Source organism: Lepisosteus platostomus, chromosome 26 (genome assembly GCF_059453375.1).
Source record: "Lepisosteus platostomus isolate fLepPlt1 chromosome 26, fLepPlt1.hap1, whole genome shotgun sequence".
Classification (NCBI taxonomy): Eukaryota; Metazoa; Chordata; class Actinopteri; order Semionotiformes; family Lepisosteidae; genus Lepisosteus; species Lepisosteus platostomus.
The window spans coordinates 11,332,809-11,476,987 of NC_142636.1; the positions used below are offsets into that span (position 1 = coordinate 11,332,809).

A 144,179-nucleotide genomic window follows, 5' to 3' on the forward strand; every position below is an offset into this window, starting at 1 on the left:
ATTAATGCTTTTCAGGTAGAATTCCTTTTTTATTTAAATTCCATTAGAAATGTAAAGAATCAAAAAGCAAGACATAATTAAAATATTTAAAAAGTATCATTTCCAGCTTTTGTAATTGTGAATTGCTCTGGCTGTGAGGTGTCTATTTTTGTAACTATTTGAATATTCTTTATACTTTTTTTTAATTTTTGGTGTTTAAATAAAAACAACAACAACAACAACAACAACAAAAAAAGACTTTGGTTTATCGGTACAAAATGGCACAGAGCCCCTGCCATTTCCGGCTGAGGAACTGCGCTCCCCAGCGCTGCTGCAGGTGACGCAGACTCAGTCCGGTCGCCCCGGTGACCCCGGAAGTAGTTCGTTGCCAGGTTCCGGACTCACTGCTTACAAGGCTGCGGATTTGAGTTGCAAGAACAGCGAATTTTTTAAAGCTTTTAAAAACACAGCAAGGAGGCGAGGAACAAAAAGGCGAAGTGATGTCGTCGGGAGGCGCTCAGAGCGGCGGGTAAGGGAGGAGACTCGCCGTGTTTCGCTTACTGGGGTCGGCACAACATGGCGGCCCCGGACAGGCGAGTTGTCTGGGAGTCGGCGGACAGAGATATTATTAGAAATGTACAAGTATTACATAGAGATGCTTGCAGCCATCGACACACGCACACGGGCTGGGAATGTAGCAGCTGCCAGACGGTCGTGTCCATCAGATCAGACAGAGTGATGTGTCGCCCTGGCTTCGTGTGGGTATTTCGGGTTTGTGGGTGTTCCGACTTCCAGAGAAAAGTTTAGGATGACCGCTCGTAGCTGATAAACCTCGCCTTCGGTGGCTGGTCCTGCGTATAAAGACTGCGCCAGATGAACTCCATTCGTTGCTATATACTGACGTAACTCCAGCTCACCCATTCGGAGGAATTCGGATAATAAAATACATCGCAGAATGCCCGGTTCTTATTGTGAGAAGGGATTGGCATTATCACAGTGCAGTACATAGCAGTTTCATCCATTCCAGAAGTTACAGTCAGTCCTCCAGTATTCAGTAGTCTGATTGACAGCACTGTAAAACCTAGAGTGAGTTAGACTCCTAGTGCACAGCAGTCTGATGCTCTCCATAATGATGAAGACATCATAACTAAAATTTAGGGGGCAGCTGTGTCTGCTCGAGTTGGCTGTTAAGGAACAGTCAAGGTCAATTCAGTGCTGAAAAGTAGAAAGAAGAAGCACAGCGTTCGGGGGTTAAGGTTCCCCGGGTTCCAGCAGGCCTGCTCTCTGTCCTCTCCACAGGCGGCGCAGTAAGTGGGACCAGCCCGCCCCTGCCCTGACTCCTGGCTCCCTGGCCCAGCCGGAGATGGGCGGCGAGGGCATGAGCGCCCCCTCTGGGGCCCTCGACGCGGCCGCCGCCGTCGCTGCCAAGATCAACGCCATGCTGGTGGCCAAGGGCAAGCTGAAGCCCTCGCAGATCGGTGCCTCAGGGCCGTCGGACAAGGTGTCTCCCCCACTCAACCGCTGTGTCAGGGAGAGCGAGGGATGGGGGAGGGAGGGAGAAGGATGAGGATCAGAAGGGAGAGAAGGAGGGGGAGGGAGAAGGATGAGGAGTGAGAGAAGGATGAAGAGGGGGTGGGAGAAGGTTGAGGAGGGAGGGAGTCAGAAGTATGAGGAGGGAGGGAGTTGAGAGAAGGATGAGGAGGGGTGGAGTCGAGGAGAGAGAGAGAAGGATGAGCAGGGAGGGAGTTGGGAAGGGAGAAGGATGAGGAGGGAGGGAGTCCAGGAGAGAGAGAAGGATGAGCAGGGAGGGAATCGGGGAGAGGGAGAAGGATGAGGAGGGGGAGGGAGAAGGGTGAGGAGGGAGGGAGAAGGGTGAGGAGGGAGGGGGTCGAGGAGAGGGAGAAGGATGAGCAGGGAGGGAATCGGGGAGAGGGAGAAGGATGAGCAGGGAGGGAATCGGGGAGAGGGAGAAGGATGAGAAGGGTGAGGAGGGAGGGGGTCGGGGAGAGGGAGAAGGATGAGAAGGGTGAGGAGGGAGGGGGTCGAGGAGAGGGAGAAGGATGAGGATGAGGAGGGGGAGGGAGGGGGTCGAGGAGAGGGAGAAGGATGAGGATGATGATGATGAGGAGGAACAGAGTGGCGAAGGGGGCGGGGGGAGGCTCTGGCTGAGCTCTTGTGTGCTGTGGGGCGCAGGTGACGGGCGCCGGGAAGGTGCCGACTCCGGCCAAGACGAAAGATGACCTGGTGGTGGCCGAGGTGGAGATCAACGATGTGCCGCTGACCTGCCGCAACCTGCTGACCCGCGGGCAGACCCAAGACGAGGTGAGGAGTGGGGGGTTTCTGTAGCAGGGACAGTCTAGCTCCCGGTGCACAGCAGTCTGATCCAGTCCGGGTTTTAGTGAGGTCAGTCAGACTCCCAGTGCACAGCAACCTGATCCACTCCTCGTTTCACCTGCTGAGGAGCTCTTGTACTAAAATTCTCAGATGAAGCATGAAGGCAAGTGCTGCTTGTGCTGTAAATATAGTTTGGGCTTTGTGTGTGTTGATTTCTGCCATACTGGGGCAGCAAGCAGGAACTATTCGCGTGATGTGCAGTGTAGTGAGCTGGGAGCTGTGGGTCCTCTCCCATTTGTAAACTGCCTTGGGATTCTTCAGTGTGAAAAGCACAATATAAAAAGCATAAGCTGTGTAGAATCCAGGCAATCCCACCTCTTGTAGAATTTGTGGAAAAGAACAGAGTGGCTGTTCTTGGTGGTTTCCAAATGTCAAGAGGTTGGCAGCGCAGTTGTAAACTGTCCTTTGTGGGGTTTGGGGGTTCTGACCTGCCCAGAGCCATGACTGGAGTATTTGTCCGTGGTTCAGATCAGCAGGGTGAGTGGCGCGGCTGTGTCCACCAGGGGGCGCTACATGACCTCGGAGGAGAAGGTGAAGGCAGGGCCCGGGTGAGTCTTACGTCTGCCTCTGCCTGTGATGCGCCGACCCGTCTCGCGCCATTCTTCTCCCTCCGTCTGCGTTTCCCCGCTGTTCTTCTCCTCCTTTCCGTCGTCTCCGGCTCTTTTGTTTTGCGAAGCTGCCCCGAGTGCCGGGCGTTGGCTCGGCGCCACGGGCCTGTGCTGCTCCCCTGCGCGGCTTAGTGACTGTGTGTTTTTGTCCAGGGACCGGCCACTCTACCTGCACGTGCAGGGCCAGACCAGAGACCTCGTGGACCGTGAGTACCGTTCTCTCCACCCTGGTTCTTGTCAGGGCGGGCTCCCCTGTGTGCACGAGTGCAAGTCGTGCTGGAGACGTGCAGGAGTGCAAGTCGTGTTCGAGTGCCTGTCGTGCTTGTTGTCGTGCTAGTGGTGTTACAGTGCCAAGTGTCGTGCTTGTTGTCTTGGAGTGCTAGAGTGCAGGTCATGCAAGTTGTGCTGGTTTCTGTATGTGGCGTTGTCTCTGTTGTATTCCCCCGTCCCTGTGAAAGGGCTCCCTAACATCCGTGACGCTGTGCTGGTGTTCACGCTGCCCTGCGATCACGCTGTGTGATGCAAGCGCTGACTGACCAAGGAACGACGCCAGCGCTGATGCCCGTGGGTTTCGGTTCTCCTAGGGGCTGTGAACAGAATTAAGGAGATCATCACCAACGGGGTGGTGAAAGCCGCCACCAGCTCCAGCCCCACCTTCAACGGCGCGACGGTGACCGTGTACCACCAGCCCGCCCCTGCCGCCCCCGCCATGCCTCCCCTGGGGCAGAAGCCACAGTTTCAGTCAGGGGTGAGAGAGGCATCCGGGCGGTTCAGGGGCGAGACCGTGGATCTGACGGGGTTGCTGGGCCGGGGGATTTGGTTTGGGCTGGGTTTTCGGGTCTGGGACCGGGCTGCGGATTCGGAACTGGGCTGGTACACCTTGGGGCTGGACCCAGGAACCAGGCTGGGGATTGGGTCAGAGTTAGGCTGTGATCTGGCCTGGGAATCAAAACACGGGGCTGGACAGGAGTGAAGCCGAACGCTCCAGAAGATTGGAGTATGGAATCTGAGCAGGATTTATATCCTGCTGTCTGAAGAAGGGAGGCTGGAGGATTGAGGTGTGTGAAATGGGCCCTGCCTTTCAGATGCACTATGTCCAGGACAAGCTGTTCGTGGGGCTGGAGCACGCCATTCCCAGCTTCAATGTGAAGGAGAAGGTGGAGGGGCCGGGCTGCTCGTACCTGCAGCACATCCAGAGCGAGACGGGGGCCAAGGTCTTCCTGCGGGGCAAGGGCTCCGGCTGTCTCGAACCCGCGTCCGGGAGGGAGGCGTTTGAGCCCATGTACATCTACATCAAGTAAGTCCGAGCTGGATCTCTCCCTGGTGCCAGGAGACACACATTTACACAGGGAATCGCTTGTCTTCGAATTGACATCTGGTTGATACCTGACAAAAAACGATGTCCCTGCTATAGAATTGGAAGAGAAACAGTCAACCAGATCTAATATTGGGGGTTAAAGGAATGCTAATTCAGAAAGATAACCCAGTTGATTTCTTCTTCTTCGTGAAACAGTAACCAGAGGGCATGCATGAAACTACGGGGGAAATGCATTTAAATTGAGAGCTCCTTTACACAAAGAGTGGTGGGGGTATGGAATGGTCTGTCCGTCTATGTTGTTGGAAGCTGAGACCCTGGCCGTCAAAAGCCTTTACGAGCAGCTCTCGTTACGTTAAATAGAAAAGTATTCTTGGTTTTATATTTGTTTACTATCTTTTATTGCGGTACCGTTTTATAATACACCTTGATTTGTAATACACCTTAATCTTAATTTGTTGGCATTTCTCTCTTAAAAACAATGGGCATTTCCAGAGCGGGTGGCCTCTAAGCGAAGGCGTGACTGAGTAATTTCCTCTCCCTCCACAGCCATCCCAAACCAGAGGGCCTGGCGGCGGCCAAGAGGCTGTGTGAGAACCTGCTGCAGACGGTGAGCTCTCCGTCCGCTCTGCATGGCTGCTGTGCAGGGGAGGGAGCACGACAGTGTCTTCTATCGACACGCAGCGAGTGGGTCAGAGACGAGGGCTGCCCCCTTCAGGCTGAGTGCATGCTCTCTTCCTGTGTTTCAGGTTCACGCTGAGTACTCCCGTTTCCTCAGCCAGATGAGTGCCATGATGCCCACCCCAGGTAGGTGCATGCACTGCAGGAATGCCCCAGCGGGCAGTAGGCCCTGCAGGGATGCACAGTCGCGTTCTCAGCACCTACTCAGTCAGAGTGGCAATTATCAGTTATTAACTAACTGGTGACGTTTCTGTGTTGATTGGCTAAAACGTTGGAGTAAAGGGTAGGGAAAATGTGTGTTGACTGGGAGTCCCCAAAAAATGTTTGATGATGTAAAATATTTTCTGGGACAAAATAAGGAAAACGGCTCTTTTCTGTTCTGCAGGGTTCATCCAGCCGCCTGCCCTGAATGGGATGCCCCCTCAGCCACCATACTACCCTCCCAGTGGGTACCAGCCCAGCTATAACATGCCTGTGCCACCCCCACAGTCTGGGATTCCCCCCTATGGAGTGCCCAGCTCTCTTCCACCACCTGTACCTCCAGCCTCTACCACGGTGATGCCCCCCAGCACACAGTACTCTGTCTCCGCAGCCCCGGAGTCGCTGCCCCAGGTACAGCTGGCACTACCAGTGCGGTCCTGACTCTGGAGTGGACAGTCAGTGTGGTCCTGACTCTGGAGTGCAGTCCTGTACAGACCCTGACTCTGGAGTGGACAGTGAGTGTGGTCCTGACTCTGGAGTGGACAGTCAGTGTGGTCCTGACTCTGGAGTGCAGTCCTGTACAGACCCTGACTCTGGAGTGGACAGTCAGTGTGGTCCTGCCTCTGGAGTGGACAGTCAGTGTGGTCCTGCCTCTGGAGTGGACAGTCAGTGTGGTCCTGCCTCTGGAGTGCAGTCCTATACAGACCCTGCCTCTGGATTGGACAGTCAGTGTGGTCCTGCCTCTGGAGTGGACAGTCAGTACAGTCCTGACTGACCCGTCTTATACAGGCCCTGGCTCAGGAGTGGACAGGTAGCGTGGCTCTGACTGACTTGTCCTGTACAGACTCTGACTGTGAACAGCCAATGCAGGCCTAACTCTGGAGTGGACAGTTTATCAGCGCAGTGTTGACTGTGGAGTGGACAGTCAGTGCAGCCCTGACTTTACCGTTCCTGTACACACTCTGGCTCTGGAGTGGACGGTCAGTGCAGGCCTGACTGTCTGCTCCTGTACAGGCCCTGCACGGAAGTGGTCAGTCGGTCAGTGCGGTGCGGTCTCTGGAGTGGACCGTCAGTCCTGACTGACCACTCCTGTACTGGCAGCCTGACCCTTCTCTCCCTCTGCTGGCTTCCCTGTAGCCTCTCCTGCAGGGCCCCTTTGCCCCTCCAGCTCCGGTCCAGCCGAAACTGAGCCTGCAGGCCGGGGCCCCCAGCGCCAACCCCCCCCAGAAGAGACGGTTCACGGAGGAGGTGCCGGAGGAGAGGGACGGCGGCCTGCTGGGATACCAGGTGGACGAAACGCTCTTTTCCCTTCGCCCCCGTGTTCTCCTGCGCTCACTCTTGCGGCGGCACTGTGTCAGCTCGACCGTCGTGACTTACACATGGCCTGCCATGCCAGTGTCAAGCCAATAGGGAGATAAGCAGAGTCCTTGTATTTCTAACTGCTTGTAGTCATGCCCTGATTCATCTTGCCTGCTGGGACAGAGTTGTTTAGGAGGAGCAGGGCAGGCGGGGGTCAGCCTCCAGCTTCCAACTCTTCCATCACGCTGTTGTTTGACATCCACAAAGCGAAACCTGGCAGCTCCGTCAGACTCCCCTAGAAGACCTGTGCTTAACTTCTGTGCCCGTTTCCCAGGTGGCTTTGCAGGGGAGGAACTAAATGAAAGCTAGCGTGTTACTCGATCTCATTGTCTGATGTGGCATTTGATTCTTTTTTTTTTTAGAAGAAGAAGCATTTCCTTATTGATGTGTTAAGACGAGCGGGTGTGTGGTCTCCTGGCCACTGCTCGCTGCACGGGGGGGGGCGACAGTGTCAGACAGGCGGGAGGGGGGAGGGGGGAGGGGGGCGGCTGTGAGCTGCAGGAGTAGAGAGAGAGTGGACGTGGGTTTAGGATGCCAGCTAATGCAGTTGTGTTTTTCTGCTCATAGCATGGACCCATTCATATGACTAATTTAGGTGCAGGCTACTCTGTGGGCAGCTCTGACGGATCAGGACCCGCTGCGAGCAGCTCTCCTGGCGTGCAGAGGGAGAGGGACAGGTAACTTCAGTCGTCCTGCCTGCACCACCTGTGTTGGAGGCAGTCTGAGCAGCTGTGTCATTCTGCAGCTCACTGACGCTCAGCAGGTGTGAGCCTGGCCAGTACCTGGATAGGAGACCTCCTGGGAAAGCTGAGGCTGCTGCTGTTAGTGGGACCAATAGGGGTCTCTCTCCCTGCAGTCTGTGTGGGTCCTAATCCCCCAGTGTAGCGATGGGAACACTATACAGCAAAAAACAAAATGGTGCCATCCTTCAAATGAGATATAAAATGGAAGTCCTGACTCCCCATGGTCATTTTAAAACCCCGGGGTGTTTATGGAAAAGAGTAAGGGTGTCCCTGTCCTTTACCGGTCATGGCCTCCTGATAATTCCCATCTCTGGACTGGTTTTACCACTCTGTTCTCCTTCCCACTGTGTGGTGAGTGTACTGGGGCATCACAGGGCTACGCATTGGTGGCGGCAGTGGGATTCCCTGTTACCAGTAAAGCGCTTTAAAGTGCAGTGTCCAGAAAAGTGCTGTGTAAGTGCAAGGATATTATAAGTTGTGATTATTTGGTATTATTGTACGTTGTGATGTGACACCGCAATGGAGAGGAAAGGTGATTCTGCTCTCTCTTTTGCTCCATCTCACCGTGCAGGCAGCTGATGCCCCCGCCAGCCCTGCCAGTGAACGGGTCCCGTCCGGAGATGGAGGAGAGGAGGGCGGCCGCCGCCTCGCTGGGTGAGTCACCGCCCCCTGTAGCGTCATTCCCTGCGCCCCCAGACCCCCCCCCGCCTGGCCCCTTGGGCGGCAGAACTCGGCGCAGTGACTGCTGGGTCACCCCTGTCCCTCCCCCTCCTCCTCTCCGGTGCCGCTGGGAGAGCGGGTGGGGGCGCTGACCCCCCCCCCCGGGGGCTGGCCGGCCCGCGAGCCCCAGAGCGTGGCGCAGCCAGGCCGGCGTCGGGACGGAAAGCAGATGCGTCACGGCTTCGACTCCCCCCAGCTAACGAGCCTCTTCTCTCTTTTGTGTTTTTTCTCTCTCTCTCTCTCTCTGTTTTTTGTTCTTTTCCATGTCTCCGGGGCGCGATCCCTGCCCTCCCCTGGCGCGGCGGACGGACGGATGGGCGGGCTGCTATCATGGCGCCATCCCGACACCGCCGGCTTGCGATGGGACCCAACTTTGCACCCCCCCCTTCTCCCCCTCTCTCTGTCCCGAACGTGCCTCTCTGGCAACATCGACACGCGTCACTAACTTGTTTTATGACATGGCTGGGATTCCTGTGGCTGCCGTCCTGTCCCGTCCTGTCCGCCTCTCTCTCTCTCCCTCTCTTTCTCCCCCCCTCTCTCTTGCAGAGCCCCAAGCCAAGCGGGCCAAGACGGCGCCCAAGGGGAGCGGGCTGGTGGCCTACACCGGCGACTCCTCCGACGAAGAGGAGGACCACGCGGCCAGTAAAAACGCAGGTAGCTTTGCCCAGGCGTCCTGGAGCTCGGGGTACCGCGGCGCCCCCCAGAACCCCAGGACTAAGCCCGCGCCTCAGCAGCAGATGCCCTTCTGGATGGCTCCCTGACCCTGGGATCGCTCCGGATCCGGACTGCAAGAAGCCTTTTCCTTTCCTTGGTTTTGAATCTGTTGTCGTCCTCCACGCCCTGGCCCTGCTCCCTTTCACACACTGCATGCCCTTGCTGTAGCGCTTCTCAGCGCGGGGTGGGAGGGGTGGCTGGGCACGCCCTCACCGCGCCCCCCCCCCCCTCTGGCTGGCGGAGAGCATCGCGCCAGCGCCCCGCCAGGCGTCCCGGTTCCCCCGATTATCCCCCGGAGGCAGGAGGTTTGGAGAAACGCTGTGCGGGAGAGACATAACAGGTCCGCCTGCTGTAAAGGACTGTGGGATACATCTCGATCCTCCTCAGGTTCGGCTCCCTCCGGCTGCGCGGCCTTGGGCCTGAGCGATGCTGCTGCTGCAGCCCTGCTGTCCTGGGTTCTCTGCGCGATGGGGTCTTGACCAGCAGTGTTTGCATTGTTTAAGGATCTTTAATCTGTGTTATTAACCGATATGCATATTTTTGTACATACGTTTATTCTTGAATGGTTTTTTAACGTTCTTTCGGATGTACGGGGTGGAGGGTGGGAGGGTGTGCATTGTTGCTGGAGCTCAGATGAGAAGGGAGATCTGGGGGGGGGGGCTGGCTATCGGGGTTGGGGTCCCTGTCGTGTGTCACCGTGAGCGAGGAAGATGAAGTTGGGGGTCCCAGAGAGAGAGTATGAGAGCCATGGTGCAGAGACTGCATTTTGTTCCCCGAAATATCATTAAACAAAAAATGTTCAACTCTTGTCTGTCGTTGTTGTAGAATCCATGAGCTAGCTAACCCTGGGCCAGATACAGGTCCTGACTGGGCTCTGGTCTCACCTGGTTTGGTCTGAACACTGCCGAGGAAGCCCAAAGTAGGCTGTAGCAGATCTGGAGAAATCGCATCCCTGTCCTGAGACAACTGTGCCTTCAGAGGTGGCAAACGATCTAGTCCTCTTCTTTTCTAGAGCCTCGCTCAAGTCCCACTTCTAGAAAGGCAGGAGTAGGGAGGATCTGTAGGACTTCCGGACACTTCCGAGTTGTAGTTTCACAATCAACCTTTATACATGTATTCCAGCAAGGTCACATCAGAGGAAAGTGCATTTCTATAAATTCTATTTATCTAAATTTTCTTTTCTGTACACCAGAGGTGAAACTGGTGCTGATGAGAGAGTGGTAGCACACATGGTCTCTAGGCTCTCAGTCTCTCCCCCAGGCTGAGACACTGATACAGCCCAGGTCACTACACATGCAGGCCTTCCCAACCTGTGCCTAACCGTGAGCAAGGGTGGATGTGGCTGCCCGCTGCTCAGAAACCAGAAATGGGAACGATGCTTTAGTTTCAGTTTCACGTTTATTATTGACCATTGACAACATGCGGCGAAAACATCAGTGGTCAAATGCAGGGAAGGAAGAGAGGGGGCTGAGCTCTTCAGGCTCTGGCCTGCTGCTGCGGCAGCTGCTGGAACTGGGCGATCCTGCTTTCCATCTCCGGCCGGAAGTGTCGGATCAGCCCCTGGGGGAAGGAGAAAGACGAGACCGACTGACCGCAATGCAAGAACGTTGCAGATAACAGCATGCCGCTGCCTCACGGAGACTGGAGGCCAGCGAACACTGACTAGATGCACCTTCCCAGTGTGGCGGGCCTCAGAGAGAGAGAGAGCTCTAGTATTAAGCATGCCCCTTGTACCAGCTCTGCTTTTTCCTGTGCTGTGATTACCTGTACGGGCCAGGCTGCTCCATCCCCCAGGGCGCAGATGGTGTGTCCCTCGATCTGTTTGCTGATTTCCCAGATCATATCGATCTCGGACACGCGGGCGTCACCCTGGACAAACCGCCACATCATCTTGTTCATCCAGTCCACGCCTAGGAGGACAAAAGATAATGCGGTTCAGAGGCACTAGCTCTGCACAGAGGGTGCTGCTGGACAGTCGTGTCTGCTTGGCCAGCACTGCGCCGGCTCAGTAGGAGAAGACAGTTCAGAGGGCAGCACAGTGTTTAGCACTGGGGCCTTGGGCTACTATCTGTGTGGAGGTTGCATGTTCTCACCAAGTTTGTGTGGCTTTCTTCCATCTGACCAAATCCAGAGGGGTTTCATGCAGACACACTGAGTGAGCTTTGCAGCAGAGTAATAGAGCAGAATGTACTGATTTCTGCACTGTGCACTACCTCACCTTCCCTGCAGGGGGTGCACTGTCCACAGCTCTCGTGTTTGTAGAACTCGATGAGGCGAGCGATGGCTTTGATGATGTCGGTCTGAAACAGAAGAAAGTGTCACCGCAGGTGAAGAGCTGCTCTCGTACAGTGCACAAGCACGCCCCCGCCACCCCCCGAGTGCAGGAGCACTGTTGTCCTGAACTGGCTGATCGAAACGGGCAGACGGGATCTTGTTAAAATCACCACACATTGAGGGATCTAACAAGGGTCAAATTTGAATGCTAAACCACATCCCACAAACTAGCCTAAACTAAAACAGACTAAAGAATGCACCGGTCATGTTCTTAATGTACATCCCCAGCTCAGGGTTCAAGGATTCAAGTGTGAAGGCAGCACTGAGAACTGGAGACTTTTCTACACATGAATCCCAGTGGTTCCTGGTTCAGCATCCTCGGGTTTGGAAAGCCTCTTTATGATTAATAACCATAATCATAATTCATAGACAGGGATTATCAGGAGGCCATGATTGATAAAAGCCAGGGGGGGGAGTCTGGCCAGGGCACCGGGGTAACACCCCTACTCTTTTCGAGAAACGCCCTGGGATTTTTAATGACCAGAGAGTCAGGACCTCGGTTTTGTGTCTCATCCGAAGGACGGATCATCAGCAGCAGCCTGGCCCTAGCGCTCAGCCTGGTCTTCAATGCTTTTAGGAAACGGCTGGACAGGATCGTGCGACCACTCGGCCGTGCGTGGAACCTCTCGGCCACATCGCAACGCCGCGCGCAGAATCGGCGGCCCGCGCGCCCAGTACCGATTTGTCCATGACGATGATGGCGGCGGTGCCCAGGCCGGTCTGGGCCTGGATCAGCGCGTCGAAGTCCATCATCACGTCCTCGCACACGGACCTGGGGATCAGGGGCGTGGACGAGCCCCCCGGGATGACCGCCAGCAGGTTGTCCCAGCCTCCCCTCACTCCACCTGAAGCACAGGGCCGGAGGGTCAGGAGGGTCAGGAGGACCCGGGAAAGCCCCCCCAGGGAGAGGATGGACGGACCCAGAGTGTGCGCCGGACCGTACCCGCGTGCCTCTCGATCAGCTCCTTCAGGGGGACGGACATCTCCTCCTCCACAGTGCAGGGGTGATTGACGTGACCCGAGATGTTGAACAGCTTCGTCCCAGAATTCCTCTCTCTCCCAAACCCGGCGAACCAGGTGCCCCCCCGACGACAGATCGCGGGCGCCACGGAAACGGTTTCTACGTTGGCGACTGTTGTCGGGCAGCCAAAGACCCCTGGCAGGCACAGAAAGGTGCAGTGAGTTTCGGGTGAACGCCGCGCCCCGGCTGCCCTGTGAGGGGGGGGGGAGGGGCCACCAGAGGGCGCACTCACCCACATCGGCTGGGAAAGGGGGCTTCAGCCTCGGCTTCCCCTGCTTGCCCTCGATGGACTCGATCAGCGCCGTCTCCTCTCCGCAGATGTACGCCCCCGCCCCCCGTGTCACATACACGTCGAAATCGTACCCCGAGCCGCAGGCATTGTGGCCAATCAGCCCTGCTGCGTAGGCCTCATTTATCGCCACCTGCAGGGCACAGAGAGAAACTGCCGTTAGAGGAGAAACTGCAGACCTGCCTCCTGTACTGAGGCTCAGCAGGACGAGTGCAGACCCCGCAACAGAACGTTCCTGTAACACCACTCAGCTGGACACGGCTTGGGAGGCTGGTTAGGAGCTCTGCAGCACATGAACAGGATTTCACTGCTGTGCGCTGGGAGTCCGATCGCACTGTGAAACCTGGAGTGGATCAGACCCACAGTGCACTGGGAGTCCGATCGCACTGTGAAACCTGGAGTGGATCAGACCCACAGTGCACTGGGAGTCCGATCGCACTGTGAAACCTGGAGTGGATCAGACCCACAGTGCACTGGGAGTCTGACCGCACTATGAAACCTGGAGTGGATCAGACCCACAGTGCACTGGGAGTCCGATCGCACTGTGAAACCTGGAGTGGATCAGACCCACAGTGCACTGGGAGTCCGATCGCACTGTGAAACCTGGAGTGGATCAGACCCACAGTGCACTGGGAGTCTGACCGCACTGGACCGGACCACTGTGCAAGGCTGCAGGGGGTGGAGGGTGGAGGGCGGGGCGACACCTGCAGGTTGGAAGACTCGTTGTAGAACTCCCCCCGGATGTAGATGTAGGCGGCTCTGGCCCCCATGGCCCTGCCAGCGATGAGACAGCCCTCCACCAGCTTGTGGGGGTCATGCCTCATGATCTCGCGATCCTTGCACGTCCCCGGCTCCCCTTCGTCCGCGTTCACCACCAGATACTTCGGCCTGAGGGAGGAAAGAGCAGGGGGGTCACTACAGCACCCCACGTCCCAGCACTTCACCCTGGCACTGAGCAGCGTGGCTAACACTTGTCCCAGGGCCTGTGGACTGTTTGTGTATTACGACAGAGCGGTGTATCTGTATTAAAGACCAGAAAACAGCAGTACTACTAGGCTGTAAAGTGTCAGTGTATTAATGGGCAGAGGGAGTGTCATGATCCACTGTATTACTGAACGTGAAAAATAAAAATGAACTCCATTCAACTGCAGTACAGCATTATTCACCGGTGTGTTTCTGGGGTACAAAGCGGTTCTGAGGCGCACACCTGCCATCGCTGGGCTTGTTCATGAAGCCCCACTTCATGCCGGTGGGGAAGCCGGCGCCCCCTCGACCCCGCAGGCCAGACACTTTGACCTCGTTGAGGATCCAGTCTGCTCCCTTCAGCAGGATCTCCTTTGTCTTGAACCAGTCACCCCGACTGAGAGCCCCCTTGAGCCTGAGAGAGAGGGGTTCATACAGACACACTGACTGACTGGACACTCCAGTACATTAACACTGCACTGAGAGAGAGGGGTTCATACAGACACACTGACTGGACACTCCAGTACATTAACACTGCACTGAGAGAGAGGGGTTCATACAGACACACTGACTGGACACTCCAGTACATTAACACTGCACTGAGAGAGAGGGGTTCATACAGACACACTGACTGGACACTCCAGTACATTAACACTGCACTGAGAGAGAGGGGTTCATATAGACACACTGACTGACTGGACACTCCAGTACATTAACACTGCACTGAGAGAGAGGGGTTCATACAGACACACTGACTGACTGGACACTCCAGTACATTAACACTGCACTGAGAGAGAGGGGTTCATATAGACACACTGACTGACTGGACACTCCAGTACATTAACACTGCACTGAGAGAGAGGGGTTCATACAGACACACTGACTGGACACTCCAGTACATTAACACTGCACTGAGAGAGAGGGGTTCATACAGACACACTGACTGGACACTCCAGTACATTAACACTGCACTGAGAGAGAGGGGTTCATACAGACACACTGACTGGACACTCCAGTACATTAACACTGCACTGAGAGAGAGGGGTTCATACAGACACACTGACTGACTGGACACTCCAGTACATTAACACTGCACTGAGAGAGAGGGGTTCATACAGACACACTGACTGACTGGACACTCCAGTACATTAACACTGCACTGAGAGAGAGGGGTTCATACAGACACACTGACTGACTGGACACTCCAGTACATTAACACTGCACTGAGAGAGAGGGGTTCATACAGACACACTGACTGACTGGACACTCCAGTACATTAACACTGCACTGGGTAGTATAACAGAGTTCAGATAAACTACAAGACAACATCAGTGCATCACTCAGCACGAGCGCTAGGCCACTACATCGCCCTGGAACTCTACCTCCAGTCATGTCGCCCATAGAGGTTGGTGAAGATGCGGTCCTGGTCACTCAGAGGCCCATATTTCGTTTTCTTCGGCTTCTCCTTAAACGAAAGGTAGACAGAAGTAATTCTTTTTGGACAGGAGGGGCCCGGTCCGCAGGGCTCCAGCGCCGAGTTTCTATCCCAGCCCCAGAGCGTGGCGAGCTGGTCTCACACTGGGCTGCGAACCCATGCAGGTGACACCAGCGTCTCCCGGTCCTGGTCCTGGTGACCCACACACCCAGCCGAGCCCTCAGTCACACACTCACGCCCTTCCTTGACTCGCCAGCAGGAAGATCAGTGTGAACTGTTTGCTCCCAGCTCCTACACATGCTGGAGCTTCAACCCTTGGATTCTGAAAGTGCAATACAATCCCAGACTTGCAACCAGAAACAAAATGCAAATATTAAACCGAACTGAGGTCAGGTAAGGCTTCAATGACCTCATGAAGGTGTGTGGATCACCAGGACTGGGGACCATATCCACCTGGTGTGAAAGTCAGGCTCAACCCCCCAATGCCCCCCCTGGGGTATTAATAACGTCTATCTGATGGGCTTCAGCATTCTCCATTCTGCCCCGATTACAGGGGTCCTGGCCCTCTAGGTAGTCCAGGATTGGCCGCTGCCTAACCAGTTGTGGTCTTACGGGCAGACAATGACACTCGGATCAGCGCAGCTTTCCGGGCCGCCGGATCACATCTTATGGGTACTGTACCTGCCCGGCTGCTGTGCTGGCGAAGCGGGTCAGAACCGCAGAGCCACACTGACTCAGTGCAGCCTGGGAGCGCGATCCGGAGCTCAGAACCAGTCGAGACAGGGAGAGCATCGTAACAGCTGCAAGAGAGACGGATACACTTAATAAGCACTGCTGGCAGAGAGACAAGCTCATGAACACCAGCCTACTGCCAGTGAGACAGACAGAAATACAGACACCAGCTCACTGACACTGAGAGACAGACAAGTTCATCAATACCAGCCTACAGCCAGTGAGACAGACAGAAATACAGACACCAGCTCACTGACATTGAGAGACAGACAAGTTCATCAATACCAGCCTACAGCCAGTGAGACAGACAGAAATAGACACCAGCTCACTGACACTGAGAGACAGACAAGTTCATCAATACCAGCCTACAACCAGTGAGACAGACAGAAATACAGACACCAGCTCACTGACACTGAGAGACAGACAAGTTCATCAATACCAGCCTACAACCAGTGAGACAGACAGAAATACAGACACCAGCTCACTGACACTGAGAGACAGACAAGTTCATCAATACCAGCCTACAGCCAGTGAGACAGACAGAAATAAAGACACCAGAGAGAAAGACAAGCTCACGAATACCAGTCTACTGAGAAAGAAGAAGTTCACCTGTATGCAGTTACCATCAGCGACTCCAGGAGACCGCTGTCGTCTTTGAGCTAAATTATCTAACAGGAACAGGTTTCATAACAATACCCACGTGAGTCTGGGTTTGGTAACAGACTTGTGTAACCGAATCAGACCAGACCCAACAGTGCACTGATATCACACGTCACCGAACCAGAACCAAGCGTGCGAAAAAAAACCCATAACGAATTAGATAATTATCTGCGCAATTAACCCGCTACAGGAATGCTTATCAGCACTACTTACAGAAGAGAGCTATCAAACTTTATAAACGCACCCGCTTTCGTGTAGCTCATGCAGCTTGACCCCTCGCCTCTCTTCGCGATTGCATTAAAAGCACAAGAAATCCGATGCAAAAATAAATAGAGCAAGTCTCATCACCTTCTCTTTCACCTTCTCCGGCGACACCGCTCTGCAGGAAACTTCACAGAGCACCGGAAATACGTCAGACTCGCGTCCTCTCGTAACGAGACCGGGGGGCTGTCAATCACACTTTAGCCCCGCCGCTGGACCAATCATATTCGGGTTTACATCAATCTCCGACATCGGATTGGCTTCTGCTCTCGTCTGCCAACTCCGTTCACGAGACAGAATTGCTAGTCCATAGATATTTCAAAACAGACAAGATAGGTTGAAGGAAACGGCCACCAGGCAACCATGTTGTTACGGTCCGCAGTGTAGACTGGGGACGACTTCTGATGACATGCCAGATATTTAAAATGATGAAAATAATAAAAGTTTTACCTTCGAGAAAATCTTTTTTACAGAAAGCTTTGTACATTAAGATGAAAACGTAAGAAAACCGCGCTGTATTTGATCAACGGGAATTACATGTTTTCGTCGATTTAACCGTCTAAGCAGTAGAGTGTGACACTTCCGATACATGGCCACTGGGTGGCGGCAGTTACACACGACTCTATCGAGGGCTGCTTTAAAGTTCGCACTTAAGTGTGTCCGCTGATCTTCCGCAGCAGGCGGAGGAGAGAGTTTCCACTGCAAACAAGAGAAGCATGGAGGACAACGCACACCTACAGGCTGACCAACACACACATCTGACCAGGGTAAAAACAGTGAGAAACAGTCCCTGAGGAAGTTCAGACTCACTGACCACAGCTTGGTCAAACTGGACACAGACATGAGACGTGAGAGGCTGTTCTGAGAGGACAGTCTCAGTGACCACAGCTTGGAGATAGAAACTGGACACAGACAGACCTGGCTGTTCTGAGAGGACAGGCTCAGTGACCACAGCTTGGACATAGAAAAGCTCCCACACCTCTCAGAACCAGAACAGCTCCCAGTCCTACGATGAAATGTTACACTTTCCAGCTCACATGAACAGAATCGTTACAAGCATTGGGACACTCACGAATACTAAACGAGACTCTACCGAAGGAGGTACTGTGATGGTTTACAGAACGTGCCACTTTCATACACTCAGATTATAACTGGCATCACATAATGACATGATAAAGTACTATCACATAATGACATAATGATCAACTATCATATAATGTAATTACATGAAACACATTTAATGTTTTTCCCTGGTAGCAGCAATGCGCTTCTGAAAATAGTACTGTATGTAGCCCTAACTATTTTTACTGTTTTCTTAATCACACCACTGTTCTGTTTTTAAGTGTTACTGTAATATTTCTTAATAAGAAAATTAATTGCCAGTCAGAAAGCTACAACGTTGTAAACAGGATTGCATGATAAGGATTGATTGTGTTCTATCAACAAGAGAACAACACCTTAGCCAGGCCATTTTCACTGTCGCCTGGCAGGTTAACCTGTTCAGAATGAACATAATGACATTGTTTTATCCTGGTGTGTGATTCAGTCACCACCCCCACGTCTCCAGCCCTGGAGCCCTGTTCAAAGCTGGTTTAAGACACGATTCAAGCCTATTATTGTTTAAGGACGAATTTTAAGGCCTTGTGGTGCAATGCAGGGAGTGTCTGGTTGTTTTTTTTTGGGGGGGGGGGGGGGGGGGCGGAGCCCCGGTTTAAGGGAGACGCGTTGCCGTGGAAACCACACCTGACGTGAGTAAGCGGAATGAACGGCAGGTGGAGAAGGGGTTTAAAACCAGCCTGAAGACTGCCTGCAGGGGCGGATGCAGTGGGACCCCAGTTTGGGTGTGGCTGCAGTGGCGAGAGAGCCGGGCTGAAGTATGCCGGTAGCGGGTGTGAAACGCTAATAGTGGGGGCGAATGAGTGAACAAGGACTTGATCAGCTCGCTGTAGTAACAACCCCATGAGCGGGTGGAGAAGAACGACAATTCCGGAGGGGGTTGTGAGAGGACTAGTCTGCGAGGAAAAGAGTGAAAACGTCAGTTTGGGAGGAGACTGACAGGGGAAACGGAGCTTTGTGAGATCGCTGAAAGGTTTAAAGGGACAGCGTCCCGCTAGGCTGTGAGAGCAGGGCTGTCGTGTCCTCTGTATGAGCGAGTTGTGAGTTGGTGTGTGTGTGTGGTAGAGGGGTATTGGGTATTGGGGAAGTGAGTGGGGTCTAGCTAGCTACACCCTCTGGGAGATAGTGTGGTGGTGACTGGGCACGATATGAGGTGTACTGGCAGCTGTGAGTTCACAGCCTAAGGGTGTGAGAGTGAGGCGCTGGAGACTGTTAGAGAGGGACAGTGTGTAGTGCCAAAGAGACTCAGTGATGTAGTGTGTGTGTACCCATTCAGGTGGTGTTGGGAAGAGGAGTCTGGGGCACTGGTTGTGTGTGGAGCAGCAGCCTAATGAAGTAAGAGCAGGAGGCTCCTAGCAGTGAGGACAACAGAATGAACCTGGGATTGTGAAGACAAAGAGCCCAGGATGTGCACTAATGTGTCCTGTTACCCCAGTGAGGGGGTTGGTGTGATCGCCACTCTGGGAGGAGAGAGGGTGTAAGAGGAAGAAAAGGAACCCAGAAGAGCTCCTCAAGGGGTGTGATGGGGGGGTGAAAGGGAGCCTGTCCATGCCCAGTGTGGGGTCACCTCCCCCTGGGACACCACAGCCTGCTGATCAAGGCAGGGCTCTCGCAAGCTTCCATAGACCACTTAAAAAAATGCTGACATTCTTCTCCACTGTGGTTTTTGAAGTCTAATAGATCTAGAATATTATGGGGGGGAATTGGTCAGGATGACTGTCTTCCAACAAGTTGGGGAAAAGCCCCATGTTTAGACGCATGGTGACCTCTGGCTGACATGTCATATACTCTTTGACAGATTCTATGTCTGTATCACATGCACAGTAGGGCTGTATGTGTAATAGAAATTCATTGGGGGCACTAAAATATAATATTTGATTGGCAATGTACATCTTTCTGTCTTTTAAGACTGTGTTATGATTCATATCCATTCATCATCCATTTTCTAACTACTTCTTACGCTGCAGGGGAGCTCTATACCAGCAAGCAACAGGCTCAAGGCAGGACACACAGACATGGACATAGACACACACTTGCGCTAAGGACCATCTTCCAGTGAACCCACCAGCCTCTCTTTGCACTGTGGGAGAAAAATGGAGCAGCCTGGATGTGTAGCACCCCAGGTTTGGAATCGAACCCAGGGCCCCAGTGCTGTGAAGCAGTAACACTGACTGCAGAGCCACCATATCTCCACATTATGAGTCATATCTTAATGTCATATCAGACAGAACTTTATAACTATTCTTCCCCTCTTTCCTGTTTTTCCTGGCTACGTACTGTATGTGCCTTTATTTAATCGGGATTAAACTACGGCAGTGGGTATCTAAATTGACTCCACTGCATTGTCTATTGAGAGTTTGGCAGCCTGGGTGCTACACTGGCTAGATTAGGCAGCAGTGTTCGTGATCATTCTGACAGGAAAGGTGACTAACCGGAAACATGGCTACATGTCTCAGGGTCTCATGTGGTGTGTGGCTCTTCTTACAAGAAGTCAGCTGTCTTGGTGGGCAGCGTTCTTCTGAAGACTGGTTTTCACACCTCGTCTCGCGTGAATGCGAAAACCACTGGTTTTCACTCTGCAGTGAGCAAGTGGAAGCAGAGGGGAGGACACAAGAGAGAGAAATGTGTTAAGGAGAAAGTACGGTAGATGCTTTTGGCTGGGGGCAAAAGAGAAAGATTCCTGTGTCCGATTTTAAAATTTAACAAGCCAGTTCACGCTTTGGTCCACAGTCTGGTGCTTCATGTCCCTAGGTGCCTTGTATTTTTTGGCAGGCAGCTCTATTGGGATGCTACTGACTATGGGAGTTGAATTTGACTGACATGCTGCATCAGACTGGTAAAAAGCAATTGGCTTCAGTTCAGAATGAGCCCTCAGTGCTGAAGGAATGGAATCAGATCAGCAGTTTCTAGATAACGGTGATGTACTGTTCTTTAATTGTAAACCTTAAAAGTCAACTGTCTGAAGAGTGCTCTGGATTGAAAGACATGATCTAAGAACACAACCCATTGATTGATTGAGATCTTCCTGTCCTTCTGGCCATGGACTCATGGGTCTTGGTCTATGGCCAGCGCTGCGGGGCTGAGGTGTGACCTTGTGTCTCCGCCTGGGGACGGAGAGGAAGACGAGCCGGGCGTGAGGCCTCCTCCTGTGGCTCCGGGTTGGGGTCGGTTCTCCTGTGGGTGAGAACTGTAGCCCTCACATCGCTGGGGTGTCACCCCCCTGTTTCCTGCCAGAGCTTCCAAAGCCAGGCCCAGTAAACAAAGCCTTGACCAAAAGTGACCTCCACTTTGACCTCGGTTCATGCACGCAGCCCTGCCTGTAACGCTGCAGAATAATTCAGCTTTCCAGCTCCTACACTGTATTTTGTTTTTACAATCTTGTCTTTAAGCCCAGGTCACACACCAGGCCTTCAAGATGTCTTAACTAATAAAGGTCTCCTAAACTCTGGGGATGTTAGCAGGCAGGGGACTGACTGGCTCTAGTGATAGTGGGCTGTAGGTGAAACAGCACTCGGGGTAAGATGGGGCTGCTGAGGGAATGTCTCTGCCTGGACTCCCATTAGCCTGCAGTGAGTGGCAGGAGACTGGAGTTCTGCTGTAACGGATGTCAGATTTGTCATAGGAGACTGGGTTTCAAGGTGCCTTGAAAATGGCAATCTGGTCTTGACTAGGGAGACAGTGCAGAGGCTGCAACCCTGTCTCATAACTGCCTGTCTCTACACTTATCCCCTTTAACCAAGCAGATATCACCAGTCAAGCCCTGGCCTCTTTAATTCACTGTTTTCACTTGCACTGTGCTCCACACAGCTGTGCTCCTTTCAGCACCCACCTTCTGGGAGGACTGGGTGAGGGCTGGCGTCATATCTCGCACTCGCTGTGCTTCAAGTCTAGTAACCAAACCCTACTGTCAGCACTGCTTCAAGTCTTCATTGTCCACTAACCCAACCCCATACCAAACCCTACTGTCTGCACTGACTCAAGTCTATTGTACGGTACTGCTTGGCAAGTCCCAGACACATCAGGCTAGTGATATGACTGCAGCTCGATTCCCAACTTGATTTCTGTGTTTCTTTACTCTGGAATCCACCTTTTCTGAAGTAATATCCTTTACTGAAAGAAATGTGGACACAGCGGAATGGTGTCATTTTAAAATGCTTTATTGTGTATCTTAAGACATAGCTCATGCAGCAAAATGCTAAAAAAACAGTCCTGTTCTTCTGCCACACGACAGCAGTGGAAGGAGTCATTGCAACACTAGTGTCTCGTTCCTCCCACAGCCTGTACCAGAAGGCAGGCAGGCAGGCATGCATGGGCTGATCAGTACTGGGATGGATACCAGGGTGCTGGTGGCATTGGTGGACCAGTAGGTGGCGCTCATGCCCACTCCCCCTAGAGCAGTCTTTTCAAATCAGTAAACAGTAAAGGGGTCTAAGTACTATGTGATTTGCTGCACTTTGGATGGGATGTTAAAACGTGGTTCTGACTAACTGGTGATTAAAGATGACTGTTAGCCCAGGTCCTCTGGCTAAATTCAATTCTGTGTCTGACTGCCTAAACTTTCCCTTTCATTCACTTAATGGGGTCATTTCTCATTTGGTCCCTTCCTATATACAAAGCACACTTGAATCTGATGAGATGAAAAGAGCTATAAACAGTACTGTAAATGCAAATCATTATTACAACCGAATAAACCCGGGGAGTATAAAAACAGTTTTAATCTTAGTGGATAAGTACCCTTGACCTCCAGGGCAGAGGCTCTGTGGTCACTGTGTAGGCGGACAGTCTGTACAGAGAGAATTGGTTTCAATATTATATTATATACGATTTGATATTGTCTGCAAAATGAGACTGGAACAGTGTAGTTGTACCACTGCTATATATCCATTTTCTAACAGTAGTTTTGAGGAAACATTATAAAAAGACTTCTGTGCAATTGCATAAAACTCGTATTTTAATCTAGGAAATGTTGTATTATAATATTTTCTTGATTGCAATTACAATCTTTTATTGTTCTTTTTATGTTCAGTAGACCTTTTCCACTTACAAACTTAACTTGCAACTTTATAGCAAACAACAAATGGGTTTTAATGCCTTTGTTTCCCCTAATGGGGTGTCAAACACCACAAAATTCTCATGAACAGACTGTATTAAACATTGGAGTCTGTGTCCATTTCAAATGAGGAAGAGTCCTTAACGAAAACCGTGTATATTAACTGTTACCCTTTTTGGATTATTTTCATGTGGGGTTTATGATGATGTTCATGATGATGCACTTCATCTGGACTATAATTTGAAGAAATCCGAGATGATGAAACCTGAGGAGGTGCATTCAAAGTGCTGAACCTAGCAGTGTCTCCAGTGTACTGTGAGCTGGATAAGGACAAGGAAGCGAAGCGTGGAGGTGGCCCTTTCCTCTTGGAAGCCTCCTGGGATCTAACCTTGGGACATACTGTACCCGATCTCTTCCTCGTGGCTGGCGCTGGAGTTGCATTTAAGATTACGGCTCTTGGCTTGATTTTTACGGAACTCTGGCACCCAGCTCTCCGAGGCCAGAACTCCGTTCCTCGAGTGGAACTTCGTTGCCAGGCTGGGACTCATGGGAGAGGGGACGTAATCATTGCACTGTGGGCCACCCAGGCTGGGGGCGCACTCCACTGTATAGGAGAAAAAGAAGGTGCCGTGCTTAAAATAGCACACATCCTTATTGGTTCCACTCTTCAGAGCAAAAGAGCACCCTCCCAGCAGGTCGCTGTTCCATCTGCTATCGGCATCGAAGACTTCAAACTGGAGTTTAGTCGCCATGTTTATCACAATGTTTCCAAACTCAAAATTTTCAGGCCAAACAGGATTGTCGTTTTCATTAATAACTTCAGTCCGTCTTGACTTCTCACCAAACGTAACTTTAACAGAACCGTCGGTTTTGGTCCATCGGTCTCCGTACAGTTTCTTTGCCTCGAGCCCGTACACCTGCAGCTGCGCCAGGCCCTTCCCCGCCGGGCAGCAGTTGGACTTGACGTTGTTGTTGCCGTTGCAGACGCAGGCGCAGCAGTCCCTGGCGCTCGCCCTGTCCCCCACCTGGCACGGCTCCGAGCACTTCTTCAAGAGGGCGTTCTCCAGGACGTAGTCTCCCAGCGCCCGTTGTAGCTGTCTTGCCCTGGGGTCGTTGGGAGGCATCAGCTTGTGAAGGGGCTCCAGAGAGTAGGACACCACATCCGGGACGGTCTTCAAGGTTTCGAGCCACTGCTTGTACGCGCTGGGATCCGACGCCCCAGAAAAGAAGAGATCGGCTGAGTCGATCTGCCCTCCGGTGATTTCGGTCTGGCGGTCGCTGAACATGCTGCCAAAGCTCTGCGCCGAGTTCATTTTCTTCTTCAGACTTTCACAGCGATGGAACTCAGTCTTCACCGTGGCAACCATCCCAACAGTGGCAGAGGCCTCCACATCAAGACAGTCCTTCACCGCCGTGTCCGTCAGCCCGTTCATGGTGGCTTGGCAGGACTTGATGGAGGTGATGCTCTTCACCTTCCCTCCCAGACTGACTTGCCTGATGAAGTGGGTGCCATAAATGTTGATCAGACCGCGGTACTGCTCCTTCGTGTCAGAGGTGTAACTCCGGGGGAGCATCTTGAGGGACTCGAGGAACTCAGTGTGGACTGGCGGCTTTGTAACCAGCCTATACCTGGAAAATGCAAACAGTGAAATAAATGAAATTGAGTTGAGCATGGTTTGACCTGGAAGATTTACCTGGAAGTTTTTCTTCAGAAAGTTTCACAGGGCCTAAAAATCTTTCCCTTTATACTGTTATTTTATTTTGCATTCAGTCACCTGAAATGGACATTTTGCAAGCATTTTATAGGATTCTTTGTATGTTAGCGTTACAATCCAGGTGTTACCTTGTTACAGAGAGTTTGCTGTCCTATTTGAGGAAATTCTGATTTCCTGTGTTATGGAATCCTCAGGCTAAAAACATTCTCTACTAGTTTGACAATGCATTTTCAGGACAGGAACGTTGACTCCCATTCACTATGGGAACTTCCATGTTACTGGGAGGGAGTCTAAGTTCCAAGCCATTTTCATTTAGTATTTATTCAGTGCAGTTTGTTTTCAGCTGGAGTGTTCAAGTGTTGTACTGTGTTGCCGGATCCAGAGCTATGGTTTCTGGGACTGCAGGATGTACGTCTCTGAAGCACAGAAACTTGCTTGAATATACAGTGTGTGTAATTCTGCAAATTATGTACAGTATAATTTGTGTTATACGGAATGTGTTGCTTATTTGTGTTATTTTGTAGTTAATTAGTATTGATTCTTCTTTTTCGAGTGTTGACTCTGTGATTTTGTTACTATCTCACCAGAGCTGTGTCAGAGAACATGAACTCCTGTTTACTGCCTCAGATTTTACCTACTGCTCAAGTAACATTTAATTAACTGCTACTCCAAGTTTGTAGTTTTAAATGTGACATCTTTCCATTATAATATTTCTTCAAATACAAAGATATCAAAAAGTGAGATATAGTTCCATATATATAAATTAACATTATTATTTAAACTAGGAACAGAATAGAACTTGTGAGGAAACAATAATTTCTCAGATCACTACATTGTATCTTGTTTAAAAGGAGTCAAGTATAGCTAACAGCTGAAGCTTTCATTATGTCCCATGCTGTCCTTCAAAGAATTCTGCCATGATACCTAGAAATACCATACATTCAGGTAAATGTATACCTACATCAACAGTTTTCACAGCTGTCTGTCTTTTTGATGCATTTATTTCAGGGTAGAAAACACCCATGCTATATTGTTTTCACTTCCCAAAGATGTCTTAAACCAAAATGCACTCACATAAAATGCATATTTTTGAAGATAAGAATATGAAACTTTTAAAAAATGTTTTCAAGTTAATATTTCTGAAAATATAGAAGATCCTATTATGCAATTCTGAATGCACCCACCTTACACTACATGATACAGGTTGAAAATGTTTTTGTAGTATCAGCATGGATGAACTATCGGATGGACTATTTACATGGACACAATATTTTTTTTGTTTGTCCTCCACGCAGTTGAAAAACTTGCATGTTTGGGTACAGGTCCATGTCATGAACGAGCTTCAGCGCTTTGACATGCGGTAATGGGTTTTTGTGCTTCCTTCTGAAACCATATTGTGACTGCGGTGTTTTAAAGAAAGTAAACCACATCTCTGCCTGGTAATAAACATTCACTTTGAGATAAGATCCCCGAATCATTATTGCTGGCTTTTCCATCAGAAATGTCTAGCTCTCTTAAAAGCTGATCATCTCTTGTTCTTTATTTCATCAGATGTCCAATCTAACTAATATTTCTTGACTGACATATACAGAAATAATTCTAATGAAATAAATGATTTGTGCCTCATGATTAGTTGTGTGGGAATGATATACAGACTCTGGAAGGTCAGAAAAGAGGGAAACCTTTGCCAATGTTGCTGCTCTGTACCTGTAGAATTTGCAGTGGACCTCATGGCTGGTGAAGCTGTATTTGTCTTGCTTCGACTTCTGCATGGCGTAAGTGGCGTCCCGGGAGTGGGTGCCCCCAAGAGCCGCCCCTACTTGGACGTTGGGGTTGACGTTGAGATCCAGGCCAGTTTTCCAGTTGTTTTCCACGCTGGAGGTGCTGTCGTTCACAAGGGATTCGCTGGACTCATAGATGGTGCTGGAGAGTTGCCTCTTGCAGTTGGGGAGGGTTCTCCAGTCCACTATGGCCAAGGGGATCTTCTGCTTCTTCCCCTTTAGGTATCGGTTCCGCCTCAGGTTACAGGAGCCTTTGGGCTTCTTCCAGTCTTCCATGTTGACCACGTAGGCCCCCTTCCGCTGCATCGTTACGATGTCAAAGCCCTCGCCCGCCAGGTTGTAGCCGGGCACAAATTCGGCCGTCTCGCACTCGGCGGGTGTGCCCACGAAATCTCTGGCGAAGGTGCCCGGCCGAGAAGAGAGAGAAAGGGCCCAAAACAGCAGAAGAAATTGCCACATCCTGTACGGCACGGGAACGATCTGGACAACAAGAAAATATTTCCACAATAGTTCAGTACAGTATGTGGTGTCAAAAAGAGAGAAGGGTTTTTGAACCTGTGACTAGACTTCAGTGAAGATGGGTGGAGATCTGGGGGCGGCGTGATGGCACAGTGGTGAGCACTGCTGCCTCGCTCTGCTGGAGCCCTGTGTCCCTGTCCTGGGGTGCGGTCTGCGAGGAATTTGTATGATCTCCCCATGTTTGCGTGGGTTTCCTGTTGGGTGCTCCATTTCCTCCAAACTGTCCGATTACCAGTCCACACACGTGCTGGTACGTTAACTGGCTAGTGGGAAAATCGGCCCTTGTGTGAGTGTGTGTCTGTGTGTTCCTTGCAATGGACTGGGATCCCAGCCAGGGAATACCCTGCCTTGTGCCAGTTGTATGCCAGTTTAGGCCCTGGCTTCCCAGCGACCTTGAATTGGATGAAGTGGATAGTAAATGCACCAATGTAGACCTGCTACTAAGCTAGAACTTCTACAAGAAACAGACTGTTAATGTTCTGAACCTTGATTAGCTGTCTGCACATCCTTGCAGTGACAGGCGCTCGTTTGTGGCCACTTTGCCCTATTACAAAAGCACAGAGCTGCCTACCTACCAGTTGTGCGCAGTGAATCAATTTCACAGATCTGTCCTCAGGGATCAGTATGTTGAAGCGAGGGACAAAATCATATTAAATTTGTCAATAAGACATCTTACACTGATGGTTTAAAAACGAAGATCAATACCTTCAATCCAGCAATTACTATATTGGATGTGATGTGTGCATTTCATGTAATACATATCCCCGATGCAGATAGTAAAATTCTTCTAATAGTTTGCATGTGCCAAGGCAGACTGGGTTTCGATTGATTAGTCATGTGAAATGGAGATCTTACAACACATGCTAAACTCCAAACATATGACTGGGGCACCATTGATCTGTATTGAAATGATCTGCCAAATGTGCTCAAATTCTGTCTTGTGCATATCTGTGTTTTAATTTTCACCCTCTGAAGAAGGCTCCACAGCCAAAACGCTGTGTTTCTTTCCTTCTCTTTTCAGCAGGGAATAAACCTTTACTTGTTCCCTTGCAGCCTATGCATGCTGACACAACTGCCTACTTGAACATCTATGTTTTGACTCGGTTGTTTTGTTAATTGGCTGTTTTTTTTATTTTGTTCTGATCCCTCCATTCATTTTCTAAGCTCTTTATCCAATGCAGGGTCGCAGGGGGAGCAAGCCGGATACACCCTGGACGGGACACTAGTCCTTCACAGGGCACACTCACCACCCCGGCTTTCCCAAAAGCCCATTAAAATCCCAGCATGCCTTTGGCTTGTGGGAAGAAACCAGAACACCTGGAGGAAACCTATGCGAACTTGGTGGGAACATGCAGACTCCACACAGATTGCACCCCAGGTCCAGAATCGAACCCGTAACCCAGCGCTGTGAGGCAGCAATGCTAACCACTGTGTCACAGATACAGATCAGATACTGTTCCAGTATGTAACAATAGTGATGCTCCAAGTCATATACTCCAGACTGCTGATGCTTCCTGAATACAGTCAATATTGAAACATCTACTGTGTTATTGAAGGACAGACCCTCAATTACAATTGTTTTACAAAAAACTGCAATTAAAAAAACATTAGAGAACAAAGCAATTTTCCTTACATAGTTTTCAAAATAAATCAGCTCTTGGTGCGTCACATACCTTACAGGGAGCTGTGCCGAGAAGAGACTGGTGAGATCTCAACAGCAGGTCTTCATCTGATATAGTGGAGCCTGGCTGTGTATATATATACTGTGGAACTCTCAAGATGTTTATTTTTAGATCACAAGTCAGAGCATCTTAAAATGAACACATTTATATTGGTAACAACCCCCCCCAACCCGCTCAGGCCCAAGTTGCTGGTTTTTAAAAAAAAGGTGTGATGATTATGATTAAAGCAACAAAATAAATTAATCAAAAGACAGCAGAGCTCAGAGCTGTGCGGAGCGGTGCTTTGCTGATGGGGGACAGCAAATTTAACAACAGTCCATTGTCGTGAGTACTTGCATAATCCCGTGATCCAATCGCTGGGATATTGCTGCTCCTCGTTCACCCAGCTGGGTGGACTGGAGCCACTGGGATCAGTACTGCAGGGATAATGGGAGTCACAGCTAACAAGTTTGAAAAGAGGTTTAATTTGTAACGGAGAGACCCGGAGATCAGACCGACTTTCACCTTCTCTCTTGGACCCTTGTTCCCTCTGCGTACTCTTGTTCACAGGCACCATATACAGGTATATCTATTACACCTCCTTCAATGATCTAAATGCCATTTGGAGAAGCAAGCCTTTTAGGGCCAGTGTATTTAAAGTCAGCCTTTTGATCTTTCTACAGATTCCCATGATTGTGAGACAACAATAGGCCTCACTCTTCTGAGCTGTCGAGTCCTTCTGTGAAGACCACAGCGTGTCTGCTTCTGCAGCACACAGGAAAACCCTACAGACCTCGCTCGAGCTCTGCAGCAGGCACTCAAGCCCACACCCCAGCGGTTAGAGACTAGAGAAAAATTGTTATTGGTGGGAATAATACAGCCTGTGTCTGCAGTACAATTCTGTAAAAGACTGAGTAAGCATTAAAAAACCCTGCTAAAGGCAATACTGAGTCCCTTAGCAGGCCCAGGCAGCTGACTAATGTCCCTGAATATGGACCTCAACAGCTCTATAATGCATGGTGCACATTATAGTGTTGGACAGAAAAATAAAACAGCTCTGTTAAAGCTTATATACAGCATCTTCATTTCACGCAGATGTTCCTTATTTCAGGAGGAAGACATCTACAAGCCTTGATAAGATAGTAGGATCTTCCTGTGATATCACTGACACTTGCTGGTGTTCCCCATATTCTCTGATGACATAGAGATTATGCAAAGACTTCAGGAGTGTAAAAATAACAAGGGATCATTTTAAATGCGCACAGATATCAAATATAAATGCTTTACAAGAATAACAACTCAAATATCTGCTTTACCCAGTGAAATATAATTTAAATACCCTTTAGTCAATGTTTTAACCCATGGAAAGTATTATTTTCATTCAGAACTACGAATATATTATCAGTATATATTTGTCAACTCGATAAATAGTATTGCAAATACCAGGATCTATATTCCAATAGCTACACATTAACATAGCCTAAAACTAAATAATTCCAGTTAGTGAGAATGGTTTTCAAGCCTTTTTTCTGTGCGATCCAATTAGAACAGTACCAAACAGTACTCAGTGGTTTTTACCAACTGAACAAATTAAGTACTCATCCTGACACCAAAGATCAGAGCTAAAAAGTAATAAAAAGATCAGGAACCCGAAGTAGCATGACTGTTGGTTTGTAAAAGCACGAGACTGTTCTCCTTCAACATGGTATTGAGGGCTGAGAGACGTCATTCCATTAAACATCCTTAGTCTGAATTTAAACCATAAACCAGGCTTCTACTGTAGACACTTCCAGAGATATTCCAAACTGTTTGAGGGGACATTAAATGAGGCAGAAATTGACTTTCCAGAGGTGATAAAGTGTTACAATACCCAAAAAAACCTATGGAAGTCCATTGCTGCCATCAAGGACAAAATCCTGATTTATCTCATTATCATGAGAAAGAGAATTATTTAGGAATTACAACCTAGCACATTCTTGTGTACTTGATGTGATCATCATGTGATCGCACAGCTGTCTCGCAACACATTATCGTAATCTGACTTTCAATTTGAGTCGATGACATGGCACTCTTGTTCTAGATTATCTGTGTGAGTGTCCCCGTGGTTAAAACTGCCTTCACGTGAGGTACAGACTGTCACATTTCAGCAGCTCCCAGCTGACAGCCCACTGACGCTCAGCAGGTGTGAGCCTGGCCAGTACCTGGGTGGGAGACCTCCTGGGAAAGCTGAGGCTGCTGCTGGGAGAGCTGTTAGTGGGACCAGTAGGAGGCGCTCACCCTGTGGTCTGTGTGGGTCCTAATACCCCAGTATAGTGGTGGGAAAGCTGTGTTGTAAAGATGCCGCCGTCCTCTGGATGAGATGTTAAACTGAGGTCCTGACTCTCTGTGGTCATTACAAATCCCAGGACGTTTCTCGAAAAGAGTAGGGAGTAATTTCCCCCTGGCCTTTACCAATCATGGCCTCCTGATAATCCCCGTCTCTGAACTGGCTTCACCACTCTGAGAGCTGGTGTGTGGGGAGTGTACTGGCGCACTATACCTGCTGTCACATCGTCCAGGGGGGGGCTGCACACTGGTGGAGGGGAGTCCCCATGACATGTTAAGTGCTCTGAGTGGAGTGTCCAGAAAAGCGCAAAATGACCTTATAAGGAATTATTATTAATTATTACTCTAAGCATTTCATCATGAACAAACCCCAGTAGAAAGTCTGTCCGTGGACAGCTGCACATTAACAGGAACACTTAACCCACAGTTCCAGCTGAGTAATTGGTAGCCTGGAAGTGCTGTCATTACACAATGGACCAGCTTGTTCATACAGTCAAATGGTCAGCGTCATTTTGTAATTACATATTTATTACATAATAATTACAGCGCAATATGCTTCTTTACAAAACGGAATGGATAGCACGAACCGATGTTCACGGGCTGTGGACAGCTCACAGGCCTCAGCGTGTCTCTGGCGCCCTCTGCTGTTGACTGTTCGCATCGCCATCTAGACCACATGCACCTGCCCCCGGTGCTGATCAATAACCGTCAAAGGAACCAACACCCACACAAGAAACGAATATAAAACCCTTGTAAATTGACTGGCACCACCAATACAGAGCCAACTTTTCTGAAGGCTCAACAAAGGTGGAGTTGTTTAAGGACGTTAAGGAGTTTTAATGTAGAAAGCACACTGATGACACTTAAGTGTTTTACTCACAGCATCTCTAGCCTTGTGTATTCAGAGCTGGGGAGGTGCCTTATCCTTTCAGAACAAAAACAAGTTGAACAAGGTGATCAGGACTGGTGGCAGGAGTACTGGCGCCCTCTTGGACTAGTAACGTCTAATGGAGCGATATGTTATTAATCGTGCAAGTAAGATCTTAGATGACCCCTCTCTTCCACTCTCCTCCCCTCTGGAGGAGCTACTAGATCCTCTGTATAAAGACTAAGAGAGCATTTACTTCCTTTATACCTAAAGGCATTCTATTGGTGAACAATGAATACATTGTTTGCAGAGAGTTTGATTGTGATGATGAAGTAATTCATGTGGGTGGCTGTGGTAGCATGCGTAGGCTGCAAAGGAACAAGTGAAGGTTTATTCCCTGCTGAAAAGAGAAGAGACACAACGTTTGGGCTGTGGAGTCTTCAGGTGTGAGGGAGAGAGGAAAACCGGCAGTTGATGAAGCAGGAGAGGAGGAGGGAGCAGGAGAGAAGCACAGTGGATACTCGGGTGTCCAGCAAAATTCTCACCAAAATGATCCTGACACTAGGATCACACCTTCTCCCTTCTCTCAATGACAGACTCGTTCCCTTCTAATCCTCTCTATTCCTTTTGACTTCACACCTGAGTGTTTCCCCCTGGCCTTTACCAGTCATGGCCTCCAACTAATCCCCATCTCTGAACTGGCTCCATCACTCTGAGAGCTGGTGTGTGGGGAGCGTTCTGGTGCACTATGGCTGCTGTTTTCTTCATCCAGGAGGGGCTGCACACTGGAGGTGGTGGAGGGGCCCCATTACCTGTAAATCGCTCTGAGTGGAGTGTCCAGAAAAGCGCTATATAAATGTAAGGAATTATTATTATTATAATTGCAACTATGTTGGTACAGCGCCACTAGATGGCAACCTAAGACCTGTCACAAAGACATCCACGCCCCAGCGGTACTGTCGCAATATCTTTATCCGCCGGTAGAGGTCAGTAAAGCTCAACGAAATGAAGACCTCCAGCCTTTCTACACCTCAAGCGTCAGGGTGTCAGATGAGTCTTTATTTGAGTTGGTTCTTCTCCATTTTGTCGGAAGGCAAACAATTTTGTGATATGTGCCATTAAGTATTAATTTACCATAAAACATAATATTCAGAGAAATACACTTTACTGCCTCTTCTTGAGATAACATTGCAAAATGCAAGATTGAGTTCAGATCCACTAGTGTAGAACTGCACATTAATTCTCTCGACTAGATCCCAACGACACGGTTTCAAAACTTAATTACACGCGTTATATGAATACGTATGAATTGCTTGAAAACTATTTCTAACTGTAGGTCTTTCTCAGAAGGTCAGGGTGTATACCTGGGTCAGGGAGTAAATTCTCGTCACAGCTCTAATGGAAAGTTTAGATGAACACATACAGAGGAGTGGCGATGAAAATGTGCTGTATTTGCAACATCTATTGCAATATTTGGCTGTACACTTTATTGCAGTATTATGAAGACATGGATCCTGTATAGCAGTCAGGGAATAAAAATTTCCCCTAGCTGTGCTGGAAAGTGTGGAAGAATGCACACTGAGACTTTGCAGTGACAATATGCTGCATTTTCAACCAGGATATTGCAATACTTTGCTGCATCCTTAGTTACACTATTAGGAACATGTGGATCCAGTACAGCAGTCAGGGAATAAATACTTGTCACTGCTATAATGGAAAGATGAATGCACACAGACGAATTGCAATGACCATATGCTGTATTTGAAACATATATTGCAATACTTTGCTGTATACTTAGTTACACTATTAGGACCATGTGGATTCTGTACAGCAGCCAGGGAATAAACACTTGTCACGGCTCGAATGCACAGTGCAGCCGAATGCACGCAGAGGAGTTGCAATGAGAGCGTGCCTGCGCTTCCGGCTCCTGCAGGCACCTCAGCTGCAGAGTCTTGCCGCGTGCTGCGCGCCCTGCACTATATTCCCCCCGCAGGCCTCCCACGAGCTTCCTGTCGGCACGTCTGGCCCGCGCAGCCGGCCCGGGCGGAAAACACACCTCTGACGTCAGCAGCCGCCACCTCTCTTATCGCGGTTTGTCACTCGTATTTTTAAACTGTCCCCTTCCTGTGGAAACAATAGTCAAAACAGATTTTTGTTTTCCAATAAGTAACGTACCTTTTGCTCAAAAACAATAATAACCCAGCTTTAGTCTGAGCCATGACTAAACAAACACACTTTTTGAATAATCAGGTCACTGCCCTAAATTAAAAATCCGGATATTAAAATTCAAGGTAGCAAAACAGTATATTATGTTAACACTAGTGGAAACACTGGGAACACTTAACTACTGCAGATCCAATGCGCCAAAACCATTACCCATTCATTTTTCATTACTACAAAACACAAAACTATTACAGAAAAATAAGGCAAAGAATCACAGATTTTCAGAATAACAGTATATAAAATATAAAAGAATCACAGCTAAGAAATAGCTAAACGGGTCTCACTTACTGTACATCAATAAATCCCGTTCATTCTCCTGGATCACTGACTGAGAAAACACCAGAATCTCTGCTGTGGAATAAAATTAAAAAGCTGTTTCTCCTGCTAGACATGATTTGCTCTTAACGATAGTAATTGCGTGAAAGCTGAGTGGGTCCTGCGTGTCACTCAGTATATAACAATGCCCAGCTCTCACTGAAGACTATTGGTCACTCTGACGTGAAATCATTTCCTGTCACTTCGCCAGGGTGATCGATAGCTGGTTGGGACATATCAGAATGAGCAGGTGATTTGTTAAAGCCACTTGAAAATTTGGTGGCCAGGATACTGGCCCTGGAGGCGCGTCGCGTCAACCGAAATTATTTGCCTTTCACGACAGGACTGTTATTTCAACGCGTTAAGAAGTAGTTAATGTATATTAGTTACATTTTTATCACACTTTCTGTGAGTAGTTGTAAGCAGCCCTCCCTGTTGGGTTATTAAAGTACGCGTGGCGGTTGAGGCCAGCGGAAATGACTATAAGAGAAAGCCGAAAGCAGCCGAGCGAGCCATTAATTGACATTATACATTCATTGGCGCTCATAACGGTTTATTTTTCACGACGAACATTTCATATTCATTGCAACTTACAAGTTACTCTAATTGCAAGGGTTAAAAACACGCAACCCATTCGATTTCAATTTGATTATGTGTTTTGACAGCCCAAAAAAAAGTGTTACGCAGAGTTACACACGTATTCTTGCTTTTATATTGACACAGATATTACAGAAACAACAACAGAACCCCAACCAATACAGATGGCAACCTACTTTCCTCAATAATTGGGTTTGAGTGGAAAACAGCTGGCTGGCCTTACACGTGCAGTCTGCTTTCATTAGTTGAAATTTTCTCGGAAGCCGCCTCGCAGGGCTGGCTGTACCGCGGCGTGGAAAACGCGGCGCTGATTTTGAGGGTCTGCGCGCACCTGTTGTGGTTTAGCACCATTAGGAACAGAGGCACAGAAGTGGAAATTCTTTTATCGGAACTAAAAATATATATATTTTTTGTCACCTAGCCTCGTTTAACACGCTTAACTTTTTTTTCCCCCCACGGTAAACAAGGCCGTTGTGTTTTACACCGTTACCCTAATTACATTTTTTTGTTACAAGGTGCTCCAATTCCTAGATCTAGTTTAATAGGACTAGTGACAAACGTAGACTGTTCAAGCTATTTGTAGACTTTGCATCTCCACAACCGCAGCATAATTGCTGGATAATTAAAAAAAAAAGCCTGTCAATTAATGTCTGTCTGTGTTATTGATCTGTTTTTTGGTGTTCCGTAAATTTCTTTTTTTAGTGGGGAAGCTTTGTGTCGTTATACATTACTTAAAACACCACAACGACCCGGTGAGACGCCATTATACAGTATTCGTTATCCGATGTTAAGCAAAAGCGTTTTACTGGGTCGTCAATTCAAATAGAAAGTGACGCGTGAGCATGAAAAGGCTTCAGCTCGGAGAGGACCGCCAGGACAGGAACAGAACTCACGGAGCTGGCAAATTCAGATAGTGTGACCGAACTGCGTCGTGAAAAGTGTACTGAAGGCGCAATATGTCGCATAGGTAATGAACATGAATTTATAATTACAAGAGACCTAGGACAGCAGGCCGGCCTCGGGAGAGGAATACTTTTCTCCAGTGGTTTATGACCCGAGTATCAGTTTACACAAAAAAAAACCACGGCCCGTTAAAAATGGTATTTAACAGCCTTTCTAGCGCTGACGTCCGCCTTAAATCATTAGTTTTAATTTCATGTGTTTGTACCTACAGTGCAATTACAGGCGTTTAGCCCTCGAGAGGAAATAACGATGTGAAAATGGTTTTATTACAAAGATATGAGCCTACTGCATTCGGCTTCACAGCACAGAGATGGAGTATTACTGCCCCGAGGCTCACAGAGAAGACAAAGTTGGCTTTCGATCTATTTTCAGTCCAGGTCTGTGTAATTTCAAGAAGCACTGTAATGAGTCCACATTTGACATTTTTGGGGGGAGTTTCCATTACAAACGGACGGTGTGAGATAACTCATTTAACGAGGCTTTTCTTAGTCAGTTCTGAACTGTTTATTTGATAAGAGATTAGAAATACAGCTGGTGGTGTTTTCTCGGAAGCTATCTTATTGAACATTTTCTCATTATTGTATCCGAACGATTGAAAGTGCAAAAACAACAACATACAAGAATAAAAACGGAATAGCAATAAGAGGAAAAACATTTGAAAAGTGAGTGTTTTTTTTTAATATTTGAATTAAGCGTATTGGTTATACAGTACTGCATATAACAGTTCCTGTCACATCAAACCAGCGAGTGTTAAGAATTCAATGGATGTTAGAGGATAAACATCCTTTGTCCACATGATCGTATCGCCTGCACAACCAATTTCACCCATGTAAATGTTCAGTCAAAAAGTTTGATAAATAAAATTCGGATTCTCTTGATTGTGGAAGCCAGTCTTGAAAGATCTCACGAATTTGGCGATCTGCTTCATTGTCCGAGCAGTTCTTTTTAAAACATTGGAAGCTGTTTGAAGCGTGAGTCTTTTGACTAAATGATACTTCAATCTGTCTACAGAGTCAGAACAGATTCTTAAACTGTGTACTGTACTCATATCAATCTCTTATTCTTAATACTGATGCTCCAATAATAACCTTTGCATTTGACCATGTCTTCATCTGAACACTTTGCCATCTATGCTAATGTTACAGGTTTAGTTATGGAATTCTTATTCTAAATCTGGTCATTTTCTTTTCACCTTGATATAACGTGCACACAGGTGTTTGATAGAGACCCCGCTAACTTGGATTGTTTATAATTATTTCATACTCTGCGTTTGCTGCCTCGGTGTAATGATTTATTCCTAGTAGAAACAATCTCGCCGTTTAAAGCAATGAGGATACATGGAAATGAGTGTTTCCTGATGATTTTTGTTTTCTCTTTTTATTTAGAATACAAGATTTATCTTGTGACTACAAGGCATTTGTTCGGGAGCACTTAACTGATCATTAGTAACTTTACTTTACATTAGTAGAACTGATTACACATTTAGGCTGAGTTTCTTTTGTTTTTCTCTCGGTTTAAATAGTTAAAATAATGAACTCTTCAACTGCAGGTGTTAATCAGATTTTGTTTGGTGAAAATAAAATCGTAGGTTTCGTCTGCTTTGTTTTCACACTAGATTTGCTCAATATTAAACATCTGCCTCCTTGCTCGCGGAAATGTCTTCTTCTGCCGCAGGGCTTGCACGTGCAGAATCACAAACGTTTTTGTTTTATTCAAACCATGTTTTCTGACTGACATTAAAAACATGTATTAATTAACGTTAATAAAGACTGGGAGTCACCCACGGTGCTTAGAACTGGAGACTCCGCCCTCCCCTTCTTCCTGTGTTCTGTTATCGCTCCTGTTCACTTGCTCTTACTATCTCGCCCAGTAGAGGGAGCTATCTGTGTAAACCACCAATCTTATATTATTATATTATATTAGGAAGGTTTTTCTTTCTTAGAAAGGTCAAGATGTATTTCGGTAGTGGTCAGAATTGGGTCATATCTTAAGTAACACAACGAGATGATGGCGTTTGTATGGATACCCTATTTGCATTTGGCCTAACTCGCCTGGCTGCGGTAATGGCACTCTGACTAGAAGGTCAAGGCTGATAAGACCCCAGAAAGAGGTAAAAGGAAGCCCCTAACATTGATGCAGAATAATTCAAAGACAGAGCGTGTGTCAGAGGGCGCTAGTTAATGGCTGATCGGGACGTTTCCACTTGTCTGGTCTGGTTTGATTGGCAGAGACTGGGATTCCAAGATGGCCGCTGAGCCCAGGCTCACACTGACCTGGAAGTAGTATCCTGAACACATGGGGCTGTGGCTGGCTGTGCCGAACCCAGGGCGGGGGTAGTTTAGGAACTTTGTGAGAACGGACAGGAAGGCAGGCTGAGCCTCCAGGATGGTGGAGCCGAGCTAGACGTACAGAACGGACGCGCCCTGGCCCGTCTTGTCCGTCTGCTGCAGCTGAACCCGCTGGGGGTGGGTTTCAGGCTACAGCAGTGGTCCTGAAGGCCGAGTAGGGATTCAGCACGTCTGAGAGGGTCTCGGCTGGGGCCGTGTGTAAAGGCCACAGGGTGAAGAAGCCCACTGATGGGACGCCAGTGGGGCAGGGGGGACCCCGCAGACGCTGGGGACCCCAGGGGCTGTGAAAGAGGCGCAGAGCGATGCTGTGGCCGGGTGAGCATCAGCAGCTGGGTGTTACGAAATAGCAGAGAGGGCCCTATGCAGAAAACCAGAACGATCTCCAGAGGCGTCGTCGATAGAACAATGCGAGGTCTGAAAGCTGTAGGGAAACAAGCCGGTGCACAAGTACAAAACCAGAAGCGGAGCAAGAAGCCGAGAGTCGAAACCAGAATGATGACCAAAGTACCAAAACCCAAAGCCAGGAGATGTAATCCGAGACCAAACCAGGGTCAGGAAGCTAAAAACCTAAGTAGTAAATCGTAGTGAAAATGGAAGTAGCTCTAGCCAGGAAAACCCCCAATACTGAGCACAGGGCAGAGTGTGAAGCAGCTGGGGTAAAGGGGCTCACTGGGAACTGTGCTGGAAGGGGAGGTGGCGTAAGGACTGGGACTGGGGAGAAGGACATGCGAATGAAGGAAGTTGTGTGTTGGGGGGGGGGGGGTGATCTGTGATTTTTATGCTCAAGAATTAATCTTTTACTTCAAATGAAATATATGTTTGATGCATATTAATTCATGTAAGTAGTATGATATTTGCCTTTCCATAATTTTCCATAAACAACTTATAATTTTTATAAAAGTATAATTAATTGACATGTTTTCCAATAACATATTTAATATGAACTTGTGTATTATAGTATTTGTAACTCTTTATTGGTGTCTCTTGTAATCCCAGAGAGATTGATGACCCAGGCTGAGATGACTAGTCTAGTTATTTCTAACACTTGGTGATGTGTTTGAGCTTGGTGATGATGACCTCCCATGAGTGTCGGGGGTCTGGTCAAGGTCTCTCCCCATGAGTGTCAGGGGTCTGGTCAGCATCTCTCCCCGTGAGTGTCGGGGGTCTGGTCAAGGTCTCTCCCCGTGAGTGTCGGGGGTCTGGTCAGCGTGTCTCCCCATGAGTGTTGGAAGGTCTCTGCAAGGTGGGTGCCACCAGTATCTCAGTGCTTAAAAGTGGCACCATTGGAAGGAATCTAGTCTGAGGCTGCTGCAGATCTGCACAGGAGATCCAGGCATGTTTCGTCATGTTTAGCCTGACTAGTCACATGGATTCAGTCTCTGCAGTAGAGAAAAACCCCAATGGCATCTAACACAGTCCACAGGTCAGACTGCAGCACTGTGTCATGATCCTCCTTCAGCCCAGTTCTGGCACTGACTGCTTCAACATACGGAGGCTCAATTTAAATCCAGGTGAGGGAGAACTCACCTGAGGGGCTGTATGAGTTGAGGCAGGCAGCAGTAAAGAGAAGAAGGGCAGTTTTAAATATTTCAAGTCCTATTCTTTCACAGCCATGTTAAAACACTCCAGTAAGACAAAACAACCTTTTTCAAAAAAATCCATCCATTTTGTAGCCAATTTATCCAGTACAGAGTCCTGGGGGAGCCGGAGCCTATCCCAGCAGGCAACGGGCACAAGGCAGGGTACAGCCTGGGCAGGACGCCAGTCCATCACAGGGCAGACACACAGTGATGCCCACACTCACACCAGAGCTAATGTTCCCAGAAGCCCATTAACCTGCCCGTATGTTTTTGGACTGTGGGGGGGGGAAACTGGAGCACCCAGAGGAGACCCATAAGAACATGGGGAGAGCATGCAAACTCCACACAGACAGCACCCCAGGTCCAGAAGCCGAACACAGGGCCCCAATACTGCCCTCCAATGGTCGTATTCAAGGAAATTTGTCCACTGATTGCTGGTATTCTGCTAACTAACCCCATGCAAAGCTAATGAGAACTCTCCTCAATCCACAACGCTGAATGCAACAACTTGTAATAAAAAAATAGAAAAAAAGCAGTATTTAAATCTAGATTTATTTAAGCACAGCCACAGAAGTAAATTACATATTCATTACATATTCAAAACAGAAAACAAAGCATTTATACAGCCAAAGGCTAAACCAGAATGTCACAGGTTGAGATTTCAGGTTAACACAATGGATTAAAAGCCATTCATTTACATGTTACTGCACCACAACAGCACTGCTATTTCATCGTGACAGTTTACATCTGGCTTTGAATTGACCTAAAACCCATCAAAGCTTCCCGAGAAACATGTTCTAGAGAAACATGGGTAATTGTAAGTAAAGAATAACTAAAGATACATTTTTTTTTTTACAAATGATAAATTGATAATTGGCTAATTTTAGATGCTAAGAACCTACCTTCTGCAAGTCTATGTGTATCAGTGCCTGAGGCCATGTTCTCACATACTAACGTCTGGATGGCCAGTCCATTCTGGCGCTGTATGGCACATACCTGCTCTAAAGATGTTCGCTACCTAACAGCAGAGAACTGAAACACTAGGACTTGCAGATGGAGACCAAGCACCTTTGTGTTTAACAAGCTGATACGAGCAAAAACGCAAACAAAAAAGCTTTTCGAACAAAATGTTCTCATATACATTTTTCACACGTACGTCTGTGATTAGGAATATACACCTAGATGACAATGCATTTGGAATATTCTTTTATACAATATAATCTCTGCAGATCAATCTTTATAGAAGATTCTTTATAGAGCACGATACGGGCACTTGTGGAACATTCTTCCGTTTAAACTAGGAGAGAGGCGCTGTCATTGTTTGAAAGATGATAATAAGCAGCAAAGCCCGAAACATCTCAAATCCGAACGGTTTTTTTTTTCGCTGTTTCATTCTTTCCTTTTCTGTCTTGTCGCCAGCCCAGAGGGACCAACACCTCCTGAAAAACAAACGATGAAAACACTTCACTGCTTTGTCCAGCAGGCCTCTGTGACGACTTTGTGCTGTGTGTTTCTGCCCTCTTGGTTTCGCAGTCTAGATTCTATGTGCAACTCGAACCTCAGACTGTTACCAGTGTGCAGACTGAAAGAGGAACCGATCTGAAGTTAGTTGACGCTGAATACGCTATTTTTGTATTAGTGTTAAGTTTAAAGTTTTAAAAGAATTATTTTAAAAATAATTGACCTTATTTATGTGATAGAGGCTAATGCTCAGGCTCGAGACCTAGAATACAATTGTAATAGCTTTTGACTCAAGCCCATCTGTGTCTGATTTTAATTGTTCTTATTTTGCTCGCTTCTCAGTTTGTCTCTATTAGCCAAAACTATGCCACAGAGCTGTTTCCTGACTTGGATGATGGTCAGTCGTCTTTGGCCATGCGGCGGCCACAGGTACTGCAGAGACAGCAACTGTGGTGGCGATTCCAAGTTCCCAGTACTCACCCTAACTTCCCCACATTCGGATAGTCATGAGCACGTTGAAGCCGATACTTTTCAGGAAGAGAACTCGGAGGACCAGGACAGTCAAGGACAAGAAGTTGATCTTTTCATCTGAAATTAAAGATTGCAAGGGAAACGTGAGCCATGTGAAAGAGTCTAGTTTTAACATTTAATATACCTCAAAGATAGAAATAAGATTCATTGAGCAGCAACCTAAGATCCAGATAGCTGATAATTAAACTTGCAACAGTAGCTTTTCATTATATTAATTAAAAGGCACATAAACCCTCAATAATTGTTCAGACAGTTTCTGCATAAAAAGAGGAATGTCTTATCAGGGAATCTGATGTCTAGGGATTCTTGGGAGAGATATACAATTAATTTAGGAAATGAATTCATTTTCTAGTATTGGTGCGTTGTTTTTGTGGGGTTTTTTTTGTAAGGAAACATTTTTTTAGGGATATTTTCAATATCTATGTACCTGTTTGGAAATACTGGTTTCCCGCAGTGCTGCACAGGTCCAAACCGTCATCTGGAAAAACAGGAAAAAAAAAGTTGTCGAAAAAAGTCTCTCTCCAGCGGCTTAAAACATCAACCAGTGACGACTTTGCATGGTGCTGCAGCTTCATCATTCTTTACAAATACCATATCATTCTGTTCTCGGAGTGGAAGTCTGGCAGTGCTGTGTGCTATAATTTAATTGAAAATGAGTCTTACTTAAGGTGTAAATGCTTACCTTTTTGTGCGTCTACAACTGAGTCATTTCCGAAATACACTTTACATTTAACGTTTGGATCCTGCATGATCTCCACCATGCTGTAAGCCTTCTCTCCCTCGATCAGACTGGGCTGAGCACTCCTGTTAATCCCATTGACCGAGATCGTGGTGTCGTGTGACCCGAAGTCAGTGGCCAAACAGGCCCCAGGCCCTTTAGCTGATGCCAAGACATAGGCAGATGGGTTCGTGTTCTCTTTCCCTTTAAAACAAGAACAACACAGCACACATGAGCTTACAGCTTGTTTTTTTTTAAAAAAAACTACATTTTCACTTAAGTATTGCATGGAGAGCCTTTTAACACCTTTGTTTTTTTCCTGGACGTCATGGGGTTTTGCAAAGATCCTAACTTTGTGTACACGGTCTGCGACAGGGCTTAGTACGCAGGGTGTTTCCCGTCTAAAATTCATCTCCAGGCTCGTACACCACCAAGAGAAAATACCAAACCAGTCCAAGAAAGCATTATCTGACCTGGCCAAAGAGATTTCATTATACTATCCTGGGTGGAAGTGCTACCGTTTTTTAAATTGTCACCACAAATCCCCAACCTCAGAATGAGATTAGTCCAATGAATACTGAAGACTGAGAATACCAATTCCTCTTCAAGCTCTGTTGTACTCAAAGTTCACCACGTTTTCAACCCCGTGAACACTGAAGTATTTGGCAGTAATATTAATAAAAATGAGACTAGTATCAAATTTGAAAGAACTGTGTTGCTTTTCTTAAGCTTAGTTACTCTTGGCTTACTTTAAGTGCATCACTTATTTGAAAAAAAAAAAACCCCAACAATTTAGATTTCATTCAGTCCCTAAGCAGAGAATTCAAATGTTAATAGACAACTCACTTGGTTCAACAACCTGGTATGTGCCAGATCCCTAAATTATTTTCTGTCCATAATCATTCACACAATGCTAGAGCGCTTAACCAAAAAAAGATTCGGGCGAAACATTCTAAAACAAAGTATCACAGCTTTAAAAATTGGAAGCTAACTAATAGCAACAGTAAGATGGTAAATTAAACTTTTAAAAATACTGACTTTTTTCCCCTAATTTGCATTAAGTTATATGTTTTACTCCAGATCTTTTCCTCAAGAGTTTGACGTGCGCAACTTCATTTTTGTACAGAAAGTAAATCATTTTTTGTGATTTTTGAGTCTACAAAAATCCCTTCACAAGCACATGTACTGTATATAGTAATTTTACGTATTTTTTTTTAATATCTGCATGGAAAAAACACAATACCACATGCAGACTATAAACGTGACAACCATTACTTTGTTCAGTGACAAGATTTTACAATAACTAGGGGAACCCCGATACACTTGCACCAGGTTCATTTATGAGACAGAATTCTGTTCCAATAGAACTGGCCAGACTCGACGATGATTCGAAACGAATGACATTGTTGCTTTATGTATCCAGTGAAAACGTACTTAGCTGAACAACGAGTCTTGAGCCGGAACCGAAGGTTATCTTGTTAACATTCACACAGTACAGAGAGTGGTGTCAGAAACCACCTGTCTGTCCACAGTGGTTGAGAATCAGGCAGACACTACCGCGCACATATCTGTAAGAGCTTTTTCACTCCTGAAAAGGCCAAAAGCGTTTGCTGTAGAGTCTAGACGCGTGCAGCACGAACCAAAATCCACCAAAATCCAATGCATTTAAAAAATGCTATTAACCTTACAAAGACTTTTCACAAACGATATTCTCTCACGTTGCTCTTTTCTGTTGGGCATGCAGACGCCGCTTTCGAAACTTAGTATTTGACATTTTTCTTTCGGGGGTCCTGTGGATATTTTTGCGCAGATGAGAACCATTTGCACCAAAAAATTCCCTTTCTCTCACCAGTTCAGAGGGCATAGAAAAGTTGGTCCACCGGGTCTACCCGCTATTCTCCGTGTTTTGGATTTCAGGGAAGCCGAATGACCACGAGTGACGGCTTTTAAATACTGCAGTGATGTAGATTAGAAGTGTTTGCCACAGTAGAAACATCCATCCATTTTCTAACCGAGCTATCTAACACAAGGTCGCGGTGTAGCCGGAGCCTATCCTGACAAGCAACGGGCGCAAGGCTGGAGAGGAGAAGAATTTAATCTTTACATCAAAAATCCCCAAATTCAGCCATTTTCCCCCCACGCACTGTCGGGATAGAAGAATGGGCGATATAAAGGCTAATGTACCGTAGGAACAGCAGGTAACTCACTTCACGGACCAGATCCAAACAGGACTTGGCCATACAGTAGCTATTCACACGAGGATACGAGCTACACCTTGAACTACCGGTACACAAGGCTACTTTCTCAGAGATGACTGTGCTCCCACAAAGACGCGCAAGGCGAAACACAATCTGCAGTCCACCTCTAATCTTGCTGGTTCATGCCCTTGGTATAACACAAATATCCTTAGTCCGAAAAAGAAGTGCTCTAGTCTGTGTGATAGTGTTTTTCATTTCACCCATGTTTTCTCCTGTAAATGCTCAGCGGTTTCCTTACTGATATGACATCATTACAGAATTAATACAGTTCAGTTTCTCAACGAGCCTAAATATAAACACATTTTAATTTAGAGGTGATTCCAACAGTCTATACCACAGAAACCAGACAATTCCATGCTAGGCTCTTTCCCTTAACCAGAACAGATTTAAGGAATTTCTTGTGTCAAGCAGTACAAAGCCTTTACCCACTTTTTCTACATATTTGTAATAATTTCATTTGCTGAAATAAGCACAACTTACATGGTTGAACATGAAGTTTCGTTCCTGATCCAAATATCAACTTGAAACCCTGATCATTCACACAGACCTACATTCCTCAACAATAACTGTGATCAGCAGAATGAAATGATCCATTTTCATGTTTCAGACTGTACCTATGAGGCATATCTGGCCTAAATAAATCATCTTTTTATTCAATTTAAAATTTTACATTTTGCCCAAATTTGGCTTAATGTGAATCGCTATACTTGAGTGAAAAATACTTACTACTACAGTACATGCACACATTTACTACCTTATTGATTTTTTCCACTTCTTAAATTGTTGTGGTATAGATTAGAAAGGTTTTAGTATTTTTATATTAAAGGATATGACTATCAATACTCAGGAAGAGCAAGGCTGTCCCATAAAGAGGCACTGAAAAGTTAAATAATTTACAATAAGTGGGAGTACCACCTTTTTCTAATTAATATGAATAAATAGTATCGATTAATGGAGATACTAATATTTTCCTTTTAATATAAAAAGGAAAAAATAACTGTTAATAGTGGTCTCATTACGGTTCAAATGGTGCACTAATATTTAAGCTCTTGCACTCGAATTAGTTTATATTAAGAATTCAATACAGAGCTCTTAATAAGGCACAGCTTATGCTGCATTAATTTAACTGAATTAATTTGTATATACATACATGGTTGCACAGTAAGTTTCATATCCAATCCTGCTTTCTGCAGGATTCACATAGTACACATCTCCTTCCCATTTGGTTATAATGAGCTGCTTTACAACAGATTTCTCCAGAATGAAACAGATCTGTTAACAGATCTCTGCTTTGACATTTCGGCACAATCTGATACCAGATATCATGCCATGTATATACATCCTTGATTTGTGACTGTACTGTCATGCTTGACTCTTTGGATCAATAACACTATTTTGGATCTTTTGGGTTTTTTAAATGCAGAAATCCCAGGTTTGCACACGTCATGGATTGCTCCGATATTTACTTACTGGGCTCCACAGACAGCTTTGTCCCAGACCCAAAGAAAATCCTGATGTTGTCATTCACACAGTCTGTCACGGCCTTTCAAAAAACCGCTTTTGTGAATGAACACAAATCTATAGCTTTACAGAGTGGCCAATACTGATCTTACAAGGAATGGAAATGCCTTAAATTCGACGCATCTAGTTTTCAAATAAAAAAGCTGCCACTGGAATTTCCCTATTAATTAACTAATTAATAGGGAAACAGTTAACTAATAGACACTCATACGTATTAGACAGCTTACACCATCACTAGAAGGAACAGGGAGTTTTCTCAATTAATTTTAATGCTTTAAAATATATACTGGATAACAAAAAGAGTTTAACTTTGAGTGCAAATTTTGAGTCCGAGAAGAAAACCATTTGGATTGCAAAGGCAGTTACGTTAATGAGATCAATTGCCGTAAAACCGAGCACAATATTTTAAATCTCCATATTGCAACACTTCTTTTATTTCTCACCCATCTGAAATAATGTATTTGTATTGTGAAGCTCTTGAAGTCATTCTTACATTTGAATTTGAATTCTCAATTCATTGAAAATGCCATCACATTTTGAGTAAACTTGATCCAAAAGCAGATTAGGCGTTTTTCCATATATTTAAAACAGGGAATGTACAAGTCTCATGAATGCACAGATATTTACTTACTGGGTTCCACAGAGAGCCTTGTCCCAGACCCACAGAACATCCTGACATTGTTATTCACACAGTCCGAGATGCCATTTCAAAAAGCACCTCTTTCTGATCCATACACACACACACACGTATATGTATGGTATTTAAGGATATCTCAAAGTATACTGTGACTTTTTGTTACTGACTAATAAAATGGAAACATAGGATTCAGGATTACTGAATAACTCCAGGAAGAATCCTGTCAGCACATTAAGGAATCAATAAGCATTTCTGGCCCTCAGTTAAATGTAAGATACAGTATGTGTAATTCATACAATATTCACACGTATACTTACTAAGCTGAAGAACGATAATCTAATTAGTCATTATTTTACCTTTATAAAATCTGTTTTGCCTCACAGCATGGTAACTGACAATATTCTGTTTCGTTGTTGACTTACGTGGTTTCACCAGGAGTTTGGCACCGGGTCCGAACAGTATTTTATAGTTAGCGTTCACACTGTGAGGAAGACCACACTAAGAATTCTGGCTCGGTACACTCTGACCCTGTTGTGGATATCGGCTCTACGGCTAACCACATGAACAAGAAAGACCATCTGCTCGTTCTGAATCTTTACAATACCGAGAAATAGCGCACTGAGAGAAAATTCTTTATTTGCCTATTTGTCCTGAAAACATACTGTAGGTCATGTTTTCCACTCAGTCAATAATGTCATTTTTTTTTCCCCCAAGTTATTTCAAGTGTCTCCATTTTGTTTTTATAATTAATGCAAGCAATGTTTAAAACATATCGTCCAAGTATCACAAAACTAGCTTCTTCCCAAAACCAAGGAAAATGACTCTAGAAAATGAATTGTACCTGTGTGCTTACAGTATTTCAACCTTTAACTACAGTACATTCTTGTTCAAAGCCTTACGTTTCTGTGTGTAGGAAGAATGCCTTTTAGTAATGAAATTATCTTTTCTTCAGTATTAAACATTAATAAAAAGACTAAACTTACTTGGATTTACCACGATTTGAGTGCCAGATCCAAACACCAGCTTGTCATAATTATTCACACACTGCTTTCCAGCACAGCAAGAACCTCAGCAGCACAACTGGACTGAAATCGAGCTCCTGAGGCTTTCTCCCAAAATATAGCCAGAACAAATCCAAATAAGAAAAAGCATGGTTCGAAAGCTGTGACATTTCCTAGTAGGACGTTTTTGCAGAAATTACTCTTAGAGGTTAACTAAAATGCCCAGTTTAAATCCAAAATATTCTCCGAAGCCCAGTTATATATCATCAACACACCATGAGCAGGACCTGTCTGTGCTCAGCATAGGGAACAGCAAAGTTCTAAAAATCTTCTCCTGGACTTTCTACACTGGAATTTCAAACCTGTAAAAAGTACACAGGTTCAAAAATCTGTTTCCCTCCTTTCAAATTCCATGTTTCACACTCCTACTTACTTGGCTGTACTGACAGTCTTGTTCCACGTCCGAATATAATCTTGTTGAAGTCATTCACACAATGAATTACTCTCCAGCAAAAAGCTTAACATTGCAAGAGCCAGGGGTTGTCATTTACAGCTTCTCCAGCCAGGCTAAATCTGTCCCATTTAATCACATTATTCACAGGAACGTGATCGTAGATTGCAATAATTTATTAGCATAGTAGGAATTAAGAATCCACCTCTGAAATATGTTGAGTTATGTAAGAGGTTCAGAACAGACCCTGGGAAACACACATTGAAATAAGTGAAAACAACATTGTTTTTGCAGTTTCTGATGAAACTCCTTGAAATGAAAATAATACTTTCTAAACTTTTACTTGATACACCTGCATCCAAACTTGTACAGAAGTTCAAAAATCTAATCTCACTCTTTTCAAATTTTCTGTTTCACACTCCTACTTACTTGGCTGTACTGACAGTCTTGTTCCACGTCCGAATATAATCTTGTTGTTATTATTCACACAGTGAATTACCCTGCAGCAAAAAGCTTACCACTCCAAGAGCCAGGGGTTATCATTAACTGCTGTCTCCAGCCAAGCTAAATCTTTCACTTTTAACTAATTACAGCATTCACAGAAACATGATAGTAGATTGCAATCATTTCTTTCTATAATAAGAATTAAGGATCCACCCATGAAATGAGATGTTATTTACCAGGTTCAAAAACAGGCCCCAGCAATCCCACTCTAAAATAAGCGAAAACAACATTTTTGGCTTTGCGCTTTCTGACGTCCCTGTTCCGACTGCGATATGAAAAACAGAAAAAAAAAGAAAATGTTTTCACAGAGGTTTCAACACAGTCTTGGAACTCATGATTCAGATACTGACTCATAAGCTCACACCCACAAAAATACCTACAGAGCATTTCATTACTTTATAGTGTTACCGTTATTATGATTAAACACATTGCAGTGTAGCAATCTGAAAAATTACTGTCGCAAAAGAGGATATGGGTTCACTAAATCTGTAATTAACCACTTGTAATTAAGTTATAGCATCCTTGCCTTACTGTAACTCATTTACCCACACATAAAATCAAGGTATGTTCTACATTATGTGGACTTACGTGGCTCTACAGAGAGTCTGGTACCAGATCCAAAGGTTATCTTATAGTTGTCATTCACACAGTGTAACAAAGTTCACCAAAAACATGGCTGTCCATTAAGAGCTCCTCAAGCCTGTGTGGGTTTCTCCCACCAAAACACTGCTCTGAAAGACACTTCCTGGTATTTAAACCTTTCTGGACAATGGACTGCTTTAGAGCAGAGGTCCAGCATAACAACTCTTCCTAAGCTCCTGTAACTGAGGACCAATTGCTGTGTTCACCAAGGATTACCAGAGGACAGGCAGCCCCGTAATGTAGGGGTTGCAATTAAGGACTTAGGACATCTTCCACGTTCTATTTATTTATATTTAAGGGAGTAAGGTTGGATATAATTTGAATTCCAGATTGATTTGTTTTATAAATGGTCAAGGTCAGGGCATGACCCACTGCTACCACTCAATGTTTAATTATTGTCTCTAACCATGTCTCCAGGCAAACCTATTCCACATCAACACTTTCAAGAGCCATGTAACACCTGGTACAAGCTCTACGTTTTGTACCAGAACTGGAAATTAGCTCAACTTCGATGCCCTCCAAAGAGTAATTGACCATTTCTTCTTATTCTCTTAATAAAAAGGCCATAATTCACAATCAAGTTCTGCGTTTTCATTTTTTGTCTTAAATGAACCATTTTTACAAGGAAAATCATCGAATATTGCAGATCCTGGTGTGTTACCTCCCTGCGGTTATCAGACTTTTGTCTTTTTAAATTTGCTTCATCCCAACAAATATGTTTTGCTCCTGAACCTGTCTGTACATATTCTATGTGGAGAAAGAGGGATGCTGACTGATTTGTAATTCCTTACCTGGCTGAACCCAAACTTTTGTGCCAGATCCAAAGACAAGCTTGAAGTTGTTTGAATTCACACTGTAACACACTTCACATCAAAAACCTGAAACCTCTGGGGATCAAGGCTCGTATTTACTTTCCCTAAGGGAGAATATTCAGAAAAATCTCCACATCATCAAGCTCACGGTCATTACTTATATGTTTACACTCACAATTTCAGACCAGTTATCTGGTCACCCATGGACTTTGAGACATCAACATGAATCAGCTTAATTATTTTCTCAATTAAACCATTTCCGTTTTCCTCTCACATTTCGAATGTGTCCTATCTATCCACACAGCTTCTTTCTTAAACTATAGAGAGTGGTTTTCTTTTCACAGAGGGCCTTCCAAAAGCATTCACCCTCTTCCAAAGGGATTTGGTTGAATTGCGCTCAATCCTCATTTTGTTGAATTGCAAATGATGTCCGGACATTTTTCGAAAGGAATGTTTTTTAGTTAGACCTGGAATGCTCAAAGGGTAAGATGCAGAAACTGCAAAAAAACAATCTCAAACTTAACTATGCATAGATATTCACACCCCTTTGCTGTGGCAAACCTAAATTAGTTCAGGCAAATCAGCTATCACCCCTCACACTGCTAGCTGTACTGGGCTAAATTTGTCCATTCGATTACATCCATTACATTATAATAAAGGCAGCAACATCACTGTAATAGAAATTCCTATTTAAGCTAAATGGAAACTCATTTAGCAAAAAAGAACTTACGAGGCTGTACTTGTAACCTGGTTCCCCCTCCGAAAATAAGCTTTCCAAAGCCAGTTGTTCCAGACACACACTGTGGCGTCTCAAGACAAAAACAGCAGCCGAGCCCAGCCCCAGACACACTTCAATCCCTCAACGGGGAAACTGTTCTACTCTGTCTAATGTCTCTGAAAGTAAAACAGCCCAATAATATTCTCTCTTTTGTTTAAAATCCATAGCAAATTTCACCAGGTTCATTGTTTTTATGTCATTTTTTTCCTGTTCATTTTCCTGTCCCCCTCAATAGGAGTTTTACCGACAGTTTTGGAAATGAAATAAGAATGAAACCTTTAGAATTCATACTCAGGACTGGACTTTCAGTCTGTTTTTACCTGAAATACAATGCCATGCAGTAGTTTGAGATGTTAACTTGCTTTTTGATCTCTCTAAAGTGTTTCTATAGAAGCTTTTCAGTTTGGCATTATCTAGTGTTTTTCCTCTGGTTTATAAGCATATTCCAAACGAGCTCAGAAAGAAGTACACTTTGTGACACATTTTGTGGCTACTTACTTGGTTGAACAGAAAGTCTTGTGCCAGACCCAAACACCAGGCTGTAGGAGTTCGTATTCACACTGTAACACACGTTGTGTCAATAACCTGTGATGATCACGCTTCTGATAGATGTGCCTCAAATAAAAGGTTTTCTGAAATTCCGTTACATAAGATCTGATTTAGTTAAAAAGGCTGTTCGGGTTTTACACTGGTCGTGCAGGACCAGTTGTGATTGGCTGGTGGCCAGAGATTTTGATTTAAACTGGACCCTGGTTAGGGTGAAAGACTAGGAAGGCGTCTTGCTTGTAACTGGTTTATTTGCCTATTTTCACCAGTTCTGTGATTAAATTAGACCAAACAGTTTGTTTGAGAAGATCATCTCTGGCTTAGAGGTTCCATGTTCTCGTTCTTTGAAGACTGAAAACCCTGTGCTGACCTCAACATGGGGAAACACTGGGCTGCACTGAATAATGAATATGATCTCTTCATCTAGTCTCCTCTAAATCTAGTCTACTTTAATCTAGTCTTGTCTACTGCAGTCTAGTCTCATCTGATCAAGTTGATGTGGTTAAAATGGTGACCAGGCTGCATGTATTCAGTCAGGCTGAGATAGATGTATAGTGACTATGTGTTAACAGTAACATTTCCCTCTTCATAATGAATAATAATTGCACTGGTGGTTTTTCTCATGGATAACTGTGTCGCTTTGCTGAAAGATAATCCAAGTTCTTCCCAACCTCAATATCTGCACTTTTAAAGCCATCATTAAACCAACGAGAGCAAAAGACTTTGAAGGAACAATAAGTCACCCCGTTATTAACATTGATTGAAGTCCGCCTAAACCTACTTTGGCAAAGTGTTTTCTCTCCAGTTTGACAAAACAAGTGAATAACAATGATTTCAGTTCCACTGTCTGGGAATTGTAGGAGTGGATAGCACAAGATATTAAATGTTTAGTATTTAAGTATTATCTTCTTCCATTATATTAGCAATTGAGTAAACAAGTTCATTCTACTCAACTTTTTTCTACAATTGCATCTGAAGTTCTAGATTTTGTAGTGAAAGAAACTCACTTACTGGGCTGAACGATTAACTGGGTCCCAGAGCCAAATATGAGCTTCCCTCCGAATCCAGTATTCACACATCACGAACTAGCCCATCAAAAACACCAGCCCATCTTCCTCCAGCTTCCTACATGACACTGTAGCACAACCAGGTCTTTTCATCAGAGTCGCCCCTGAATCTTTATTCATTTAAGTTACGTCCATGAATCTCAAAACTTGTAACAAGGGGACAAATAAGCAATTGTAAGTTTCATCGTCAACGAGGGTGAAATGAAAGTAGGTACCAGCACAACCTCTGCTACAAGCTGTAAACACAGAGTAGCCAGCATGGTTAGGACACTAACATGAATCCAGAGAGACGTCAAAATTGCTTTCTAGCACAGGAACTACCAACAACTTGTTCAACAACCATCAACCATTGACATGAACCATCACTGTTGAATTAAATGAATTTCCTATAGATTGCATTTAAAACTACTTATTTGGTTTTGCTAGCAGTGTGACACCAAGCTTTAAAGCACACAGCGAGACCAGCCTTGTTCAATTTTAAGTCAGTTTAGCAATTCAAGTTTTCCTAAATTCCCTTAGCAGCAATGATGCAGGTGATGTATTGCAACACACTGTTTAAAACACATCGCATTTCAAATGTGCACTAACTAAATCAGCAATAACAAGTACTTGTGAAGTTTTAATTGTGATTTGGTTCCAGTTCCAGGTACAATCTTCCCAACAGGCCACAATCCAGAAATGAGCTACTGCTTCTTGTATCAAAAATCACCACTACACTATCCCCCATACCAACTTCAAATCCCCCAAAAAGAAATCAGAATCAGAGCTGTTGCTTCAGTTGTCCAACTGACAACATCTCTCACTCTAAACAAACAAAAAAAAACTATGCAAAAGAGACAAAATACTGAAGCCACACAGTGAATATATGACTCCAAATCGACAATACAAATATTACTTTTTTCACACAATCGTTCATGTTTGTGACTCGAGTTGTAATTAATGGAAAGTCTACAGAAGGATAAATTGGTTACTTACGAGGCTGAACATGTAGTTTGGTACCACTGCCAAATATAAGCTTCCAAGACCCACTCCCCAATGTCACACAGTACTCTCAGCTGCTACAATAACTTAGGAGACCGAAATGGAAATTTCACCTGAAGGGCTTGGCGTTGAACAGGTTTTTATTTTCAGGCAAGATCGCCTCTGGGTTCGCCAGCCGCTCGCCAGTGGTTTTGAAAACTGATATCTAATCATCAACTAGGGATCAGGTGAAATAAAAGCTGCCGTTCTCCACTGCCATCTACGAGTTCCACTGGGTGACTCTTGGGTCAGTTTAGAGCAGCTCTTGGTTCAGAAGATCAGGTTTGGAATCTGCATTTGGAAGTACAGTGAAAGACTGAATGTGATCTCAGTCTAAATCAATTAAAGGGTTTTGGATGGCTGATTATACACAGATATTGCTACATCTGACTGTTAATAATCCTACTAAATCAACCGGCACTTCTTCAGCCTGTAGTTAGTATAGGACAACAAGCTAGATACCCACTAAAATCTGCTGCAATAAGCACTTTAAATTGCTTAGCCAGTATCCTTACACATTATGTGCAATTATGTAATACAATTATGAACTTTTACTCATCTGATTTACAATTTATTTTTACAATTGGTGAATGTTCTTACTGTAGATATGACGAAACTCCCAGCCTCTGTTAATTGGATAAAATGTAGTTTCTCATAATTTGGCAAATATGTCTGTGAACAAATGAAAGTATTTAATGAGAATCTTACTTGTTTCAACACATAGCTTGGTTCCACTGCCAAAGATCAGCTTTCCATAGCTAGCACTTCCAGAGTTCACACAACAACTAGTTCCCCTACAAAAACACACTGGGGCACCAACACCTTCGGTCAGTGTCTGCGACTCCCAGATTAAATAGTGATACATGACATTTAAAATGTGCCTAGAGCTAATATCAGACTTCTACTGCCTTTATATAAAGAACTGGCATTGCCCATAATTGACTAATACTGGTATCATCAATCTTGAGATAGTAAGCATTAAATATTATTAATGCTGGTGTCATCAATAACTCTGTTACCCTAGAGGAATCTTGCATGACAATATGAAATGTTTTCCAGCTTGTTTTCCAAAATGACTTACTTGGTTGCACGATTAATTGAGTTCCGTTTCCAAATGTTAACTTCACCCCTGTAGTCACACAGCCTCTTTCCTCATAACAAAAAGAGACGTCCATTTTCTTACACATCCTGCGCTATCAGAATGTTTTTTGTCCCCCTAAGGAGCTCTGTTCAAACATGCTTCTTTTGTCACAGAACCAGACAGACGAAGCTGGAGCTACGAGTCCCATCCATACTGATTTTATGTTAAATGTGCTGTAAAATAAGACTCCTTCTACAGGGAGTGAAAACACTAACAAAAATACCCTACTACCACACCCTTATCATCCACAGAACTGATCACAAGGAGCTGCAGGTTTTTAAAAAATGTAAAAATGTACTACAGAGATTTTATCATTCTCTACAGCATTGTCCTCCACAAAGAACCTACAGCTCATGAAAAAGAAGTGACTCGTTTTCTGTCTTAAGTGCTCATAATAGACAACCATTCTCTGAAACTAAAAACAGCTCATATTAAAGATTATCACACACCCCAGGCTTTGTGGGAAACCCAAGGCATATTGAATGTGCAGATTATTACCACTTCTCATTTTTAAAACAATCTCTGATACAACGTTGCCGAAAGTTTTCCTTCACATTGCAGTTCAATAATATGCCTCATAATCCAGCAATTCCAGTTTTACATTATCCCGATGTGCAGAGATCGGAGATACCCAGGTGTCCCACAATTTAAGGTCAGAATCTGAATTCTACCTACCTGGTTCAACAACGACCGCTGTCCCTCCACCGAAAATGAGTTTGTAGTTGCCTCCTGTATTCACACTGTGCAGTTTTGTTCTACAAAAACTCCCTGTAGATTCACTGATCGCAGGTCTCACAGGCAGTTTGACCGTTTCAGATACGGTGGAATCGACAGTCTTGCTGTGCTCTGAATTTACCAGCACAGAGAACCCACCTTTATTCAGATTTCTCCAAATATAAATTCAAAGACATCTGAGAAATTGAACAAAACCTGTGTCTGGTACATTTCTAGAAACAGTTTGCAGAACTGCTGCCACACAGCCCGAAAATGTTTCAGTACCATTTTTTCCAAACATTAAACAAAATGTTGGCAGGTTGAGTTTTCTTCTCTTTCATTACCAATTTAATGTACCTCTTTTCATGGTGAATATTATTTACTCAATTAAACATTAATTTAAAATGTGTTAATGCAGTTGAATATATTTCCTAAAGGCTTAGCACATCATTATTATATTATTACTAATATACTATAGTTATATATGCTTTAATATTACTAATATTTTACAGAACATGCAAATCTATTAATATCATTATATCAAAATTATTTATATTATTAATCTCTTGCTACATTACTACACATTTTCTTCAGTCCCAAGCACTACTTTGTAATCTGTTACTCACAAACAGCAATTAGTTCCTATTATTTGTACTTCAATGAGCCACACAAATCCTTTTCACACTCACCTACAGCAACCAAGAGTTTTGTCCCAGCTCCAAAGATCAGTTTAGCAGCTCCAAAACTCACACTGTATGGTTTTGCCTAACAAAAACTGTCAGGGCCATCTGTAGGGAATTTACAAGTTTTACTACTCTCGTGGTACTTTGTACTTGTGAGCGGAGGTAAAAAAAATAATCAATAAATAAAGTATGAGCAGAGCTGAATAACTGATTTTTCTCCCTGCCTGGGCTTAGCAATCACAGTCCGCACAGTGCAAGGTGCCATACCGCCAACACTACCAGTTTTAATTCCCTGTCCTCCTGAGCCATTGCTTCAGACGAAGGAAGAAGAACTCTTACTTGATTCAACCATTAACCTGGTTCCTTTCCCAAAGACAATCTTTCCGTACGATCCTCCAGCATTCACACAGCATATCCACCCACACCAAAAACCCAGAGAAGGGAGAGAGGCCTCTGACCCACAACCTCACACCTCTCTCCAGCAGATCTCTCCCCTTTATACATATCCTCACTGGCAATCTGTAATACTTTAAAATGGGAGCGATCACTGTATCTAATGAATGCATGTTAGTTGGGTTGGAAATCTAGGAGGTTCAATTCAGGATGGCACACTACTCTGTCTGGAAAGAGTGTCCATCCTCTCTCTTTTGATATCTGTTTTGTCATTTCAGAATGGCCTTCAACTTTGCCTTTTTCAAAATCTTAAACCTTAAACTCGCTCTATACATCCAAATGTACCAGTCCTACTTGGTTTAACTGTTAAGATGGTTCCTCTTCCAAAGACAGTCTTTCCAAATCCTCCAGTAGTCACACAGTGTGTCCACGCATTGCAAAAAGACACTTACACATACAGCACAGCAAGGGTAAGAGGTGACTTGCTGTTGCAGCAGCATATATTTTGATGGTGTCCTTAGTATTTTAAAACAAAGTTTATTTTGCTTATTTAATACAGTACTTTCTTCACATTCTACTTTTGTTTTTCAGTCGCAGGGGTATACATCAGAGTTTTGAACTTTTTTTCTCAGATTATTTTTAAAGACTTGCCTCACACAAAATGGCATCACTTTGAGCTGTGTGACCACTGGAGGTTTTGCACAGCTTCTTCTGAAACTATAAATAAGGAGCAGAAGTGATCTCATCCGCAGTTCATGATCTGCATGGTGAAATGCCGTCTATTTATAGTTTAAATAATCTAACACTACATACATCTAGAGCTCCATACACAGAAAACATGCTTCTAAAATTTAAAATCGTACTCACTTGGTTCAACAATGAGTTTAGTTCCTGTGCCAAAGATAAGCTTCAGGTTGCCTGATCCAGTAGACACACAATGAAACACCCCTATGCATTATCTTATGACACTAGCATCTCCATATGGGGTATAAAAACAAAAAAACATGTCTAGGCTATACTGTAAAATCACTATAGAGACCAAATACATCATTTTTTAATCTGCAGGAGTTATAAAGCCAATTTTCAACCCATTTTCAAACTTCATTTAGGAGCACAGTATTTCTAATCTTTGGGTTCAGTATCCTTATTCCATTTCCCCATATCAATTTTTTAGATGTTGCTCCTTTTTGACACATTTTGCTGTAGACAAAATCAGTCTCTCTCAGTATTTACTATTAGGATCAATCATCTCTGATGCACTATTACTCTTAAGCAAACGCATCTCAGTAAAAACAAGTTAGTTCTTGTACACTAATGTTCAAGTTGAAAACTGAATATTTTCTCCTACACTGCACATGAGGAGTACGTTAGCACATGTAACTTGCAAACTAGGGCATTAGATCGCTTTACCAGTGCAGATTGAATATCTGATCTTTCTGCTTGGTTAAACCCTGCTGTATCCCTCTTAGCCCCACAGTGCCAGGAATACTAAAGCACCAAGAATTAAAATCTGTCTGTATCTCCTAGCAGTAGCTAATCCAATAAAAATAGGAATTTTATTAAATCCTGTACACCATTGTGACTTCATTGTTGTAAGAGCCTCTTAAGTCTGTTCATAATGAAATCTGAGCCTAATCATTCTCTTACACAAAAACACCAACGTTTAGCTTTTGCTACTTACTGGGTTCTACCTTTAGCTTGGTTCCAGTTCCAAATATTAGTTTGTATCCAGATCCAGACACACAAGCATCACAGCCTATAGCAAAATTCCTCTTGCTGAACAGCATGTCAAATACATCTATAAGAACCATTTATTTCTCAGATATTAAATAGTATTTTCTTCCACCTTCCAATTCCTTCTTTTCCCTAAATAATTTTTAAAACATGGAGACCACTGCACATATATATTCCTGAAAACACTAAAATGTGAGGCAGTGCTTTAAAGTGTACCTTTTACAATATTAAAAGCCACATTCGTCAATCATTTAAGAAAGTATAGAAATACACTTACTGGGGTTAACAGACACTTTTGTTCCAGTGCCAAAAATGAGCTTGTTTCCATAAGTCACACAGTGATTGTGAACACAGCAAATACTGAGTTTCTCCCCATGGTTAAGAAACTATACCATTTTTGGAGAATTTTCCCATGTAACTGTAGTTAAGGCACTTATTTGAAACTTGTAATGAGGTACTTAATTGTTTAGAGTGTTTTTCCCATCCTAAATGTGACAAATTAACATCTGGAATAACAGGAATAGCAGCTGGACTGTCAGGATCAGGGGAGCTGATAATTAAGTAAAATGTATTTGGGTAAGTATGACCTCAAATTTGTCAAGAAAATCAAAAAACCCAGAGGGAAAGGAGTTTAAGGAAATAAAGACATTAAAAGAGATCCAATTAATTAATTAAGAGTTCCATGAAACAAATGAGAGCTCAGAAGGAATAAAACCAACCGGGTAACTTCAAACCCAGGAATATAAAAAATATACAATTTTTTATATTCCTGAAACTCTCTGCTGGACCAACGATGTTTTAAACAGTACAGTACAATTTCAGGACTGGATTCTGTATTTCTCTGGTGTTTCTGAAACATTGGAAGCTACACATCCAACTTTAAAAAGTCAACCTAAAAAAGTAGATGAAAATTCTAAAACGTCTCCTTTGAACTCGTTGTTTGTTATGTTAAGAAATACATGATTACTTACGACGTTCCACAAAGAGCCGAGTTCCTTGTCCAAATGTTATTTTGTACTGCCCAGTATTCACACAGTCATTTTCTGCTCTGCAAAAACTTTCTTTCATTTGATCAGCGATCATATACAGTACATAAGGCTCTGAACGCACAATGTAATGAGTGCTTGAATAAGGTTTTGAATTAAAACAATTTCATGAGTGCTAGAGTAAAATCTTCCGGATATACAATTTGATGAGTGCCTAAGTAAAGTCCTAAGGTTTTTAAAATAAACACGCCGATCCAGAACACTGTTCTAAAACGTTAAGTAGAATTATTGATTTCATCCATAACTCCTCATAACACAGGATCTGGTGAACTATCAATATTCATCTAGGACTTCTCCTGTCTCCATCCTTGTACAGCCTCTGTAAACACAAGTGAACTCCTGTTCTCCATATACTGTACCGTACCTGGACACCAGCACTGTCACTGGACTTCAGCTCAACCCCCAATTCAAGACCGCCAGCTGTGAGAACTGATTTTCTATCAAGACCATCTCCATTCATTTGACCTGAGGCTGAGTTCAGGTTTCTATAAAGTACTTAGAGGAAAGACACTTTTTACACTCCTGCTGTAAATACTTTGCTGTAAGAAAAACACGATTTTATTTTCTGGGTTCAAATGCCATCAGCGTCTATCTACACACAAGAACAGGTCATATTTGCACCTGAAACAGCCGTGCTTCAGCCTACGGTTGAATAATTCTTAAAAAGACTCACTTGGTTGCACACGCAGTTTGGTTCCAGCTCCGAATACGAGTTTATTTCCTGCTCCTCCATAACTCACACAGTCACTCGTGCTTTAACAATAACCTGCGGCACAGAATTCCTGCCCATTCTCCCTAACCAGCCTGCCTGTGCTCCATAAATCGATACAGTACATACAGAGCTTTGAAAACTATTGATTACTGTGGAGCTAAAGACAAATGAGTATCATACTGAAAGCCAGGATTGCAGTCGACCATTTCTGATGAGGACTCCAGTCACTGGGCAGTAATACTACATGCAGAATCTCATCACATACAGCACTTGTTTACTGCCGTTTTCTTGTTGTAATGGAGGCAGTATCTATAAATTCATGGCTAAAGTTCAGCCCCCATAGACAAGGCTGAATTAAATAATTATATAACTGTCAATTGAAATCCACAGAGTAAACAGTAGCTCCCATCACCTCCTTTTCTCATTCTGCTGTTCTTAAAAACATCACTGTACAATTTGTTTCTGAACTAATACTGACTGAAATGCATAGGTTTCCATTTTTACATGCTGTAACTTACTTTTCATTGAATGGGTCTTTAAAAATGTCAATAAACTCCACACACTGTGTACAGAGCCAGTCGAATGGGGTTTCATGTCCACACATAACAGAATATCTCAAATTATAAACCCACAGCTGCGATGAACTATTTCCTAACATGCCCAAACCTTTCAAATTCTAGATCTAAAATCACATATAAAAACTTACTTGGCTGAATGATGAGTTTTGTTCCTGTGCCGAATATGAGCTTATTGCCAGCAAGATTCACACACTATCTGATCTTCACTCAAAAACCACCCATGACTTCACCCAGCTTTAAAGTGCTCATTAAACTCATAGAAATAAATACAAAACTGATATAAAATACAGCAATATATTCAGACTTCACTCAAGAAAAAAAGGCATTGACCCTAAAGGTCTAAGATAAAGTTATCTCTTAAGATTTTCAAGTGAAGAATCTAATTTCATTTTGATTTGGATAGCTGAAAACCGTTTACTCATATTAATAGAAAATGTCTGCCTGTTAAAAACAACTAACCATACATTCTCTTAAAGGAACCAAAATTGATCTTCTTTAAAATCTGCATGAGTAGCTGACAAATGTTATGCACAAAACAGTTTTAGATGGTATCCAAATGATTAGTCCAGGGAGAATTGAATAATAAAGGACCTTACTTTACAGATGCAAACTTCTAATTTTGTAAAGACATTTCACCGACATTACAGTGGTGTTGAGTGTGTAATTAATAAGTTATGGTGAAATGTGTTAAGTTAAACAGTTTAAATTGTTGTTATATGTAAATATTATATTATTTTAAATATTATTATACTTCACATCTGTGAAAAACACAGCTACAAGTTCCCGTCTTAAATCAGTTTCATGCAACAGTGCTGAAAAGGTCATTTCTTCCTACTTACTTGGTTGTACTTGCAGTCTGGTGCCTGAGCCAAAAAACAGTTTCCAGCCATCGTTATTCACACAGTAAGCACAGCCAGAACAACAACTATACTGCACTGTCGTACTGGGTTCAGTGGTATTGACAACTAATAATAATAATAATAATAATAATAATAATAATAATAATAATAATATCAGATTAAATTCTTCTTGAAATTTGGAACTTTCTGCATTTTAAATCAGAGCAGAGGCCAAAGGAACAATCTCACAAATTTGCTTATCTTCCTTACACATTCTTCAGTTGAACATCAAATACTTAAAAAAAAATTGTTCTGGTTATGATAGTGTTACATCACACTGGCCACAGATTTTAGTCATATTTATAACATTTATAACAATTATAAACAAAGTACAGTAAGAATTTAATCAAAGTCCCCCTGAGACCTAAGCTCAAAGCATTTCTTTAACAATCTACACAGTACTGTTTTAAGACTGTTAAGGCTAAACCTTGCATTACACTGGGATGTGCTTGATTTTTCACTACGTTTTGGATACTCTTAATGAAACTTATCTCTGAATAAAGCAGGGATGAGAAATAAGTGTTCCTTACATCATTTGGGATTCACCTCTTGCATCTGAAACTCACAACAGCATCAAAATAAATTCCTCTACTTCTTTATTTTTCCCCAATGATTGAAAGTAAACCAATGCAAAACAGGATTCTTACTTGATTCCACAGCCAGTTGAGTTCCACTCCCAAATACAAACTTTCCAGCTCCACCAATATTCACACAGTCCAAAACACCAGTGCAAAAACACAAGCAGACCCAGGGGGACTCACAGAGGAAGGTGACATTCATGAACTTCTCCTTGCCAATACCCACACTGATGTTAAACCAAATTCTCTTTAACAGCACCTTTTAAAAACAGCCCCTGCACTCTACTCTGATTCTCTTCAGTACTGTTTATTAACCATATTCTATTCAGCATGCACTGAATTGAGTGAAGTCTGTATTATACTGCCTTTTTATGATTCACTATTTACTGACTTATTTTCAAACTCAAAAGTAACGTTGTGCCGTTATGGAGTGCATAAACTAAAACGATTCAGCTGTCACAAGCACTCAGTAAAAGCATTGTGCATCCCATTGCTCTCTTAACTGCTTAAATGTATTTAAGACCTGAATGTACAGCAGTCAGACAGAAAGAGAATCACAAGCAGTCACTCAATATATCTGGACTATAAGCTACGACACTGTAACTATAAATACCTTTACAGACATTCTCCTCAGAATTCCAACATCTATACCCCAAACATCTATAGACATTCCGTGAGATTTCAAAAGATTATTCAATTATCCCACTTACTTGAATTGACAGTAAGTTTTGTGCCACTTCCGAATATTAGCTTCCCTGCTCCAGTTCCATATTTCACACAGCCATTTGTCACGTTACAAAAACTTGTCTACATGTCTGACAACACCCAGGGCACCTACTGCTACTGACAACATCACACTGAATTATCAGACCGCAATTAATTCATATATTACAAGAAATAGGCGATGACCTTTCAAGAAAATGCTTCTAAAAAAACAAGTATCTGTCAAGAACCTTAATATGCCATATTCAAAATATGTAGAAACAGCTCACGGTATTTCAATATTTCACCTATTGTATGCATCTACACAAAATACTATAATCTGTAACTAAGTCATGTGCCTACATTCTTTCTGTGAAAACATTGCCGGCAATTTAACAAAACTTACTCGGCATCACAATGAGGCTTGTTCCTGATCCAAATATTAACTTCCAGTCTCCAGTATTCACACAGTGCAGAACACTGCTATAAAAACCTGCATCATCCTTGTCTCGTACAACTGGCAAGAAGTGACTGAGATTTCTTGTTTTAAATCATTTTACATTTTACTGTTTTTTTCCAGTTTATTTTCATTTTTTCTGTCTTAAAAATAATTCTAACTCTATTGTGATGTTTTTCTTCACAGCCTGCAGGGGTCATGAATATAACAATTATACTAACATGGATCTAAATATGGAATCCAATTGCAGCTGTAATAGTTTTAAACTATTTGGGAAAATACATTTGACATGATTTTACCTGATTTTAATCCCACAGTGCATTTTATGTTCAACAGATAAAACCAGTCGCATAATGGTAAGAAATGATTAGGTATCTTTACCAATCCAAAATGAATGATGTTAAGCTACCAATTACAAACCTTTCAGCCTGACACAGTGTTGCCAATACAACAGGAGAGCTACTTACAGTACAGTACATTCAAATGAGCTCCTAACTCTTTGTGACATTCCTTCCATTATTAAGAACATGGCTTTTCTTTGGATAATTCCAGTTTAGTAAATTAACTTTATATCTACATATGTGGCATTATTCCCCAAAACTAGTCATTTACCTAAGAGGAATGAAATTTGACCTAATATTCCATCCATTCCAAAAAATAAAAAATAAAATATATGCCTTGTTCATCTGTCAGTGTTTTTCCCTTGCCAACATGTCAATTTCTGAGAAGCCATTTTCACACAATGCTCTGTAGAGCTCTGTTCTACAGCATGTACAGCCTTTTTATTATTTATTATCTTGTTACCTGTAAATCCTAAATTATAGGAACCAGTTGTTCTTATTCACCAGTTTACTTGATTTTTGATGATTATTTTGTACCCATTATTCTTAGGCTTTTTATACCCATAATGCAAATATATTCCAACATAATCCCATATAAAACTAGAAAATAATCCAGCTCCTTGCAGTCTCTTGCACTTACCAGGGTTAACATGCAGATTTGTGCCAGAACCAAAGAGCAGCTTTCTGCTAGCATCATTCACACAACAGTACTGCTCCTTACAATAACTTTACTGGATTAAAGATCTTCTGCTGACTCAGGTAAATTAACACTGATATCAGTAAACAACCTTCTTTATATTTTTGCAATCAACCTAAACATTACACTTGGCTTATTCAAAATACAAAACCATATATTGACATTCCATTGTCCATGGAATATATATATAGTACTTAATACTGTATGATCACTGTTAATTCTACACCTATACAAAGAATGTGAAGCTTTATAATGAAAATGCATGTATAGTATTGTTACACATCTAAATTTAACTCCTGAGTTTTAATGCAAACATTAAAATATGTACATCAAAACATTAACCTGGAGGATCTATATATATAATATATATTAATCTATATTTTCTGACTTTTGTACTGTGCCTAGTAAAAGTTGTCTTTATAGTTTGTTTCTTCATTAACTTTCTGTTTAACTTTCTGTTTAAAAGGTGTACATGTAGATTCTATTAACTTGTTTTTTAAAGACAATGATTTTATCATCAAACTTCCAGGATGCTCTCTACAGTCTTCTTTTGGCTTAAATGAACACTTACTTGGAATAACAATTAGGTTTGTTCCAGATCCAAAAGTTATCTTATTTCCAGTATACACACAGTACAGAACACTGGTACAAAAACAACTCTAACATTTACCTCAGAGAAATATCATGCTGCTGAAAACAAAAGTAGGTATTTTTATTTTCATGGGAAACACTTTTTTTTTTAAAAACACCTTTTTATGTTCTCCAAGTATCAATTTAATTTAATTACCTATAAGGGCTATCAATGCTTGCTTTTTATGAACGACCAATAAGGTACTACATACATAACTAAAAAGACTCTTAGGAATTCTGTATGACTAAATCACGTTTTCTTAAAGAAAGCATTAAAGTTTTATACTTTATCCTATTTTAATTCCTGTATATTTTAAATACGCAACATATACAAACAACTGAATAATGATAGAAAACAATCAGGTTTCCTACAAACCAAAAACTAAAATATTCCAGTTTATCAATAATTAACTTATATTTAATAATCAACTAATTGTTACTGTAATTTGACTAATATTTACTTTATTCCAGATTTTCAGTTTAGTTCGGCTTTCAAACATCAGTTTGCTCATGCCTGTGGTTTTCCCACATCTATACAAATTTTATTAAAAAGACAGCATTTTAATTGTTGTTTCTGACAACCCTGCAGGTTCACCTAATCCTTATCTTTGGCGCTATTACTCAAAGATAGCTTCTATAAATGTCAAATTCTTGACCCACAGCAAATAAAAAGAAATTGTAAGTACAATATTATTTTTGGATTTCCTTATAATGCCATTTCACATGAGACATGAGCCAAAATGTGCTTTTACAAATAATTTTGCAAGTACAAATAAAGATAAAAGAATACATACTTGGTTGACCTGTCAGTCTTGTCCCCTGTCCAAAGATCAATTTTTGAGACCCAATATTCACACAGTGCCTGATGCCAATTCAAAATCTAGGAGCACATGCTAGATCTACCAACTTCTACCATTCTCGTTATTACAGCATTTATTCTGATCAGAGTGGCCTCCATCATTAACACTGCTATTAAATAATTTAAGTGCAATAAATATAGATTATTAAATAATTATTATTTTATAATCTGATATTTCCTTTGTTTGCTAAACACCTATCCTGGCAAGCCCATAGTATAATTAGCATTGTACAGTGGATTAACTAATTTACAACACTTTACACATATTTCTGTTACTTTATCAAGTCTGGACAATCAGATCAAATTTATCAGTAGAACGTTAGTCAATTCAGAATAGTGTAACAAACAATATCCATCACAATTAATAACTTAGCAAATATCACTGTTAAAGCAATATTTATATCCGAGAATAAACCCTGTACTTTGTACTTACCAGGACTAACGAGAAGTTTTGTGCCAGAACCAAAGACCAGCTTTTGCCCAACATTATTCACACAATGTTAATTCTCCTTACAATAACTGTGACACAGGAAGCACATTGTACTCTGCTGTATGTTCTGAATATTCATTCACTTGATTTACTACAAACTTTAAACGTCTATGACTGACTTAATCAGCTCGAGATCAGCATTTTAAATCCCTTTCAGTGCAACTCTTAACTTATATCCCTTTTATAATTTGGCCCTATGGTAGCCATAACTTTTGTGTTATTTTCTTAAGTTTTATATTTGTATGTTCAAACCAGGCCAGATGCTTAGTTTATTTCTCAACAAACAAGATTGTGAACATAGTTTTGTACTCTGCAAGAAATTGATTCTGGAGATATATTTAAAAAAACAAGCATGAGGCACTGCTACTTTAGAAAGAACAAGTAATGTGGATTTTACAAATAAATTTAAGAGAAAAAAGTCTCAACTGAAATGCTAAATAGAGCCAGGTGTTGCGATTTTGCGAACTAGTCATCTCATTATGTCCATATTACGATGTAAAAAAATATTCACTCATCTGGATAAAGGGAAAAAAGGATTAAAGTGCTTTACAGATCAAAACCCAGAACAACCCAATATAACTGTAATAATCTCATCTAATTAGTTCTTACTTGGCTCAACTTGTACACTGGTCCCTCTTCCGAATACGAGCTTGTCTGTGCCAGCAGCATTCACACAGCTGTGCACAGCATTACGAAAACAGCTGGATAGCTGCTCGTTCATCTGCAGCAAGTGGTTTCAGCTCCCAACTGGAAGAGCCTTTGGCTCCTTAGATCACCTCTACAAGGACTCACACTGAATCCTATTAAACCTCCTGGGCTTTTGCCAAAGAGAAAAGAAAGCTCAGTCTAGGTCTATGGGACTACCTCTTTCTCAAGTGTTCAAGTTCATAAGGAAAAAAAGGCTCCCACTGAAAATATTTGCAGTCTCTTTCAAAGGATTCAGGATAAGAAAATACGTACTTGGTTCAACTGTTAGCCTCGTCCCCTGTCCAAAAGTCAGTTTTCTGTTGTCAGCATTCACACTGCATATAATCTCAATTCAAAAACTGAACGTGCCTCTTTCTACCTTCCACCCTTCTCTCCCCTCTTGGACCTTCTGATAGGAGTGAAACAGTATCAAACACCAGTTACAGACATAATTATTAATATTCCCTATCTCCAGTGTATGAAGTGTAATAGTTATTGATGGTTAAGCTATACTTTATTAGACAGCTAATAGCTTTTCACTCTTTCATCTTAGTACTTATAAGTACAACTTATTCATCTTAGTACTACCGATAGCTGATAAATTCATTTAAAACACTGGAACACAAATGAAGTTTGTCAGAGATCTGGATATCAAATAAATATGGATGCAGAAGAAGCCTGCTTATAGTTTGCAATGTACTTAAAGGAACAATAGTTAGGCATCCAACTTTAATTCCAAGGACCATAAACGTGCAAACAAAATTTCCACAAAGTAATTTGTGTTCAGTGGTCTTCTGCACTTACCAGGATTTACAAGAAGCTTTGTTCCAGAACCAAAGATTATCCTTGTGCCAGCATTATTCACACAGCAGAACCTCTCCTTACAATAACCCCACAGCTGTGTACGTTGCACTGTTCTAATAAGAACATGTGAAACCTTGGTGTTTCAGTTATACTAACAACTGAATTTTTAATTTAAAATGAATAATATATCATTATTCATTTTAAATTAAATATCAAGGGTCTAGGGCTCTAATGTCTTGGACCCAGTTGTGGAAAATTCTATACTTTGACTCTTGGAACAGCTTGCGATTTTGAGGACTGTCCCAGACAAATCTCAGCCTCATCTGAAAAAAAAACAATTTCTATTTTCATGCCTGGCTACCTGTGGGAAGCAGCACATCTAAAAAGTCCAAACAGCCGCAGCGATCAGGAGAGATTCGGGTTGAGTCTAGTTCCATGAATTCATGAGCTGCCAGCTGTCTGCCACAGACTCCACTGAGAGAGTCCATTCTATGCAAGACACCTGGACAAAAGGACTTGCTCTTTTTACAAAATCAGTAACCACCTCTCCTCCTGATTACTTATTTCTCACCATGCATGTTAAATCCAAGAGTTTGATAAACTTACTTATTGCTAGTATTAGCTGAGTTCCTTCTCCAAATATGAGCTTGTCTCCTGCCCCAGTAGTCACACAGCAGAAAACATCATGACACAAACCAACAGCCACACACCAGACAACAGTGACAGTGACCAGGGCTTTAAAACTCTTTTCTAACTGGTACACATCACCTCGTCACGTCTAGTTTGGTGGAGGGTCATTAAAAAAAAGTTGACAAGCCATCCTTAGATACTAATTCACAAGGTTAAGTTTTTCACTTTTTTCTTCCTCAACATCTCTTTTGTACACACATTACCAAACTTTGCTTTTCCTAACTCAAAGAAAACTCCTGCATGTTGTTCATATATCACTTACCAGACTCCACGACAAGTTTTGTTCCCTGTCCAAAAAACAACTTATAACCATCATTCACACAGCAGGACGAACTGTATCAAAAACCCTCTAAGATACCTGCCATTTGTGCTCTCTGTTTCTGTCTTTTTTGTAGCTGTGAAATTGTTCTCCTTTTATATGAACCATAAAACAAACTAGCTCATCATGAATAAGGCATAGTGAACTTTATCACTCGCAATAATTTCAGACCTGTGTAATTTAATAATTAATAATTTTTACAATTCCCGGTTTTATTGGGTTTTAAATACTAATATGAGAAGTGACTGACTTTTTAGCAAACCCTAACCACAATTCCAGGAGTCTTCTGAAATGAAAGATATGTTTCATAGGAATTTCTACTTACAAGGCTGGACTAACAATGTGGTTCCACTGCCAAATATCAGTTTGTCACTTGCTCCATTCACACAGTACTAGACTCCACACTAAAAACTGTCTGAGTCGTTTTACAGCCAGTTTGAAAAGGTTCCTCATTAGAATAAAGGAGGCCAAGACATTCAGATAACCAGTATGATTGTGCAACATACATTTCAAACTATGATCAATTCAAAAGGTATACAATGTAGGAAATTACAGAATTCTCTATTCATATCTATACTATACTGTGTTATAGCTCCATCACCATCTTTAGATATTCACTTATTATTATTCAATTATTATTGGCACATGTCAAAGTGGTAGAAAGGACTCTATTAAAGTCCTGTTACACTTACGGGGCTCGATAGACAATTTGGTTCCAGAACCAAACATCAGCTTGTTCCACCCATCTCCAGTCACCCACACTGTTCAGCTCTTTAACAAAAAGTTTGTCTCTCTTAACACCTGAGCTAGATGGAGAATGCTTTTGCAGTTACTGCATTGACAGTTGGCGACACTCTTTTAATAAACTTTATTTTTTAATATATAAAATAAATTCCAGGTTAAATACACTGCTGATCCAGACACAATCACTGTCACTGTGAAGTTTGTGCACATGAGAATAAACATGTTATTTAAATTCCTGTCTCTGTCCATACTATATAGCAGCACAGATGATACTCGATTTGGATGATTGAATAAATGAATCTCTTGCGACAAGATTCTTTCACTGTCTTATTATCATCTCAGATGAAAGGCACAAGCCATCAGTAAGAAACTCACTGACAAACAGCAAAAAATGTGTACCTACCATGTCCAGAATATAACTACAGCACAACAACAAATTGCATTAATTCCCTTTGACAGGGACTACAAGAGTTTCTGAATATATTGGCACCAGTCAATTAATATATTCGTTACTTGTAGGCTTGGCTTGCTAACAGCAACAACAATCTCATGTCCTGACTCACAACTACACAACTAGCACGACTGAACGTCCACAGCCCTAGACTCACAAAATCTCACAAAATCCATGAACTTACGTGGCTCCACACCCAGACGCGTTCCAGTCCCGAAAAAGATCTTAACTCCCCCCTGGCCTTTCACACAGTGTGAGACTAGATAGCAAATACTTTGCTTCCTGACACCAGCAAGCCCCTTAATTATTTTTTTTTCTGAACTGTTATAGTAATAGAAAAGTTTTGTAAACTACAATGATGCATTATGCACTCTACTAAAACACAATATCATGTCAACAATATCCTAAGACAGTGCTTACCTACATTGTTTAGTTTCATTGACAGAAACACACTTTTTCACATTGGGAGTTTAATAATGTCGTTTACTAACAAAGAATGAAACCATGGCATTCTACAACAATGAAAAAATATGAGATAATTTACACACACACATAGACTGACAACAAAACTATTGTCCTAATTGTCGATTTGTTATTGGATCTGAATTCAGATGTTGTGTCTTCTCTTGCCGGTATTAATAAAGTAGAGCAGTATGAAAACAAATGACTTACTTGTTTCCACGATCAGTTTAGTTCCCTTTCCAAATACCAGTCTGTCAGTTCCGTCATTCACACAGTGTTAAACACTGCTACAGAAACCAAAGACCAGTGGGATCTCATCGATAAGTGAGTTTTATTTTCTGTCCTTAGTTGCCAACCTAAATTTCAGGTTATTTGCAGAAATATGGCAGTGTCTATATCTTTCATGCCTACTGTCTTTGAAAACCATGAAGACAAATGCTGCGATATGGTTTGTAAATAAAGCTTTTAAACACTTGGTATACATAAGAAATAAATACAGTGTACTGTACGTACACAAACCACACTATCTGTTTCTACTTACTGGGCTGTATCAATAGCTTCGTTCCACTTCCAAAAACGAGCTTGTCAGTTGATGTTTTCACACAGTGTTAGACTCTACATCAAAAATCCTAGCTGTTCCAGGAAGACAGAACTGACACAGAAACAAAACACATTTCCTGAAATTACACCATCCTGGAACACTTTCCATTATATAAATTGTCCTTTTTTATTTCTGTTTGCAGAACTGTAATATTTTTGTCCCACCTCCAGGGTTAATTAGAACACTATCTTCTTCCCATGAAGAATGACCACACACAGGTTACAGTTTCCACTGAAGCAGCTGATGAAACTAAATTGACCAACATCAGATCTTTTGATAAGAGGCACAATAATAAAAGAACAATAATTCTTATGCAGATTTAATCTTCCTTTCTTATTTCTTGATTAATGGACTTGATAACACTAAATCAGCAAACAATGATAAAATGACAATAAAACCATTAACATTACTTACTTGGCTGCACATTCAGCTTTGTTCCAGTGCCAAAGACAAGTTTATAGCCCGACTGAGTATTCACACACTGAAATAACCCACAGCAAATACCTGTTTCCTACTTGGGACCTACGTGTTAATTGTATTTTTTCATTTTCAGTGAAATAAATCCATACAAAAGAGTACGCAAGACAGCACAGCAGGACTGATGGCATACAGTATATAGATGCTATTATCAAGCCGATATTAAATGTGTATTGTAACTGTATGTGCCAACAAATGAGATGTCTCTTGCCAAAACAGCCAAGTGAAGTTCCTGAATACATCCTTTCAAAGTACAACTACAATGGAAAAGACTGCAAATCCTAACCGTAAAATATGGAATTTGATTAAACTATTAATTCCTGTACAAAAGCAATTTTCTGTATGCCTCCTGAATCCCTGTGGTTATTAAATGCCTAACCATAAGAGCACAGACTGTCCCGTCACACAAGATGTGAGTGCACAGCAGTGTGGTCCAGCAGTATGGCTCCTGTTTCTAAAAATGCCACATTAATCAGGCTCGTCCACTCCATTCACTCATGTTAAGTGTTGCATTCTCAAACAGCTAACTGATTTCCTCTACAAAGAACGAGCTTTCATGCTCCTTATGACCCAAATAACATTGAGCGTAATCCAGTTAGCATTTTCCGATATGCTTGAAAACTAAAGCTTTAAAAAGATAGGAACTTACCTGGTTGCACAACTAGCCTGGTGCCTTTTCCAAACACAATGTTTACACCAGTATTCACACAGTATCACACTTCACTACAAGAACCTACAGCTGAATGCGCATCATCACCCTTTCAGCCATTGTAAGACAGTATTCAGGGGTTAAGTATTATTTACTCTGTAGAGAGGTACTTAACTTGTACAGTATTGTAATCCAAAACATGAATAGATTTTTATTAAAAATATTGTTGCCTGTTTGTTGTAAGAGTGGACGCATGATTAAGAATCTCTTAAATCTCCTAAAAAGACTAATGTTGAACAAGCAGAGAGCAGGAATGTCTGCATTTTAACACAATGCAAGGTTTGCATGCCCTTTGACAAAACACAATCCGGATGCTTGATTTCACAGTCTAAAACATGAGCACATGTTATATACTGTATAATACAGAAAATGGAAAAAAAAAACTATTTTCTTTTCACAAAACCAGATATATACTAAAGGTTTATACCATATTACCTATATGTGCCAATATGACTGTGATCCTAACTACAAGCACAGCATTTATTTTTTTTATTAACCTTAACAGCTTTCTTCTCTTTCTTTCTTCTGGTGAACGCCCATACACCAGAGATACCAACTCTGTACCAGAATACCTAATGCAGCACAAATGCGTAGTTTTCTTAAATTACATCCCCGGTCTTTCTATAAATTTGACATTTGTCAGGACGTTTTCGCACATCCATAAATACAATAAAGAAACTCACTTGTTTCCACAATCAGCTTTGTTCCAATTCCAAATATGAGCTTGCCAGTACCACCACCAGTATTCACACAGTGCTGAGCTCCTCTACAGAAACTACAGGCTCTGAGAGTCCACTCAGTAAAAAAGCATGCAGGTGTTTCATATACTTTCCAAGCTATCTGTATCTAATCACACAATATAATAATAATGGCAATACAGGAATTGGAATCAATTATCTGTTCAATATGTTGGGATCCATTAATGTTCCCCATTATATTAGAAAAACATTCTGTAATAATGTCAGGGGCTTTGTAAAAACTTATTTTTTTTTGTAAAAAAATTACATAAGAAGGGTACACAATGTCCTAAACCTTCTGGATTAAATGCAGATTACACATGAATAGAAACACATTACAGGTTGATGTGTTTTATTTTTCCTTACAAAAGATCAATATCGATTATCAATTGTGTCAATAGTCTGGTTCTGCTTTCAGAAATTAATTTGACACCAGTGTCTTCATCCAGCACCAGCTTCACACTGAATAAAATAAGCAAGAAATCCCAATATCCTACCTTAAACCTCCTGCCTTGTGCATGTTGCTGAAACCTGGAATCTCATTTTGAACAAGGTCTTTTGCTTTGCCAATACAATACTTGCACGACACCCGTTTTAACCTACACTAGTGAATGAGTGTGAAACATGGATGTATGGAATTGTAACTAGAACGGAAAAAACATTTGAACATTTTTCCTGTGTTGAACAACGGTACAGCTTTGATATGACAGAAATCAACTGCTCTTCGTGCGATTGGGCTCCATAGGATGGACTGAACTGTACAGAAATGCTCATCCCTGCTGCTTGTCAGAATTCCCCTTGTCTCCCTGCTGGACTCGACCCCCAGATGATACTCACTGGGCTCCACAGACACCTGCGTTCCAGTGCCAAACACCAGCTTGTTCAGCCCTCCTCCAGCACCCCACACTGATCTACCCCAGTGCAAATACTTGCCCCTCTCTGCTGTCCAGAATCTATACCTGTGGGGCAAATACTGCTCTCCTGACCAGAAACTCCACCTGCAGGGCAAATACTTGCCCCTCTCTGCTGACCAGGATGTCCATCTAGACTTGAATTTTGCCACATTTTTGTTGGGCTTGGTTGAACTAAAAGTTTTTTTTAATTCTTTCCTTAAGGTACTATTATTCATAAGTTCTCTCTCATTATCCTATCAATTTTATCAAGTTTGGACAAATACTTCATATTTGAGGTCTGGAGTGGATTATTCTGAACTGTTTGGAGAGCAGTCATCTTTTCTCGGCCATCGGCTTTTGAATGCATTTTAGAAAAAAATATGACATTATTGTTTGTATAACTAATGCATACTTCTACTACTAGATGAATACTACCACCACTAATGATCATATACAGTAGCATAATGTGAAATTTTACTTACTTGGCTCTACATTAAGTTTCGTTCCAGCTCCAAAAATGATCTTATATCCTCCTGACTGAGCATTCACACATCAGTGCATCTCAATACAAATACTGGCAGCCTTTTCCACGCAGATAGACAGGCAAAGCTCTTCCATGAAGAAATACACAGCAATTCTAATAGACCAGCATTGACTGGATAGAAAATTGCTAAACTAGCATATATTTAAAGCACAAGATGTTTAGTAAAGCCGTCGTGTGTGGTGAACACACAACACAAAGTACCACAATGAGTATTTTACATTGTTTTCCTGTCACGACTTAACTTGCACACATAAAAACCGAGGAATAACTAGAGAAAAAAAAATCAACTTGCCATAATATACACAAATATTAGAAGACATAATATAAGCAACACTCTGTAGCTTCTTATCATAACTAACAAAAACGTACTGTACAAGTTACCAACAAATGTTTCACTTAATATGAACAATAATCTCGCTTCAGCAATACTGGCAAAGATTTCTATACTTACAAAGCTAGAGCACATCATTTTCAAAATTACCACAGGATTGGAAAACCCTTAAACTTCAGCCATCAGAAACTCACTGAGACATAGATAGGTCAAATGAGCTACTATACCATAAAATGAACTTCTGACTGCAGGTTCAAATTAAGCCTGAAATTAACATTAAATATTAACTGCTTATAAAATGTAAAATCTTCAGCACACATTTGGTTTAGTGCCTATTTCATAGGGAGATATATTTGCAGCATTCGCTTAGAATATGTTTGTACTGTACATGACCACCGGATTCCCGTAAAACAAATTACATAAAATAATTAATTATGAGCTATATATTAATGGGTTTAAGGTCCTTGAATATGTGACATTGCTCACTAATAAATATGAGCAATATTTCTGATATTTAAAAGAAGATTCTAAGCTGGGTATTTTAAGAAAATAAACTTACTTGGCTGCACCAGGAGCTGAGTTCCTTTTCCAAAAGTGAGCTTTTGAACACCACTACCCGTGTTCACACAGTGTTGTACTGAACTACATAAACACCTAGCCTGTAGGCTAGTTAATGGTGTATCGGTGTGGGGGTTTCAAACCAGAGGTTAATTAGAACACATGGACACAGCAGTTATCACTGGACTTCTAGATGTGCCTGAAATTCACAAGAGTCAGCTGTGAGAGAGAACACCTCTTTGACAAGCCCTGTGTGTGTTAATATGGGTGCCTATGTTATTTATAAATGTTATATACTGTACTGGCTAATGCAACAAAGTAATAAAGCAGAAGATATTTCTTTCAACTTATGAAGAGGAAAACATTAAAATACGCTTGTTGCTGTGATGAATTTCACTGTTGGTGACCACAGCAGAAAAAGAATAACAGTACAATGACACTAATCTAATGTGCTAATATATGAGGTATTATATAGAATCACATAATAGGAAATTCTAAACGCGTTGCTCTCATACAAGAAAAATAAAACTCACTTGGTTTCACAATGAGCTCCGTTCCTGTTCCAAATATGAGCTTTTGTGCCCCACCACCAGTATTCACACAGTGCTACACTGCCCTTCGTAAACTCCTGGCTTCAAAATACAGAGCTTCTCATTTAAAACAGAATTCCTTGATACAGTTACGTCGGCTGCTGTGTACTTTATAAACATACTCACTGAACATTTCTTTGTATTTGTACTACTTGAGATTAGCATGAGCTAATCGTAAGAAAACTTTGTGTGCCATTAAAGGATTCGATGAAACAGACAGTTAGACTGATCAACAGATGAACAGGCAGGACCTAGAAAATGATTTACTTACTTGGGACGACTACCAAACTTGTACCGCTGCCAAAAATGATCTTGTCTGCTCCTCCACGAGTCACACAGCACAAACTCTCCTGACAAATAGCTTTACGAGAGGGGGCTTTTCTTCCCCAGAAATTTAGACTCTTTTTACATAAATAAGGTGTCAAGAACTTTTATAAAAAACAAAAATAAGCATGTGTCACCAAGCCATTGGTAGATTTCCACTGAAATGAGAATTGTCTGTTCTTACTAATGCACAATCAACTTTTTTCAGCTCATGCATTAAAAACAGCAAGACAGAACATATTAGTATGAACTCCTGTTATCTACGATCTGTTAAAAATGAAATTAAAGTAGACTCACTTGGTTCAACTTTCAAATGAGTTCCCTTTCCAAATATGAGCTTTCTGCCTCCTGAATCAGTCACACAATGAGCCTGAGCATTTCAAAAACCTACAACATGCCCTAACGCTTCCACTGTGTTAAAATCCTTCAGTTGCCTTATTTTGTAACAGGACATAACAGAATTTTCACCTTTCTGATTCCTGTGAAGTTCACAATTTATGACCTTTCAGAATTTTTTAGAAAAACAACAACATTCCTTTGTTTGTGATGAAGATCATAATCAATGACTAATACAGTTTTAAACCATGTTTTCTCATTTTCAACATTACAGCAAAACAAAAAGCTATTTAAAATTATTTCAAGAAGCAATTTAAAATCTGCTTTTATAATAAGAACCAAATCGCTAAAGCACAGTGGGAAATCTAGCTCTGCCTAAATATGGAGAATGTACATGTAAACAAGCCAAAATATAAGCAGAATTAATTTAACCATAACCAAGTAATCACAATGTTTATAATAGTACGGGTTTCCATATCTCCATGAAGAAATACTGCTAAATAGATTGCAGTAACACCAACATACTTTGTTAAATTTCAAGTTCATGACAGTAGAGTGTGTAACTCAGTTTTTAAACTTGAATATATTACATTCTCTTTCAAAACACCCTGAAATACTCACGTGGCACAACAACCAGATTAGTTCCTTTTCCAAACACAAGCTTTCCAGCTGTTCCAGTATTCACACAGTGTTACACTGCACAGCATTAAGTCCGCAGACACAGGCACAAGTATGGGCACAATTCCATTAGAACTGTTTTCATTCTATGAGGACTCTGAACTGTTAAATATCTGTTCTAAGCAGTTTTTTAAGCACCGATTTGTCTGGGTACAATTCAGGGTCGCACGGGAGCCGCAGCCTATCCCAGCAAGCAACAGGCGCAGAGCAGGGTACACCCTGGACGGGACACTGGACCTGCCCATGACAAACAAACACAGATACAGACACGCACACACTCACACCAGGGACAATTTTCCCAGGAGCCAATTAACCTACCAGTATGTCTTTGGACTGTGGAAGAAGACCAGAGCACCCTGAGGAAACCAACATGAACACGGCAACAACATGCAAACTCCACACAGATAGCACCCCAGGTCCATAATTGAACCCAGGGAGGCAGTAATGCGAACCACTGCACACTGTGCTGCCCATTATTATTAGTCATGTAAATATATAGCAAAATAAAAAAGATAACCCCTATACGGTACTGTATTCATAAACATCTTTCCTTCTTGTTGTCAGTCACATTAGCTATTTGATGTCATCTTTAATAAAGTTCATTGAAATTTCCTAAGTGCATAAAAAACTGTGAAACAGAAGAAACTCACTTGTTTCTACAATTAGCTTTGTTCCACTACCAAATACGGGTTTATCAGCTGCACCAGTATTCACACAGTGCTGAGGTCCTGGACAGAAACGCAGTTCTGCTGGTATCACTCGGAACTGTGCACAGTCCAGTACGTTAAAACTTTCAAATTTTATGTTTTGATGACAAATTAAACCTGTCCCCAATCTACCACATTGTAATCAGACTCTAGATTCTATAATTCAAAGGTTTCAAACACACAAAAACAACTCACTTGTTTCCACAATCAGCTTTGTTCCACTTCCAAATATGATTTTGCCAGCTATACCAGTATTCACACAGTGCTGAGCTCCTCTACAGAAACCCAGCTCTGCTGGGATCATGTAGTACAGTGCACAGTACAGTATGTTCAAGCTTTTACATTTTATTTTTATGACAAATTACACCTGCCCCCTTCTGCCACATTATAATCAGCCCATAGATTCTACAATTGATTTAAAAAAAAACCCCACACAAATACCTAGAACAATAGAAACAACTCACTTGTTTCCACAATGAGCTTTGTTCCACTTCCAAATATGAGTTTATTAGCTGCACTGCCAGTATTCACACAGTGCCGAGCTCCTCTACAGAAACCCAGCTCTGCTGGGATCACTCAGTACAGTGCACAGTACAGCACGTTAAAATTTGCAAATTTGATTTTTTATGATTAGTTACACCTGTCCTGCATCTGTCACACAGTAATTAGCTCCTAGATTCTGTAATTCAATGTTGTTTTAAAAAAACTCACTTGTTTCCACAATGAGCTTCGTTCCACTTCCAAATATGAGCTTGTCTGCTATACCAGCATTCACACAGTGCTGAGCTCCTCTACAGAAACCCAGAAACTCTACAGAACCTACAGAAACCATGCAGTAGAGTGTGTAAATGTTAACGTATATGAAATGTTAATATTTTATTTTTAAGACTAATTACACCTGCAGCCTCTGCCACATCACAATCAGTCCCCAGATTCTCTAATTCAATTCTTTAAAAAAACATCCAAAAACACAATAGAAACAACTCACTTGTTTCCACGATCAGCTTTGTTCCACTTCCAAATATGAGTTTGCCAGCTACACTACCAGTATTCACACAGTGCTGAGCTCCTCTACAGAAACCCAGCTGGGATCACGCAGTAGACTGCATAGGACAGTATATAAACACTTTCAAATTTTATTTTTTACTATTAGTAATACCTGTTCTGCTACTGTCACACTGTAATTAGCTCCTAGATTCTGTAATTCGATGTTAAAAAAAAAACACTCACTTGTTTCCACAATGAGCTTCGTTCCACTTCCAAATATGAGTTTAGCAGCAGCACCAGTATTCACACAGTGCTGAACCCCTCTACAGAAACTCAGCTCTGCTGGGATCACTCAGTACAGTGCACAGTACAGTATGCACAAACTTTTACATTTTATTTTTATGACAAATTACACCTGTCCCCCTTCTGCCACATTATAATCAGCCCCTAGATTCTACAATTGATTTAAAAAAAAAAACACACACAAATACCTAGAACAATAGAAAGAACTCACTTGTTTCCACAATCAGCTCTGTTCCACTTCCAAATATGAATTTGCCAGCTACACCAGTATTCACACAGTGCCGAGCTCCTCTACAGAAACTCAGCTCTGCTGGGATCACTCAGTACAGTGCACAGTACAGCATGTTAAAATGTGCAAATATTATTTTTTATGATTAGTTACACCTGTCCAGCTTTTTTTACACAGTAACTAGCTCCTAGATTTAGTAATTCAATGTTGAAAAAAACACTCACTTGTTTCTACAATCAGCGTTGTTCCACTTCCAAATATGAGTTTATCAGCTGAACTACCAGTATTCACACAGTGCTGAACCCCTCTACAGAAACCCAGGGATCACTCAGTAGAGTGGATAACTACAGGATGTAAACACTTTCAAATTTTATTTTTTAAGATTAATTATACCTGTTCCGCTTCTGTCACACTGTAATCAGCCCCTAGATTCTGCAATAGATTTTAAAAAAACACACACACACAAATACCTAGGACAATAGAAAGAACTCACTTGTTTCCACAATCAGCTTTGTTCCACTTCCAAATATGAGTTTGTTGGCACCACTTCTATCATTCACACAGTGCTGAACCCCTCTACAGAAACCCAGCTCTGCTGGGATCACTCAGTACACTGCATAGTACAGTATATAAACACTTTCAAATTTTATTTTTTACTATTAGTTATAGCTGTCCTGCTAATGTCACACAGTAATAATCTCCTAGATTCTGTAATTCAATGTTTAAAAAAAACAACTCACTTGTTTCCACAATCAGCTTTGTTCCACTTCCAAATATGAGTTTGTCAGCACCGCCAGTATTCACACAGTGCTGAACCCCTCTACAGAAACTCAACTCTGCTGGGATCACTCAGTACAATGCACAGTACAGTATATAAACACTTTCAAATTTTATTTTTTATGATTAGTTACACCTGTCCTGCTTCTGTCACGCAATAATTAGCTCCTAGATTCTGTAATTTAATGTTTTAAAAAAAAAACACTCACTTGTTTCCACAATGAGCTTAGTTCCACTCCCGAATATGAGTTTGTTAGCACCACCAGTATTCACACAGTGCTGAACCCCTCTACAGAAACTCAACTCTGCAGGGACTATTCACATAATGGGATTGATTCTCTTCTAATCCTTATGAAACACATAAACAAATGATTTAGCTGATTCCAAAAACAGTGTATTTCTATGTAAGTGACTGAAGTTAAGATGTATTGTATGTGACATATTGATCTAACCAGGGTATTAGTTATATCAGTATAACTGATATGTAGATGTACTGTACTGAGATATTCTACAGCAGCCAGTTAAACAGATAGACAGATACAAGTAAAAGGAGCTAATGTAGTTTGACTTATAGATGTTCTCAAGTGAATTAAGAGTTCACTTACTTGGTACAACCAGCAATCTTGTACCGCTCCCAAAAATGAGTTTGTCTGTTCCTCGATTCACACAGTGAAAACTCTCCTATCAAAAATCTTTAGTGCAGGCAAGTCCTTTCGCCAACTGCTTTAGCCTTCCAAAAGAATGTCTGAAGTATACTATTTAAACTGAATAATAAGTACGACAAACAATTCAATTAACAAGAAGCTCAAAATAAAGTTCACGTTTCCTAAAATGCAAAAAACTGGTTCATTCTACACCTTCCCCTCTTATAAATGCAACAGAATGATTTATAAATGTTCTCTTGAGACATATACTGTATACATTCACTTCAATTGATTTCTACTGTACTCACTTGGTTCCACTGTTAAAAGAGTGCCTTTTCCAAATATAAGCTTTGTAACCCCTGAGGTAGTCACACAGTGACAGTGAGCTTGACAGAAACCTACAGGGGCTCCCAGTCATATTCCTGCTGTGAAATGTTTTCATTAGAGCATTATCAATATGCTTGTTATAAATTGTCTCAACTGGCCTCTATAATCTATTTCTATGCATCTGTTTAATGATAAAGATGCAAACCTTTTATACTAATCTGATGGGCATTTACAGCAACTAACTACATAATATCCTGCTACAATGGGAAATGCACATAATGCACATAAAAAGGGTCTTAATCACTACTGACATAAAATGTTAAATAGGTTATTGAGGGTGTAATGGAATATCACAACCCAACTTTAGTCCATGAAGCTATTGAATCATTTCCACTGAAATGAAGTCAGTGAATTTTTGCACAATCCTCTATGTTGGACTGTTTTCTTTCCAAATGAACAAGAAAACAATACTTACTAGACTGCACAGCCAGCTTAGTTCCTTTCCCAAATACAAGCTTTCCTGTATTTCCAGCATTCACACAGTATCACACTGCAGTACATAAACTCCCACCTAGAGCTACAGGCAAAAGCACTGGCACCCTTCCTCTACAAAGCATTATTCACCTGGTTATGAAGTCACCATGGGTCACCAATTCTTATATCCATTGCTCCATAGACATCTACTGTACAGCTGAACTATCACATTAATCCTCAGACCCTCTGTTACAATTTATAAGCATTGGCCTACATGTGGCAACATGCAATGATAACCTTGATTAACTACTCTACTCTATGTGCAGCTGTTGAAAGGATACATAAAAACAGATGATCAGAGACGGAGAAATGTAGCTACAGTAACACAAAAGGATACATATGCTGTGAATTGCAAATATTTCCCTCCTGCCCAACCACAAGCCCTCAGTTCCATCATTCCCGGAAAGATCCGGCAAGGTTTGGAAGTGCACAAAACAGACAAATACACAACTTACTTGCTTCTACAATCAGCTTTGTTCCACTCCCAAATAAGAGCTTGTCAGCTCCACTACCAGCATTCACACAGTGCCGAGCTCCTCTACGTAAACCGAGAGCTACCAGGTCTACTTGTTGAAGAGGTTAAATTAAATAGTTTGTTCCTAAATTAACCTAAATTATTTAACCTACTGGTTCCAGAATGTCTCGAGATGAGTGGTTAATATGTATAACAAATAACAGGGAATATTAGTCCTATGAACTGGTGCTTATAGCTTTTAGAAATGCAATGTCACAATTCACATTGTCTGTGTATTTCTCTGAGCATATTCTAGGGGATTCAATTATTATTAGAAGGCTTTACCATAAAAATCAAACCTGCGAATTGTGAGGCAGGTCTAATTATGCAAAGTTAAAGAGGATGTTGAGCATATAGCCTCTCAATCTTGTATATTATAAAGGATTAAAGCAATAATACCCAGGACAATGAAATAACAGAAAAGCTTAATGTTGTTAGAATTTGTGAACTATTATCGGTTGAAAGATAGATAAATAAGATGAGAAAAAAATTGAATATTTAACAACTACAATGTAATTCAGCTCTACTTACGAGGCTGTATTAACAATCTGGTTCCACTTCCAAAAATTAATTTCTCAGCTGATGTACACTGTACGTAACTCTGCAGCAAAAACCTGATCTAGAGGTGAAGTATCAAAATCCTTTTTTATTTAGAAGATAATAACAAAACATTAATCCTGACTATAGACTGAAACACATTTCTAAACTCTAAATATGTGGATAAATCATACATTTTAGAACAAATTAGTAGTCTGTTTATCAACAGTTATTAACAGGTTCATAATCTAAAACGTTAGCACAAACTGCTGTAAATCTCTCTGAGCTGGACTAAAATCCAGTGTTTAAATGTGTTTTTTGTCAAGGTGAGCTATATTTGCAAGTTAATCCTTGGTCTTGCTTCCAAAAGGTACATGTTCATATTTCCAATCAACAGCACTATTTGTCCCTGTAACAAAAATCCATCTCACATTATAAATACGGTACTAGAATTATTTGTTTTAATTGATGTAATTTTTTTTTTGCTTTATTTGTAATTTTACTAAGGGGCTCTTTGCTTTTAATAACTTAATGTTAGCATTTGTATTTTTTCATTTTACAATCAGGCTTACACGTTTAAGTTCCATCACTTCAAAGCCCCAGTAAGAATCAATATTCCTTCACTGAACACAATTCATGAACTGCACTTACTTGGCTCCACGTTTAATTGAGTTCCTTTGCCAAAACTCATCTTGTATCCTCCCTCAGCATTCCCACAACATCACACCTCCTGTCAAAAACCCTGTTGACCTGTGGTACTTGTTCTGTACCTCTTCTTTACTGCATCTTTACCAGTTGCTCTTGTTCAATATAACCAGGACTTTGAGCACCAATTGATTTTCACTATCCCAAAGATTGATCACGTTTTTCATTTGTTACTAAAGATTAAAAAGCATTACATTTTAAGACTCGTATTTCTGCATTCAGAAATATAACACATTAGATAAAATTGGGCCTCTTGGGTTTATTTCTTCATGACCATGAGTCCAGATTGTTCTACACATTCTTGACCAGTGATAACCTCTTTTAAATTTCCAACTTTCCTGCAAAAGCTTGCTTTCACACAAGTGAAGTACAGAAGAACTTACGTGGCTCAATGAGGAGATATGTTCCTTTCCCAAAAATGAGTTTTTGTCCACCTGCAGTATTCACACAGTGCTGTACAGCCATACAGAAACAGTTCAGACTGCTCCCATGTTACTGGGATATAATGGTGATATCCATATACAGTAGCAAAATCAAACTACAATGTGAAATGCTTAAATCTGACAGATCAAGAGGGCACACAGGTAGAGCAATAAACAGAAATAAATCATTGCCTTTGCGTTTTTTTACCTGATTTAAAAAGCCACTTACTTGGGATTATTAAAAGTCTTGTACCAGCTCCAAACATGAGCTTGTCTGCTTGATTCACACAGTGGAAACTCTCCTGTCAAAAATCTTGAAAGGTAGCAAGTCTCTAGCAGCATGCATGAATTGTCTTTGTTTTAAACAGAGAATGTGAACCTTATATCTACAGAAGTTCCAATGCAATGACAACGTTCTAATTCACACAATCATCTCATAATTAGATTAGAAGAGCACGTTTATCCCGTTCGAACTTAAATGGCTTTCACTACCGGACACATTCCGTTAAATCCGCCCCATGCCTCTGAATTATAAGGCTTATTACTTACTGGATTCCACAATCAGTTTAGTTCCTTTTCCGAAGAGCAGTTTTCTGTCCCCAGCATTCACACACTGGCACAGAGCTCTACAGAAACCCCCAGACAAGAAAGTCCTGCAGGACGTGCTTAAATCAGCCCTAGTCACATCTGAGCTCATGCAGAATTATTTGATAGTGTTTGGTTATCAGAAGAAGGGAGCCTCATTAATATGCGCTAGGACTGTTTTAATCCATCTGTTTTTATATGTTAATTGATTGTGTTACCTATGGTTTATTTCCCGATAATTTTCCGGTTCTACTATCACCTCTCTCCCGGTAGCAGCTTAGTTTCCAGTCAAAACAACTGGAGATAAAGACCTTTACAAAACAACCTCTTTCTTATAAATTAGATAAGCAATAACTAAACAACTTAACTTCCACAATAATGTAACATAAAACTGTCTCTACTTTTCCGTTTACTGGAAACACGGCTCCAGATAATGCTTAACCATTCAGTTTACAGAAAGTGAAATTGTTCAGATTCCTGAATTCATCACATGACTGAATAACACGGTCTTTTTGAAAGAATCATGAAAAAAGCTGCTGAATATTTCCTTAAAACCTTCTTTGTATTTTAAGGTTTTTCATACCTGCTATTTACAGTATTCGTCTGCACAAATATCTCTTCTGTTTGTTGAAAAAAATCTTGGTTACCCAGAAGTTAGAGCCAATTGCCAATTTCACATTGGCACAGAAAGTTCAATAATTGTGCCTCAAATAACACATTCATGAAAGATATACGATTGCCGATTCTGAGACTGATACTGTATGTCAACCACAGAATCTAATGACATTCTTACTAGACGTCAGAATACTGAATTCAACTTTCCTTTAGGCTTGCATTAAACAAATCAGAACTCACCAGGTTCAACGATGAGTTTAGTTCCTTGTCCAAATATAAGCTTGTAGGTACCATCATTCACACAGTGTCAGAGAACTATTCAAAAACTCCCCCCCGACTGAAGAGTGCGGATAACATCTCTCTTCATTTAGAAAGCAGAAAGTAAAACAAGTATAGAAGTAATCACAATCATTTCTGCTAAGCGAGCAATAAATTTGTCTGTCTTTCCTCTACACAGATTTTGCACGTTTTCCAACACAAGATTCGAGAACTGTCATTTGGAACATTTTCTCGTTTCATATTCTGTAAAAGTCTAACTGTAAAAGTTCATTCCCGGTGTTGAGTTAGTCAAAATTGAAAAACAGCTGAAAAGCTGCGTATATATATATATTATTTTTCTACGAAGATTTGAACTGTACTTGTATTTTGCAGTCAGCACTCACTGACACAGCTCTCCGCTCCAGATTCCTGGGTAGTTATTTAGAAGTATACGTAATAACGGAGAAGCAGTCCAATACTAATTAATTTCAACCTACTTTCGGTATGCTATATAGAAAAATTCAGTTTCATAGCTAACTTTTCATAGCTAATTTGTGTAATACGAACACTAATTACTGTATCTGTATGGTCAGAGAACACCTATAGTACTAAGGTAATTAACTGTACTTGTAGAATAATTTACCTTGGGATTGTTAGAATACAACATATAACAACACATCAACTATAAATACTGCTCTTCAACAAAACTGAACTTACGAGGTTCGACAGTCAGTTTAGTTCCGTGTCCAAATATGAGCTTGTTGCTCCCATCAGTCACACAGTGCAAGAGAACCGTTCACAAATCCCTCTTCACACATCATAACAGAAAACGGGGCTCTTAAGATCAGATGTTATGACAAACTGGTTCAGAAACAACATGTAAAAAAAACTTCATAATGCATACATGCATGCATTTTAGTCCTGATATCTCTGATGTACTGTATAGCCTGTATCACAAGAATTCCTGCTGGTATTTGTTTATGGGGTTAAATGTTTAAATAAAGGCTTATCTTTAGTTATGTAATTACGACCTTATGTTTAAATGAATGAAATTTCACAGTATTCATAAAGAAGAGTAAGCACAGACTTACTTAATTGGACTTTCAATTTGGTACCGGTACCAAATATCAGCTTTCCGTATCCACTGCCCTGTGTCACACGCCATTTCAGACCAATGCAAAATCTCCCTTACACTACTTACTTAAATCTAATATTAAACCTACTAATTGCTGGACGTAAATATATTCTCTCGAATTAAAAAAACGGTTAAATATCCACGGATGCAAAAACCCATGATGAATAAAAAGCAGAATTCGTATTTGTTTTAAAGCTAATGAACCAGCATTTCCTCAGCCTGCGTCCCATTTGAACTAAACAGTAACACAACTAAAGCGAATAGACATTATGTACATACGTGCCTTTGCTGGTCGAACACACCTTGAAAAATATTTTAATATTCACTCTCGTACAATATTATTTAATAAGTATGATCCCTGGAAATAACAGTAACACTTACTGGGCTGAACGTGTAGTGTCGTTCCTTCGCCAAAAATCGTCTTATAATTCCCAGTAGTCACACATCAGTTCCTCGTCATACAAAATTCGTGCTTTGAGAGGATCTAACATTTTCATTAAACATATTTAAAATATCCCTGTGCACACCCATAGACGTCCTCAGCAAATTAAACCAATGGTACTTATAGCACAATGTCACATTGTAGTCAATTGGAATTGAAATAGGAGTGCATCGTTTAATCATATATAGGATATCTGCATTAACTGTGTAATACTGAAAGGAATAGGATGAAATGTTTGCTTTTAAGACTTTAAAAGTGCCGCTACAATATAATCGGTTTAACCCAACTATCTGTGAGTTTTAACAAGATTATGAACGAACTAAAACTCCATAAATCCCCAATTAAAATTAGGAAAAGGATTGTTGAAATTAATCTCTTTCGATGTAATTTGTTTAAGTTATTTTTCAATTTTGTAAATTAAAACGTAAAAAAATGAATATCATCTTCATACTTTTAAATCTTGAAGTAAACGTTAAAATAATTTTGACTTTCTTTCGCAGTACTTACGTGTATCTACACTCAGTTTGGTTCCATCCCCGAATATAAGTTTTTGTCCTGATACAGCATTCACACGCTGCTACGGATCACAACAAAATCCGTTTCTATCCTACAACAGTTATAAAAGTATTTTAAAAACTAAAAGCTGGGTTTGCAAATACCTGGTTCCACTGATAAACGCGTTCCTGATCCAAAGATGATGTTATAACCTACAGACGAAGTCACACATCAATACAGTTCGTGACAAATACAGTCCTGGGGCAGTTTTTGCAATTAATATCTACCTGAGCTAAAATTATGTGTTGTGTTAATGTGCGACGTTGACTTAAGTGAAAATATTTTAAACTGACACATTATTAGAAATTCGCGGTTTGCATTTTACCGGTTGTAAAGTACTGTATAATTCCATCACTGTTTTCTAAACTCACAAATCAATTGTTTTTTTTACGATTTCGTGTGAGAATTTCATTTAAACTTGAGACAGAGAATTCAAGTGTTTTCTTCTTATCCAGGTGAAGAGTTCTTAGTAAACCGGGGTCCGACAGAGCTACAACTTTTGGAATGTCAATTTCGGATCATCAATCCTTAATCGACCAAATATCTATCTCAGTGGTTTAAGCAAAGGTGGGCCAAGTGCTGAGATGACGGGTGATTTCAGTGCGTCCCTTAAATCTCTCAGGGTTGTTGACTACACGTCTCTTCTGGTGCTGACTTTCTAAAATGTCTGCATTCTCGATGTTTTTACATGGTTAGTCCTGAACCTATTTTCCATATTTACGCTGCATTAACGCCAACATGAGTAATAATTAAACCTAAAAGAATATTCCTCAGTAGAAGCCAAAGGGGTATTAAGGTACAGTACTAAAGTATTCCTCAGAGATGGGCAGTAGAGTATTAAAGTAATACTGTACTTACGGGGTTGAACTCGAAGTTTTGTCCCAGACCCAAATATTAGCTTGTTCATTCCCTGCTGATTCACACCGTATCACAACCTTTGTCAAAAACGTACATCCTATACACAGAACGTAGTACTAAGGACACTGTAACGTGATCAAAAGTAACAACAAAACGCCTGTGCTCTGATGGACTGGTCCCTGCGGCAGTTGAGTCAAATCACGACAAAAAAATAAAATAAAATAAAATATCATTCACCATTCTGCAAGCCATCAGGTGTCAATTTACAGTGAATTCATAATATATATATACCACAGCATCTCTTGGACAAATCCGGAGATTCGGCATTAGGTCTGTATCCGTCACTAAATTTTGCAAGAGAACATAAATGTAGCAGAACACCGAAAGACAACGACGACATGCATTTTCACTCACTTGGTAAAATAAGTAGCTTTGTGCCCGATCCAAAGACCACTTTGTTAGCGCTCCCCGTAACCACACGGCAATACAGGACATAACAAAAACACCTGTAGGCTCCAATGCGCTCCTCCGTCTTCTGCCTCGAATGAATCCACAGGTACTGTACGCGTAAAAAATACTCCCTGACTTCCCCAGTTTTCCCAGGATAACAATACAGTGAACAAACTGACCCCCGTATTTTCGTCTGTACATATTAGTCCAATGGCCTAATTAGTCCAATGGCCAATGGATCGCGGTAACTGAAATGTCACGGTCACATTTCTCGACAGTGCGGTGTCCGTTGCATTGCGGACAAGTGCATTTTTTTCTTGATCGATTGTTGCATTATAATATCGACTGTCCCCCGTTTGGCAATGGTGTAAAATCGGAACTGCAAACTCGCCGTAGAAAAGTTCTCCATCATAGGAGTAGACTAGCAATAGTGGTGGTGGAGTTAATCGAAAATTCCCCCTAATAATGGGAACGACATTTTAAACGGCGAACTATAGACGGGTATAAATTCAGTCTTACTTTACGTTATACTTAATTAGAGTTATGAGTGAAGAGTTATATAGTTAAACGCCATTAATAAAACGTTAATCTAATCTTTTCAAGACATGGGGAATTTGGACCCGCTGTATCTGCCCACCCATTGAAGAGCTGAAAATATGATCGTTTAAAAATCTAAATTGCGTGCAGATTAAGCACAGGTCTTTCCAATCAGGTAAACAAATAATCAGGTATTCATTCGCCTAATTAGCAAGAGATGTAAACACCACACTGCACGTGTTTTTCTAATGAAAACGTTGTTTTGTTCAGGCATACGTAAATAACATTTTTAAGTAACTAAAATACTTACTTGCTTCGACAACCAGCCTTGTTCCACCTCCAAATAGTAATTTATCACCCCCGACATCACACAGTGTAAAACCACACTGCAAAAACCCCAGGACCAACCTGGGCTCAAATTTCTAAAAAGGCATCTCCTTCAGCGTCTTCCTGAGTATTTTGGTGAAATCAACCACAGTAAGCGATACCGTTAAACGAAAGTGGTGATCATCGCATTTAAACTCTTAAAGAAATAAATCTAGTTGGGAAAATGCAATAAATGCAGCCATTCTGTCATAATCAGGGCATTTAAACGTGTTCGCCATAAGAATGACAAGAGCTGTTTTAGAATGCTGTAGATTAGAACTAAATCAGACCTATTAGAGCGATAAACCAGAAGAACTGATACACAGCCCTGTCCGTCACGTTTCAATAGGCAAAATCCTTGATCAAGACTTCGGACTGATCGTTTTGTCCAAAGTAACAGTAAAACTGTACATAATTACCCCCCCCCCAAAAAAAAAACAGCCAACAGTATCTAAATGTACTGTACTTACTACATTCCACTGTCAGACGGGTTCCTTTTCCAAAAATCGGTTTGTCTGATTTTACATAACTCCCACAGTGACTCAAGTCAAATCAAATTCTCCGCCTTGCTATCTAGCAATTCCGACTGAAGACTGGTCCACTTAACAGCACAGTTCCTACAATTGTTAAATTGTCAGAAACTTCTAAGCCCCTTCTACAACTACAGCTTCTAAAAAACGACTACAAGCTTGTGAAAATACTATATTCTTAGGTCAAATAAACGATCATTTGTTAATTCAACACGTACATTCTCAATTGCGCGTGCCTATTTTAGCATGCTCGGTTCAGAATATACGTGTTGAATTACAAAGTATGATATATTATTATAATCAGTATACATAATTATAATATATTATCGAAATATCTCCGGTACCACACCCATTGTACATAAAACAACAAACGTCAAGACATTTTGAAAAAAAAAAAAACGAATTTAATGATTATTGAAGTAAAGATGGGACATTCGCCTTTATAGGTAAGCAATAACGACAACAACAGTAATAACATCGACTTGCTTGATAAGACGTGAAGACTTCCTTTTCCAGATAATATAATTGCTCCGGACTGCACACGGCTAACCAAAAGCTCCGTGTGTTTCGTTGAACAAACACACAAATAAACAGACACATATAAGCAGATATATATATATAACATTGAGATAGTAAAGAGTCGCTGGGTGTGAAAAAGGTGGTACAGTAGAGGAAATGACGTAGACGCAGGTGTCAATGAGCATGACCTACTGGCCCACAAACTCGTCTATACAGCAGAACAAGCCCTGTTAGGGGAGGTGCCATCTGCCAGGTATTCCTGCTTAAAACAACACAAAACACGCTTTGTTTTGTCAGATTATTGTATTACATTTTGCTCGTTCGGGGTTTTTGTCTCAGGGAGTTGAAAGCGAATGAAAACAATGCCTCACGTGGTCTTCATAATGCGATAGGCCACGGTCCTACCTTCATGGAGACTGATGCACCAGTCGTGTAAAACAGGGATCGAATCTGCTGAAATAGTTAATGCCTACAAAAGAAAATCATTACAGTGTGATCAAATGCTTCAGGATCCTTCCCTCCTCTGTCTGCCCTGATTCTGTTTAACAGTGCTCTGCTTCCGCTAATAAACACTGCTTGCTGCAGAAGACAGACTCAAGACGATTTATGGCAATACATTATTGTTTCTGCTTCTGCACACCAGGCAATCTTTAGCAAAGAAGTCTGAGGCAGCAGAGAAATACCTCAGTGATCATCACACCAATGTAAGCACCTGAGAGATGCTTTGCGGGTGTTTGTGTCTGTGTGTCTGCGTCCTGCTTGCCGGGATAAACTCCGGGTCCCCCGAGACCCCGAATTGGCTGAAGCGCTTAGAAAAGAGATGGTGGGGCGCTTGTTACACTCAGGAGTTCTCACTTCAGGATGTGCAATGTAAACTGAGTTTGATTTCAGTCTGATTTCAATTCCCAAATTGATACATATTGACAGTCCACATTATTCTACTTTTTATATAAAAAGTCCTTAACTATATATATATATTTTCATTCTTTATGTATTGTCTTGGTAACTGAATATATTGCATGAAAAAAGACTCTAAATAAATGCAGGTACTTCAAGAGATCCTCAGGTCATATTCCCAGTCCACAAATCACTCCCAGCCTAAAAGCTTAGGTTTCCCCGTTTCCACAGAGTGAAAGACGGGGTGTTTCCTCACAGACGTCACTGTCTGCCCACTGTGTTGGCACCTTCAAAACTGACACCTTGAGGCATCTGCCAGAGAACAGATTTCTGTGTCACTGTGTAGTACAGCAGGCCGTGGGGAACACGAGGCCTCAGCTATCACCTGCGCCTGCTGCTTCTCCATCTCCATCACCTGCTGCTTTGATGGCTGGTGCTGCTGAGCAGGTCCTGCAAACCACGTCAGACACCTGCTCCCGCTACCTCGACGCAGCAGGGCGACGTTTTGAAATAGGTTTACTTCAGACAGAAAGGCCTTTTGGTTGAAAACAACACTGACTCACAGAAGTGTGTCTTAACCTGTTAGGGCTCCTCTGTCCATCCATTCGGTTTTCTAACCACTCCTTCCAATTCGGGGTCGCAGGGGAGTCGGGTGAAAAGCGGGGCACAGACCGGACCGGACCGGACGCCAGGCCGGCGGTACATGGTGTGTTAACACTATTCATTCTGGCCTTTCCGATCTCCCACCTCCGACTGGACTCGCTTTGGTGACGCATCACACTGCCCACTAGAGGTCGCCGTTGAGACGGAATTAAAGACTTGATCATTTCTGAATAGTACACCTGTCTTCCCATTGAATTACTGGGCTTTGAACAGGTATATGCTGATTAGCACTTCTGTTTCTTTTTATAAATACACTGCCTTTGCCTCAATGAAAAGTAGGGGTAACAGGCTGGCTGTTCTTGGTCTCTCCTTTTTGAAGAAGTCCCTCATTTTAACCTCGAGTCTACAGGAGCCATTGCAGCTAAGATGCGGCCTACACTCTAAAATAAAATACGCTGTGTGCAGCTTTCTTTTGCCGTAATTATGTATAGAGTATTTGTTTGTATTTATGTATGTAACCAAAGATAAAATTAGAAAGACTGTATGACCTGGCCTAGTTTTGTGATCTATTTTCAGTGAAACCTGCGTTTGTAGTGGGGCCAGTTCGGTTCCTGTTGAAATATGCGTTTCTGTTACTTTCATCTGCAACTATTACACGTTGTGTGTGTTTTATAGAGCTAGTGTGTGGTGCAGGTTTATTTCATTTACGTTACACACACTTTCTGTGCACTTTAGTTTAACTGAATTTAGGCTCCGCGTTATACATTTCGGATCTTTTGAGAATGAGACCTGTCTCCAGTCCGCGGCCCGTGTGCTCTGTTTTTCTCGAGGTCGGGAACAGCCAGCGACACGAGCGCTCACTGCCTCAAAACAGCTACACGTGTCTCTAGCGTCACACATTCACCTTGAAAAAGAGCTGAAAATGGAAGCTACTTCCCACAGGTTAATTAACAAACTATTGAAGAGTAATGTGAATCTTTTCTAGAAGGTCGCCACTAGGAGACGCCTTTTCTCCATTCAGTGTAAGCCTAGCGCTAAACCCGGTCATTTTTACATTTTACGATTAAGTATTAAATTAACTATTTCCAGAGACATGTGTTCAGAGGGTCTCTCTGAACTTTGTACACATTTTTTTCTGCTGAAGCTGCAATATTTTATAAGGTGGACATTTAGAACCGGTTTGAACTGGATTGGACGAATGCTGGACATAAGGGCTACTGTGTAATTCTGTACTGTTATATAGGAATGCGTGCTACGAACCTAAGTAACCAGTTGTAAGAAGTTATTTTTGAAACACTGCCAATCTGTAAAGCACAGGGAAGCGTGATAGATAACGGAATATATTTAAGGATTGTTCTAGTTCAATTACTTTGAGAAAAATACACAGAGCATCTGTGTGTTTCTGAGACAGACTCCTGACTGTCTTCTAAGGGGAAGCGGGAAATATTTCTCCAACACATTGATCAGTTAAACAGGCGCCCTGTTAGATTAAAGTCATTCTGATATCATGCAAATCAACGTTTTACTCAGTCATTAAGGACCAGTTGTCTAAATAAAGTGCAAGCTTATTTGATCGATATTTGACTGTTTCTAAGCTTTTAAAAGCAGATAATACGATGCTCTTTAAAACGAACAGGGTCGGGGCTGCGAAAAATTAGATTTAGACACCTCGTGATTATCCAGAGCGGCTGGTGGGTTTAAAATATCTCATTTCCCATTAATGACGCGGATTAAGAGAAGTAGGATTTCTATGAGTGACTCGGAACCCTTCACAAAACCAGCGACTCGGTCTGAACATATTTAATGATTAAATACGTTTTAGAAATAACGTAGTTCTGTGATAATCTTTACTAAAACATCTGAACGCCATTCCATTTAGGATTCCTGTTATTCCAGTCACACACGAAAAGTCTGAGCCCCAAGTAACTGCATGTATTTTTACAGTCTTGCAGTATTTCATTCGCCTCTCTTGGAGAGCTGGGCTTGTCATCAAACACACAGGAGTGACGTTGCCCTTGAGGGCAGAGAGCGGCTGACATCACGAATAACGTCATACTCCTGTCTCCCGTATAAAATCTTTCATTGTCAGACGGGATTAATCGTATACTAGGTACCAGGAGGTCCTGTTTAAGAATGATTATTAACGGCGTTATCGTGGCACTTCTCTGGTTTTTAAAGTCGAGTAAGTACTCGAACACAGACGACACGTTCAAATTGAAACATTTCCTTTTCCGAATGTGCCATTCTTTCCATTAACTAATGTAAATTAAACTTTAAATCGACTTTATTCGATTGTTTACTCGTAGGTTGAGATACGTTTTTTTTAATCATTTGTTCTTTTGTAACAGGGATAGTTTGTGGAGACTCTGTGAGCCAGCAGTCTGAGCCGCTCACGGTCACCGAGGGGAGTAAATTGACAATTTCCTGCAGCTACGACACTAGCAGCTCCGACCCCGATCTTTACTGGTATCGCCAGAATGGCGACGGGATGATCCAGTTTGTCCTGTACAGAGATAGCAGCAGGAAGCTGGACGCTGACTTCACGGGCGGGAGATTTTCGGCTCCTCAAGGTTCCTCCAGTAAAACTTTTCCTCTCACGGTGTCGGGGGTTCAGTTCAGCGACGCCGGAGTTTATTACTGCGCTCTCAAACCACACAGTGAGGCAGAAAGCGCGCCCTCCGAGCAAAAACCTGCTGAGGTTGTGGTTCAGGGCGGCTGGGAGGAAGGAGAACACGTGACGTATGAATACAGCGTGGAAACACACACGATCTGAAAAAGCACGCGTGCTTGAGGTCTGCGGGGCACCGAGACGAAGAAAACACTCGGTCCAAAGCCCTATTCAATTCAATTCAATTCAATTCAAGGTGCTTTATTGGCATGACCGATGGGTACAATCAGTGTTGCCAAAGCAAATAAAATAATGAAATTCACATGAAACAAAACAAAAAATAAAAGTAAAATAAAATCTACAGACATATTACAGACATTTACAACAAAGACATATCAGAAAATATGTACATATACTGTAAACAGATGGAGCATTATTGGGAGACAGGCTCACTGTTCCTCAGGCTGTGACAGGAGATCACATGATCACATCACTGAGTTCCCTCCTCCCTCTCCCAGTAGGATTGGGACCCCTTGTGATTCTGGCAGGTGTGGGAACTCTGGGATTAGATCTATGAATTTAGGGAAGAATGTTTTTCCAATCCCAGAGTATCTGTCACAGTGTAGTAGGAAGTGCACCTCTGTCTAATACACTATCCAACAGCTCACTGTCTGTGCGAGGACCTCACGCTGTCTGTACGGTGGGTGCAGATGAATTGACCTTGAACGGAGGAAGAGGCGAGATATGGGACTATAGCCTTCTCAACACGTTTCTCAAGTCGCTCTTAATTCCCCAATTCCCCAAGACTTTGATTAGCTCAGCAGGCGAGCTGTTAAGTTAAATAGTTTAAATTTAGCACAAATTAAAATAAATAGTTTAAATTGAGCACAAATCAGAACTTTCCCGTCTGCAAAGGGCCCGCTGCTTTTAATGAATAACGTAATTGTCGAATTGATGCATGCGGTGAATTAGGGCGCTGTTTGAAGTAGCGGGGGACCGGCCTGAGAGACTCCCCAGAGCACAGAGAGCAGCTCGTCGCTGGTGACCATTCACAAGAACACAATCCACACTTGGAAAGTGTCATTACAGTTCAAGACTAGGATTTCTCAGGCGCTTATGTGTCATCGTCACGGGAAATAACTCCGAGCTGGAGGCCGGGTCTGAAGACGGGGCGGAGCTCTGCTGTCCCCAGCAGGAACACCGGGCGTCTGTTCATTTATAGGAGGGGTTCGCTTTCCAAGTCTGTCCCAAAGCAGTTGTGCTAGGAGGGCGGTTTGCGCGTTTCATCCTAACAATGACCACCGCCGCCGTGGTGACTGTGTTCAGTCTTTTGCTTTTGAGTAAGTACGGGGTACACAGAGCAGACGAGAAAACGTTTTCAAATGATTTCCTTTTTCGAATTGGAGATTTCGCTCTTATCAGCCAGTGCAAACGTAAACTTCCAATCACCGAAAAGGGGTGAGAAGATTTGAATTATACAGTGTTAACAGTTTTTGTTCTCCACTGGTTTGTTTTTTTCAGGATTGGTTTGTGGAGACTCCGTGAGCCAGCAGTCTGAGCCGCTCACGGTCACCGAGGGGAGTAAATTGACAATTTCCTGCAGCTACGACACTAGCAGATCCAACCCCGATCTTTACTGGTATCGCCAGAATGGCGACGGGATGATCCAGTTTGTCCTGTACAGAGATAACAGCGCCAAGCGGGACGCTGACTTCACGGGCGGGAGATTTTCGGCTCCTCAAGCTTCCTCCAGTAAAACTTTTCCTCTCACGGTGTCGGGGGTTCAGTTCAGCGACGCCGGAGTTTATTACTGCGCTCTCAAACCACACAGTGAGGCAGAAAGCGCGCCCTCCGAGCAAAAACCTTTTTTCTTAAGGGTGCGGAAATGCAGATGGGAGTCCAGATGTTTTTTTCACTCGCATCAGATTTGAGCAGTAATAGAAAAGAGGTGACAAATGTGCAGTATGAGAAATCTAGAATAAAAACCTATAAATTATTTCGGGGGTGTGTGAGGGAGCCGGACAAGCAACGGGCACCGGTCCATCGCAGGGCATATTAGTGACATAAAGGAACGTGAACCACGGTTTTGATAGTATGACGTGTCTAAGACTTACTGTACAAAGTTCAATTAAGAGTTAAAAGCGAGCCCACACTCTGCCGCTGGGAGGTCCCTCTGCAAATACCCAGGACGCCTCACTAGTAAGACCGTCCCTGAAGGTGACAAACCACATCTAACCATGGTGCTATGAGTATCGTGCCTTTACCCAAATCCCTTCACACATCAGTAGATGGCGCAACTCCGCTATAAGACGCCAGCGTGATGCTGTAGAAATCCCTTTAAGAAGTAAATAAGTATAAGAAAAGAGGAATTTGGGGGCTGCAATCGTCCCATAATCATTCCCCAAGCATTAGTTTGAGCCAGTAGGTCGTCATGGTGTTTAGTGTGCCTTTTTTTGAATAACATACATTCGATAGCGATATATGTTTTTTAAAGTGTTTGGTAAACGAGAAGTAACATTTTAAAGTAGACGATACATCGGGTGGGAGGGCAGTTCTGGTTCTGGAGATCCAGAAGTTTGCTGTTTTTTCTTTCACCCGAGCCCTTAATAGATCAGGTAATTCATTTCTCGTGCCTAACTGCTGGGATGATCAGAAACAAATTAGTTGAGATCCGAGCCACTAAATTAGCAGGTATTCAGTTGTTATTTCAGTCACGGTAACCGGCTGACTGAAAATAAAGGGGGAGGATTGAAAATTAGAAGATTGCTGTGTTCTGGACAGACAAAAGGGGTCACACTGTATAATATCAAGAAAAGTTTGTTCGGGTTCAGGAACTTCACATAGAACAATCAAGAATCTCCGAATCTAGGTGGGTCAGAATAATTAAAACAAACACACTCCAATGGTGTCATGTAAAGCTTATAGTATATACCACCAAATACAGATTTTGATTCTAATTCTGAACTGCATAATGAAATGGAGAATTTCTGTGCAAAAGAAGAAGCAGTTTTTATGGCAGACATTCCCAATGTAGACCTACAGCAATATCAGCAGCACAGGCTGACATGCTGGACAGGGTTAATGACTGCTCTCTTACCCAGAGCACCTACAGTACTGTACAAGAGGGAATGCCTGTGCAGATCGTGTCTCTTCACTCGATCAAGACAGAGTGAGGCGATCAGAGAGGAGAGAACCTACCAGGAACTGTGATCGTGGTCAGCTTTGAAGTATATTTTAAAGCTGTTCAGGTTGAGACCAGAGCAAAAAAACTGACAGTCTCTGGAAAGCAGATGTTGTAAGGAGAAACACAATTGAATACAGGTATAATGGGAAGGAAAGTTGGTTATTTCAGCAGCCATATCACCCTGCAACTCACAACTGGCAGCCCACTGAAGCTAAGCAGGTGTGAGCCTGGTCTTACCTGGATGGGAGACCTCCTGGGAAAAATTAAGGTTGCTGCTGGAAGAGGTGTTAGTGGGGCCAGCAGGGGGCGCTCACCCTGCGGCTCATGTGGGTCCTAATGCCCTAGTACAGCGATGGGGACACTATACTGTAAACAGGTGCCGTCCTTCGGATGAGACGTAAAACCGATGTCCTGACTCTCTGTGGTCATTAAAAATCCCAGGGTGTTTCTCGAAAAGAGTAGGGGTGTAACCCCGGCATCCATTGACCCTTACCAATCATGGCCTCCTAATAATCCCCCTCTATGAATTGGCTTCATTACTCTGCTCTCCTCCCCACTGATAGCTGATGTGTGGTGAGCGTTCTGGCGCACTATGGCTGATGTCGCATCATCCAGGTGGGGGCTACACATTGGTGGTGGAGGGGAGTCCCCATTACCTGTAAAGCGCTTTGATTAGATTGTGCAGTATATTGGCACAAACATGGGAAATGTTTAGACAGTTAAGCTGTTGTGCTAAAGGAATATTTCACTCAGGTGTTCCCTAATGAAAAAGTCTCATGTTTCAGGCTCTGTTAGGGCAACATTCTGTATAAAATAATACTGGCACACAAGAGGGAGAAGTGTTTTGGATACGCGAAGCACCCAGATTAACACTTCCCTCGAGCCAAACAGGATTTTAGCCTTGTACTAAAAATGAAATATGTTATTCAGAAGCTATTGACAGAACTCGTCAACAGTTCCTTAAGACAGGTCGCACCTAGGGACTAGAGAACTGCTAGTATATACACATCCTTCAAAAGGGTAAGAAAAGTGAACCAGGTTTTTACAGACCAATAAGTCTGACATCTGTTACATATAAATTCCTTTTCTGTTATGTGTGAGGTAATGGAAACAAATCTAAAAACTAAATTTAAATGATCACCTATGAGGAGAATTGATCTTTTAAGGGATCCAGTTGTCTGAATACTGAATACAACTTACTGTATATACAGTAATTGGTTTAAATGTATATTTTTTAAATTTTTAAGTTTTATATATACATATATATTTATATTAAAAAAAATATCTATTATTTTAAGTTTGCCTGTACTATTGGGTGTCAATGATTTCAAGTGTACTGATGTATGCATTATTACTATGAAACAATTCTATTAATTACTGGAACATGAGCAAATCTTGGACAAAATATTTGATGAGGGAAAATACTTAACACCCATCCATTTTCTTGCTGCTTCCTCCAATGCAATGCCATGGGGGAGCAAGAGCCTATCCCAGCAAGCAACAGGCACAAGGCAGGGTACACCCTGGACAGAGACAGCAGTCCGTCACATCACAGACCCCACACAGATCCCACCCTAGGTCGAGAACTGAACCCAGACCCCCCGTGCTGGAACACTAACCAACCACTGCTCCAACCTGCTGCCCAAATTAAAAACACCTTACAGAAGACAGCAGTCGTTTGCATTGAGCTTTCTGCCATTTGGAACGCCATTAACACCTCAACCATTTGTAAGTGTGTCTCTGTGCATTCCGATAATAACAACAGGAAGAGCAAGATCAGTGCTTTGAAGAAAATAGTTCCAGGATATGTCTCGTTGAGGCGTGTGAGACCTAATCTCTCAATCTTATAATCTTATAAAAAATAAGCAAAGTGCTCATATATATTTTCTACATAAACCGAAACCTAAAATCAACAGGAAAAAAAAAAACGAGATCTGTGGTGTAACAGCTTCTTTAAACACTAGCAACCGAAACCACTTGAGCAACGAATAGCTTCCTGTTCTCGGAAACCGAGACGTGAATTAGATTCGTATCAGGTGTTTTTTTTTTTCTCTTTGTGTCTTCAGCTTGTTTACCAGAAAAGCGGGCGTGAAGAGTCCCTTAAGGTTATGAAGTAGCTAACATTTTTCATCAAGTTGTAGGCTGAATAAGAAGTCTGTCTGTATATATATAAAGCACACATTTGTAATCAGTTAAGCACTGGCTCTGTCTCTCTACCAATATACATGAGCAATGCAACAGTCTGTTCTGTACTGATTGGCAACTAGCAATTGTAACAGATCTCTCTTATTTTCTAAATTGCCATCATCTTTTGCCAGCTGCTTTTCTGAAAGTGTAAAACTAAGAATGTCAGCTTTAGACTCTACCTAGTGTTTTAAAATCTACCACTTTATGGATCCAACTCTCAGCTCTGCCTAGGTTATTTAGAACTCTTAGACTGGGACAAGAACCTTCCTTTTGAGAGCAGCTTCATAAATTCATTTGACAAGCAAACAAAGGTGTTTTCATGTCAGCCTCAGCTATTGCAGCTGAGAATTCTCTATCTGTGTAAGGGAAATCGAAGTCCCTTCTTGTTATGTTGTCACTAATTTCTGATTACACTGTGTAACATTTTGTTTTGTATTTACAAACTGTGGTGTTTCTCAAATTTTCAGACTATTTTGTAAAGTAGGGTCCCGTGCTCCCTGCCTGCCCACCATTTCCTAAATAGAGTTTCGGCATACAGATGACGTCACATTTGATTGAAGGATGCCACGGCCTCAGCCAGCCTTGTTTAACAGGTTTCTTCAGATGCAGTTACACCTACCGACAAAAGACAGCCTAAGGTTTCATGGTAAGTTAGGAACCAGCCCAAGCAAAGAGGAGGCAAGTGTTCAGCAACTCAGTCACCCCCAGAACCCAGTATCCCACCTTCTCCCAGACCAGCTCCATCACAGGACAGCACTCTTAACACACCCTGAGGGCATCTGGAAATTAATCATCACGCTGGAAGCACTTGACTCTTTTTCTCTGTGGCCAGATTAGCAGGGGATCTATCAGAATTTCAAATTTAAAGATCGCTTTTGGAATGAAAACTTGAGCTACTGCACTCCTTGTGGACCCTTCTGGACTAACCCACTGCTAATAAAGTTTAGAATTTCTCTGAAACTCCTGTGTCACATCTTTATTACCTGATGTTTTTACGAGGAACCTGAAAGACTTTCATGATTGTGACTTTCCACAACCAGAGAAAGCACCATTAATTAGGATGAAACATATTTCTACCTTTATTTAACTAAATACCTCAGCAGAAATAAAATTCTCATTCATAATAAGGACTTGCAGACCCAACAATCAAGCATTTTATTTACCAGTGTTTACTGGACAGTCTGAAGCAGCCGTTGAACCTTCTGCCCTCTGGTTCGGCATCCTGAGCCCTAACCTCTACTGCCCAAAATTCACAAACACCAGCTGTAAAACAGGGATTCTTTACGAAAGCATTATACTCATTCACAAATACCTGGAGGCTTCTCCTGTACTGCGAAATTAATGAAAACATTCAGATGTGGCATCTGTAAAATAGTTTTATTGAATTGAATGAATTAGAATAAAGATAAATACATAATCAAGGCTTTTCACATGCAAGGTTAGCAAAGCAAACAGCAAGGTGAACAAGGACATGCAAAACTATTGGCAGAACAGGGGAACAGACAACAACATGCTCAAGTCCTATAAAAAAACTTTGCTGTCATCCACAGCATTCCAGCTCTGTTCAACCGTTCAGCTGGGCAGCAGGAATGATCAATATTCAACATGTCAAACAAGAATAAAGTAACAAAAACTTACTCTTATATAATGAATAATGGAATATGAGTTGCATGGCTATTACAGAGTTGAAATGATCTGAAACTTGACCTAAACTACAGAATAAGAAAAACAAAACTCTTCATCTTCCAACTACTATTCCAATCGGCACAGAATCCTGGTCTTCAAAGGTGTGGAAGATCTCATATCGGGATTCCAATAAATCTGTAAAATAACAATCGATCTCTTTTTACTCACTATTACTTTATGTTGTGCATTATTCCATGTTTTTTTTTAAATATTCAGCCCAGTCACATAGTGAAAAGGTCCTTTCTCATCTGAACTTATTCTTTTTGTGTAAATGTACTGAGCATCCAAAGACACTCATCACATATCTGCTCCACGCTTTGCATTGGGTTGCTGATGCTGTGTGTGGCTTTCTGTGCCTTTCCCGTGCAACATACAGTAGATGAGCATGTGAGCAATTGCTTGTCTCTGAGGCCAAGATACACATGCTTCCTTCCACTTGATGTGTCAGAGGGTCTGGCTCCTATCTATGGATTTCTATCAACACTCAAGAGGTTAAATTAGGCCAGCCATGAATAATCAATCGTCAAAATGATGTCACGGATATTTAATCAATTTTCAAAGTTGGCATTCTTCATTTTTTTAAAAACACATCCTTGCAGAACTGATGAGTTTGTTTTGGCACTCTGGATATATTATTAAATAAACACTTCTTTGGAAAATTAGGAGTACTATTTCTAGTTTGGCACCAATGCTTGTGTGGGGAGCTGTGTCAGAATTAGTTGGCTGCAAAGGAATAAGTTCTGTTGAAACTTGAAAAATAGAAATGAACGCTGAAAAACAGAGAGGAGAAATGTCTCTTTTTCGGCTACTGAGCCATCTTCGGGTGTGCGTATTTTCAACAGTGTTAAAGGCTCACCTTTGTTCTTTCAACAGTGTTGAAATCTCGGCAGTTGCAAAGTGATGTTTCTCCCTTTTATTTTTTCAACTTGGAATTAAACTTTACTTGTTCCTTTTGCAAAATCAGAAAATTGTATGTTTCTATTTCTCACATCTCTTATGTTCACACCAGTCAAATTATATAATCATATATACAGTATATATATATATTCAGTCGCCTTAAACAAGCAGCCAGGTTACAGGACATTACTCATGTATTGATATCCTGTATTGCCCTGCTGTCAGTCAGACCTCTATATCCCCAAACGGGGTGATGAGAGGGGGGAGGGGTACAGTGATTCTCATTGCATTGAGAAGTATTGTATCCGCAGACGTACCTTAAATGATCATGGCTCTGACAGTCATCAGCATATTGAACGTGACGGTTTTTGCAAACAGCATTCTCAACCCATTCACAGTCAGCGACATGAAATTCAGCTTGGCAAAATCTGAAATAAAAATGATTTATCAGGTGAAATATAATCACAAGTATTCACGAGCTGTTTGCACGTTGTGCGCTACTTGGAATGCTGGTAGAAATGAACTTATGAGATGCAAAGATTTATTATATTTAATGAGGTTATGACACTGAGCCAGTCATAGACAATTTTCGGATACTTATTCTGGCTTGATAAAAATGTAAATATCAGAACGATCGACACCAGACTGCAGGAGGCTGGGGAGTCTGTGTCAGTATTGATACATGTGGGATGCCTCTTCAGAAGAGAATATTTAAGGATCAAGGAGAAAACTCACTGTATGTCATGATGACCTAATACCCCAGATTTATGACCCTCTGGTTAGTCTGTGTCCTATTTGCAAAATGATTGTTTAATGTCAAATATGTTTGAAGTAGACATGTGCAGGATAACGTTCTGGAGACTATGTAAGTGAACTATAACTTAAATTACACAAAATGATAAGTATACATTTAAATTATACTGTATAATTTATGTATGTTGAACTATATATTTAGGTCACTCAAATTCTTTTTTTCTGTGGGGAAAAATATTTGATTCCGCATTTCCCCAACACAGAAATACTCAGCCTGAAGTGTGTTTGTGAATGAGAATCATTCTCTTTCTCAAGACGAGCTACTTGTTACGAATCAATCCTTCCTCCTGTTTAAAAAAAAATGAGCAATTTCTCTTTCAACTGTCTTTGCTGGGAAAAGGCAAAAAGACAACCCTAGCAGACAGTGAACATAGATATGAGAGATCACTTTATTGGCCCTATACAATTTCTTGCATTAAGAATTTGTCTTTTTCACATATCCCAGCTTGCTCTCCAGGAGACACACAGACAGGGAGAGAAGCCAGAAGTCAGAGCGGAGGGTCAGCCATTTATACGGCGCCCCTGGAGCAGCTGGGGTTAAGGGCCTTGCTCAGGGGCCCAACAGAGTCGGATTCCTCTGATGGCCATAGGATTTGAACTGGCAACCTTCTAGCCACAGGCACAGATCCTGAGCCACAGAGCCATTGCTCTGCCCTCTGTTTTTTAAGATAAGGCACATATGAAGGCAAAACGCTGGTGAATCCTACCAAACTACAGTGATTGCTACAGTAATAGTTCTCTTGCCTGGCCACTCCCAGGAAAAAATCCTGTTGTAATCAGTTAATAACCATCAATGATATTTCCCTTTCCACACACTGGGCTTCGTTAACGTATTTCTGCAGTGCACTAGATTGTGGACTTTCGACATGAGAAAAAAAAACATTTAAAAGGCATTACAAATACAGTACAATCTACCTTTGGTGTCTTTCTTTGCAGTATCATTTCTAGATTGGCATTCTTCCGTTTTCACAGCGGGTGTTGCGGTGGTAGCTTTATAAAAAGAAAGATCAATTTATTAGATAAATAAATTCATGACAAGAAGTCAGCAGCATTGACAGACGTCAAATTAATTTACAACTAAAAGTTTGTTCTGTTGTTCGTTCCAAAACAAGCATTGATGACTTCCTCTTGGTATTTCAGTCCATGTGCTGGTTTAAAATATTTATTAATAATTACTATTTCACAAAGCAGAAGCAGGCTCAGACTTCGCTGCGATGCTGAGCTGGAAAAAGTGTTGAGAAAATGGATGGACGGATAGTTCAGTAGATTTATTCAATCGCTGGTGCCAGAGGTCATGAAGATGCCTGAGAAAGATCCTTTAAATTGTTTGGGGCATAGAAATAAAAATTGTCTTTGAAAATTCTGTGCTTTCACATTAGCTGAAGGTCTTTGCTGTTAAATGCCTCTATATCGTGGCCTTTTTCGTTTGAGAATGCCAAAAATCTGTAATTCTTCTGTTATTTTTCTTTCATTGTTTTTTTTATTCAGTTGGAATGCTCAAGCATGGATAAAATTAAATAGCACAAAAAAGATCAAAATTACTTTCATTGATTTCCCTTTAAAAAACGTTATATATAATTATATGTACTGTATATCGTATAAAATAAATGCAATGCTATTTTCTGCACATCACGTTTGAAAAGAATCTCAAATTACAGAACCTAGATATTTAAATCTTCAACTTTGTGATTTTACATAAACGAAGCAGAACATTTTCTAAGAACACCAATTGCCCAATTATTTAACTGTAAAACAAAATCTCCCATAGCTGTTTCTGAGGCAAAAAGACAAGCTCCTTTCTTTAAGAATGGTCACACAGAAGTGCAGAAGTCAAAAAAGGTAAAGTTTTTTTTTTTAAAAGAAGCAGTTAAATCCTTTTCCAGTTTTAAAGAAAGTACAGATAGTAAAGCATTCTGTAGGAAAACATCTGAAAAACACTGATTTGGATTTGTAAAGATCAAACTTCTCTGAATGTCGACTCCTTTGAGAACTCGTTCCGTTTTTAATTCCAACTAGCTCGGCTGTCTGCAGGGGCTTATCTGAGGATATAGTGGACTAAAAAAGGTCTGTGAAGATCCAGTGAAATGACTAAGTATTTAGAAAAAAGTTAAAGGAAAAATTCTGCACTTTTGTTAAAATATTGCAGAACTAACTCAAGCACATCAGGTGACACCTCAATAGTAAAACATCGTTTGTCTTCTCCGACAGAAGCCACAGGTGCATTCTCCTGACTTTGGCCGAAACCAAAAGCAGAATGTCACATTGCCCTTTCACGGTTTTCTTGATACAGATATATTTGACTTTTATTCACTTTCTCTTCTTGCAGACTGAATCTTGCAATCATATTTCACTTCACCCCCCACATTCTGCATTCTGTGATTATGAAATGCTCGATAAACTGTTAGAAGTGTTGGGAAATGTAGAACCAAATGCAAATGTAGATGGAGAAACATACCCTTTTCGCTGTCTTGTTTTTTCTGAGACGCTCTTCCTTTATGTGTGCAGTTTTTAATTTCATTATCAGAAACTCCCGCCAAGTAATATAACCTGTCCTTTTTGGACAAAAGTGCCAAATCCTTAGAATGTGATGATACTTTGTCATTGTTGTCAGTCAAAGTCATATCTCCATCATTATCAAAGTACATTGATGCCAGGCAAGCTGTTGGTCCTTTATCATCAAATGGTTGCAGTACATTCAATGTGCCCTTCACTGTATCACTTCTTTCTGAAAGACAGAAATAAAAAGGTTTTTTATATACTCATTCCCATTTCCTGCCATATTTGATATTACTGGTGTTAACGTTTTGCAGGAAAGAGAGGAGAAACATTTATGAAATGCAGAGGATTCTGAATACGTTTTTATCTTTAAAAAAAAGGTATACAGAATCTCAGACTTCCACCTCCACTGTTGCTGATCACTGATTTATTAAGACATCAAGCAGTGAAATCAAAATCTGCCGTCAAACAGAATGTATTATATTTAATAAATCACTAAGATCCTTGTACTTGAATAAGCCTACATTACTATTGCCCTCTCTTTGAGTCAATTGTGTCTCAAGATTCTAATATTCAATTATACCTCATTGAACTATAGTACAGTATACCACTCAATACAATAGTGATCATTTTACACTTGATTTTCATTTAGAGTCTTGCAGGAAAGTCATACTGATATTCAGTGATTGAAAGTACTAATGTTTGATTCCTTATGCCCATATAATACCAGAAAGAGCACAGACATTAACTCATTAAAATGATCCTTGTTGATTACTTCAGTGTTGATTACTTCAGTAATCAACATTCAATAAGACATTAATAATTGTTTTTTGAAACAGAGGGGAAAACACTTATAGTAATAAACATTAGAGAAATAAACACTGGAGGTAAACCTGTCTAGCTTAGTACAGTATATTTAAAGCAGGTCTTACTAAAACGTATGTAAACATGTGCAATTGATAAACACAATCTTTTGCTTCTTTAGACAGATATTTTACAGATCTTACATTAGGCAAAATAAACCAGAACTACTGTTCCACTATATCCAGTAAAAGATATGTCAGTACGATTTTAATTACTTTTTAATTAGTCGGGCAAAATACATTCCAAAAATCAGAGATACAAATCCTTAAGAGATCACAACTTAATTAAAGATACCTATACGAAAAGGCTTACTTTAGACGGTACAATTGTAGTAATTATTCTTATTCACGCAGAAATTAAATCTTTTAGCTATCCTGTACAAACTTTCTTAAATGTATAATTTTGTCAGGGTCTAATTTATTTGCTATGAGCGACGTTAACCTGACGCGGGGTTCCTAAGTCATATTATCACGGTATTTCTGGATTTTGGCAACCGCCAGTAAGCAAAATTAGTTATCTGCTTGTTAAAAAGTAAATGCGTATTACATTAAAGTAAAAAAAGCCGGTTGAATTATGTGGTTTAACAAACACTTTGGTGTCGCTTCCAAATATAACATAATGTAATAAATAAAATACAATATAATAAACAGCAGTAACTCACCATTGTGAAGCCTGACGAAATACCTTTCGGATACAGTTTGGAAACTTTGGGCGTTATCATTTATATCATGGATAGCGATTATTTTTCCAAGAAAGGTTTCTAGAGGTCTTTTTATTACAGCTTCAATGTCGGGAAGCGTAGAACACAATCTCTATCAATACACAATCTAGCCCTACGCGATCAATAAAATAATATTGATCACTCACTGGACTGAAATGAAGATACTGTAGATGAAACAACTTACTTGGATTAACGTGTAGCATTGTGCCTTTTCCAAAAATCAGCGGTCGTACGACATAGTCACCCACCACAAAGCGCTGGCACGTTACAAAAAACGATAATATAACCTCACGCTAGAACATCAATCTGCAATACCGATAGTTAAAATATGGCCCATACTGATCTTCAATTTAAAGCGGGAGACAAAGGCGATTCTCTAAGTGTACGGACTGGGAGATAAAACCAAAAATATTTTCAAATTAATTGAGACTTTTAACGGAATTAGATCGAGAAACTTTAAATAAGAAACTGGAGACCCGGCGTTCTCACGAAGCTGCTCAAGGCCCTTAATTCATTTCTTTTTGGAGATAAATTTGAAGGTTTAACGGAGGCCTGTCTGTTCAGGGAAATAATACGTTTTCGTCAAGAATATACGCGTTCAGCCTCTTCACGGATATGCATGCTGAACTAATACCTCCAGGAGACTATATTTTCTAAGCATCTCCCCAACCATTCTAAGTTTATATTGCCACTTCTCGACCCGTTCTTTATCCCATGAGTTTTAAACAGCTCTCTGAACGGAACAAGGGAAATATCTTACTTGGTTTCACTGATAGGAGAGTTCCTTCTCCAAAAATCAGGGGTGCTATATCCCAGCCCACAGCGTTTGTGCAGCCGACAAGAACTCATTAAAATCTCGTCAGTATCACACTTGCACAGTGCAATACAGAACCGGACTGCAGAACCGAACAGTTACAATTATCCGAATATCAATACCACGATTATAATAGCTTAACCTTCCGAAGACACACATCTCGTGAAAAACATTGATCAGACCCAGATACAGTACTGATGGTTTACTTCAGCAGTCGCCGATGGGATTGAAGAAAAGGAAAAACGTCCTTCATATTTTACTTAAGTAAAGGTAATACATCTCCATTGATTCTAAAAAACGCCAACAACGGGTCTGAAGCGCTGTAGTCAGAAACACAGGGTCACTATTTATTCTCAAAATGTCCTTGGTAAGCACCTGTGGTCTGGACATCACAGCTGGTACCACATTAAACAACGATTAATCGATCATGTATCAATTTAAACTTATACTCAGATTTGTGGGACTTGTTGTTCTCAATAATGCCCTGGTAGATTGATATGATTACAATGTTTCAGCAATACCACAGAAAGACCTCTGTTAACGACTTCTGGAAAATAACTTTTTGTGACGTGCCTTACCAAGAAATTTTATTTTGTTTCGAATTTAAGCCAATGTTTATTACGTATATAAGATTAGATAACAAAGAGGAACCTTATCCTGTTTAGAAAAAAACGATCAGCCAACATAATATCTTATTTTGAAGGGTACAGACCCGGTGTTCTCACGAACCAGCTCACGGCCTTGAATTAATTTATTTTTGGAGAGAAATTTGAAGGTTTGACGGGGGCCCGGCTGTTCAGAGAAAGAACACGTTTTCAATAAGAATACACACTCGTACACCCTCTTCACCAATATAGGTGCTAAACTTACACCTCCAGGAGAGTATATTTCTTAAGGATCTCCCCAACCATTTTAACATTATATTGCCACGTCTCGACCTGTTCTTTATCCCATGGGTTTTAAACAGCTCTCTGAACGGAACAAGGGAAATATCTTACTTGGTTTTACTGATAGGAGAGTTCCTTCTCCAAAGATCAGGGGGAATCCACAGCGTTTGTGCAGCCGACAAGAACTCACTAAAATCTCGTCAGTATCAGCGCTGTGCTAATCACACTTGCACAGTGCAATACTGAACCGGACTGCAGAACCGAACAGTTACAATTATCCGAATATCAATACCACGATTATAATAGTTTAACCTTCCGAAGACACACATCTCGTGAAAAACATTGATCAGACCCAGATACAGTACTGATGGTTTACTTCAGCAGTCGCGCTGTAGTCAGAAACACAGAGCCGGAGTCGGGTCACTATTTCTTCTCAAAATGTCCTTGGTAAGCACCTGTGGTTTGGACATCACAGCTGGTACCACATTACAAAACGATTAATCGATCATTTAAAAATTTAGATTTATAATCAGAATTGTGGGTCTTGATGTTCTTAACCACAAACTCCCTGGTGGATTAACATTACAGTGTTTTAACAATACCACATAGGCCTTCTGTATATTAAAGTCTGCTGGAAAATAACGTTTTGTGACGTGCCCTAATAAGAAATTGAATTTACTTTCGGATTTCGGAAGTCAATGTGTATTACGAAAATCACATTGGATAACAACAAAGGGTCCAATTCTAACATCGCAACATCTTATTTTGAATTTTTTTGAAGGGTCATAAATTCGACGAGATAACGGCGGGGCTGTATGTTAAGCCGCACGAACGGACTCTAGCTAAACACTACGTACATTTTTCATCCAACCCTCCATGAATTAATATCATTTCATGTCTGGACAGGTGCCCGTCTCCTCTTTCAGAGCGCACTAAAGACGTCGATCTGAGTGAAATAGCAGCTCATCGTTCATTCCTTTCAGTAGAGAAGACGACAGCTGGGAGAGCACAGATACACACACTTAACAGGCTCGTCTCTCCGGTTCCCGCAACATGCGCTACTGCCGAGCAGAAAGATTTAAAAACAAAACACGGAAAAGGCGCACATAAAAAAAGAACTGAAATGAAAATGGTTTCTTACTTGGTTTTACCGTCAGCTGAGTTCCTTTCCCAAAAATTAGTGGCTGTGTTCTATCAAACCACAGCGATCGCGCACTTGTCAAAAAGTCGGTGTAAAACCCTCTTAATTGCGACTCTGTTTATGCTATTGTCTCCGGTCATAAAAACGTATTTTAATCAGTCGTTTAAATACGTTACATTTCTAAATTTTAAATGCTTGAGTATTCCGATTGTTACAGTTATGTGACTAATATGTTGGATAAAAGACAGTTACAATTATTCACATAGTTTGGGCTAAGAATCTGATGAATCAATTACGACAGTGTGACTACAGCCATAAAAACAGTAAAATAGACTGTTATACTGTATAATAAAACAATTACACTGTGTAATAAACTTCCCGAGTTAGGAAGGCTGAAAACGTTCATTTTTTTCTCTTAATTAACTACGAGATAGCTAATTAAAGACAGGTGATGCACGAACTAAGAGACTTGTGACTATTGTATATTTTATCACGATACAGTCCGTCTGCTTTATGGATATAAAATATAAATGATTTTCATATTACGTAGCTATATAAACGAAATAATGATTCTGGTCATATGATGTCTTCAGGAATACAGTATACAAGTCCCAGGAAGAATGTTCTGCACCCCAGTAGGATCTCTGATCTCAGTTTAAAGTAACTAAAACGAGCCTATGTATTAATTGTAAAAACCACTGTTTGCAAATAAAAGCATTACTAAAGGTTCTGTGACAAGAGATGCATCGTAAGCTTTATCGGAGCGTATTTCGCTAAGACGCCCGCTGTGTAGGAATATGGTTTTTCCCATCTCCGTGGGACGGAGCACCGCAGTTCCACACACAGGCAGTCGGAGAGACTGTTCTCTGGCCCCTGGATCCCTGGCTATAAACGGCAGGTCTAACACCGAGTCCTACACAGGCTCAGGGAGAGGAGGACATGAAGAATAGCGTACTTACTGGGTCGAACAGTCAGAGTCGTGCCTTTCCCGAAGATCAGCTTGTCTGTATAATCCACTTCACTGAATCTCAGACCAAAAACCCCTGATCCTCAACTCAGCCCTGGCACACTGTTTCTATCTGGAACCCACTTTCTACACTGACTGGAAACGTGTAAAACTGTCCGTCGAATGCTGGGAGCGGGGGGGGGGGGGGGATTTTAAACAGGATAAATAAGCACTATTAAAGGTTTAATACTTCATCGATGATCCATTTAAGATTTGGAGCTTAAATGACTTATTTCTTTAAAAACACATGAAAAGAAATTTCAGTATACAAAACGGGCGAACGACAGCTTACCTGCTTAAAAATGACGGATATCCAAGCTCTGTTAAACTGAATTTCCAAGCATATGATTATTTATCGGTTTTTGTAGGAGGCGTAATGGAGTTTCTATCACTGTGGTACGTCCCGTACACAATGGAAAAGGACCATACAAAAACCCAAAATGTAAACCCAATACCCAAACAGGATGAGAGCAAGAGATTGGTGAGAAGCTGGAACAGGAGGAACACAAACAGAGGAAGAATCGGATATTGCTTGCTCAGCTCCTCTCGAGGTTAGAGGTAACTTACTGAGTAGATGATCAATTAATTATAATAATTGATAATGCGGTAATCAGGTCAAGTATGAGCACGGTCCCTACATTGTCAGCTACCGACCTAAGCACTTACTGCACACAGCTAAACATGAGGAGCTCTCAGTCCTGGGTGATCCTAATTCAAGTGGAGCTGGGTGTGGAATTGAGTCAGACTGTATTTAAGAACTAATGGTGGTTGAATTGGACTAGCCCGATCTCAGACCTTTGGGCCGACAACCCGTGTCACAAGGGGAGTTGTAATCCAAGATGCTGAAGATGGAATTCTGTTCACCAGGGCACCCAGCAAGTGATGAGCAGAAGGCAGGATACACCCTGGGTCGGACGCCAGTCCATCGCAGGGCAGGCACATAAACACAGACACATAGCGAACAGTTTTCCCAGAAGCCAATGAATCTACCAGATTGCTTTTGGAAACCAGAGCACCCAGAGGAGTCCCACGCAAACACGGGGAGAACATGCAGACTCCACACGTATAGCACCCCAGGTCTGGAACTGCACGCAGGGCCTCAGAGCTGAGAGGCAGCGATGCTAACCACTGTGGCACCGGGCCACCTGTGTTTGATACACCACTGCAGTCTTGGTGAAGAGAGCTGTACAAAGGTGTGAGGGCCAACAGGTGCTGGTTTGTGATGAACAATGGCCTTGTGTCTCATCTGACAGTGACAGTAAACATTTCCAAGTTCCTTCGGTCAGGCTGTCGTGCAAGGAGACACCAGCACTCTGCAGAGGCAGAGCAGCTCAAAAATGGAGGCATTTCGGCACACGTGCAAAAACAGAGTCACCCCTGAGAGCCCTGATATCGTACTGTAACAGACTCTCGCTGGACAGCACGTCCTTGTCCACATATCGCTGGGGCCCCAGTCCTGGGGTCTGTGCGTTAGTTCACTTAGTGACAGGATGCAGCAGAGCTGTTTGATTGTTTTCTGCTCTGAACAATGTCAGAGCTCTGCCTTGTAGCTACTGCATTTCATTAGCAATGCAACAATCCACATTTTCAGGTAGAAAGAAAACTTTCCAAACTTCCCAATCAAGCACCTTTTTGCAATGAAGTGCAATTAAGGCCTCAGCTCTATTGATTCATTGAAGCTCAGCAGGAATGGACACCAGCTGATATCTCTTTGTCTAGGACTGGGAACTCCTGACTTCACTTCCATGCTTCTCCTGTTCAGCCACCTGAATGGCAGTATTTATAATGTGTCCACTGAGGAATACAGGTTGTGTTACAGAACAATATTGTGTTTGATTTGTTTTTTTTCTATTCATCATATTATTATTAAATTGAAATTTTCGTGAACGCCTTAAACACTGTTAGAAACTGTCAAGAAATGAAATAAAGATAAATGTTCCTGCATTCCATCACAGACTGCAATACAGCTGTGGGGGTTTTGCTGATACGTCAGAGTGAGATACGACGTTGTATAAATGAATGACATAGACACCATTTTCTCAATTTTGGGGGATTTCTCCATTTCTTTTTAGTTGTATTCTTTATTTGTAGATCGGTGGGTCGTCTTATGTTCATTCATATTTTTTTAAACAGTGGTTAAAAGTAACTGCCTTACTTATACTGGAATAATCGAAAACTAGAATGTTAAGATGGAGTTGTTTCGCTCAGGTTAATCTATAGTCATGTCCCTTTTCCTAATATCGCAGATCGTACGCAGCAGCTGTCGTGAACAGTACAACACCTCACAGAGACTGTACCACAGTCCACTCGGAGAGCGCATCGTTTGTCACCATTCCTGTTTCGATACTCAGCGTCTCTACCTGCAACGCGTATTTCTTCTACAATTGGGAACAGGTGGATTTGTTTTATATATTAGTATTTAACCAACTACCTGAATACTTTCATTCATCGATCAAATACCACAATGCACGAATGTAAAAGGAAAGTTTGATCGACATTGCGTCACCTAAAAAATTAAATCGTTGAAAACGAAGAATCAGTCCGCTTAAGATGTCACCAAATTGTCTCTCAAAGCATGTATCTGTGGGTTTTGTTTAAGATCATCTGAGCCTCTTTCGTAAGCTTTTTGTAAATTTTATCAAGGATTTGGGTGATAAATAAGAATATTTAATTTGTATTTTCACGCGGTATGGTGCATATACAGTATATATAATAACGAAAAACACACAGGGACAAAATAATTGGTTAAATCAAGCAAAAACCTAATATAACCCTCAAAAAACATTTTGGTGTCTTTTAAAATTAATAATAGTGAAGTGATTATGCTGACTTGACGCCTGTATTTATCATAATAAAGTTACATTACACCTTTTAATTATGAAGGAAGTTTTTCCTTCATATTTTACTTAAGTAAAGGTAATACATCTCCATTGATTCTAAAACACGCCAACAACGGGTCTGAAGCGCTGTAGTCAGAAACACAGAGCCGGAGTCGGGTCACTATTTATTCTCAAAATGTCCTTGGTAAGCACCTGTAGTCTGGACATCACAGCCGGTACCACATTACAAACCGATTAATCGATCATTTAACAATTTAGATTTATAATCAGAATTGTGGGTCTTGATGTTCTTAACCACAACCTCCCTGATGGATTAACATTACAGTGTTTTAACAATACCACATACAGTAGGCCTACTGTATACTAAAGTCTGCTGGAAAATAACTTTGTGTGACGTGCCTTACTAAGCAATTGAATTTAGTTTCGGATTTAAGTCAATGTGTATTACGAAACTCACACTGGATAACAAAAAAGGGTCCAATCCTAACATCGCAGCATCTTATTTTGAATTTTTTTGAAGGGTCATAAATTCGACGATAAAACGGCGGGGCTGTATGTTAAGCCGCACGAACGGACTCTAGCTAAACACTACGTACATTTTTCATCCAGCCCTCCATGAATTAATATCACTTCATGTCTGGACGGGTGCCCGTCTCCTCTTTCAGAGCGCACTAAAGACGTCGATCTGAGTGAAATAGCAGCTCATCGTTCATTCCTTTCAGTAGAGAAGACGACAGCTGGGAGAGCACAGATACTGTACACACACTTAACATGCTGGTCTCTCCGGTTCCCGCAACATGCGCTACCGCCGAGCAGAAAGATTTAAAAACAAAACACGGAAAAGGCGCACATAAAAAAAGAACTGAAATGAAAATGGTTTCTTACTTGGTTTTACCGTCAGCTGAGTTCCTTTCCCAAAAATTAGTGGCTGTGTTCTATCAAACCACAGCGATCGCGCACTTGTCAAAAAGTCGGTGTAAAACCCTCGTAATTGTGACTCTGTTTATGCTATAGTCTCCAGTCATAAAAACGTCTTTTAATCAGTCGTTTAAATACGTTACATTTCTAAATTTAAAATGCTTGAGTATTCCGATTGTTACAGTTATGTGACTAATATGTTGGATAAAAGACAGTTACAATTATTCACATAGTTTGGGCTAAGAATCTGATGAATCAATTACGACAGTGTGACTACAGCCATAAAAACAGTAAAATAGACTATTACACTGTATAATAAACCAATTACACTGTGTAATAAACTTCCCGAGTTAGGAAGGCTGAAAACGTTCACTTTTTTCTCTTAATTAACTACGAGATAGCTAATTAAAGACAGGTGATGCACGAACTAAGAGACTTGTGACTATTGTATATTTTATCACGATACAGTCCGTCTGCTTTATGGATATAAAATATAAATGATTTTCATATTACGTAGCTATATAAACGAAATAATGATTCTGGTCATATGATGTCTTCAGGAATACAGTATACAAGTCCCAGGAAGAATGTTCTGCACCCCAGTAGGATCTCTGATCTCAGTTTAAAGTAACTAAAACGAGCCTATGTATTAATTGTAAAAACCACTGTTTGCAAATAAAAGCATTACTAAAGGTTCTGTGACAAGAGATGCATCGTAAGCTTTATCGGAGCGTATTTCGCTAAGACGCCCGCTGTGTAGGAATATGGTTTTTCCCATCTCCGTGCGACGGAGCACCGCAGTTCCACATGCGGGCAGTCTGAGAGACTGTTCTCTGGCCCCTGGATCCCTGGCTATAAACGGCAGGTCTAACACCGAGTCCTACACGGGCTCAGGGAGAGGAGGACATGAAGAATAGCGTACTTACTGGGTCGAACAGTCAGAGTCGTGCCTTTCCCGAAGATCAGCTTGTCTGTATAATCCACTTCACTGAATCTCAGACCAAAAACCCCTGATCCTCAACTCAGCCCTGGCACACTGTTTCTATCTGGAACCCACTTTCTACACTGACTGGAAACGTGTAAAACTGTCCGTCGAATGCTGGGAGCGGGGGGAGATTTTAAACAGGATAAATAAGCACTATTAAAGGTTGAATACTTCATCGACGATCCAGTTAAGATTTGGAGCTTAAATGACTTATTTCTTTAAAAACACATGAAAAGAAATTTCAGTATACAAAACGGGCGAACGACAGCTTACCTGCTTAAAAACGACGGATATCCAAGCTCTGTTAAACTGAATTTCCAAGCATATGATTATTTATCGGTTTTTGTAGGAGGCGTAATGGAGTTTCTATCACTGTGGTACGTCCCATACACAATGGAAAAGGACCATACAAAAACCCAAAATGTAAACCCAATACCCAAACAGGATGAGAGCAAGAGATTGGCGAGAAGTTGGAACAGGAGGAACACAAACAGAGGAAGAATCAGATATTGCTTGCTCAGCTCCTCTCGAGGTTAGAGGTAACTTACTGAGTAGATGATAAATTAATTATAATAATTGATAATGCGGTAATCAGGTCAATGGTCAAGTATGAGCACGGTCCCTACATTGTCAGCTACCGACCTAAGCACTTACTGCACACAACTAAACATGAGGAGCTCTCAGTCCTGGGTGATCCTAATTCAAGTGGAGCAGGGTGTGGAATTGAGTCAGACGCCCTCGGGATGTTCGAATCAAACTGACCAAACTGGTCGACATATCAAAATCAAACTGGATTTGAGGTTTCTGTATTTAAGAACTAATGGTGGTTGAATTGGACTAGCCCGATCTCAGAGCTTTGGGCCGACAACCCGTGTCACAAGGGGAGATGTAATCCAAGATGCTAAAGATGGGATTCTGTTCACCAGGGCACCCAGCAAGTGATGAGCAGAAGGCAGGATACACCCTGGGTCGGACGCCAGTCCATCGCAGGGCAGGCACATGGACACAGACACATAGCGGACAGTTTTCCCAGAAGCCAATGAATCTACCAGATTGCTTTTGGAAACCAGAGCACCCAGAGGAGTCCCACGCAAACACGGGGAGAACATGCAGACTCCACACGTATAGCACCCCAGGTCTGGAACTGCACGCCGGGCCTCAGAGCTGAGAGGCAGCGATGCTAACCACTGTGGCACCGGGCCACCTGTGTTTGATACACCACTACAGTGTTGGTGAAGAGAGCTGTACAAAGGTGTGAGGGCCAACAGGTGCTGGTTTGTGATGAACAATGGCCTTGTGTCTCATCTGGCAGTGACAGTAAACATTTCCAAGTTCCTTCGGTCAGGCTGTCGTGCAAGGAAACACCAGCACTCTGCAGAGGCAGAGCAGCTCAACAATGGAGGCATTTTGGCACACATGCAATAACAGAGTCACCCCTGAGAGCCCCGATATCATACTGTAACAGACTCTCGCTGGACAGCACATCCTTGTCCACATATCGCTGGGGCCCCAGTCCTGGAGTCTGTGCATTAGTTCACTTAGTGACAGGATGCAGCAGAGCTGTTTGATTGTTTTCTGCTCTGAACAATGTCAGAGCTCTGCCTTGTAGCTACTGCATTTCATTAGCAATGCAACAATCCACATTTTCAGGTAGAAAGAAAACTTTCCAAACTTCCCAATCAAGCACCTTTTTGCAATGAAGTGCAATTATGGCCTCAGCTCTATTGGTTCATTGAAGCTCAGCAGGAATGCACACCAGCTGATATCTCTTTGTCTAGGACTGGGAACTCCTGACTTCACTTCCATGCTTCTCCTGTTCAGTCACCTGAATGGCAGTATTTATAATGCGTCCACTGAGGAATACAGGTTGTGTTACAGAACAATATTGTGTTTGATTTGTTTTTTATATTCATCACATTACTATTAAATTGAAATTTTCGTGAACGCCTTAAACACTCTCTGAAACGTGGTATTTTTGAGAGAAAAGCGCATTCAGTACATAGGAGTTAGCTTACAAACGCTTGAGCTGTTAGAAACTGTCAAGAAATGAAATAAAGGTCAATGTTCCTGCATTCCATCACAGACTGCAATACAGCTGTGGGGGTTTTGCTGATACGTCAGAGTGAGATACGACGTTGTATAAATGAATGACATAGACACCATTTTCTCAATTTTGGGGGATTTCTCCATTTTTTTAGTTGTATTCTTTATTTGCAGATCGGTGGGTCGTCTTATGTTCATTCATATTTTTTTAAACAGTGGTTAAAAGTAACTGCCTTAGTTATACTGGAATAATCGAAAACTAGAATGTTAAGAAGGAGTTGTTTCGCTCAGGTTAATCTATAGTCATGTCCCTTTTCCTAATATCGCAGATCGTACGCAGCAGCTGTCGTGAACAGTACAACACCTCTCACGGACTGCACCACAGTCCACTCGGAGAGCGCATCGTTTGTCACCATTCCTGTTTCGATACTCAGCGTCTCTACCTGCAACGCGTATTTCTTCTACAATTGGAAACAGGTGGATTTGTTATATATCCTAGTATTTAACCAACTACCTGAATACTTTCATTCATCGATCAAATACAACAACGCACGAATGTAAAAGGAAAGTTTGATCGACATTGCGTCACCTAAAAAATTAAACCGTTCCTCTTAAGCTGTCACTAAATTGTCTCTCAAAACATGTACAGCATCTATGGGTTTTGTTTAAGATCATCTGAGCCTTTTCGTAACCTTTTTATACGTTGTATCAATGATTTGGGTGATAAATAAGAATATTTCATTTGTATTTTCACGCGGTATAGTGCATATATAGTATATACAGAATAATAAAGAATACCACACAGGGACAAAATAAACCTAATATAACCCTCAAAAGACATTTTGGCTTCTTTTAAAATTAATAATAGTGAAGTGATTTTGCTAACTTAACATAACGATATCCACGCCTGTATTTGTCATAATAAATTTACATTATACCTTCAAATTATACTGGCAAAATATTGTAACGCTACAATATAGTGTATATATCCATACGCTATATTTTGTCAGTATAATCAGTCTAGCCTATGCTGATAAAGAGCACTACTGACGTGGATGAGAGATTTCGTTCGCTGTCCATTAACTCTGTTTTACAAGACCGAATAAAACGCATGTTTATATTGAAAATCAAAAGCTTTCTCGTACATTTCTCATACCGATAACGCACTGCTAGCTGAACTGACTGACTGCGCTGGACATCCCAATATATTTTCATAGAATCTCAAATGGGAGCAGGTAGCGATACTATCAAACACAATATATTCAACAAATAGAGTGAAAAAAGGACTTCTTCATTTCAGCCTGCACGCTCTGGTTATTTGTAGTTTTTAGATTTCGACTACTAAAAACGCGTGTTCATAAACATTGACAAATGTCAAAGGTAAAGGAAAGGATTTCAAACTTCTCTGGCTGGGAATTGAACCCGACAAGACTGATTTCAATTAAAAAAGGAACCATCGTTATTATTGAACTTCATGATACAGCTGAGGACGGCACATTCAGAGATACAGAACGGAATTCGGCTGCGCCTACGGACCTTACAGGCAGTCTCGGGGAATCAATCCCAGCCCAGACCTCTGCCTGAAAACCGCGGGTTCAAGACAGTCCGAGAACGACAGGAGAAGAAAGAAGATCATACTTACTGGGTCGGACAGTCAGAGTGGTTCCTTTTCCAAATATCAGCTTTATATCAACCACTTTATTAATCCTTATACCAAAAACCCCTGGTGCAAACCATTACAATCAAACTGTGCTTTATATATCATACTCTCTTCTGCGTTGTCTTATAGTGTATATTAGGTCCCAAAATGGAAATGTTGGAAATAATTAATGTTTGAAATGCTACAGATGAGGGCTACAGAGGCCTACAGATGAGGAGCTTACACAATTAAATGTATAAAGCAAAATGCGCAGTGCTCTAATTAAGACACTTTAAAAGTTGCCCCATTTAAAAAAAATGAGTATAAATACATAGTGAAATGTTTAAATATAGTAATGTATGAAATGCAGCTTACTTACCCCAAAATTGTAGACACCCATGCTCCCTTAAATGTATATTTTAATCAAATGTTTAATCGAAGGTTTTTGTACAAGGCCTTATGGAGCGTTTATCACTGTGGTACCCCAGTCCGCACAATGAAATACGATCGTACAAAAACCCTTAATATAAAACAATATCAAAACAGCGAGGGAAAGAGAGATCTTTTGGATGGGGAAGTCCAGAGAGGGAGAGAGAGAGACATGCACACAAACTAAGAGAGAGAGAGACAGCAGAAAATACAGTTTGCTCAATATTTCGTTTTGAAGCATGATACACTATTCCTGATGCTATTGGCATTACAGCTAGTGATCATGCTTGTGTAACTCCAGTCTATGAACATGAAATCTAGTACTTGACTGACCAGCCAATTACAGAATAAAAGTTCTTGGATTGGCTTTAAACAGCGCATTAAGAATCCTTTAATGTCTAAATGGTTCTTTGCAATTAGTTTCAAGTGAGGATTGAATCCCCTGATAAGCATGATGAGAAAATCAAGACAGAACCATGAGTGCTGAAAATGGAGTCGGGTTTACTATAGAATTGCAATTAGCATTTGTTTAAAAACAAAATTATGCATGCAAACCAGAGGAAGCTTTTAATTCTCCTCAGACATACTGTATGCTTGTCGTATACTCACATTGTCTTATTGGTGACAGAGGAGAATCTTAAAGAACACACAAATCCCTTTCTTGTGCATTACTGCCATCCTAATGATGAGTTGAAATGTCCTAGCTAGAGTGACTATGAATCCCTATGACTTGTAAATTACCACCAGTACCTCATTATTCATTGTTTTTTAGCCATCTAGCCCCTGTAGAGCCTCAGTGTCAGTCATGTCAAATGTAGTTAGTCCTGAAGGTGTTTGCTCTATAACACAGGGAATGTTATTGACATTCTATAGTAGAAAAAAACTGTGGGACGATTCTTTTAATCCAGTGTTTCCCTGGTCCTGATGACCCCCCACACCTGTTGGGTTTCGTCTCAGCCAAGCCCTCAGTCACACAGTCAAACCCCTACTAGCAAGAGTTTAGTTTGAACTGGTTGGCCTCAGCTCTTCAACATATTTGAGTCTTATCTATTGTATTTTGTAAGTGAAATAAAATCTCAGACCTGTGACTTGGAAGAAAATACATATATTCAAATGAAACAACCTCTTAGAGATTGAGTAAAGCTTCAGTTATCAGATGAAGGTGGGCTGGACTGAAAACCAGCAGGTGTGTGAGACACCAGGACCCGAATTGACAACCCCTGTGTTGTCTCTGTTGGTTCTGAGGTTAGCACCTAAAACCTCTGCCTCATTACTTCTCAGGCTGCTTATCCAAAACTCTAAATCCTTATTTTTGGAAGGTTACATACAGTAAAAAGATACCATACGCATGTCACAATATTAAGGCTGTATCCCATCTGTCCCTTTGATTATGTCCTGGTCATTTTAAAAGATGAGGTCAGAAATATTACCTTTGCTTGTTGGCGGTTTCACAAACTGGGTTAAGAGGGTAAAATAGTAACTGTATCTGGGCTTCTGTGTTCCCTGTGACAGTATCTCAATTTCTCTGTGGGAAGTTGAAATCTCCCAGTAACATTACATCACCCTTGTTACATCATTTGCTAACCTCAATGTACAGTATAACTAGACTGTTCATATTAGGTGATTGTCACACTTATTTTTAAGACCAAAGAAGTTTCAATTCTAGCTTGAAGGTTATTTTTGAAATATAGTACATCTTAATCCTCTTCTTGATAAATAAATGTATATATGGCAAATGTAATATGTTCATTTGAGGAATAACACAGAGTTACAGCATGCATCTTAGACATAGAATTAGCAAAACAATTAAGAATGATGTAACATTAGGAATCTGACAAAGCTGTAATGTGGCATAACACTTCTATAAACACGAGTGAAGCTTCTTAACTGATCATTTCCTGTGTAAGGAAACTAAGGCAGCTATTAGATCTTATCTGTCAGTTAACTGTGTGGTTTCAGGATTTTGTCTTTTCACCTTCAGTATAAAATGGTCTCTCTGCATGAACAAAAGTATATCTTTTTGCCTTAAAAGAAACTGCTAGTATCTACACATAAACACAGCTCCAGTCCTGGACAGCCACAGTGTCAAGAAGAGTTCTTACTTACAGAACTGATCTACAGTAAGTCTTGTATTATGTGGTCCAACTTTTCACTTTAGCTTGAGATACAGTATAAAGAGACTTGTAACACCTGCTGGATTAATGGAGTTGTACGCCCCATGCACACAGCACATATTTTTGACTCTTTCAATAAAAGAAACACAATCTTCACAATCTGTTAGTGTTTTTAAAACTTTTTTGTTTTCAAAATAAAAAAAATCAGGGCTCCTCTCCCTGTCTTTTTACACTAAACTCCTTTCTTCCTTCTGTCCTCAATACTAGCTGATATCCTGACAATACAACATTTGCATTACATGGAACTCTGTTCTGGGATCTCTGTTTAGCACATGTTGTACATGGTGCCTCTTAGTCAGATTTGTCACCACTACAGACTCGATCTTCATTGTGAAGCTGCTGCTGTGGTTTTGTAACTGCCTGTCTGATAGGATACAGGATGCAGCAGACCTTTCTTGAGTAACTGAGGTACATCTGAGGTCATGTTTACTGACTAAGAGCGACTGTGCACAGTTAGTGATTTTGTGTAGCTGTTGTGTAGCCACCATGTAGCTGTTGATGGTGCTGTAATAAAAACCTTCATTTAATTTGATTTCAACTGGACCTCCTTATTCTTTTCCCAGTGGTTCAGACAAACCATGACTGTGATGGAGAAGAGGCAAGATTTGATCACTGCCCGAATACATTGGTGACTGTGGACTGCGGTCATCTTTACACCACACTTTAAGGGCTACAGTATCTTAATATTACAGTGCTTAATTTGGAATTCTGTTTTAATCTTGGCTTGGCTTTGTCACTTTACTATGTGAACTGTTATCAGAAAGTACCTTTTTCCTTGGAAGAGTCTATCCTGGGAATGTAAGACACAAAGTGGGGCCCCTCCATGGATGAGATGCTAGTCCATTACGTTATTTTGTGTGCACGCATTTGCTAGAAAACCAGATCACCTGGTAAGAACCCACATAATCCTGGAGAGGCTATGCAAACTCCGTTGTGGGATTTTGTTATGTGTGCTTTTTGATGGGCTTTGTGAAAAATGCGTAAAAATGAAATGTTTTATTATTGGTGAGCAGCGTGGAATTCAATTACCTCAAAGACACAAATTCCAAATCATATTGTGGTTAAAGTGCTTCGAAGCCCAGCTGTCAATAACTTCACCTCTTTCTTGTTACAGTGAAGACTAACCAGTCTGCATCACCACGCTTTTGTCTCACAGCTGAATAAGAAAGTATGGCAGGCAAGTTGAGCACGGGTTTTTTTTGTATTTCGGTGATCAGAGGTTTTGCCCCTTCACACATCTGAGATCCATTGACTGCCATTTCAGGACATTACACAAGGGCCAGAATGAGCTCCCTGGATTGTGAAAGTAATGTCAACATTTTAAAGGCGCAGATCTAGGCTGCCCACATGCAGTCATGTGTAGAAAGGTTTATGCACCTGGACGGAGGAGCTTAGTGCTGGCATGTGCATACTGATATTAGAAGGCACTTTTTTAGTGGTTAAAATGCAACATTTTCTGAGTGCCTTGTCTTTCCTGTTGTCTCACGGGAATTTACTTCTGAAAGTAGCAAGTTTTAGAAAAAAAAAATATTTTTTTCTCCACTGATTTGCTACATGAAAGGTCTTTTCAGGTCAAAGAAGATTTGTAGCCGGCAGCCTACAACTTCTAAAATGCATACAAATACCCTCTGTAAGAATGTTTAGGGGGGAAAAATACTTTGTTCGGATTTAAAAGGGTTTTGCTTCATCCAATACAGTGTTATTTTGAACATATTTGTTTTCCAAAGTGCTCAAGGAGAGGCAGGGAATTTTCTTCTGTTCGGCAGGGTACCAGGAGAAATCAAAGCATGAAATATTTTCTCTATAGACTGTTTGAAGTGTTCAGGATCTTTCTATTTTGTCAACAACATGAGATTTGTCTGTATAGGGTATGCTTAACATAACTACAATCACCGTGCAGGTGGATGCAAATGACAATGAAAAACAAATAGGCTTCATCATTTCAGAAAGAAAAGCTGATTTATTTGCGAGATCTACAATTTAAACAAGCCCTGGAAAGTGTGAAAAAAGACAGCAAACCAAATCTCATGACAAATGTACAATTCATGATGTAAGAAAACATAGGCACAAAACTATTTCAGATATTGTTACATGCTAGATTACATTATTCCCTATAGATATATGCAACATTGGAACAGTTCCTGCTTCTCAATTCCACTCAATACTGCCGTTTCAGTCTCTGGTCTTCCCAATGGGTGCTGCAGCTCAAGACATCTGTGAAGAAGAAGAGTGCAGATCATTCTTCTCATTTCAGAGAGTTGACTGTTCCTTGTTGTTAAATGATCCTAAAGTAAAGCAGGTTGTAGCATGCACAGACTGTAACGTCTCGCAGTCGCTGTAGAAATCTGCCAGTTTAACGCTTTCACCTGTTTCACATGACTTATTGATCATGTAATTACAATTGATTGTATAAGGGTTCCTATTGCAGAAAGACATCCGAAACCAAAATGATCCTGAAACTAGGATCACGCCTCCCCCCTTCTCTCAACGAGACTCGTTTCCTACTGATCCTCTCTATTCAATTGCAGGTTTTGACCACACCTCTCTTCACCTGTCTCAACTTCACATCACCCTTCCCAGAAGCCAGTTAACCTACCAGCATGTCTTTGGACTGTGGGGGGAAACCCATGTGAACACGGGGGGGAACATGCAGACTCCACACAGACAGCACCCCAGATATTGAACCCAGGACCCCAGCGCTGCACTGCGAGGCACCAATGATAACCACTGCGCCAATATGCTGCCTGTTTTGGTTTTCCATATAACTTAACCCTCCGCATAAATGTGCACTTAGATATTCCAATAAGCTGGGCTTGTGTTTCCATCACAAATGGGACTGCTTCCCGAGAGATCATGGGCTCGAGAAGTGAAATATTTACCTCAAAATGCAATGGCTCTCACAGTCATCAGCATATTGAAAGTCACAGTTTTCGCAAACAGGATTCTCAACCCGTTCACAGTCAAAGACATGAAATTGACTCTGACAATATCTGAAATGTAAAACACATATATATATACACAACATCATAACAGTTTGAAAAGCCCAATGACGCCAACACAATGAAACATTTTCAAAACCTTTAGGAGTTTCCAGCACTGAGCAGCTTTCATTTACAATCTTAATTATTATTATTCATGTACAATTTTTTTTAGAGAAAATGGAAAATATCTTTAAAGCACTTATAAATAAAGCACAATACTGAGATTCAAGTGACAGTTTTGTTGCAGCTTGCTATACCAAAATATGCATCATTGTTGCTGAATTACTGTGACTCTATAGTACATAACTACATTTTATCTTGGTTTCAATTTTGAACAAAACATGTTTCAATAATATATATTTTAGCACTATTAGCATATTTTTAGTTCAACCAAAACAGAGGAAAATGCAGAGAATTTACCTGAAGAATCTGGTTTTCCAGCGTTGGGGAGAGCACAATTTTCATTTTCAGAAGAGAAAGTATCTAAAAGATCTAGAATAAATTTAGAAAATGGTTATATATGTTAACATAAGAACAAGGGATTAATATATGTATGTATGTGTGTCAATCCTTAACCTTAAATGTGAAATTAAACGTTTTACATATTTGTGTCATTAGGAATATTGCTAAGTATAAGATGATCGACATAACGTTTATCTATATTTGTAAGACAATGGGGAAATGTACAAAATGGCTTGTCCTATATTTTCGTCAGCGCTATTCTTTATGAATTACAGTGAATCACTTCACCCACCATCGGGTCCTAGAGAGTCGTTTGCAACTAAAGGACGTGAAGACGACTCAAGTACCGTTCTGCTCCGAGTCCTGGAGTCTGTTTGTGATGTTTCGGCGGGTTCCATTCATTTCGCAGTACAGAGGCTTGACGTTCGTGTCGAAAAACCCCGCCAGGTAATACAACCCGATCTGGTTCGATAAGAGCGCCTGCTCGGCGGAAGTTGAATCTTCTCGTGGCCTGTCGCCATTTTGACTCCCCAAAACCAGACTCCCCGCTTTTGGAAAGAAGCTTTTCGCCAGACAAGCCAACGGCTGACCGTCTTCCGCTGGATACAGTATAGACAGCGAGGGCTTGGTCGGCCTTTTTTCTGTGGAATGGAGAGAAGAAAACACTCTATAAGTATATACAAACACTCTCTCTATCCTACAAGTCATACGGCCTGATCCTAATGACAAATGAAAGCATGTCCACAAGAAAATTGATTTGTTTAACACTAAATTGAATAAGTTTTGTTCTTAATAAATATATTATTTATACATTCATTGTATTATGCAATAAATGTGATACAAACATATTAAAAACTCTTCGTTATTATTGTCAACAACAACAACAACAACAACAACAACAACAACAATAATAATAATAATAATAATAATAATAATAATAATAATAATAATAATAATGATGATAAAGACTCATTAACAGTAAGCCATAGTCGCCACAATCCAAAACGTTTAAAATAGGAGCAGTTATGTTTATTATGATGAGGATTATGAAAAATTGTAGCAACACTAATACCGATCAATACGCGTTGTAATAGTCAGCGCACAGTGTTTTTTATTAGGTCCATCAGGATATATCACAAATTAACTCTCTGTTATTTATTAAGCCGGTTTGATTGTGTTACTTTGCTCTGTGATCGCTGTATCACTCATCGTGCATCTTGCTAGTCGCTTTGTCCTTAGGCTCCCAGGATCAAACAACACTAAATCACCTACCAGCACAATTTGGGTACTTTATTGTCTAAAGGGCACAGATTTGAACTGTCCCGCCTTGGACTATAACAGAAATCATCGTCACGCACAGGGTTGGCACTTTTCTCTATTTAAATAATAACTTCAGATTAACTCCATTATTTCAAAGTGGCTGTTTTGATTGAATTAGTCTAGATATGTGAATAGTGAAAGAAATCCGACATAAAATGATAATTATTAATCATAATTTATTATAATCATTGTATTTAAACACATTGCTAATTCAAATGGAAACTAATATTTATCTGTGCAGTTCTGTTGTTTTTTTCCTTTCAATGTTTTCTTTGGACATGAAAACTTTCAGCTGTTTATATTTTAAGAAGGCTAAAATGAAATAATCTTACTGTTAATCTGTTGTTGTTATTATTATTTTTGTTGTTGTTACTGTATTCTGTTATCGGTGACATAGTCTATTTGCGTTTTATAATCCTGCAAATCCAGCTTCGCGATGAATATAGAGGACTAATAGACCCGTGTTCCTAGATCTATTTTTTTGTACAATTGCTCGCAGGCAGATGACATTGTGTTATATTGCTGCCTCTCAGTGCTGAGACCCCCGGTTCAATTCCAGACCTGGGGTGCTGTCTGTGTGGAGTTTGTATGTTCTCCCCATGTTCACGTGGGTTTCTTCCCACAGTCCAAAGACATAGTGTGTGTGTGTGTGTGTGTGTGGGGGGGGGGAGGTTAAGTGGCTCCTAGGAAAATTGGCCCTGGTGTGTCTCCCCCCTGATGGACGGGCGTCCCATCCAGGGTGTACCCCACCTTGTGCCCGTTGCTTGCTGGGATAGTGTGTGCCCTGCGGTGGAATTGTGTCCCGTCCATGGTCTACCCTGCTTCGCTGTTGCTAACTGACACGTTTAATCGACCTGCTCTCTCGTTTAGATTTTTACCGACCTATTAATAACCTTTTACATCAACCCACGTCTGGCGTATTATTCCAACAGCATCAAGATGTGGAACCTGATGCCGACTGTCTTCACCGTATTAAGAATTTGTTCTTTTTTTGGTCTAAGACGCTCTTAATAAGTGCAAAATACACGCCGAAGAACCACAGCTGAAAATGACAGGGTGATCAAGCGCTCTTAAAGCGAGGTTTCTTTTCCTTCTGCAGAGATCTGATGGGCTACAAGCCTGAATTTACGGAGATGGACAAACTGAGAAACGGGGTACACGGCTGATACCAATTAATGCATGAATCCGTTCAACCTTTTTCACTCAAGATGGCATTTCAAATGGAAAATTGAAATCGGCTGAAAGAAAAATCAGAAATCACCGAGAGCCCTAAGATCAGAGTTAGGAATCACTGAGTTAAACATATTTATTGAATATATAGGCCTACAGTACATCTTATAGTTTGAAAGCAGACACCATTCACTTTCGCTCTGCATGAATATAGACTATTTACATCGCCACGGAAAATCACCTGTGAAACACACTACTGTATACTTTTAATATAAATATTTCATCTTTATTTTAAATGTACATGTAGTCATATATTTATACTAGTGTTTTATTATCTGTTATGGATTCATGTGTGATAATATTTTATACCAGCTTTAACACTTACATTCAAGAATGAAAGTCAAATTAAAATTTAGGATCCTGGTTTGAAATTCCGTCTCGCTGGAATTTTCTTTATCACGAAATTTCTTACGTGCGGAACAGGAATACTGCCATACAATCAGCGACATAAACTAAACATCTCCGAATTAATGAAGTACAATACAATCTTAAAAGCCTGCAGTAAAATAAGATTAGTCTTAGACATCAGAGAGATCGGTGGCGTACCCAAATATCCGGGCGTTAGCTCTGACAGACGCCAGAAACGACCTGCTCTTCCTTCGCCTCGCTACTGTACTCGCTAGCATTTTTATAGGTATGGATTTGACTTGGATATTTCAGAGTTTGCTGACAAAACCGAGAATTGTGATTTTAAGTAGGGGGTGTACTGTAGAAAATACTTCACCTTACATACAGTTACCCAAGTGAAAAACATTTGGACATTAAAAAAAAAGTATTTAGTCACGGACACCCGCCAGGATCCGATGGTTTTGCGCTCATGTTTGTTACTTCCAAACAACGTACAAATAACGTGTTTTACTTACTCGGGAGGACCGTGAGAGTTGTTCCGGTTCCAAATGTCAGCTTGTCAGCAGCACCATATGAAACACACTGAGAAACCTCACTGCTAAAACTACTTAAGGCGTCTGCCGCTGTTGAACCGCCTTTCTATTCATTTGAATTGGGCATCAAGCTAGCTTTACCATTAGCATCAGCGATTATTTGTGCACATGATTTAAAATATAGCATATAGGAGTAATTCATTTACATAACACGAGTATTTTAATAGCACATCTTTAATTCTGTATACATTTCCTCCCGAGCACACTCAAACTACAGTCATAATACTTTTGTATAATACCGTGACACTATCCTGTAGGCTGCTTGATTAATACGTATATAAATACGTAATTCTTTAGCTTAACTAGGTCTAGAGCTACTGTAATGTAAAAACAGTCATTACTTTGCGTCTTACCTAGGCAATTAAGAAACTCAAGACGACAACAATGACTTAAAGTCGGACCTGGAGGGCTCGCCTTCCTAAGTTCCAGTACAGAATTAAATGAGAGAACCAGGTAAGAGCGAAAAGATTCAGTCACTTACTCGGCTCCACTGAGAGAACTGTGCCGCTCGCAAAAAGCAGTTTGTTGTCACCGCTGTAGACAGCACTTCGTTACAGCTCTCTACAACAACGCAGCGAAAGAGACCAAACTCGTCACAACCCGTTCCTCTGCTCGCTTTGACGCCCTGGTCCACCAGCGAATCACAGTATTTAGCGGCTTATATAAAGCAATGGTTTAAGCATCTACACATTCCAGCTGCAGCGTGTTTATGTTCGATACTTCTGCGAAACCAGACACTTATTTCTTATTTAGACACGTCTCTTGGAATAGTGGAGTTTGCATCCACTAGGTTTTTCTAGTGTGTATAATACAGTTATAATTCGTATATTGTATTCCTGTGAGAGAGCATTTTGAAATCAAATAGGTCATCCCTGCTCTCAACCAGCTTGAACCAGTAGCTTTCAGTTCAGTTTATTGTCAAATGCAAAAGTGCAATGAAATGCATATTTGCATGTATGCCCCAGTACAAAGACATTAAGGAAACACTAAAAACATAAACTCAGAACGGCAGCAACAATGAGTTAAATAACATGCAACTTAAAAAACCTACAAAAACATCAGTGTGAGCCAGTGGTAGAGTAGAGTTCAGTAATCTGACAGCTTGTGGGAAGAAACCGTCTCTGAATCTGGAAGTTCTTGTCCTGATGCTCCTATAACGCTTCCCAGAGGGAAGGGGGGAGAAAAGTGAGAAACCAGGATGGCTGGTATCCATAGTGATACTTCCAGTCTTCCTGGAAGCTTTAACTGGCACCAGCTCGGACATGCAGGAGGGCGAACTGGTGTTTGCAGGTTTGCAGAGAAGAAGAGATTGCTGGCCGGCCGTGTGTGGAATCAGGCCATTGAGGCAGTGGAGTGGGTGAATCAGTAATCGGGCTGTTGTCGGTGAGAGAGAGGGTGGTCCATTGGAATGGGCTGGGGGGAGGGGGGCACCGACTGCACCTCCCAGGCGATTCGTCGTCAGTCCATGTACAGCAGGCAGCTCCCTCCCCCATCACAAACCCATCACGTGCAGATTGCTAAGAGCTGGGAGTATGAGCCAGGAGGAAGGCCCATCTAGACCATGTGGTAGCTAGTCGTTAACTGATCTGAGGATCTCCTCCTGCTGTTTCTTTAAAGTTGAGTATTCAGAGGTATACATTGTCTTACAGTATCCTGAAATCCATAACAATTCAATTAAGGAATTAATGGTGGCACAGTCCTGCAGTGGTGAGCACTGCTGCCTCACAGCGCTGGGGCCCTGGGGTGCTGTCTGTGTGGAGTTTGCCCTTGGTTCCTCTTGTCAGCGGCCAGTGATTGGACCTGGCAGAAAAGGGGGTGAATTGAATTAATTCTGGACCCAATCCTTCATGGCTCTTTTATAAGTCTGGGGCTGTGTCTAATCTGAATCATCAGGATAGTCTCACAACAAACTGTAAGAGACATCGCTGTCGCATAACTCATCTGCTCCAAGTTCCTAAACACTGACGTACAGTATTCTTCTTCCACACACCAAAGTTGTTCCGTAAATGTCTTTTTTCTTGTTTAGACGTATAATATCTCTTGAGAGTGCACCTTTCTCTAAATAATGATTTGCTGTTGTTTATATTTGCATGCTTTCTGTTCTATTGTCTACCCTTTTGTTTTGGTGATCAATGCACACATGTGCCTTTCATGTTTATTTCATTCTTGAAATTGCAGTCTTTTTATCAAACTTTTTATCAAATGAATTCTTGAGTATTTCCATTGCAAATTAAGCCTCAACGTACCAATCCAACATATTTAATAATAATAATAATAATAATAATAATAATAATAATAATAATAATAATAATAATAATAATAATAATTGAATTAATCTTCAGTGACCTTTGCTAATGTTGAAGTAGGAAAATGATAAAGTCTCACAAATGCACTATTTGCGAACTTTCAGTCTTAGACATAACAATTGAATTCACTAATAACTGAGATCTAAAAACCTTAATGAAATGCTGAAATGCCGCAAAATATCGTCTAATCAAAAAGTGTTAACCCAAACCGCACCCAGATGTCCTATATTTGTGTTCAGATGGGGGTGGCGTCTCCAGTGCAAGGCTGTCTCTGGAAAGAAATACCGAAATGTGGGGTTTTTGTACGAGGACTCTATGGGGCTGTACCACTGTGGTAGTCCACACAATGATACGACATCATACAAAAACATTCACAAGTATTGTCTATGTGAGAACGAGGAAGAGACAGAGACTACCAGACAGCACCAGAGCAGGAAACCACAGCATCCGTTGAAGAGAGAGCTGGTGGAGCACAGCTGGGCTGCTGCTGATGCTAGCGGTGTTAGTGTTACAATTAATGCTACTGCAGGTACTACAATTATTATTAGAAGTGAATCCATCCACTTCCTAACTGCTTTATCCAATACAGGGTGGCGAGGCAGCCAGAGCCTATCCCTGCAAGCAATGGGTGCACGGCAGGATACACCCTGGACAGGACACCAGTCCATCGCAGGGCAAACACACAGACACAAATACACACTCACACCAGTGACAATTTCCCCAGAAGCCAATTAACCCACCAGTATGGTTTTCGTCTATTGGAGGAAACCTGTGCAAACACAAGGGGGGGGGGGGAGGACATGCAAACTCCACACGCATAGCACTCTAGTTTCTTGAAGCCAATCAACCTGCCAGCAGTCTTTGGACTGGGGGAGAAAACTCACATGAACATGGGGAGAACATGCAAACTCCACTTAAATGTTTAGAGGATCACAGTAGTCAAGTCTCATGACACGAACGGGCAGTCTGAGCTCTAAGCTCAGCGCCTTGACTGAGAGCAGGGCTTCCCGGTCCTGGTCCTGGTGACCCACACACCCAGCCGAGCCCTCAGTCACACACTCAAGCCCTTCCTTAACTTACCAGCAGGAAGATCAGTGTGAACTGTTTGCTCCCAGCTCCTACACATGCTGGAGCTTCAACCCTTGTATTTTGTAAATGAAATCAAATCCCAACCTTGTGACGAGAAACACAATGCAAATATTCCAATGAAGCAAGTTCTTAGAGATCAGTTAAGGCTTCAATTTTCTAATTAAGGTGGGATGGAATGAAAACCAACAGGTTTGGGTATCACTGACTTTGAGCTTCTATAAACAGTTCACTTTAACCCCACCCACAGCTAATGTTTAATGAAGATCAATTAGTCTTTCTGCTCTTTTTGAAGTGCAAGTAGGACTCTGCCATCCAGAAAAGGCTGGGATCAGTGAACTGTATACCTTTAATCAGGCTTGACTGGGATTGCTGGAGCAGCTGCACACAATTTTGAAAGACTATTAAACGCATTGGGTTTGGCACGGGTTTCCCTTGGCCTGCTGGGAAAATGGCGAGAAGGTGCTCTGCTGCAGCTGTAAGTACTAACCGATACTGCGGTGTGAAATGAGGTACAGGCCGCATTTCTTTTCCAGAAAATGAGGTTAGTTTTTTTTTTTTAAACAAGGAAGCTCTATCATTCGGAGCACAACGTCACGAATGGTTTGAGAATTTCAAGTTTTGGTTATTAACCGTATTTATTGCAGTAAGTTGCTAGTTGATTACAATGAAGCGCGGTGTCCAGGAGATGGAAGTTCATACTAATATTGTTGCTCTTAGACGCAAACGTGAGCGTATTCGGTCCGTCGCTTTATTAAAAGAGAGACGCACCTTGTCTTTCATTCGGTTATCCAGATGGATCCGATAGTATCGTGTGTACTGCCCAGGTTCACCTGTGCATCTATCGCATCTTCGGTTCCTGTGTCTCGGAATAAATACATTCATGTAAAATCCAAACGATCCCCCAACAATTCCCAATGTTCACAATAGCTCACAAACTACAGCAAACTTCAAGAAGAAATCGGCCAACAACGTGATAATGATTTAATCTATAAATTGCCTTTTGGTTGATTTATTTTTTTGCAAGCGGTTTCTATGACCGTGTGTCCCCACAAAAGCCTGTCTGAAAGCTTCTCGAGGAGGAGAGGGGGCGCAACGCGAGACGATGTTAAGTGAAGCCCACCGGGTCCTCCTAATTTAGATCTTTTGATAAGAGCGCCTGATTCTCTGACACACGGGAGACCTATCAGACCAGCAGTGCTGTACGCGAAGAAAATCGACTTTTCATTGCGTTATTCGATTAAAGAGATCCCGATGACAGGCGTAAGAAACTCTTTCCACGGCTGACGCCGTCTTGGCGTTTCTCCTTGACGGTTATTTGGGTTATTTTGCCCCCGTGTGTACCTCCGGGGTAAATGCAAAAAAGGAAAAGATGGGGAAACGGAAGTGAAATTATAGTGCACCTCTTCGAGCCTCTAGTTTAATCATTATTATAGTCCGTGTTTGTTTTTTTTTTTTAGAATTGGAGGCGGATAAACTACCAACGAAACTTGGTTAAATCTTTCGCTCCTGTTTTTAATCTACAATTTGCTGAACCGTCAAAGAAAAGATAGTCACAAAATATTTGTTATTTTATTGATCGTGTGTTTTTAATACAACAGCACAATTAAACTTTCTCATCCTGCGTACAGTTAGCAGCTGTTTTCTCCGCTTTTGAGTGATAATTCTGAAATATTTGAAAACGATTAGATGGCGCGATTCTCCACTTTTTGTAGGAAAACGTTACATTAGGTGAGAAGCCAGAAAACAGACGTATTTCTAAGGGGGTGCATTTAAAAACGGAATATTTCAGGTTGCTGTTTCTGTCACCTAACAATAAAACCGTTTTCAAAACTAACGGGTGAATTCAAGCTTCTTCCAAATGTCTGTAGTTCCGAAGGCAGTTGAGTCCCGGTGCGGGCGAGTCAGAAATGCATGCCCAGGCTGTCCTCCTTAAACAAGAACAGACTATGAAAGATTTAATGAAATAATTTGAAACCCGTTATTGTTTTACCCTCATCGGGGCTCTTGGGTTGTATTTAAATCCATCTGGACGTTATAATCATCCCAAACAATGTGATGGGTGTAGTCGGGAGTATGAGCGTTTTTCCATGAATCTGTACTCCCTATACAACGGAGTAGGAGGCGATACTGGTTTTAGGGCTGACCCATGGACACCTGATGTCATGGATAGAAATGATCTCCTCAAGAGGGTGATGAGAGAGGCGCTTTAAGTTTGAATTCAATGTGCACCAGTGGATCTGACGGCATGCTTTCAGATTTGCGCTTTGAACAAAGATTGGGGTTTATTGGTCATGGTTTGAACATTCGAGTCCCTGTGTTCTCAGAATTGGCCAGCAACCCCACTGACCGTTCATACCGGTCCCTGAGTCAAGTTGAACCTTTCCTTCGATACATAATGCAGATTGATTTACAGTATGTCTCTGGCAGAGAAGTTTGCACAGTAATGGATCGAGTGCGATGTTAAAAATGTTCATCAACTCAGAGTATATGAAGTACAAAGGGAGTGCGTGTGTTCAGTGACTGAGTTCGGTTTCTTTACTTGTTCTGCATTTGCAGCTGTCATAGTCTGCGTCTCGTTTTAGCATCAGCATTAGGTGTGAACCCATTTCTCTACAAGCAATCCTACTCTTCCTCTGCAGGACATGAGGCATGTATCTCCACTAGTGTACATGCTCCTGAACATGCACACACCCATCTGCAGCCTGCCGTGGGTGCTTCCCAGTGGCCAGTCCGTCTTAGGGTCCATAAGTTGGACCGACAGTCTGACGAATGTGACAGGAGCTTATGTGCTGTCATGCATGAATACATCCATCCATCTTTCTGACTGCTTTTTCCACTTCAGAGACGTGAGGGAGCCAGTACCTACTGTATGCCTGCAAGCAACAGGGACAAGGCAGGGCACACCCTCTATAGGATGATTGGCGTTACCCTGTGCCCGTTATGCTGCACTGAGCTGATGTGATGCCATGGATCTGCTGCCTTACTGTCTGGGGGAAGTGATCTGCAAAGTATTATGCAACTTTCTTTTTTTTAACCTTAAAGAGATGTTCACAATACTGCTTTTAGGTGTATATATTATTGTCAAGTTTTTTTTTAATTTTGTAATTCTCTCTCTATTTGTGGAAAGAAAATAACTACAGTACATCCACTCGCCCTGATTCCCTTTCCTATTGTGCTGTAAAACCCGGTCTGTATCTGTATAGTTTGTGAGTAACTGTGAAAGTACCCCTTTTGGTAAGGAAGTTTACTCGGCAGAGAGCAGATGTCTTATGCTGATTGATGCCTCAAAAAAACTGGGTTTGGGTTTTGCAGAAGTCCAGGTGCTTCTGGATGATAGAAAGGCTTCTCTCGGAGGAGTTCTTGGGGGGTCTTTTTGACTCTGACCTGAGATTGGGATTTAATATTGGATCACCCCGCCCTCCTTTTGACATCTACAGTTTAGACGCTGCTGAAATTAGCTGCGTGTGTGCATTTATTTAGTAATCCCCACTGTACCTTTGCAATACGCTGTTTTCTGGTGTTACAATTATCCTTCTCGCCCCCTCAGCTTGATCAGTTTGCAGCTATCGGGGTACATAACACCCCCGTCTTGCCTTGACTCTCCCTTTCGTGCTTTGCCTTTTACTGCTCGTGTCGATCGCGTCTTTCTGCTCTTGTACTGGCGCGCGGCTCACTCGAGTCACGGTGCACGGGCTGCACAGTAGTAAATCGCGGAGTCCTCAAGCCGAGCGCTGTCGATCAGCAAAGAGAACCGGTTGTTGGAGCTCTGCAGCTCGGCGGTGAATCGCTCTCGAAACCCTTCCCCGTACTGCCTCCCTTCTCTGTTGATGAATTCGGGAGCCTCGCCAAGACGTTGTCTGTACCAGAACATGTAGTAGTCGCTCATCTGGGCGCCTTTCAGCTGACACTGAAACGTTACACGCTCACTTTCGTGGATACTCGAAGCTGGAGGAGTCTGGATAACTTCTGGATCCGACTTCGCATCTGCAAAAGAGCCACAAAGCGCCATTTGATTGGAAAATTAAAATAAAAAACCCGAATACAACAATTAATCGAAAAGTTAGAAAAATATAAATTTACATGCAAGTAGTATTAACTGCAGAAGTAAATGTATCATTCTCCGTCCTCTTGGATTTAGTGATGATGGTGAAAAGTCTTCTAGTTTCGTCTTCTGCAAGCTGCCCGTTTTCATTACCTTGACAACCTTCTCGATCCGCAGGTGCACCAACGACACGTTACGCCTTAATATTTAGCTTGAATTTCCACGCCCCCTCGGGGACCGCTCTCCTGCTTGTGAAGCGTGGAGTTCAGAGCTGAAGTACTGAAGCTCCGTGACGTGTATTTAAGAAAGGTCGAGGACATGTGGACATGCGTCTTTGAAGTTATTGAGGTCTTTCACCGTTGTTTCGAAACATCTCAACAAACTCCTGGAGATATGGATGTTTTTTTTCCCCCCATACTATTAAGGACCTTGGTACTTGTTTCGTGACATTTATTTTAAAAAATAGAAGTAATGGTATGTATTTTTTGAGGTCACGAAGGACAGTATTGACCAGTATGAAGTGCTGCGTGTTTCTGTGCTGATCCTGGCTTTGTCCAGACTGACAGGCGGGGACGGGATCTGGTGCTCTAGCACTGCTGTGCCCTTGAAGAGTCACGACTGTGTCGAACGGAGAGAGACCACGGTCAACCGGCTGCTCTGGTTTGCGGCCAATTCACGGCTATAGTACTGAAGATCAGGTTATATGAAAGGGTAAAGACCAGATCAGGGACTCGGGCCTGTTTGGGGACATTTGGTAGTTCGCTTCCTGATGGAAGGAAGCCAAATTATGGTCTTCAACGACATGGGCGGGCAGATTGTTCCACACTCCTACACCCCTTGGCGTAAAGTGCCACTTGTTCTTGGCTTGAAATGCGTTTCCACAGACATTCCGCTTCAATGTGTTTCATTGCGGATTTGGCTTCGTCAGCGTCTTGGAAGACTTTTTTGGTAATACTACAGATCTCCTCATAGTCTTCTCTGTGCACACCTAAAGAAAGCTGAGGTCTTTATGCACGTCAGTGTAAAATTAACTTCTCCAGTTCCCAGACTGTATCCCTTCTCCAGCGTTGTACACAGCCTTGTCGTGGGCAGCCGGACGTCAGTGGATCACATCGCTAAACTTTAACACGATTTTAAAAAAACATGCAATTTTAACGTATCATTTAGCTTTACTCTGGGGTTTATTCGTTCATATTAGCGTGCACTGCTACATTGCTATATTGGAGCATTTGTTTTATTGATCTGGGCAGTTTTTTTCCCACTTTATTTCTGTCACCTGTATTACGCAGTTTAAAGCCGCTGTCGGTTAAATTCGGTGTGTTACTACAGGTATGTTATAACTCTTGATCTAACATGTTCCCGTCTCTCCTCGGCTTTTTGCATGAGCAAGCCCATCAGCCGAGTCGCAGTGTGAGAGCTGGCACAGAAATAAACTCCGCTGTCGTCCAGCTGCGCCCGGTCAATGCGCAAGGAGAACTCGTCGCTCTGGAGATCAGCCTTGAATCTCTTTTGAAATCTCTTCCCGTACGCACTCCCGTCTCGGTTGATGAATGCGGGAGCCTGGCTCTGTTGTTGCCTGTACCAGTACATGTAGTAATCATCCATTCGCCCGTTCTTCAGCCGACAGCGGAATGAGACGGGATCGCCTTCCTGGGCGCTAACAGCTGGTGGAGTCTGGATGATGTTCGATTTTACACCTACAAGAGACCAACACGATCTATGTGTATCTATATATAAAAACCAATATATACTATGTACACCATAAGATATATATATATAGTAATCATACAGAATAAATAATATTGTGTGTTGGTGTATATATATCGTAAACCTTGAGAAACAAATAAACTAATTACAGGAAAAAAGTACGAAGTGAAGAATTAGATGAAGAATCATTTTGAGCCCCTCAGTTCCGTGTCTTGTCGGAGGTGAAGTTCTCTCTCCTGTGCTGTTCGGCGCTGCCCGGAGCCGGAATGTTCTCGATCTGCAGGTGTAGTAGAGACTCGACAGCGCGAGAGTCTCCACGCCCCCTCAAAGACGCGTCTTGCGCGTCGAATTCGCTCCTTTCCTCAGCGCCGCGCTAGTGGGTGACGAGTCCACGAGAGGATGTGACTGAGAACGGAGTTGGTTCTGGGCTGCTGGTCTTGCGCTAAATGAAAACGGGAGATTCTTGAATCCTGTTTTGTTTATGGATACATCTTTAAAATGTGCATTGTATAATATATTTGAAGATGAACTATATATTTGCAACTTTTATGTGTAGGCATGTAAATCTATTGGGCTCCGAGTGATCATTTGTGCTGACGGTTAAAATATTATTCTTTGGGTTTCCTCCCCCCTGGCCTTTACCAATCATGGCCTCCTGATAATCCTCGTCTCTGAACTGGCTTCACCAGTCTGCTCTCCTCCCCACTGAGAGCTGCTGTGTGGGGAGTGTACTGGTGCACCATCCAGGTGGGGCTGCACAGTGGTGGTGGAGGGGATCCCCAATACCTGTACAGCGCTTGTATTGGAGTCCACAACAGCGCTATATAAATCTAAGGGATTATTTATCACTGATCGGTCAAGAATTTAATGGTTTACGAGCTAAAAACGACACCTGTCTGCGTTCTCATCTTGATGAAACGCCGCAGCTGTCGATCAAAGGCGTGAACCGTCTTTCCGGTTTTGGTGCGACGGCGGGCGGCGCGTGAGGCACGGTGCGCGCGCGGCGCAGAAATACACCGCGCTGTCGCCGAGCTCCGCGCCGCCGATCCGCAGAGAGAACTTGTTGTTGGAGCGCTGGAGATCGGCCGTGAACCGGCCTTGAAATCCGGGCCCATACACACTCCCCGCTTCTGCATAAACGAGCTCTGGAGCCTGCCGCCGGCGCTGCCTGTACCAATACATATAGTAGCTGCCCATCCGCTGTCCGCTCCCCAGGCTACACTGGAGTGTAACCGCCTGGGATTCCTGGACGCTGCTTGTCTGCGGTATCTGGATGATTTCTAGGTCCGATTTTACATCTGTAAAACGGCAACAAAGAATTATTCAGACGTTTGCGGATCAAAAAACAATACACGCGATAATATCTTATTTAAAATAAAAATGTTATTACATGCGAACAATGTTAGGACATAAAGAAGCAGATGCATCGTTTTCTCGCACTGGGGACGAGGGTGTCGTGTAAACGTTCGGTATTTCTCACACCCCAGTCTCCTTCTCCGTCAGTCTTCATTTATCGTCCAACAGCGTCACGCGTCTGCAGGCGCACTGTCGACGCACAGCGGTTAGAGCAGATGTCGAGGCTGTCCACGCCCATTCAGTCTCTGGGATCGTGGACAAAGCCGATTCCCGGAAAATCACTGTCGGGCTCAGGTGCCGAGATGAAAAGGAATAAAAATGGTTCATCGTGAGCGCCGTGGCGCAAAACACGCGCGACCGGTGTCCCACTTGAAAACATCTGAACTCCTTCAACGCTTCTCGAACAAGGTTTCGGTGAAACTGTGCTGTCTTCGTGACAACTGGTCTCTTACCTTGTTGTGTCTTTCCAAACGAGCGCTGGCGAGTGTCTACAGTCGAACTTCAAGTTGGTCATTCCAGCGCATGAAACCTCAGCTGCAGTTTGATGAAGGACAACCGATATGGTACAGGCGTCTCGGAAAGGTTGTTTTATTCGAACTGAGATGGTGAGATCACTGAGAATATGGATACATACAAGTTATATTGCCACTGAGCGTCAACGTGCTTTGTACAGTACTGGGACTGAGAGCGGATCAATCGATTGACACAGCGGCTGTACAGATAAGGGGACCCGATCAGCCGAGATCAATATCTGCCCCCTGGCCTCCCCTGACTAGACGCACATCTGGACTCCAGAAAGTGGGGAAACATCTGGAGGATTGATGTTGGTGACCAATTCTTTTTACAATCACCCGGAGATATTGAAGGAGCTGTTTGCTGTTGATTTGTAATAACCGGCTCCCAAACAGTCCCAAGAGGTGTAAAAAGTTGAGAATAAATGCAATGGGTGGACATTTCCTAAGTTAACCGGTGATCCTGTCTGGACCAGTCAAGAACAAACCGACTGAGGTTGTATTGTAGTGGCAGCGAATACGCACCGTTTCCTCTGCATTAGCTGCGAGATCAGGCTGCGTGAGTTGCAGAGATCAAAATCTGAAATAATAAAAACTGGAAGGAGACAACTGCATATAACTTTATTTTCCGTATCGGGGGGAAAAAGAAACATTAATATACTAACCATCTTGAGCAACCATCGGTTCTGACTCGCTGAAGAAACTGATGATGCTGTAGTCTTGTAATGTCAGTTCTTACGTCACACCTGTGACGCGCTGTGTAGGTAACTCAATTTCTTTTGTGAAAATCAGTTTCTTTAAAAAGAGGTCGCCTCGTGTTCGACTAGTGCAGCCTTTACTACTCGGACGTATTATAAATAGTGAGCAAAAGCTGTTTAGATTAAATGTCTGGGGAAATGAAAGCTGAAGAACAGGTTCTACAGTCAGTTATGGAAGTAACCGGTCTTACTCCGCGTCAGTGCAACATCTGCCGATTGTATCGCCTAGATTTGATTAATGGAGGTTTTTATGACTGAGGCGCGGAAGCTACGCAGCGCTGTGCGTCGAACAGGCAGCAGAAGTAGGTGGCGGAGTCCGAGAGTCTCGCACGGTCAATCTTTAACGTCGTGCTGGTGTCGCTAGTTTTCAGCTCCATGGAGTAACGGGCGTCTAAATTATCTGCTCGATATTCATGATTGTTCTTGTATCTCCGCACTAAGAACTGAGGCGCTCTGAGAGGATCCTGCCTGTACCAATCCAGGGCGAAACTGGAAAAGCTCGTCGTGTATTTGCACTGAATTTCCACGGTCACCCCTTCAGCGGATGTTAGTTTCTCGGGCTGGGAGAGCGAATTACTTTGGACAAAATCTGAAACGACAAAAAAAACCATGGAAAAAGTCGAACTGCGGGAAGAAAACGAAAGAGCACCTAATGAAACGAATGCCGTGGAGAGTCAGTCACGGTCTTACCGAAAGTGAGAATGAGAAACGGCAGTGTGGGGAACATGGTGAAGAGGCGCTCTGCTCTCGGACTCGGGGAGGAAAGTGGTTCAGTCTCTCGGGCGGGTGTTCATGGAGCAGCTGTGACGTAGCAGCTCACCTGAATCGACCTATTGCGACCCGCGGCGTCACATGACCGAGAAGATCCTTTCAGTGATCGTAAGAAGCCCTTTAAAAGAGGTTTTTATTCGCGCGGGATTTTAGTTCTACCAAGAAAGGCACCGTGTCGCGATTTATCAAAAACCGGTAATTAGTGTTAATTGTAAGCGTAAAAGCGGCGGCTGATCTGCCACACGAAACTGTTAAGATGTCTGTCTGCCTACACAGTAGGTTCACAGGAGGTACATTGTGATGAACATAACAATTAGATCGGCACTAAGCTTCATCCTGCTAGACATGTACAGAACTTGGACTGAGAGCTAATCAATGGATTGATACAGTAGCTTTACAGATAAGGGGATGAGTGCTCAGATTGACGGGATGTCAGCTGGGAAGGAACCCGATCGGTTGAGATCAATATCTGCCCCCTGGCCTCCCCTGCTCCTGCAGGTCACAGCCCAGCCTGAGTCCGGAGATCTGACCCTTGGCCAGCTGCTCCAGGGGTTAAACCCGAGACTGGTTTGGCTCCTGTTGATCTCCATGGTGTCTGCTGGCAGGTTGTGCTCCAGAAAGAGCCCAGCTCCTTTCTGTCCTTCTGTGCGGATGGGAGAGGCTGCAGGGTCTGTACGCTGGACCCTTATGGCCTGTGTGGATGCTACAACGCTGTGCTCTGTCTGGGAGGTGTGTGTGTGTGTTCTGAGCTGCTTATGCAGCTGCCTCCTCTTCACCTCCTCTTGAGAGCAGCTCGACTCCCATCTCCACCTCCTGCTACAGGTCCTGCCTGATCCGGGAATCCCATCGACCCCGGCAGGACAGCTCTGGTATCAGTTTAGACCCCTGTGTGACTGGACACGCCCCTGAGCCTCATCCAGATGGTTGGGACACGTCTAGAAGAGCCACACCGTGCTCTAACTTAATCATGAAGTCTTTCTCAAATCATCCAGAGGCATGGTTGGAGCTGTGTGTTGTTGATTTGTAACAACGGGCACCCGGACGGTTCCCATAATGGGGTATAAAATTGAGAATAAATAAACGATCTATGTTTAGGGATAGTTTATTCTGAAATAACACAACAGTTTAATTAGTTTTAGGGTGAACTTTCTCTGCATCAGTCCATTTCTCAGTTGGGTTAAACACTGATGCTTAGAATTGTTTGCTTCTCAATTAACATGAAATCCAAATGTGTATTTGTATGGTTTCCATATAAATAATATAGCCGTGAATGCCGTGTCTACCCTTCACAAACGACTTCCCATCTACTGATACTGATGTCCTCATCTATTCCCGAGGGCAAAATCTGAAATAATAAACAATCCTAAAAACTAGGAAGGAGACAGGTTCGACTGCAGACAACTGTATATAATATTTTTTTTCCTCACCGAAAGAAACGATGAATAATATTAATTTCCCCAGACATCTTGAGCAACCGTCGGCTCTCTAACTAGCGGAAGAAACTGATGATGCAGTACTTTTGTAATGCCGGTTCTTACGTCACACACTTGCTACGTACTGTGTAGGTAGCTTGAACTGAGTTTCCTGTGAAAACCCAGGGAATCAGTTTCTTTGAGCTAAAGACAATTCTAGGCTAGAGTAGCCTTTACTGATCGGACTGTATTATGAATAGAGAGCAAAAGCGGTTTAGACTAAATGATATGAAGCCTGTTTGTTCAGTTTGATTTCCTTTCTTTTTCCTGTATTAACTTTAGTTAAATGTCTGGGGAAATGAAAGCTGAAACAGGTTCTACAGTCGGTATCGGAAGTAACCGGTCTTCCTCCGCGTCAGTGCGACATCTGCCGATTGTATCGCCTAGATTTGATTAATGGAGGTTTTTATGACTGAGGCGCGGGAGCTACGCAGCGCTGTGCGTCGAACAGGCAGCAGAAGTAGGTGGCGGAGTCCGAGAGTCTCGCACGGTCAATCTTTAACGTCGTGCTGGTGTCGCTAGTTCTCAGCTCCATGGAGTAACGGGCGTCTAAATTATCTCCTCGATATTCAGTATTGTCCCAATATTTCCGCACTAAGAACTGAGGCGCTCTGAGAGGATCCTGCCTGTACCAATCCAGAGCGAAATTGGAAAAGCTCGTCGTGTATTTGCACTGAATTTCCACGGTCACCCCTTCAGCGGATGTTAGTTTCTCGGGCTGGGAGAGCGAATTACTTTGGACAAAATCTGAAACGACAAAAAAACATGGAAGAGGTCAAACTGCGGGAAGAAAACGAAAGAGTACCTAATAATGAAACGAATGCCGTGGAGAGTCAGTCACGGTCTTACCGAAAGTGA

At 42.0% G+C, this 144,179-nt stretch overlaps 4 protein-coding genes, 1 long non-coding RNA gene and 1 gene segment (V, D, J or C); 1 reads left to right on the top strand and 5 right to left on the bottom strand.

The window, feature by feature from the left end:
• Positions 1–323: 323 nt before the first annotated feature.
• On the top strand, positions 324–9,522 carry khdc4 (KH domain containing 4, pre-mRNA splicing factor). Of its 5 annotated transcripts, none has more exons than XM_088620985.1 (14): positions 324–508; positions 1,279–1,480; positions 2,173–2,301; positions 2,842–2,921; positions 3,135–3,187; positions 3,566–3,729; positions 4,067–4,278; positions 4,846–4,906; positions 5,046–5,103; positions 5,363–5,589; positions 6,316–6,465; positions 7,105–7,214; positions 7,852–8,066; positions 8,108–8,612. In XM_088620985.1, exons 1-14 carry the CDS (start codon positions 480–482, stop codon positions 8,443–8,445), a joined length of 2,028 nt encoding a protein of 675 aa, XP_088477111.1. In that variant the 5' UTR covers positions 324–479; the 3' UTR covers positions 8,446–8,612. The 5 variants fall into 5 exon arrangements, 4 of the variants coding, with proteins under 4 accessions (XP_088477111.1, XP_088477112.1, XP_088477110.1 ...); XR_015930631.1 differs by lacking the exon at positions 324–508 and adding an exon at positions 541–737 and having other exon boundaries at positions 7,133–7,214; positions 7,852–7,934; positions 8,547–8,613; XM_088620986.1 differs by lacking the exon at positions 324–508 and adding an exon at positions 541–737 and having other exon boundaries at positions 7,852–7,934; positions 8,547–9,522.
• A 571-nt stretch (positions 9,523–10,093) lies between these two features.
• On the bottom strand, positions 10,094–16,606 carry ndufv1 (NADH:ubiquinone oxidoreductase core subunit V1). 4 transcript variants are annotated; one of them, XM_088620997.1, is made up of 11 exons: positions 16,497–16,606; positions 15,438–15,556; positions 14,704–14,786; positions 13,566–13,736; positions 13,063–13,246; positions 12,302–12,491; positions 11,992–12,204; positions 11,727–11,893; positions 10,933–11,014; positions 10,479–10,624; positions 10,094–10,274 (listed from the first exon to the last, which is right to left on the bottom strand). In XM_088620997.1, the coding sequence occupies exons 2-11, from the start codon at positions 15,546–15,548 to the stop codon at positions 10,191–10,193; spliced, it is 1,431 nt and encodes a 476-aa protein (XP_088477123.1). In that variant the 5' UTR covers positions 15,549–15,556; positions 16,497–16,606; the 3' UTR covers positions 10,094–10,190. The 4 variants fall into 4 exon arrangements, with proteins under 4 accessions (XP_088477123.1, XP_088477121.1, XP_088477124.1 ...); XM_088620995.1 differs by having other exon boundaries at positions 16,393–16,553; XM_088620998.1 differs by having other exon boundaries at positions 16,362–16,540.
• A 5,060-nt stretch (positions 16,607–21,666) lies between these two features.
• LOC148640134 (perforin-1-like) lies at positions 21,667–34,562 on the bottom strand. Of its 3 annotated transcripts, XM_088620989.1 has the most exons (5): positions 33,956–34,562; positions 28,264–33,568; positions 27,166–27,196; positions 25,998–26,551; positions 21,667–24,204 (listed from the first exon to the last, which is right to left on the bottom strand). In XM_088620989.1, exons 4-5 carry the CDS (start codon positions 26,528–26,530, stop codon positions 22,959–22,961), a joined length of 1,779 nt encoding a protein of 592 aa, XP_088477115.1. In that variant the 5' UTR covers positions 26,531–26,551; positions 27,166–27,196; positions 28,264–33,568; positions 33,956–34,562; the 3' UTR covers positions 21,667–22,958. The 3 variants fall into 3 exon arrangements, with proteins under 3 accessions (XP_088477115.1, XP_088477116.1, XP_088477114.1); XM_088620990.1 differs by lacking the exon at positions 27,166–27,196 and having other exon boundaries at positions 33,961–34,503; XM_088620988.1 differs by lacking the exon at positions 27,166–27,196 and having other exon boundaries at positions 33,956–34,503.
• Positions 34,563–40,003: 5,441 nt separating this feature from the next.
• LOC148640135 (T cell receptor alpha chain MC.7.G5-like) lies at positions 40,004–88,204 on the bottom strand. The segment is given in 5 exon segments: positions 40,004–40,909; positions 41,412–41,519; positions 41,890–41,940; positions 42,145–42,384; positions 88,141–88,204. Coding segments are annotated over 4 exon segments (447 nt in total).
• A 13,175-nt stretch (positions 88,205–101,379) lies between these two features.
• The window catches only part of LOC148640136 (T cell receptor alpha chain MC.7.G5-like), a 65,364-nt gene continuing 22,564 nt past the window's right edge, over positions 101,380–144,179 (bottom strand). The window contains exons 3-7 of the mRNA XM_088621593.1: positions 116,031–116,092; positions 105,873–106,142; positions 104,333–104,407; positions 102,922–103,032; positions 101,380–101,842 (exon numbers count right to left, since the gene is read on the bottom strand). Of these exons, the coding sequence (XP_088477719.1) occupies positions 102,923–103,032; positions 104,333–104,407; positions 105,873–106,142; positions 116,031–116,092 (517 nt within the window). The 3' untranslated portion in view covers positions 101,380–101,842; position 102,922. The remainder of the gene's footprint in view (positions 101,843–102,921; positions 103,033–104,332; positions 104,408–105,872; positions 106,143–116,030; positions 116,093–144,179) is intronic.
• LOC148640137 (uncharacterized) lies at positions 136,168–139,384 on the bottom strand. The gene is made up of 3 exons (XR_015930632.1): positions 138,602–139,384; positions 136,784–138,442; positions 136,168–136,687 (listed from the first exon to the last, which is right to left on the bottom strand). It is a non-coding gene; the product is annotated as an uncharacterized LOC148640137 (long non-coding RNA).

Bases quoted from the DNA above. Each gene is read 5' to 3' on its own strand.
- khdc4 (XM_088620984.1), top strand. From the start codon at position 556: ATGGCGGCCCCGGACAGGCGAGTTGTCTGGGAGTCGGCGGACAGAGAT. The intron at 738-1,278 runs GTGGGTATTTCG...TCCTCTCCACAG, and splicing joins ATGTGTCGCCCTGGCTTCGT to GCGGCGCAGTAAGTGGGACC. The intron at 4,279-4,845 runs GTAAGTCCGAGC...CTCCCTCCACAG, and splicing joins CCCATGTACATCTACATCAA to CCATCCCAAACCAGAGGGCC.
- ndufv1 (XM_088620995.1), bottom strand. The intron at 14,787-15,437 runs GTACAGTACCCA...CTTTCGTTTAAG, and splicing joins CCAGCACAGCAGCCGGGCAG to GAGAAGCCGAAGAAAACGAA. The intron at 11,015-11,726 runs GTACTGGGCGCG...CTTCTGTTTCAG, and splicing joins TCATCGTCATGGACAAATCG to ACCGACATCATCAAAGCCAT.
- LOC148640134 (XM_088620989.1), bottom strand. From the start codon at position 26,530: ATGTGGCAATTTCTTCTGCTGTTTTGGGCCCTTTCTCTCTCTTCTCGG. The intron at 24,205-25,997 runs GTACAGAGCAGC...TGCATTTTCCAG, and splicing joins GTCCACTGCAAATTCTACAG to GTATAGGCTGGTTACAAAGC.